The sequence below is a fragment of the Microtus oregoni genome, unplaced genomic scaffold (genome assembly GCF_018167655.1).
Source record: "Microtus oregoni isolate MIOR12 unplaced genomic scaffold, Mior012 000002F_ref0000024, whole genome shotgun sequence".
Classification (NCBI taxonomy): Eukaryota; Metazoa; Chordata; class Mammalia; order Rodentia; family Cricetidae; genus Microtus; species Microtus oregoni.
The window spans coordinates 71317575-71448923 of record NW_024543061.1 but is presented as its reverse complement, the minus strand read 5'-3'; the positions used below and the strand labels follow the sequence as shown (position 1 = coordinate 71448923).

Sequence of the window (131349 nt, the reverse complement as noted above, 5' to 3'; positions counted from 1 at the left end):
CATCAGAGCAGACGCTGGATGACCTTGAGGTGTATAGTTTCAGATCTGTTGTTAATTTTCTGTAGATTTATGAAGGAGTCTTAACTTTATACCTGAGGTTTTTTGACATCAAGTCATGTCCTATGTGTACTCAGTTACCTCTGGCTATTCATTCAGGGATGCGTCTAAACAAGTTGTGCCCTAACCCCTGCGTGCCCATAGCCTTCACTAAAGTGGAACAGGGCCTAGCCTCCTGTCATTCCTAGGTTGCAATCAGACAAAGTAAGTGAACTGTAAATAGTTCTGAGGCTGCCTTTGCATTGTTTTGGTGATAGTGAAAACAAAGGCCCGCTCTAAATACTTTTCCTTTGGGGTGCATGTCTGATTTTACATGAGGAAAACATGTCTTTTACTTTGCCTGATGCTTCAGGGTGAGTGGTATGATTAAGATGGGTGATAATGCCAGTATGGGAGGTAGAGGTAATAAGGAGTAGAGCTTAAAAAGATGATAACAAGGAGGAAAATTATTTCCATATTTTAGAACATAAGGGTATGGAAAGATATACGTGTATAGCTTGTCCAGACAGTTGCCGTTTTAGTGGGTAGAGAATTAAGAGTAATCTGCCCCCAGATTAGTGCCCTGTGAGTTGAGTGATAGATGGCAGAGTGTGGTTAATTAGGTTATCTACTCTGCTCTCTTAAGGACAGTGACAGCTAGACGTGGAAACACAGCGGTCCTCGGGTCCTTCACTTTTCCCACAGACAGCCATCCTCAGCAGGTTAGGTGGTAGCCAGAATCAAAAAGACAGCAGGATTTCTGCACAGTGCCCCACATCGACCTCCACCGTTCACCTCCCCTACAGAGTGCATTCTTTTGTCCTCACAAACAGAACAGTGACTGCTCTCCAGGTACCATCTTAGCATCTGTTCACACATCCACGTAGGTAGTTTGGTCCACATTGTGGTATGGAAGAAGATAATGTCTCCCATCGGGCTTAGACCAGGATAGCTGCTGGTTAGGACTGACAACCTGTCCCTGGAACAATGACTTCTCTGGGCTGAATACAACAGATGAAAGGTTCTCTTTGTGTAATCATGATAGTGTGAGTATCGGGGTGTGTGTGAAGCACTTTTCATAGTGAAACTAGTGTTTTGTTTTTTCAGTAAGTGTATTTTACATTCACCCCCTATTCCCTCTTATTCTGCTGATCGCCTTAGAATCTATTCTTGTGTATGTGTGTGTGCGCACACGCGTGCATGTGTGTATGTTAGGGTTGGTCTCAGACAACTTGACAGTGATAATGACACTAAGGAAATTTTCTTCCCCAACAACTGCTTACTATCCTCAGGACAAACAGGTCCAAACTTGAGCAGGTCTCCAGGCAATCACTATCAAAAAGAAAATTTTTTCCATTTATTTGCAAGCTTGTCTGAGTGCTTGCATGTGGCAGTTAAAAAGATCATTCCTCTGATCATGGGGGTTCTAGGGATTGAATTCCAGTCTTCAGACTTGGTGGCAGGTACCCTTTTCTGCTGAGCCATTTCAATGGTCCCTTGGTTTGTGTGTGTGTCTGTGTGTGTGTATTTTAGCAACTAGAAGCAAAAACAAGAAAAACCTATTTATTGTGTTTGTGCATGGAGGGAGAACACATACCACAGTACATGTGGAGGTCAGAGAACAATGTACAGTTGTTTCTGTCTACTTCCACCATGTGGTTCTAGGGATTGAGCTGTCAGACTTTGCAGCAAAAGCCCTAACTAACAAGGACCAGCTTTAACACTACCCCCATCACAAATACTGGCATATCAACTAGTCATATCATCATGTGAGTCTTGTTGAGGCAAACACTAGTAATTTTATAGATATGGGTTCTTGAATATATTTTGGGGCACTATCAACAATGAACAAAGAAGACCTCCAGCATTTACAGTCTTTCTGACTCCTCTGAAGTTTTCCCTGAGCATTAGGTGTAGTGTTTTCTTGTGATGTGTCAGCTGGGGTTGGACAGTCCACAGTCACATGTGTTTTGGCCAGTTGTGGATCTCTGTAATAGTCCATCATCTGCAAAAAGAAGATTCTTTGATGAGGGGGGGTGCCACTGACTCTCTTCAAACTGACCAAATTTAAACGAGGAAGAGCCTCTAAAGACTTCAAAATAAAAAAAAACAAAATTATAACAGATCAAAACAAAGCCCTCAATGAGAGTCTGGGCTTCAACTTCCCACTCTACGTTGTGAAAGGTTTTGTTGTGTGTGTGTTTGCTGTGTGCTTCCTCATCCCCAATAAAAGGCCTTTATCTTTAGCTGTTTGTCCCTGTTTGCTGTGTTTGAGACTCCCCTTACCTGCCATACGCAATATTTTCCTGCCTTTTAATTTAGCTGGCAGAGAAAAGAAACCTCATCAAGATGGTAACATTATAAGAGCCAGTCCTCATGGAGGAGGCTTCCTGGTTCTTTCATCTTGATTCTTCAAAGTCCTGTACCTGTGTTGTTCAAGTCTGTAGTAGCAGGAGTGTTCTACTAATGTCAGTTTGTTGTTGCTTGGTTGTCAATGCTGTTATCTTATATCCATGCTTCAGTACAAAAATCGCCTCACCTTCTAGGTTGAGCAATTTCTGCTTCAGTAATTAGTATTCTTAGTTCTGGGGAGAGACAGAAAACTGGATTTCATGTGTTGAGTGGATTATTCAAAGTTAGAGCTCCAGCTTGTGAGAAGGGCAAAATCTTAGTTCTCTTTTGCTTTAAAATTTTGCCTGTAGATTTTACTTAGGGCTAATATAAATCTATCTGAACTTTGAAAAGTTTAAAGAGTAGGTAGAAAGATAAAAATTGAAATGGACTAGGCACATTACCTCAGGGCTGTAATACCAACTGTTGGGAGGTAGAAGTGGAAGAATTAAGAGTTCAAGGCCAATTTAGCTACTTTGACTGAAGTCAGTACGCCTCAAAAAGATGAAACAGGCCAGGTCTTGAGATAACAAGTTTTTTGCTTGTGTCAGGAAAATCTGATTAAAGAGCAAGTGATGATAAATCAGAAGTGGATTCTCATCACTCCACGGCTCCTGATCCGGCTGCTGAAATTGAAAATCTAAGTGGTAATTTTTCATTTGCAAGCAGCTTTAAATGGCAAAACTCCCATTCCCACCCAAAGGCAAAGTCCCCTCATTACAAAATGTGTTCATTCACCTGCATGTACAGACCAACACTTCCAGTGACTCATCTCTAGAACCAAGACCATTGACTTTAAAAGCTATCTGTGAAAGATTTAAGCAAAAGAGACATAAAAGGGGAAACTGGCGCCAAAACTGTCTCTAAGGGGATGACTGGAAGGAAGTCAAAACACTAGCAACAAGGAACCTTATTCCATTTTTTACTGTCAGAAAATGGAAGAAGCTGTTGCCATGGAGGAAAACTTAACTCCCCCAGCATATTGGGAGAGGTTGTTTTTTTTTTGTTTTGTTTTGTTTTGTTTTGTTTTTTAACACTGGAAAATGAAATATCACCTTGAGAAACCCTTGAAGCAAACAGAGGCTGGTGAAAAATTCAAGAAAGATCATAGTCTCACAAGTATATTGATGAGGGTAATGCCATTCCTGCTACTGAAGATTTATTAGCAGAAGATGGAACTCGGCCAATGTAAGGCCCTAATATATTCTGAATCCCCCCCCCCCCCAAAAAAAGGTGAATGCATGTTTGGAACAAGAAAATAACAATAAAGAAATGACATTGTCACTGGGAATTCCTGGGACCAAAATACTGAACAGAAACAGAAAAGCCTGGATGGTTCGTGAGCAGGTGAATGTTCAAGAAGGTAGTGAATACAAAGAAAGGGATGGAGAGATGGCTCAGTGGTTAACCTCCCCCCAAAGAGTTGGAGTTACAGGCAGTTGTGAGGTTTACCATATCCATGTTCTTCACTGTAGGTGAAGGTTTGTAGAGGCAACTCATTCCATCCATGTTGCTCCTATTTAGAAAAGGTGTTTATTTAAGCCACGATACCATGATATCATGATACGTCCTCCATGGCAAACATAGTGTGACTTAGCCCTGAAGTTGGAAGTAATGGGTACTCAAAATGACACAGAATGCCTGAAGACACTTCCTTGGCAGATTGAAATTACTGGCCCTTTGTTTCCCACTTACCTCTGCTAGGTCCTTTTCTGGTTAAGTTTCATTTTTATATGAAATGATTGCTTTGCTGGTACCATGCACAACTTGGAATCATTCTTATCATCTCAAACAAGTAGTAACTACTGAATATCCAAGTATTAGAGCAGTTTTTTTTTAAAATATTAGTTGCACCATTCTCTATGGATATGACAGTTGTTGGGAGTTGGTGACTCTGAAATATAGATGTCTCTTTGGCTGCAAGATGTATAGATGAATTATTGCTTGCAGGTATGTATTCTGAGAAAATACATTTTTAACTTTTTATTGTATCATTTATTCATTTGTTTGGTTTTGTTATTGTTGATTGTTTTGAACAAGGTCTCATGTTGTCACAGCATGATCTCAAAGTTGTTATGTACCCAAGGCTAATCTTGGATTCTCTTGTTTTTTGGCGGGGTGGGGGGTGGCTGGAGGAAGGGTTTATTTTGTAACTTTCTAGGTAGATCAAGCTGGCCTTGAAGTCATAGATCTGTTTCTGCCTCCTAGTTGATGTTTTTCTGTTGGCTTAATGGCTACATATGAATCTACTGATATTTTAGTTATCATCTGCTGCCATACAACCCTGCAGTCAGTACCTTTCTGTCCTGGCAGGGTGGTCCCATGGCCTGGCTCTGCCATGACTGATATATATATATATCTCAGTGTGTGTGTGTGTGTGTGTGTGTGTGTCTGTGTCTGTGTACAAAATGCTTAAATTGAGTCTCTGTCTTCAATAAGACTCAGGAGTCAAAGAATGGGGTGAAAACTTGCTAGCTCAGAGAGGTTAGGTAGCAAGTAGGTGACCTTGCTTTTTGGCCAGAGACATTGAAAGAGACAGGTCCCAGAACCAAAATGAAGCAACAAATTCAAGTCCCTGCCCTTTGCTTCCTGTGCATCTTCTACATTAAAATTGCTGGCTTCTCTATGGCCAATTCCAATCAGTTAAATGCAGGCTCCACCCCAATTCAAGGGTTAACTTTATTAGCAAGTCTCAGGAGTGTCAGAGTGTGATAAAAATATTTTACAATATTTCTCCCTTTTTGTCTAAATAAAAAGAAAACCTTTTAACTCTAATACAGTAAAACTATATACAATAAGAACAACTATCAGGTATTGTCTAAATAAAAATGGAAAGTTTTAACTCAAACATAGTAAAACTATATACAATAAGGAAAATTATCAAGTAAGAATTACATTCACAAGCAATGTCCACTTCATAAGTATTTGGCAAATTTAGAGAAATAACTGTATTATCTATCCTATCTTAGTGAGTCCAAAGTTTTATACCTACACTACTTCCTATCCTCTAAGAAAATGAAATAGTTTTTTATATTATAATATAAAGTATATATACCAAACAATCCTACAGGTCAGTTATAGAAAGATCAAATCAAACTATAAAGAATATGTTAAACAAACAGTAAGGGATGAAAATACCACCATAAATAGATTACATAATGTAGGGGAGGGGGCCACTTGCTGTTTTCTGGCCACCTGGCTAGCTAAGACCTGAAATAATTACACAGAAACTGTATTATTTAAATCACTGTTTGGCCCATATTTTAGTGGCTAACTCTTACACATTAATTTAACCCATCTCCATTAATCTGTGTATCACCACATGGCAGTGGCTTACTGGCAAAGTTTTGGCAGTGGTTTTGACTCTGGTGGTGTCTCCATGGCGTCTCTCTGACTCTGCCCTTCTTTTTTCCCAGCATTCAGCCTAGCTTTCACTGCCTAACTAAGTTCTGCCTAACTATAGGTCCAAAGTAGTTTCTTTATTCATTAATGGTAATCAGAGCACACAGAGGGGACTCCCACATCAACATAATGCTTTATTAACCTTGAATCTTCTTAATGCTAAAGAGAAAGGAAAGACAGCACCAGAGAGACATTGGATAATAGAAATGTATTCTGAATTAAATCAGCCAGTGTATTTCAAGGATGTGTTTGGCCTTACAATGGAAACTAGGAGATGTTCTACATTTGGGAAGAGGTTTCGCTTTTGTTTCAACAGGAGAAGAAAAGTCATGAATAACATCAAAATTAATAAAGATTCAGTTTGAAAAAGAAAAATCTCTTGAGAAAGAGAAATGATGGTTCATCCGTAGAGGTAACAACCATACAGGTGGTAAGAAAACCTCATAAGGGTTGTGGTAGGTTCTTGTTCTTGTCTTTTGTTTGTCCTCAGGGTTAGGTGCATCAATTAGGCATTGTTTGTAATGTTTACGGTTGGGGGTTGGAAGAGAAATTTTGTAGTCTCAGGGAGTAGTGTGTACTTATTCAAACTAATAAGAAAAGCGAGTAGTAGAGTGTAGTAAGGAGCGGCAGGCTATGTTCCCGCCTAGATCCCACATGGCTAGCTTTACACCTGAAATAACAACACACAAATTGTATTCTTTTAAACACTGCCTTGCCCATAAAGCTCTAGCCTCTTACTGGCTAACTCTGGCATCTTGCTCAACCCATTTCTATTAATGTGTGTAGCACCACGAGGCCGTGGCTTACTGGGAAGGATTCTAGCTTGCTTCCATCTCGGAAAAGAGAGCTATGGCGACTGCCTGACTTGGCTTCTTTCTCCCAGCATTCTGTTCAGTCTACTCCGCCTACCTAATTTTCTGTCCTATTAATGGGCCAAAGCAGTTTCTTTATTAACCAATGAAAGTAACACTTAGACAAATGACCCTTCTCCATCAGTAGAGTGAATATTTGTAAGTTATTATTTATAGGCAATTACATTGGTATAGATTCTTGTATATTGATACAAACTTAAATTTTACTGAATATGTTCCTATTTTTATCTACAATATTTCTATATATAGGCAAAGTTATTTTGTCATATTTCATGCATGCATGCTTTACCTCTGCTTAAGACATTTTGTATATTCATACAATTTTAGGATATATTTAGCATATTACAATATACATTTCTACCTCAGATCAAGATACTTATACATTGTTTACATTTTGAGGTCATTGTCCTCATTTGTTGCACAGTTGTTTAAAGATTGTTTAATATTCAAATATCAAGTCTTTGTCTTTAAATTTTTATGTATTAAGAATACATATACATATAAATATTCAATAGTCATCCATGTTTGTCATACTTATAGTTAGACTAATTAGGTTCTTTAGATACATAAAGATTGTATTCTGCTTTGATAGGTAATCTTAAACCACTTCAAAGAGCAGTAGACTATGGCATTTAAATAACTTAGGGTTTTGTTGATGTGAGACATGATTGCTCCTGGCAGCACTGATCTATTCCCAAGAGAATGTTGAGCTCTGAAGACAGTCCACTTGGAGCTTGTTTTTTTTTTTTTTTTTTCTTTTTCTTGGCAAAACTTGCCTCTGGACAAGGAACTGCCCATGCATCGACCACTGACAACATGCATGATGTCTAGACAGGACAAGCAGGATACAAGAAAAAAGGCTGTCACATCCTGCCAAGATAGGGCAATACAATTTTGAAAAATTTTCCTGCCTTTGAAAATGGTCTGTCAGTTTCTCTAGGCCTTAACCAAAGTTGGTTGCTCCAACATTTCGAATGAGACTTTGGGTGATTACCCAGGTAGCCAGTTGTCTCTGTCATTTGTTGCTTGATTACACTTCCTGCTTATTAAAGTAATATTATTTCCCTTTTTAAGGTCTTCAATGGGGTTAAAAACTAGATAGTCATAGTTACTTTCCTCTCATGACTTGGCCAAGTTATTTTTAATACAAGACTTAGACTTCTTAGGATAAGATAATTATTGAAATATTTACCACATTTCTTGCTTGATATTGTTTATGCTGGTTATAATTCTAATTTTTACATTTTATATTTGTTTTTTTTTTGTATATAACTGTGTATTAGGCTTCGAACTCTCTTACTTAAGCAAAAGTGGGAAGTGCTGTAGGAAACCCTTCAACCAGTAGTCTTTAAGTTACCTGCCCACTTGGGAGTGGTCTTTTATACTATAAATGCTGATGTAAAACATGCATGCACTCTCTCTCTCTCTCTTCTGGCTGCTGGATTAGGTTACTGTTCCCTGTTCAAGCTGAGGACTTTGATCTGTGAGTCTCCTCTCGCTAAATAAATAACCCTTTATTGTACCCAATTCTGAGCTAGTGTGGGATTTCTTTTTAGCATCTGTCTTCATCTTTATGTAGTTATTTAGTGCTATAACCTTTCCTCTTAGCACTGCTTTCATTGTGTCTCATAAGTTTGGGTATGTTGCAACATCATTTTTCTTTTTCTTTTTTTGTTAATGTTTTCTTTATTATTTATTATCTATACAGTATTCTGCCTGCATGTACCCCTGCAGACCAGAAGAGGGCATCAGATCTCATTACAGATGGTTGTGAGCCACCATTTGGATGCTGGGAATTGAACTCAGGGCCTTCAGAAGAACAGTCAGTGATCTTAACCTCTGAGCCATCTCTCTAGCCTGCAACATCATTTTTCATTAAATTTTAACCAACCTTTAATTTCTTTCTTTCTCTCTTTCTTCCCTTCTTTCTTCCTTTTTTTCCTTCCTTCCTTCCTTCCTTTCTCTCTCTCTTCCTTCCTTCCTTCCTTTCTCTCTTTCTTTCTTTCTTTCTTTCTTTCTTTCTTTTCTGACCAGTGTTGATTCAGTTGAGCATTGTTCATTTTCCATGTCTTTGTGAGCTTTTCTAAAAATAGTGTTGTTGAATTTTAACTTTCAGCCCTGGTGATATGATAAGATACATGGAGTTATTTCAAATTTTTTGTATCTATTGAGGTTTGCTTTGTTACCAAGTATGTGGTCAATTTTATAGAAGGTTCCATGTAGTGCTGAGAAGAAGGTACATTCTTTTGTGTTTGGGTGGAATGTTCTATAGATGTCTGTTAAGTCCATTTGAGTCATATATTTGTTCCTTTCTTTCTCTGTTAAGTTTCTGTCTGGTAGACTTGTCAAGTGGTGAGAGTGGGGTGTTGAAGTCTCCCACTTTTAGTGCATTGTGCTTGATGTGTAATTTAAGCTTCAGTAATATTTCTTTTTCAAATGCGAGGGTGTAGATGTTCAGAATTGAGCTTTTCCTTAATGGATTTTTCATTTGATAAATATAAAATGGCCTTCTTCATTTTGCTTGATTGCTTTCAGTTTAAAGTCTACTTTTTAAAAGATATTAGGATAGCTACACTGGCTTGTTTCTTAGGTTCATTTTTTTTTTAAATCTTTTCCCAACCTTTACTCTGAGGTAATCCATTTTTGAGGTTGAGGTGTGTTTCTTGTAGGAAGCAGAATGATGGATTTTGTTTTTGTATCCAATCTGTCAGCCTGTGTCTTTTCATAGGCAACTTGAGTCCAATTATATTAAAGGGTACTTATGACCACTGATTGCCAGCTCCTGTTATTTTTGTTTTTGTTGTTGGTATTGTATGTGAAATTCCCTTCTTTGTAGTTTGTTGTTGTAGGATAATCTATTTCCTGTGTTTTTTCTGGATGTAGTTTACCTTTTTGGGTTGTAATTTTCCTTCTAGTAATTTCTATAGGGCTGGATTTGTAGATTTGTTTAAATCTGGTTTTATTATGGAATGTCTTGTTTTCCCCATCTATGGTGATTGAAAACTTTGCTAGGTATTGTAGTCTGAGCTGGCATCCATTTCCCTTAGCTTCAGCATAATGCCTGTCCAGGACCTTCTAGCTTTCATTGTATCCATTGGGAAGTTGGATGTAATTCTCATAGGTCTGCCTTTATATGTTACTTTGCCTTTTTCCTTTGCAGGAAAAGAGTAAAATAAAACCAACTCTTAAAAGTAAAAGTAAAAACCAACATAACCTGCCCTAACCCTTATGTTGGAGAGTTCCTTTTTGGCATGTTATATATTTGTTATGACATAATGTTTTTGGCAACATAAAAATATTGTATTTTAATAATAAGAACTAATTCTTTTTATACCTAATCAATAAAAGGCATTTGTTAATCTTACTAGTTAGTTTGAATTGAATGAATGACCAAATTAAGGAACTATCACTTCTCCTAATCCAGAAATCTTTCCTGTTCAAATTTAATCTTTGTCTATCTTATAGTATACAAAGCTTTTCTTCTCCTGTGGAAACAAAAGTAAAACTTCCTTCCCAATATAACACATATCCTGGTTTCCATTCTGAGGTGAGCACAGCTTTAAAAGATATAGACTGATTTAATTCAGCAGTTTCTTTCCATTACCTGATGTCTCTCTGCAGCTGTTGTTTCTGTTTCATTGGCATTTAAAAAATTTAAAGTTAATAAAGCACTGTGAAATCTATCTCTGGGGATCTTTATTACACTTTTCCATTTATTAAGTATATCTTTTAAATTGTGATTAGATCTTTCTATTACTGGTTGTCTTGTAGGATTCTGCTTTAAAATGTTTCTTCTTATAATATTAAAAAATCTGTTTCTTTTACTAGAGACAAATGCTAGAACATTGCCAGTATTAATTTGTACAGGTATCCCCATAATGACCATGACTTCTTTTCAGAACTTTAAGCCCAATGAAATCTTGAATATGTATCTATGATATGGTGCACATATATTATTTTTTCAAACTATACAAAATGAAAGCCACCCATTTGCTTCATTTAATTTTTTGAATACCTTGTGGTTACCTCCAGCAAGCTTGATTATGCAAAGAACAAGTAGAACATTTCCTTATAAATTCCTTGGCTTATTGCCAAGGGATAGAAAAATCTTTCTTCAAACGTTTGCTGTTAATGTGGTGTTTCTTATGAAATTCTAAGTTTTCTATCACATTTGCTTTCAATTGCTGATCAATTTCATCATTACCTTGTGCTTGAGGGCTTGGTAGATCTGTATGGGATCTGATATGTGTTGTATAATATAGACAGAGAAACCCTGTCTCAAAAAAACCCCAAAAATTAAAAAGAAAAAGAAAAATAGCACTTAAAGCCACATAAGGATGGAAAATACACAGAAAGTTTAGTTATTATATGTTATTGTGTTTTCTTTGAATTGTTTGCATGCTGAGGAATGAGCAAAAGCTGCTAAAAGACATTTTATTATAAACGCTGCTGGATTAAGGCAACATGTATATTTTGAAAATACATAGACTTTAAAATTTAAGTCAAAACGTATGTTACTTTTGTTTCCTCAGGAAATGAGAGGCTGTGGACTCATTCTGAGCTAAGAAAAACTGGGTTTCATCAAGGAAGACTCCCTCTGAGAAATTCTGATAGGAGCAGATGGCCCAGATGTCTGAATTCAATATCCAGAACAGCTTCAAGACTACTGGCTTAGATGATCAAGCCTCAAAGAATATTCAAGTCAGGACTTGACCATAATTAAAAAAAAATTTTTAGGTCCCTATAAGATTATCAGCGCCCCCTAATTCAGCAGGAAGTAACCTGGAAAATTATGCCCACATTCCCAAAAAATGAGTTATGGATGTTTTTCTTAGTTTAAAATGTTGGTTATAAGTTGTTATTGATAATGGTCAGGAAGAAAGCTAAACAAAGGAGATTAGATTCAGAATTCTTGTTTTGAAAAAAGGGGGGAGGGAACTGTTGTGGGACATGATCTTTTACCCTTTAAAGATTTATCAGTTGTATTGCTTTAATAAAGCACTGAATAGCCAGTAGCCAGGCAGGAAGAATAGGCATGGTGACCAGGCAAGAAATAGAGGTGGAGCGACAAGAACAGGAGAATTCTGGGAAGAGGAAGACTCGGTCTGCAGTTGTAACCCAGATGCAGAGAAAGCAAGATGAGAATGCCTCGCTGATAAATGGTACCAAGTCCCGTGACTGACACAAACAAGAATTATGGGTTAATGTAGAATATAAGAATTAATAAGAAGCCTGAGCTAATAGGCCAACCAGTTTATGATTAATGTAGCCCTCTGTGTATTTCTTAGGGACTGAATGACTGTGGGACCTGGCAACACAGAAATCTCTGTCAACACACTGAGAAGCTGATGTTGGGAAATTTCTATATCTTTAGCCTCCTTTTTTTTTTGTGACCAAACCTTCCTATCTCCACCATGTTTTCCATTGTAACTTAGGATCAATTTTCAATATTGTTATTGCTGAATCTTTCCAGTCTTGTGGAATATTTCTGTTCTGAGTTGCCAATATATTTAACATATGCTTTACAAAAGATGATTGCATATCATATGAAAGGATTGCTTCCTTAAATCTTCCCAAATTTATTATTTCTACAGGATTGCAGTTAACTTATGCATAGCCATGATGGTGCCTATCATCTGATGGTTGTTCTTTTATGATAACTGGATAACTTAAGGTTGGGCTTCTAAAAACTTTAGGCCACTTCTCTTAAGTTTCATAATATAATGGTGCAGTAGGTTTTTCTCTAAATTCCTCTATGTGTGTCTGAGTATCTTTTTTATTTTCCTTAGTAGGTTTCTCTAAGGTTTGTATATTATTAGTCACATTTTTTCTTATTTTAATAGGTAAGTCTTTCTAATGTTTGAATCTTATCAGTAGTCTTTCTAAAGCTTGTATCTCATCAATAGTAAATCTTTCTAAGACTTGTATCTTATCAGTCAAATTTTATTCATTTCATTAATTCCTTTTTCTAAGACGTGTATCTTCTCAGTCATGTCTTTCATTTGGCACAGTTATGAAAACTCCTCCTAAGGATAAAATATGAATTATCAAACTGATGGTATTTACAATTGGTATTAAAGCAATCCCAGCTTAGTGCTTTATTCTCTCATTTATTTTTTCATTTGTAAGCCATCCATAGTAGCACTATACAGAGTCCTAACTCCTTGCATTATGATATTTGCTATTCTTAACATAGAAAAGATTATTCTTTTTAATATCATTTAATTCTCTCCTTAAGGGCTTCCCAAGTGTCTTGCTAAACCTGATGACTTCTTAGTTTGTCCAACAGCAACAGTATCATCAGCACCAGTCTCTAGTTCCTCCCATGATGTCCAAGTATGAGCCTTATGCAGAGTCCCTTGAGCAGCTCACATAAAGGCCCAGGCACTTACTGGGGAGATTCAGCTAGCATGACCTCTCCACCCATGTAGTCAAGCCAGATGTTGGAGCACCAAATGATGTTTTTCTGTTGGTTTAGCAGCTGCACATGAATATACTAATATTTTAATTATTGACTGTAGCCCCATAGCTCTGTAGTCAGTAACCTGCCAGCCACACAGACCAACGCCTGGTGGGGCTTTCTGTCCCATTGCCTGGCTCTGCCTCTGCTCCTATGGGTAGGTTTAGTTTCTAATATTCTATTTATCAATAAGACTCGGGAGTCAAAGGGTGAGGTGAAACCCGCTAGTTCAGAGAGGCCGAGTAGCAAGTAGCTGACCTTGTTTTTTGGTCAGAAACTCTGCAAAAGACAGATAGGTCTCTTCCTTTTCCCAGAACCAAAAGGAAGCACCAAACTCAAGTCCCCACCCCTTTACTTTTTATGTGTCTTCTATATCCACATTGCTGGCTTCTCAACAGCCTAATCTAGTCAGATAATTGCTGGCTTTGTCCTCCTGATTCAAAGCTTAACTCTACTGGCAAGTCTCAGGAGTGTCAGAGTGTATTCCACAAAACCTAGTGCTGGAATTAAAGGCATGAACCACTGTGTCCAGCTCTCCTGGAACTCTTGATCTTCCCACATTAAATTTCCAAATTCCCAACCTGCCTAGAAATGCAAACATACATTTGATTGAATGGACTTTAGATAGTCAAAATATCACTTTTAGCTTAAAGCGAACCAACTTTTTCAATATACTCTTCCCTGTAAGTATGGCAGTAAAATTGCCAAAGTACAGCATTGTCTCCATATAAATGAAAAATAAAACAATTTAAGTATGAGAACTGAATATTTTGGCACACAATAGTAGGAAGTCTCTGTGTAGCATGAATTAATTACTACACCCTTCTCATTTCAAGGTACATTCTCTTTATTACTTTGATTTTATGAAATAAGTAATAAAGACTCACTCGCTTAACTAAAAACAAAACAAAAATGTATCTTCCACGGGGCTGGAGTTAATGACTCAGTTGTTAATACAGTTTGCTGCCCAGTCATAAAGGCCAGAATCAGAATTCCAGTACCCATGTTTATCAGCTCACAGCTTCTTGTATCTCTTGTTCCAAAGGATCTCATACGTTCTGGCCTTGAGAGGCACCTGCATACATATATGTCAATCCCTAACTAAAATAAAAAGGGAGGACCTTCCAGATTATTAGTCACTTCCTTTCATGCAATTGCCATTCCCTTCTCAAAATGCTCCTCCTTCCATTCATGACATAAACTCAGCAACTGCCCTTGTGTTATTGTCACTATCATCTATGAATATAAAGAGGTTTAATGAAAGCTTATTTTCATGTATTCCTCCCCCTTCTGTCTTCCTCACATCCTTCTCTCCTTTTCTTTTTTTCCTCCTCTTTGCCCTCCTCCTCTTCTTTCTCCTCCATGGTTGAGGACTGTATCAATCTTTGTATCTTTTTCCTAATTTCTATATACCACACTAAATAATCGAGTAGCTAGCATTGTGAAATGCATATTTTATCTTTATTGTAGCTTATCTTGTTTCCCTTGTCTGATATGGAAAATGTGCTGCTGAAATGTTCCTAGGATGGCTTTCTTCAGAGTACTTAATACCAGCTGCTGTCTTAATATTACAGTTTTTCTTGCCAGTGTGTTTGTTTGGGTGACTTACTACTCTGGAATGAAGTTTTCTTTGTGCTTTGACTCTGCCACCTTTAAAATGTGGTTTAAATGTTAGTTGTCATCCAGTCAGTACACAGGGCCACTAGCGAGCCATTTTGCTTCAGACAAGGAGTACATATCCCTGATGCTAAAGGCCTATAAGCAATTGCTACTTACAACATCATTATTGGCCTGGGAGATTTGTGTAATGCACCTACACAAAGCTAGGTTGGATAAGATGAGGTGAGCAGTCTCTATTACAATTCCAAAGCAAAAACTACAAAGAAAAGGAGCTGATTTCAAACATGCTCTTTCTGCTTTCAACATCCTTGGTTTATTATCTATGCTGCCTTGCTCTAGAATATGAGGGCCTAGAAACACAGCAGTCCGGTAGTAAGGATGCAGCCATAGTGACACAGTATCTGAGCTCATGCTTATTGCTTCATGGAGTATACAATTCTTACATCTTGAAGGATTGTTTAAAGCTGTGTTTACTTAATTGATATGTAAGAAGACAGGGTTTCACTATGTAGCCCTGGTTGTCCTGAAACTCTCTGTAGACCAGGCTGGTCTTGAACTCAGAGATCTGCCTTCCAAGTTCTGGGTGGAAAGGTGTGTGCTACCACCACCTGGTAAGAAGTAGCAATTTAGTAAGCTTAATTTTAAACGTTCCCTGGGATTATTGAATCCTCTCTTTCTCAGGAAGATTGAAAAGGATGTGTATGTGTGTGTTGATTATATATATGACACTACAAAAAAATTAAGGGAAACACTGATAAGAGAATGAGTTGAAAGGGAAAATGTATTGAAGTCAAAACTGGTATAGAGCACACTATGTTAGACATGAAACATTGTAAATAGTAAAAGGGAGCTAAGAATTTGGTGAGAAAGGAATATATGTTGTAATGATGCATCAGTGCAATGATTTTTGCCTGGGACCTTGGCGATGAGTGACTCCAAACTGCGGGTGAAGGACAGACACATATGCCATGCAGACAGAGCTTAAGTGAGTGTATTGAGAGAAGGGTAAAGGGAAGGGAAGGGAAGGGAAGGGAAAGAGGGAGGGAGGGAGGAAGGAAGGGAGGGAGGGAGAGAGAGAGAGAGAGAGAGAGAGAGAGAGAGAGAGAGAGATCTGCTTGCTTCTTCAGAAGAATAGTAGGAACAGAGCTCAGGAATGAGGAATGAGGAATGAGGAATGAGTGGAGTGTTTTTTTTTCCTTTGAGACAAGTTTTTTTTTTTTTTTTTTGATTCATAACAGTCCTTGCTGTCCTGGAACTAGCTCTTGTAGACCAGGCTGGCCTTGAACTCATTGAAATCCACCCAAGTGCTAGGATTAAAGGCATTCACCACCACTGCCTGGCCTGGAGCTTGTCTCTTAAAGGGACATTTTGCACCTGTGTACAGATTATATAGTGACATAGCAGCCATAGGACCCCGGGCTGGCCAGGGTTACTGCCTGGGTGTGTTCTGCCAGGTGACAGGGGCCAGCGTAATGCTTAAATCCTAACAGATATACTTCTAAGTTAGAAACACTGTATCAAAAAGAGTCAAACCAATTGCCTCAAAACTGTACAGCTGTACTAATGCTTACACCAGAAGGAGTTATAAGCCAGGGATTGCTGACATTATCCATTTTTCTCAAAAATACTGTGTGACTAATACTGTAGTCGGAGTCCACTCGTTCATTTCCTGAAATAATCAAATAGAAACTATATTATTTACAACACTGCTTGACCTATTAGCTTATGCATATTTCTAGTTCACTCTTATATCTTAAGTTAATCCATTTCTATTATTTTATATTTTACCACTAGGCACATGACCTACCAGCAAGATCCCAGGAGGAAGCTTGCGTCTTTCTTCTCTGGTGGCTCCATGGCTTCTTTTTGACTCCATCTTCTTCTTCCCAGCATTCAGTTTAGTGTTCCCACCTAGCTCTATTCTGTCCCATCACAGGCCAAAACAGCTTCTTTATTCATTTACCAATAAAAGCAACACATTGACAGAAGGACTTCCCACACCATTTTACATGTATTATTTTAGTGATACATTTGTGAGCAGACTAAATCCTGTACTATGGAGTTAGGGAAGAGAAAGAAGAAATAAACAAGCAATTGTTAGCATGTCTGGGAGTAGTGAGTCCTGAACTGGGGGAGCCTGCTAAAAGTGATGGATGCATAGAGATGGGGTGGGGGAGGGGTCAGGAAAGGCTCATTGCTCAGTTAAGACTTCACAAAATTGCGGGGTTCAGGATGCAGACCTCAAGTGCTCCAGGAGCACAAAGGTGCTAGACTTGCTAGACTGGAAATTTGTAGGTTCTTTAGAAAATTCATCTTTCACAATTGCAGTAAACGTAATGTACCTTGTACCCTCCATCATCTTATTCCTTTTTATTCTTCTTCCTAATTAACACTGATCCGACTTTATGTCTTTCAGGGGTACCCAGTGAGTGTCACTGGGGTTCCTTGCTAGAGAGGGATGAGAGGTGATTTACAGGAGTGTAGGCGCCTTACCAAATGGCAATACCAATGAAGGACAGGTCTGTCACTCCTCCAGAAGCTGACTATCGCTCCTCGGGGATGGTTGGGGACTTCTAATTCCTCTCCAGTCTGTGATGGAATGTTGAGAACCCTGACTTAAGCAGACAGTCACAGGTTCTGTGAGTTCTAGAGGAATACATGTTACTCAAAACTACTCACTGAATGTCTAATCCTCCTGCCTCCATCACCCAAGTGCTGGCTTTGGAGGCGTGTGTCACTCCAACTCCACCTGCACCCCCACTTCGGACGGCCCTTGCTATTTACTTGTTTGGTGTTTGGCTAGTTTCCAAGAGAACTTTAGAAACATTATTAGGTTAATTACGTGTGATAGCTCTGACTCTTTTTTCATGCAAACATCCACAGATGGAAACTTTCGTCTTAGAAATCCTGTTGTTGTATCCTAAGGTCCTGGTAAGTTACTTTTTCATTTTCATTTGATTCTAGCAATTTTAAAATTTTATCCCATTGGTCATTTAAGAATGTGTAATTCACTCTGCATGTGTTTGTAAGGTTTTGAATTTTGCTTCTTATTGACATTTCTCATGTTTGTTTAATATGATTTGATAAGGTACATGAATTATTTTGATTCCTTTTAAAACCATTTTTATTAACATTATTTAATAATTTGTTAATTACATCTATTTTCTTTCTTGCATAAGTGTTTGCATATGTGTGTGTGTGTGTGTGTGTGTGTGTGTGTGCGTGAGTGTGTGTGTGCATGCAGGAGGACGGAGGATAGCCTGTGGGTGTTGTTTCTCTCCTTCCCCAGTGCGGGAGCTGAGACTGAACTCAAGTCATCGGTCTTGGCAGCAAGAATGTTTACCCATAGAACCATTTTGTTAAGACACTTTTTTTTTTTGGCCTAGAATGATATGCCATAACAGTGACAGAAAAGTTAAACAAACATACATATGGCAGATGTGGTTGTGCTCTCTAACTTCAGCACTCAGGATGTTGAGGCAGGAGGATTACAGGCCAAAATAGGTTTCCAGTGATTTGAAAGCCACCCAGAGTGGGACTCTGTCACCACAATTAGAAAACCACTCTGTTTTTGGAGGAGTCAGCCCAAGGTTAGGGACATCTCCCACAAGCACTTTCTGAGACAGGAAGCAAATGGACACCAGTAAAAAGGTTAAGAAAACTTTCAATGAAAACTGGAATTCAGCGGAAGGATAGCACACCTTGCCAGAAGGCAAGATGGGTGAATGGAGAAAGTGCAAAGAGCAGTTGTACCCAGCCTTTGTTTTATTGAAGCTAGCATGAATACTGTCTTTTTCCTAGGATCATGTGACATTCCACCTCCTCAAAGTAATACAGGGAGAAATGAACACATTTTATTTCTGTTGATTTAATGTTGCAGGCTATTCTGTGCAACCTAAACCCCGGGATGGGCATATGAGACAGGAGACGACAGCTAACCAGATGTAGTACTGAGAACTTTACCTTGCTCACTTTCTTTGGAGCTGGACCAAGAAGGCACAGCGATTTATAATTACTGTCTCCTGTTTAAACCTATGCTCCAGGGACAGATTAGAGCCCCAAGCTGCTCATCTGGTTCCTCTTCAACTAAACAATATAAGCTTTTTGAATACTGTTTATTGAAATGTCCATCTTGAAAGCATTAAGTAGCCTCATTGAGAATCTGCCTCCCCGTCCATTTCCCTAACTCCCTGCCTACCCAAAAACTTGCTCCCAAAACAATACCAGGGCCGGATGTAGTTCAGTGGTTAAAGCACTTCCTAGAATATGTGAGGCACTGAAAAATGTGAATGAACTCCACCTGCTAACTGCCTTGCTCGCTTTGATAGTGGAAGAAAGAGCTGGGAAGGAAGCTGTCCGATTGCAGGTCCTCGGCCCTGAGAAAGCTCAGATGGAGTTGGGTGCTAACCCAGCAGTAATGCTCCACTGTGGACAGCGTGTACAGTAAACAGGAGTTTGTACCAAACCAGTGAGTGTGGGAGAAGTCTTAGATATTGGAAAGGCAAGGAAACAGATTTTTTTTCCTGAGATCTAGAAAGGAATATACACAGCTGGCTGTTTTAGTACAAAGAGATCTTTGTTGAACTTCTGGCGTGCAGAACTGTAGGATAATAGCTATGTTAGCCAATCAACTGCATTGGTGCAATTTGTTAAATCAACAATAGAAAACTGTTGTACAACCCGAGCAAACATAGGATATAATACTAACACAATACATACATGGACATTTACTCATAACTAGTATCCTCTGGGCTACACCAACCCAGTGTTAACATGAGGCCACACTAAACTGACAGCCCATATTTACTCCCCTGCCTTTAGGTGATTGTAGAATATCTTTTTCTTTTTCTTACAAAAATTTCCCTCAGTTGTCCTCAAGACTCCTCAGTATGGGAAGGGGTGTAATAGTCTCCAGGATAAGCTCTACTCCTAATCAGGGGCCCACAGTTTCCCTTACCTGCATTAAATGTTGTTGATGTCTACTGTTCCTCAGTACCTGGGGGGTCTCACTTAAGGTTCCAGGCAAAACTTCTGCAATTCCAGACCTAACCACGGCTTCTACCACTCTAACTGGAGGCTTCTCTCCTGCCTGCCAGTTCCTGGAGAACCACTCAGAGGCTTAATATTAATTACAAACAGTTAGACCTATTAGCTCAAGTTTATTATTAATTCACTCTTACAACTTAAATTTACCCATTTCTATTAGTCTATATTTTACCACGAGGCTCATGGCTTGTTACCTCACATCTTGCTTCCCCGGAGACTGCTGGTATCTTCCAGACTTCCCCTTCTTTTTCCCTTTATCTTTGCTTGGATTTCCTGCCTGGCTCTATTCTGCCTGGCTATTGACCAAATCAGTTTCTTTATTAACCAGTGGTAATAAAATGTATTCACAGCATGCAGAGATACACCCCACATTACACCAGAGCTTCTCTGGCGATCTCATGTTGCCAGGGAGGCCTTTCAGTTAAAGCTTGGGGGCATGGCGAGACATTGATGCCACTCTCTCAGGGTCTCAGTACTTTCAGATAAAGTCAGAAGAATTACTTTCTTACTTCGTGTTAAATGTCTTTGAAGCAGTTTCAAAGCAGTGTGCCTCAGGATTGACCATCTTTTAGGTTTTTTAAATGATTTTTTTGAGGAAATAATTCTACCAGTTGAATTATAATTCTCCCCTGAGACTCAGTTGTAAATCAAGAGGGCGTCCAGTGGTCCTCAACCTTCCTAATGCTGTGATCTCTTAATACAGTCCTTCATGTTGTGGTGACCCCCAACTATAAAATTATTTTGTTGCTACTTTATAATTGTAATTTTGCTATTGCTATTAATCATAATGTAATTATCTGATATGCAAGATATCTGCTATGTAACCCACCCTCAGAGGGTTTTGAGATACTGCTAGTTTAGACGAAGGAGTGTAGGTAACTCTACTTTCTTTCCCAAATGCCTTTCCCCACGTGGGAGGAGAGTCCAGCTCATGATGTGTTTCTAAAACTTCATACTAATTATATTGTGACCTACTTCTAGGACGTTGTTTTGCATCGATTCTTTTAAGATTTATCTGCGTCGTGATTGTGGTCTTTATTTCCTTTTAACACAGAGCACAGCCTTGAGGTGGGGGACCTTGCCTGGGATCTCCCTGACAAAGGCAAGTTTCCGGGGAAACTGCTGTTACAGGATCTGCCAGGAGGTGGCGCTGTTGGCCTTCATTGTAACTCCGTGCCTACCTGAACTGATTTCTCCCTTGCACGGTTCACCTTGCAATCGAAAATGAGCGCGTCGCTGGGCAACAAGTCCAACTTTTACAGTTTCGGCCGAGGTTTCCTGCTGGCTGCTGTGTGGTGAGTTCCGGAAACCTCAGGGCCCACAGACTTCCCTTTGTGGGGAGCCCGCCCAGACTTCATCCTCTGCGGGCAGCCACGCCCCACTGGGGGAAGTTGAGACTGGAAAGCCTTCCCTTAAGGCTGACACACCTTGCAGTGCCTCACCTGTCTCTTCCAGTGCCCTGACTGGCCAGCTCCACCTGAAACCGGAGTGAACTGAGAAGGGACAAGGTAGCAGCTGGGGGTCAGAGGGAGGGAGAGGCACACGGGTTGCATCTGGGGTGGGTTTGGAGAGAAGAAAGGGAAGGAGAGGGAGCTGGTGGTAGAATGGCCAGGCTGGCTGGCTGAAAACCAAGGTGCGTTGATCTGTATTTCTTTGGAGCAGGTGTCTTGTGACTTTTGACTTCTGGCTTTTTAATGACACGAAAACTTTCGTTTTGGCAAAGAGAGCAATAAGATGAAATTTTCAGAGAGGGGACAGCCTGGACCTAGAGGGTTTAGGAAAAATGAGGGTACCGGAATTATTTATAGGAGGGTCTGTAGTCCCCTCAGATCACTTCCTTGGGATCAGCACGCTCAGCCTCAGAGTTAGGCACCGCCTTTGCAGTTAGTGCACAAGACTGTGAGATAATATTTGTTGAATGAGATAATGTTTGTATTTTCTCATGTTTCAAAATTACATGCTGTCCTTTGTCGGGCCAAACCTGTTTTCTCCTTAACTATCATCTTTCTGTTTCTTTCTTCCTTTTTCCTCCTATCAGTCCCTCAATCTCATTACCATCTTGTCTCTTTTCTCTCTCTCTCATTTGTGCTACTTCCTTCTGTAACGAGTCTTTTCCCCGTGGGAGTTTCTTCTGTACATGAAACCATGTCTTTCCGCTACTACTCAGTACGAGCCACCAGTGGATGTGGGGAAAAGAAGGGGGCTGCTGATCCACTGCCATGAACCTGGTTGGACACTGTACTTTGCTAACCGCCTGGCTTACTGTTCTGCCTCCATCAGCATCTCCACTCACAGACACCTAAAGACTGATCCTTTAACTGGGATGTCATGAAGTATTTTTCCTTTGCAAATGATAACCTTTTCCCCATGCCTTTGTTATTGGCCAAAGCTGTAGAAGTACAAGTGCGTGCAAAGTCCATGTCTGTAGGAGTGTTGCTTCTGAGCTCGGCGGGAAGGATATTTTTGGGCCTCCCTCTGGGGTTGGTAGGTGACTGTCTTCATATTATAATGCCCCCTACTCCTGCATTTGTCTGCCTTTGCACCTTCATTTTATAGGCACATCAGTCATATTAGACTAAGGCCAATCCCACTTATCTTTTAATAGTTCCTATCCCTAAATAACGTCAAATTTTGGGAGAGGAAGTTCTACAGTGTCAACACATGAACGGAGTGGGTCACAACGCATCCCATGGCAACAGTTTAGTCCTTATATATGTGCTCAGATTACAAGGACATACGAGCGTACTCAAAGACAGTCAGGACATCTTAGGAAAGGCTCAGCTGTCTCCTGCTGATGCTTCTCCCCACCTTTCCCACCTCTTTCTATGGTCTAAACAACAATGTGCTCAGAAGTTACATGGTTTGTTTGTTTTAGCAATAACCAATAACTTTACACACACACGCGTGCACGTCTGCATTCATGCATGCACACACACACACACACATACACACACACACACACACACACACACAAACAAAACTGGTGGCTTAAAGCACACAGTCATGCCTTTGGGTTCTGTGGGTCTGAAGTCAATCATGTGTAGGCCTTCTCTCTTGGGGCTCTGAAGGAAATTCAGTTCCCATCTTGCTTGTTTCTGGAGTTTTGAGCACATTCCCGAGTTCATGCCCCTTTGTCCCTCTTCAAAGACCACACTGCCTGGGTTTAATTTCTTCAGTCTTCCACACTGACTCTTTGCCCTTCTTTTGGCCATTTAAGGATCTTTGTGAAACACTGGACTCACTCAGTTATTTGGAGGAAACTCTTTCAAAGTTAGTTGATTGATTCCATCTGCCATGTTAATTCTCATTTGCTCGTTAACACTAATAACAGCAACCTATAGGTTCCAGGGATTTAGGGCATGTGCGTTGTGGGAAGAAGAAAGCATTTTTATTTAGTCCTGTATTGATCTTTGAATTTATTGTCATCCCCTCCCCTCATTCACATCCTTACTTTTCTTTTTCGTTTTCTTTTTCTTTTTTTTTTCTTATTACTGGGGATTGAACTCAGGATATTGTCACTATATCCTCAGAGATTTTTTTTTAAATCAGTTTTGTTTTATAATTCTTACAGTTTGATTGAGTCTATGTGTTTGTGTATATAACTAATATACAGACACACAGAAACAAACATAATGCAGCTACATACAGGAGCATATATACCATAATGTGGGTTTGCACCCAGGAGCACAGCCAAGAGGCACTGGACCCTCCAAAGATGGAGTTACAGGCAGCTGTGAGCCACTAGAGTCAGGTGCTGGGGACTGAACATGGGTCCTCTCCAAGAGTAGTACATACTCTTAACCACTGAGCCATCTCTCCAGCCCCTTCTTAGCCCTCTCTTTATTTTCTGCTTTTCAATGGAGTTTTGCTTGTCCAACCTGGTCTTGAACTGACTCTGTAGGCCAGGCATGTCTTGAACTTTCTATTTTCCTACTTCAGTTTCCAGAGTAGCTGCCAGCACTCACTTTCTACTTAGAGATTGGCGTTCTCCTTGTTATGGATACCAAGGAAGCTTAAATCCCTTTTGTGGAGAAAAACATCAGCTTGCCTAAAGATAGAATGAAGAGACATGTGCTCTCTGGGCAACAACTGGGTACCATGTTGCTCTCTGTATAATACTGTTTTAAAAAAACTTCTTGGGATGATGAAATAGCTCAGTAGGTAAGATACTTGTCACACAGTCTGACAACTTGAGATGAACCTCAAACCTATGTAAAAGTGGAGGGAAAAAAATAAAGTCCCAAATATTGTTGTTCTCAGATCTTCACACAATGAGCTGTGGCATGTACGTGTATGCATTCACACACACACACACACACACACACACACACACACACACACACACACGAAATAAAACAAACTAAATAAAAAAACAACACAGTCCTTTTATGGTTGTCCATAAAGTTTGAGTCTATATTCTTGATCAACTTCTGTCAGTTATTTTCTTATAAAAGTTACTTGCAGACCCAGTAATACTTTTTTATTTATTTATTTTTTTTGTTGAAAAAATTTCCGCCTCCTCCTCGCCTCCCATTTCCCTCCCCCTCCCCAACTCCTCTCCCCCTCTCTCCACTCCTCTGCCCCTTCCCCCCACTCCATTCCCCAGCCTCTCAAGTCTGAAGAGCAGTCCGGATTCCTTTCCCTGTGGGAAGTCCAAGGTCCTCCCTCCCCCCCCATCCAGGTCCAGGAAGGTGAGCATCCAAACAGGCTAGGCTCCCACAAAGCCAGTTCATGCAACAGACAAAGGTCTGATCTCCAAAATATATAAAAAAAACTCAAGAAACTGGACTTTAAAATGCTAATTAACCCAGTGATACTTTTATAGACCAATTTAGTTACTTATTCAGGAATCCTTTGTTCTAGGGCATTGCAGCGAAAAGGATTACTTACCACAGTTCCTACATCTTTGTGTTCACAGCAGTTCCATCCTTTCTTCTATCTTGTCGCTTCAGTTCTGTCCTCAGCAGTCCAGGGTTAACTGGTCTGGGTTCCCACATGCTCCTTATGTTGATATTTGTCTGTGCTAAGGCAGGAGGTGGACTGTGATACCCTGGAGTAAATGGCTGTCTGAGGGAAGGAACAGGAAATAACAGGAAACTCAACATTATGTATGGGATAAGGGGTGTGGATGCTGAATGCCCTCTATTTGTTAGATCATGTCTTGGACACATTTTCCAAGGAAAGAAAATGAGAGAAGAAATCAATTCCCCTGAAGGTAAAGTCGCCAGTTATAGACAGAGTGAGATGAGTCCAGGCCCAGAAATTATTTCATTTTGTTTATTATTATTAGTGTTATTATTACTTTTGTTGTTGAGATTTGTACATGTTATTATTGGCTTTTGGTTGTTGCTTCTTTTTGAAATAAGGCGTCTCATGTTCTCATGTCTCTGACTGTTCTCACTCACTGGGTAGCTAACGATGACCTGAACTTCTGGTTCTTCTCCACCTCCATTTCTCAAGGGCTAGAATTCAAATGTGAGCCACCGTGCTTGACTGTGAGATTTATTTTAAGTGCTACCCTTCTATCAGCGGCTGAAGAACAAAGCACTTAGCTTTCTGTATGATTGTTTTGTCATCCTTTTTCTTCTGAGACATTAAAGGTGGCTATAGATGGGAAAATGGCTAGGGATATTTCCATGTTCAAAGACTGGAACCATTTATTTTCAAACTTTTAAAAATTTCTTTGAAATTTCTACCCAGAAAAATGAGATGATAGGTTAGTGCATAGTTGGGGACAGCTACCTTTAGATAATGAAGGGACATTGAGGAAATGAGGGGCTCCCGTGTGTCCATTCTCTTCTAGCCTCTTTCCTGGGTCTATATTCGCCCACCTCAAGGCAGATGGCCTCCTCTGCCTTGGATCGTTTGCTCTCTTTGCACCAATTAAGTTACATGCTATGACTAAATACTCAACAAGAAGCAAATTAAGGGATGAAGGATTTGTTAGGTTCATGATTTGAGGATGCAGTCTATAAAGGTGGGGTACAACGTGGCAGTGGGAGCAACTTGTGGCTCTGGTGGCAGAACGGGAAAGGGTTTTCACTAAAGTTCTCCTTCATGCACCAGGAACAAAAAAATAGACAATGTGCCCACTCTGTCTCATGTAGCTCAGGCTGGCTTTGAACTCACTGTGCAGCTGAGGTAGGCCTTCAGATCCTTGATGCTGGAATTACAGGCTGCACCATGACTCTTGGCTTGGCTTTTTCCTTTGTATTCAGTCTGGGATTTAATATATAAGACTGTGCTTCTCACATTTAGGGTAGGTCTTCTCTCAGATAAATTTCTCTGGAAACAGCCTCAAGAATGCTGCCAGAGGTGTGTTTCCTAGGTGAGAGTAATAAAGGAAGATGCTGGCTGACCACTACATGTGCATGCATAGGACATATCCACATAAGTGCAGGTACCACACACACACATACACATACCCACCACACACATACCACACACACATATACACACCCACCACACACATACCCACCCACACATACCACACACACACATACACACACCCACCACACACATACCACACACACACATACACACACCCACCACACAATACCATACACATACACCACATACACCACACACATCACATACACACCACACACATATACATACTACTACTTACATACCACACATACACACACACACCACACACATACCACACACATACACCACACGTACACCATAAACACCAAGCACACACACCAAACAAACACACCACATACACACTCTCACACACACACCACACATATGCACACAAGGGCTTAGAATCAGCCTCCCTAAGTCAGATTACACTGTTTTGCCTTCTGCTGACATTCACCTAAGTGCTCAGTGAATCTGTTGATCTTGGCCATGAGCTTAATGCTGCTTTTCATTGGCTAGGAGGTACAGTAGCAGGATTTGTCAGTATGAGAAGCAGAAGTGGTGTACTCTGTGATTTGAGGCTGGAAAACCTAAGGGGATGCTAAAAATCTGACTTGGATATTCTGTCTTCCTTCTGATTTATAGTCACATTCTACAAATTCAGTCAGTGTGGTTGGAATCTGGATGGGCCTACCTGGCCTCTTGACCCTTGAATTTCCCTTCAGGCCTAAATATATGCTCCCTTCAAGGTTTAAAAGGGGCTGTCATTTTGGTATGAGCCAGCATGAAATGATGGTAAAAGAGCCGAGTGCTAGAATATTCCTATAGTCTCAGCAATGAAAACACTGGCAAGTGGTAAATTCCATGCGTGTGCAGGAGCTCCAGGCAGAAGCCTGCCCATCCCAAAGCATGGTGGCAGAAGACATGCGACAGTATGTGAGTGTGGTGAATTCCACGACCCAGGAACTCCTGCCTCAGTCCTAGCTACAGAAAACTCAGCTAAATGCAAAACGACTAGGTATCATCAGGCTTCTGAGTGGTGGGAACTTGAAGTAGGAAGAGCATTTGGTGGGGATTTGAAACACCCAATGCCAGCAGCCTTCGCTTCAGTGCCAGCTAACTGCTGGGTAGAGGCTAGTGGTTTGGGTTGTTTTCAAAGAGTTTTTTTTTTTTCTTTAGTTGTAACTTGTGTACACTAGTTCATCAGAATAATGGACCACATGGCAACATTTTCACATCACCCTCCCTTACTCTTTCTTCCACTCTTCTCTTCCTCTTCTCACGTAATTCCTTCAGAAGGCTCTTGTATGTGGGTGCACCCCTCGTGGTCCTGAGTTCCTTGCTCGTGCTCCGTCTCCTTCTGCTCCTGATTTGGACCTTGAGATTTCTGTCCGGTGCTCCCGTGTGGGTCTCTGTCTCTGTCTCCTTTCATCGCCTGATGAAGGTTAATATTCCTGAGGATGCCTATGTGTTTGTCTTTGGATTCACCTTATTTAGCTTCTCTAGGAACATGAATTATAGGCTCAATGTCCTTTATTTATGGCTAGAAACCAAATATGAGTGAGTACATCCCATGTTCCTCTTTTTGGGTCTGGCTTACCTCACTCAGGATAGTGTTTTCTATTTCCATCCATTTGTATGCAAAATTCAAGAAGTCCTTGTTTTTTACTGCTGAGTAATACTCTAATATGTATATATTCCATACTTTCTTCATCCATTCTTCCGTTGAAGGGCATCTAGGTTGTTTCCAGGTTCTGGCTATTACAAACAATGCTGCCATGAACATAGTTGAGCATATACTTTTGTTGTATGATAGGGCCTCTCTTGGGTATATTCCCAAGAGTGGTATTGCTGGATCCAGGGGTAGGTTGATCCCGAATTTCCTGAGAAACCGAAACACTGCTTTCCAGAGTGGTTGCACCAGTTTGCATTCCCACCACACACTAAGACAATGGGGATGTTCTATTGGGATCTCACCAAGGCCAGCTGGCCTAGGTCTGAAAAAGCATGGGATAAATCCGGACTAGCTGAACATAGCGGACAATGAGGAATACTGAGAATTCAAGAACAATTGCAGTGGGTTTTTGATCCTACTGCACGTACTGGCTTTGTGGGAGCCTAGGCAGTTTGAATGCTCACCTTACGAGACCTGGATAGAGGTGGGCAGTCCTTGGGCTTCCCACAGGTCAGGGAACCCTGATTGCTCTTCGAGCAGATGAGGGGGGGGGACTTGATCGGGGGAGGGGGAGGGAAATGGGAAGCGGTTGTGGGGACGAGGCAGAAATCCTTAATAAATAAATAAATTTAAAAAATAAAAAATAAAAAAAAAAAAGAAGGCTCTTGTAGTTTCCCAGTTAGAACTCTGTGGCCTTTGGGATGCATGTGCTGCGTTTCATAATGTGTTCTTTTTTTTTTTTCTTAAATTTTTTTTTAAAAATTTCTGCCTCCTTCCCGCCTCCCTTTTCCCTCCCCCTCCCCTGATCCCCACGCCTCATTCCCCACCCCCTCCCTTTCCAGTCCAAAGAGCAGTCAGGGTTCCCTGCCCTGTGGGCAGTCCAAGGTCCTCCCCTCTCCATCCAGGTCTAGGAAGGTGAGCATCCAAACAGGCTAGGCTCCCACAAAGCTAGCACATGCAGTAGGATCAAAACTCTGTGCCATTGTCCTTGGCTTCTCAACAGCCCTTATTGTCTGCCATGTTCAGAGAGTCCGGTTTTATCCCATGCTTTTTCAGTCCCAGTCCAGCTGGCCTTGGTGAGCTCCCAATAGATCAGCCCCACTGTCTCCGTGGGTGGGTGCATCCCTCGCGGTCTTGACTTCCTTGCTCATGTTCTCCCTCCTTCTGTTCCTCATTTGGACCTTGGGAGCTCAGTCCATTGCTCCAATGTTCATAATGTGTTCTTAAAGGGATTAGTGAATAAATAAGCCAGTTCTAAGTGGTGCCTGCCTTGAATCCCACCACTCAGGAGGCAGATATAGGTGGAACTCTATGTTTCAAGACCAGCCTGGCCTTCATACTAAGCTTCCGGATATCAAATGCTACATAGTAAGACCCTCCGTGTCTCAAAAATAAGTGAGGAAAGAAAGAGGGAGAGAGAGGTGTGTGTATGGGGTAATGGATGACAGAAACCAGTGATGGCTTTGCAGGCAACAGCATTTTCCTTAAAAGCCTTATGATCTGAAGTCAACCCCTAGAAACCACATAAAGCTGGAAGGAAATAACCCACTGGCCTCCACAAAACCTCCACACATTTACTTTTTAAAGAAATAAATAGCAGGGTTCTGTTTCAGATATCTTGCTTCTTTAGTTGTAATGTGACTATCATGGCGTGGAACATAGAGGCACTCAGTATATTTGCAGCATGTTAGCAGAATGGCTCTCTGATGCTAGTCTTCGTCATTCCTGGATGCTCAGGCTACTCTTCCTGATACGATGTGACCTCAGTTTCACTCTTTTCTCACGCATAATCCAAACTCAGGGTGGTCTAATAATACAGTCAATATAAATAAGTGACATTTCATCATATTAGATCTCTACTTTCTTCTGACCTTTTTAAAACTTAACACTTAAACTATAGTTTCCAAGTATAATATACTATTATTAAAACAGCAGAGAGGTGTTCTGACCTGATTTTCTATGATAGGAATGAGGGAAAATTTGGAGGATGCCACAATACTGTAAGACTATTAGAGAGAAATGTAGGTAACCCAAATACTATTTGCAATGATCTGTGTCCACTCCATCTTTCATCATCACATTAATTGTTCCTGGACCAAAATGAAAACAAGCAATTTTCAGTCCTCTGGATTAGTACTGAGTAGGGAATGGATGTGGCCTAATTTGAAAGTAAAAGCAGGAGTTTAGATTATCTACAACTGATCGGGCAATGAACACTCAATGATGTCTGCATAACTGATGACAAGCTGTGGCTATGGGTATTCAGAGAGCACAACATAAATATCTTACAAAAGGGAGTTTCTTTGATCTTTGATCTCTGGCATAGAATTGCTGATTATGTATCTTGTCTATTTTCATAAACAAGTCATTGGTTTAATAGTAATATGGGCTACAGTGGCTTTCCATGAAGGTGGAGCTCAGTGTTGGAGAACTTGCCTAACACAAATGAAGCTTGAGACTTGATCCTTAGCACTGCCAAAAAGTTGACTTGAACACCTAGCAGAATGGAGGGACAGTGTAATATGAATCTTCTGAAACTTATTTTGAGTGTAAAGGGAGCAGTGGGTTCTGCTGGAGGGTGGATTAGCAGAAGTCAAAGTGGAGATGGAAGTTAGGGACATGGATTCTTAGGATGCCCTTTTGGACATGCAAGAAACTGAGATCTTCTTAGGGCTGTGAGTTTGGATCAAATACCAACAGAACTACAGATGGTACTTTTATTTCTGTCTATACAACAGTGGTCCAGTGACCAGTGGCCCCATTTCACACCACAGTTATTGTCAGAAATAGCATTCTGGCCGTTATCTAGGGGACCGTTATATCTAGGGGTCAGTTATCTAGGTCAGTTATATCTAGGGGCCGTTATCTAGGGGTCAGTTTGTTCATGCACTGATTCTCTAAAAGATAGAACGTCTGTCGTCTCAGGAAATCACATGCATTAATTTATTAATTTTTAGGTTTACATACAAAGCAATGTTTTTCATTATGGCATTTTCATACACATGTATACTTTCTTTTCATTATTTCCCCTCTGTCTTGTTTATGGTTTCTTTTTTTTTAAATTACACTTTAATTTGTTTGTTTTGTGGAATGTGTGTGTGTGCAGGCAAGAATGCTACAGCATGCATATGTAGGATGCAGGTCAGAGGACAGCTTTTTGGTGTCAATTCTCTCCTTCCTAAATGTAGGTTCTGAGGATTGAACTCAGTTTTTCATGCATGGTGGCAAGTCCCTTTTCATGCTGAGCTTCTCACCAGCCCTTAGTTAAGCTTGGTACTTCTCTGATAAACACCATGCCAAAAGCAACTTGGGAAAGAAAGGGTTTACTCCAGCTTACAATTAAACTTCAGCTTCCATAACTGAAAGGAGTCAGTGCAGGAACTCAAGGCAGGAACCTGGAGACAGGAACTGAAGCAGAAGTCATGGAGGAATGTTGCTCACTCGCTTAATCCTCCTGGCTTACATAGCCTGCCTTTCCACTAGCCCAGGGGTTGTACCGTCTACAGATAGCTGGGTCCTCTCATGTCAATCATCAATCAAGAAAATACACCACAGGCCAGTTTGGTGAGGACATTTTCATTCTCTCTCTTTCTCTCATTCTGTCTGCCCCCCCCCCCCCGGACACTTTTTTAAATTGAGGTTCTCCCTTCCATTTTTTAAAATGTTTGATTCATTTTACATACCAACCATAGTTCCCCCTCCCTCCCCTTCTCCCTCTCCCAGCAATCTCCTCCCAGCCCATACCCCATCCACTCCTCAGAAAGGGTAATGCCTCCCATGGGGAGTCAACAAAGCCTGGCTTGTTCAGTTGATGTGGGACCAAAAGTTTAGAAGGGAGAACATCTAGACCCTCTATCTAGAGTGTCTCCCTCCTAAAATGATTCTAAATCATGTCAATTCATAAAAACTATGCAGTACACCCTTCATCACTGCTCTTGTTTAATCCATGCTGCCTACTCTGTTAACTTTTGCCTTCCATCCTGCGGCAATCACCCTTTGCTTTCCTATCATATTAAGGAGCTTATCCTATCCCCCTCTCTTCCTCTCCTTTTATCATTCACAGAAGAGCTCCATAACTCCCTCTTTCAATTTTTAACATAGGTTTATCATATAAGAGACAATATGTGGTGCTTGTCTTATGATTGTGGCTTACTGCTTTAAATATATGATGTCCAGTTCCATACATTTTCATGAAAATCTCATTTTGGTGGGGTGCTCTATAAAATTGCTTGTATGTATGTATCACTTGTCTTTTTCCATTCATGTACTGATGGGCATCTAGACTGGCTCATTGCATGGCTAGAGTAAGTAGCTATAGATATGAATGAGTAACTATCTCTACATATAAGAGTCCATAGGGTGTACACAGAGAGAACTATAGCTGGGATATATGGGATTATGGCATTTCTAGCTTATTTATTTATTTATTTATTTATTTATGTTGAAGAAACCACTACTTTGGTTTCCATAGTAGTTGCACAATTTCTTCTTTCCCCACATCCTCATCAACATTTATTGTCATTTGTTTCCTTGATCCTGATTGGGGTGAGAAGGAAGCTCCCTGTTTTACATGCATTTTCTTTATAGCCATTTATTGGCCATATGTATTTCTTCTTTGTAGCGAGTCTTTGTCCCACCAACCAGCTCCCAAATAACCACAAGAAGACTTATTAATGACGAAAGCTTAGCTGATATCTTAGGTTTGTTTCTAACTATCTGTTATAACTTAAATTAACTCATTTCTATTAATTCACGTGTTACCACATAACTTGTGGCATTTACATCTTCTCCTGCATGTTTGGCATCCTCCCTGTGTTTTGCTGGTGATTCTACTTTTTTCCCCCTGTATTCTCTCTGCCCTGAAGATCCTGTCTAGCTATTGGCTGTTTAGCTTTTTATTAAATCAACCACAGTGACATATCTTCACACAGTGTAAAGGAATATTCCACAACACTTCTTTTAAGAATCGTCACTTGAGTTCATTAGCCTATTGATTGATTGGATCATTTGTTTTTATAGTTTGAACTAAAGAGAAAGATGCCTCTTAGACTGGAGAATAAAAAAAATTCAGGCTTACATATTTGCTGGGGGATTCTCAATTTTATATAAAAGCAGATCTCAGGTTTTTAACTTTGCTTTTGGAGCATAGTGAAGTAAAGAAAGCTTTGCATTTATGCCACTGTGCATGCAGCCCACCTCATAAATGCATTCTGGACAATTTGCTTTTAGTCTGTAGGTTTGTTTTTTCCACTTTCATAAGAAAAAACCCATTCTGAGCATGTTTATATTCTAGATCGGAAAATGTTTGAGAAAGTGAGAGAAGTAAAGGCAGTACTCTAGACAACTTTAATTATCTCTAAAATAAACTGCGGCACACTGCCTGTCCTGTGTGTGCAATGCAAAAGCATCATCTCATCTTTCCCTTCAGGCTATGCACAATAAAGCACCAATAAACACAAAACAAACACTGTGAACTGTTGGTTTCTATAGACGATGTCATATACTTAGTAGTTATTTCCCATGTAAAGTCCATAGTGTTTCTATAACACAGCCACCTAAAATTTTCAAGAACGTGCTGTTTGATCTTTAAATTTTTTTCTTTTATTACTTAAAAAAATACCAATCCAAATTCCCACTCCCTCTGCTCCTCCAAGTCCCCTCCCTCTCCCTAGACAGATCCTCCCCCTAACCCTCCAACCCTAAGTGAGTGCCATACACCCCGCCCTGTGGAAAGTCCAAGGCCCTCCCTACTACATCTAGGTTGAGCAAGGTTTATATCCAAAGAGAATAGGATCTTTAAAAGCTATATCTTTCCAAGGTCCTGAAAGACATGAGGAGCATGGAGCTTTCTTTTGGGTGATAAAAATATGTTGGAAGTACATAGAATTACTAGTTAGTTAAACAAAGTAAATTTAGCGCATTTATTCAATTAAAATGGAATGTCCAGGATAGTATAATCCATAGACAGAAAATGGTTTGTGATTGCCCTGGGTTAGGGGTGGGCACACTGGGCAAACGCTGCTACTAAGAGGGAGTTTTATTTTGGAGGGTTATGAAAGTATTGTATTTTTAAAAAAGATTTAATTATTTTTATGTGTATGGTACTTTTCCTGCATATGTCTGTGTACCATGTGTGCCTAGGGCTGGGAGAGACCAGAATAGGATGTCAAGGTCCCTGAAGTTTGAGTTATGAATGGTTGTGAGTCACTATGTGGGTGCTGAGAATCAAACCTATGTCCCCTGGAAGAATAATAAGTACTCTTAATCACTGAGCCATCTCTTCAGTCCAATGACATATTTTAAAGTAACACAGTGATGAATTGTGTAACACTGTGAATATATTAAAAGCAACTTTTTGAAATTTGAGAATGCTGAATTTTACGATACAAAATTAAAAGAGCAATATTAAAGATAATTCTAACTCTGCAAAATAAAGAAGGAAAACAGAGAAGAAAGACAAAGGAAGGAAGAGATTGGAGGAAGGTAAACAGGAAGGAGCAAAGAAAGAAAACCTTCTAAAGGCAATACCGTATAGGGTAAATTGTAATAACACTGACTTTGGGCCACTATTTCTCCATTTGTGAGAATTCTATGATTCACTCCAAGCAGTGTGTTTAGAGGGGCACCTAATCTGTGAGAACACTGTCCATGTTTGGCACTGTAAACACAGTTAACAGCAGTAGGCAACTGTGGGGGAAAACAGAATCAAGTAGACACAGGCTGTCCCTTAAGGAGCGGCAGGGTGAGGCAGAGAGCAAAGCTGACTGTTTAGCTTGATTATGTGAACTCTGCTCTCCTGATAGGGGAGTAGGTAGGGTATAACATGGAATGTAGCTAGCTTCCTGGTCTAGGGTTTTGTTTTATTTTATTTTCGTTTTGTTAGTTTTTGCTTTTGTTTTGAGACAGAGTCTCACTCTGTAGTCTAGGCTGGTTACAGAGCAAAGACAGACCTGAAACCTCTGCAATCCTCCTGCCTCGGCCTTCAAATGCTGGCATCACAGGTGTGAGATACTTTTCTCATCTGTACCTGGGTTATGTGAAGCTTCGAAGAAGTGGGAAGGGATGGTGAGCAACACCTCATGAGTGTGGTGCTCAATGCAAATAATCACCAGTCAGATACTTCTGAGGAGCTCTCCCCAAGAAGACAGGCAGGAAGCTTGTCACCATTGTTATCTTGTGTGTGTGTATGTACATGTGAGTGCAGGTGCCTATGGAGTCCAGTAGAAGGGGTTCCATCCCATGGAGCTAGAGTCATAGGCGGTTGTAAGCTACCTAACATAAGTGTTAGGAACAGGACTAGGGTCCTCTGCAAGAGCAGTATGCGCTATCAACTACTGAGCCATCTCTCCAGCTCTTTCTCCCCCACACCCCAAGTGAGGCCTTTGTTAGACTTCTATTTTGCAATGGTCAATGTCAAAGTCAATCCCAACTTTAAAAAATTAACATTGCTGCCACATTTTTATTTCCAGGACAGATTAGGACCTGGTGCCTGGTCTCTCTCATGACTCTCTTTACTTGTCAGTACTCTTTGCAGTTTGGATGGCTGTAGCTACATGACTTGAATTTTCTGGAGGAGTCATTCTATGTGATCACACAACAAACAGGAATATTGGAAAGACTGTCAGGTTCTTCTTCTCCTTAACAACACAGAGACAAGTGCAGGTATCCATCTTCCTTCTGATTTTACATCTATCCATGCTTTTCTGTGTGCAGACATTTCTCCCTGCCTAAGATATGGACAAATACTGACATTGTGCTGGTTGTGACTGCCCTTGCTCTAGATCACAAAGCTTCACTGGGCTGTTGAAGAGCTCTACCATTCCGGAGACCACATTGGTACATATATAAAGCAGTCCTGAAAGTTCATTTGATTGCAGATTATCCCCCAAGATAAGTCAGGCATCATCTCTCTGTATAACAGTTATAAAATAGATATAAGAAAACATGCAGCCAATAAATGATGCAGTCACATGCAGAATCAGCTTGGCTTCTAAAATAACCAGAGCCGCTGTTGAGTAGATACTCAAATCATTTACTACTACGCTTGAACTCTTGACGGCTGGGCACCTTAGAAGAGGGGGGAATACATGTGTGTGGGTGGAAAGGCATAAAAAGTATTTGATAATCCTGTCTTGGAGCTTTGAAATACTTTGGTTTTGAAATTTTAAAGCACTTTAATCTTTTACCTATTGTTTTGAGATTGGGTCTCACTCTGTAGCCCAGTCTGGCCCTCCTTCATCCTTAGCCTCCTGTGCTCTGACTGCAGATGTGCACTTCCATGTGACTTATCATATTTGTCCCCATCAGAATGTCTATGATTATGTGATTTATAATTTTAAAGATTAAGATTTAGTATTATGATTTACTACTTTATAGATTAGGAGTTAAAATGCCGAGAAGGGATGACACTTGCCCAAATTTATGTAGAACAATACTGGCAAGCAGGAACTAAGGAAGTAGATATGTGTGATACTAGAATGATGGCCGGCTGTCAATACAACACCTTCTCTAGTGCATTAGAACCTAGTGAATTTTCTCTGTATTGCTTAAGAAAGAGGGATATAAGCAGTGGAAGTAGCTAGTTAACACATGCTAAGTGTTATGCTAAATATTTTGCATGTGATGTCTCTTAATTCTTACACTCAGATAACATCACAAATCTAATAAGAAAATGAGAAAAGCCAAGTACACAGCTACTCAGCACTAAAGACAAGTATGTTTGATTTCAGAAACGGGATTTATTTACTATACTTCTGAGATTTGACTTACAAATTGCAAGTGAGCTGAGGCCAAAGTATGCATGATGGATAAGCAAGATAAATCTGCTTTTAATATGCAACTATAAATGCCTATGAGGAAAGGGGGCAGGGGCAATAATGTGCACAGTTTCAACAGCACAGACAAGAGATGGTGGGCTGGCAACTGGGCTACTGTATGGTTGTTTAGGTAAAATACAGATGTAACAGAATTATGAGCACATCCCTACACATCCACACCTGTGCACACACCACCTTGCACTTCTGCTCATTAGGTTATTGCCCAAGTGTTCTTTCCTAACATTCTAGAAGTCTTTTACCATGTTAAGAGGAGAAGGAACTGGATCTGTGTTTAAGTCTGTGCTTTGAAGGGGAGCTGATTTCCCTGAGAGCGTGGCAGTGAAGCTGATGCAGTCACTAAAGAACTTCAGGTTCTGTGACATTCAGAAACGCAATGACTCCTTTGAGGAGCAATTAGAGAAAAGAATTTCTTGACTCAGTAAATTGTCTGTAAATGAATGACATTATGACTTAGGTCATGAAGGACCTGTAGATGTTAACTGCCCCAGCTTATTTATTTATTTAAAAACTGTTTTTATTTATTTATTTATTTATTTATTTATTTATTTATTCGGAGGCAGTGACCATGCGGAGCATGAACATGAAGGTCAGGAACAACTTGAAGGTGTCTATTCTCTCCTTTTTCCATGTGTGTTCTGTAATTGAAGACAGTTCAGCTTGGTGGGAAGCATCCATATCTTTTGAGCTAACCTGCCAGCCCTAATTAATTAATTAGTTAATTAATTAATCAAATATCTATCTGAGGTTGACCCTGAACTTCCAATCTTCCTGCATCTATCTCCAATGTCTTGGGATTACAAGTAGTGCCCCTATGCTAGTTTATTTGGCACTGGGATTGAATATTGGACCTCACATATGCACTCTGCCTCCTGAGCTACCTCCCCAGACTCCTTGATAGTGCTTTAATAACATTGTTTGTTTTAAGGCTCTGCCTACAGCTTGGAGGAAGAATGCTTACCTAGAATGAATGTGACTGTGGCTTCTATTTCCAGCAGCACATACATACATACACAAATACAATAAATGATAATCCCCTTGTAAACCGGATGGTGGTGGTACGTGCCTTTAATCCCAGCACTCGGGAGGCAGAGACAGGCAGATCTCTGTGAGTTTGAGGCCAGACTGGTCTACAAGAGCTAGTTCCAGGACAGGTTCTAAAGCAACAGGGAAACCCTGTCTCGAAAAACCAAAGAATAAAAAATCCCCTAGTGGTTATTGGGAAGAACTCTGAACTCTTGCTAGAACAGCCACTTGCCACCACTTACACTGTGACTTTCGCACACTCACTGACTTTCTAGCAGATTCTCTGAGCTGAGCATGAAGGATGAGTTCAGCTTCATAGATTAGGAAATGTCCCTTTCACTGGATTGAGATAAGTCCACCCCAGGAATCTGATTCTTGTCCTGAGTTCTTTCTGCTTTTGGAAAGAGATAATACATTAACTGTGTTCTGTGAACTTCAACTTGGCTGTCTCCCAGACTGGGCTAGATAATGGCCTTAACAAGCACCAGGAAGAACTCACTAAATTTCAGGACTCCGCCGTGACTGTAGGTCAGGAGAGCAATTTTTGATGCCTCATTGAAATAAGTACATAAAAATTTATATCTGATCATATTTCAAAAAATACTTTTTGAGAAAGAGTCTCACTATGTAGACTGGACCATCCCTAAACACACGAAGATTCTCCTGCTTTGCCCTCCCAAATTCTGGGATTATAGGCATGTGCTTAAATATATTTTCAAAAACTACTAATTAAGCTGGGCATGGTAGTGCATACCTTTAATCAAGGCACTCAGGAGGCAGAAGCAGGTGAATCTCTGTGAGTTTGGGACAAGTATGGTCTACATCATGAGTTTTAGGTCAGCTATGGCTTCATAGTGAGGCCCTGTCTCAAAGATTAAAAAATAAAAATAAAACTACTAATTCATATAAAATTCATTTTTGTCTATATTTGTTAACCATTTACATATAGTTAACTTGCCTCCGTCCAGTCTTAGCTATTTATTTATCAGCATATCAGTTTTCTTATTGTCATAAAATCAGTGCTTTCTCATTGTGATTTTTTCCTATGGAAAAGTATTCCATCTTTGAAGTTTATGAAGTAATCACTAATCTTACCTAACCTATAACGTGAATTTATGCTTCTCAGAAAGATTATTACTTTTTTCCCGACTAAAATTTATTTCATTATCAATGGAGTAATGATGTAAATTATTTTTGATCAAATAAGTAATCCATTTCCTAAACTTTAGAAGTTTCAATCTCTGCTGTTTGTCAGCATCTTCTGGGACACTTTCCCACTATTGAATGATGCTATATGGAGTCATTACCTAGTACTCTTTATCATTCTCATCCCCGGGAGCAGTGGGGAATGAGCAGCAGGGATAATATTGTCACAGAGCTCCTGTGAGGTACAATGGTGCAGGCAGGTGTGAGGACCACAGTCGTGCTGGAGCCCTGAGTGGCCACAAATCAGCCTCAGAAATCTTCACTCATTCTCACCAGTCCTCTCATCCATAATCTCTCAAATGCCCTGGAGAGATACCTGGACACAGTTCGCTCACATTCTTACACACGTGTGTTCCTGGGAACACTCACTCTGGTCCAGCTGCACTATTCTAGGCTCGCTTCCCTTTGATCTGTGTCACTTGCTTTGGGCTTTTGATTCTTCCCTGCTGTCCAGTTGTCTTCCATGCTGTTGCGGACTCCCCTCTTCCTTCAAGCCTCTACAACAGCTCCTCATTCTTCTGCTTCCCTCCTTGCTCCTTCTTAAGGTCTGTGTACATTTCCTATTTGGGTACAATTTACTCCCTTGAGGTTTCCTAAATGTTTGGACACTTCCATCGTGTACAAATCCCTCTTTTCTTCCTCTTTTTTTTCAGTTTTTTTGCTATCCTTCTGTCCTACTTCTAAGACTTTTTGTATCACTGAACACCTCCTAGGGCTGGAGAGATGGCACAAAATTAAGTGAAGTGGCTGCTCTTCCAGAGAGTCCGGGTTCAAATCCTTGCACACATAATCATCTGTAACTCCAATTCCAAAGGATCTGATTCCCTCTTCTGGCCTCTATATTTTACTTGCAAAAACAAAATAAAACTCAAAAACTAAGTTCCTGAAGATTCGTCTTCAGCTCAGATGGACATGTCAAATCAAAACGTCAGATCTGACTAATAATCCTGTACTATTCCTGTACTATTTGTCTCTTGTTTGTCTTTCCTCACCCTCCTACGGCTCTTGCGTGCTGCTGGTTCAACCTCCTCAACATCTTCAGTGTTTATTTTTACTGTCAATATTGTAACCCTAGAGCCCGTTGTGAAACAATTGGTTGCTCATGTTCATTCTTCCTTCTTACCTACTATTCAATGCCTATCAAAGTAACATTATTTTTGTTCCATTTCTGTTAGAAAGAATTGCCTGGTCAGAAGGAAGAAGCAAGGACGGATAACCTGCTTCACCTGAGCTCGACCCTTTCGTCATTGATTCTTTTCCTGCTGTGGTTTCTCCACTGCTCACAGGAGAGAAAGAGGCTGAGATTTCCTAATTCCTGGAGGAGGAAGAAGAGGACCCTCAAGGTCAGATGCTGTTGTGTTCTGGGGGCTGCAGGGGTCACCTACCAAACCAGAGCTCAAACTGCAAACCTCTGTTACCAGAGTGGAGTCAGTAGTGACTTCACCTCTCAGCTTGTCATCGGTACTAGCTCAGAGACGCTAGTGACCCACTCTCAGGAGGGGGACTCCCAACTCTGGAGAAGGAGGTAGTAATGTGTCCCCGAGGACACACTTTTAATCTGGCCTGATATTTATTGTTGCTTCCTGTGACTGTGTTCTGTTTACAGAATCTTTACCGGGCCACTGAACTGAGAAAAAGGCAGCTTAGTGGACTTCCTGATTGTTGGCTAGGCCTGAGAGGCTGAGAGAGAGAGGAGGCAGGGAGGAAAGAAAGAGGTGAGGAGAGGGAGGGTGTGGTGTATGACTGAGAAGGAGGGTGTGGTGTATGCCCTCTGTGTGCACAGGCATGGTCCTCAGCTTTCTCTTCTTAACCTTTGCTTGAACCTTTCTATCAGAGACAGAGAACAGATGAGTGGCCAGAAATAAAAAGTTCTCTTTGTTTATGAAGGAAACTGTAAGGAGATGTGTGTGTGTGTGTGTGTGTGTGTGTGTGTGTGTGTGTGTGTGTGTGTGTGTTTTGAGACAAGGACTCAGTATGTAGCCCTGGCTCTTCTGGAACTCACTATATAGAACAAGCTGGCCTGGTCTCAAACTCACACAGATCCACTTGCCTCTGCCTCTGCCTCCTGAGTTCTGGGAACACAAGTGAACACCATCACCACCAGCTGTGAGGAGATTTTTAAAGATCTAGAAGCACCTGCTTGAAAGGCAAAGGCCAGGAGGACGAATCAAACAGGGAGACTAAGCTTTGACAGGACAATGTAATGAAGTACAATGTGTGAGGAAAGCCTTGAGCGGGAGGCTTTAGCAGCCACTGCAGGTCATCAGGTGTGCTGGTCTAATGGGGAAAAGAAACCACAGCGGGAGTTGGACATGGCTGTTTGGGGTGGGCAGCGGTTGTGTGCTGTTCTCTCTTCCTTCTTTGGAGAGCTCTTTTGTACATGTAGAAAGCTGAGGAAACTGTTAGCTAGTAAGGAGTGGACAAGTGAGAAAACATCTCAGGTACATTATTTCCGACCGTTTAAGGGTTCAGAGCAGTAGATGGTAGTTCATGGAACTGTGGACGAAAACAGGAGAGAATGAAAGTCTGGCAAGACTCAGTTGCTTTGAATGTATAAAATGCCTTGTAGGAGATCAGATGTGTGCATCATTGTCGCTCTTTGTGAGCTCTGGTGCTGTTGGTGATGCCTGTGAGTTGTCACTCTCTGAGCTCTGATGGCTGTTGGTGATGCCTGTGAATTGTCACTCTTTGTGTGAGCTCTGACAGTCTGTGAGCTTATCTAGATAACTGCAGATAATCTGCCTGAAAAGCTGGTTCCTGCTTTCCAAGGTCAACTATCTAGAGGCAGCAGATTTGGATCTAAGCCTCCTCTCCTCTGCCTTGCATTGCAGGTCTTCAAGCATTGGAAAAGTTACTAGCATGCTTTGTGTGAAAACATTTCTACTCAAACAGGCCTTTTCTTGGGTTCCCAAATTCATTTTAGGTCACGGTTCTCTGAGAAAGTGGAACAGGGAGAATGTTAGAATAATTCTAATCTTGATTCTAGAGAAGAGCAGGGCTAGGGGCCCCTCACCTACCTATGTCATCATGCTAGCAGATATCAGAGAGAAGGCTGGGGTCTACATTAGCCTACCTCTGTAGGTCATCTCTGCTGTCTTTTCTGCTATGGAGTCTCACAGGTTTGTTTCACAGGTTTGTCTCTGGAGAAAGGTGGAGCCTGAGTATGTGAGAAGTGTCTAAGGACCCCAAGCCTTTGTTCTTTCCCTTTGGATAATGGAAAATCACCTCTTTAGCTATCAGAAACACTAAAAGATTGCCATTCCTAAAAACTGAATCTTCACATTCAAGAAGAAGATGATAGAAGTAGAATTGAAGGTGTGTGTGTGTTTGTGTGTGTATATATATATACAGGCACATGTACATACAGTCGTTTAAAGAACATTGGGTATATAAATATGAGAGCTGGACCTAGATATGAAACCATGTTCTGCCATTTATTTACATGGTTAAATGAGACATCATCATTTATATGCTAATGCTTCAGTTTCTGCCTTTCTGATTGGGCATGGAACAGCCTAACACAATGACTGCCATGCTGAATTTGCTTGGTATGTAAGATCTGAAATCAGGAAGGATAGCTTGTTTTTCAGGATGTTGGACATAAGTTATACTGAATTCTTCCGGATCTGAGTGGTTTTCACTCTTACTGCTAACTGGATGTGTTCTCTCTAGCAAGTGAGTTTTCTTGTTGGATAGCTTGGGAGGGGAAGGAGAGAAGGGCAGTCAATCATTTAGGAACAAAAGTAGACCCTCTCAGCCTGGGTTTCCTCTTCCATAAAATATTCCCTCATCTAAAGTCTTCTGTCCCATAGCCCATAACTGTTAATAGCTTCCTTGACCCTTGTATTTACCCGGGAGGTGGGTCACTTGGATGTCTGAAGACCACCTTGCTGGTAGATCCACAACAGCTGTTATACAGATGCTGAGACTAGGACTGGAGCTTCAGACAGACAGACTCATACCTCAGTGGAGCAGGGTCAGATGTCATTCCAGAGAAGTTTCCGCGGCACACAGAGAAAGGTTTTGCTCCAGCAGGACATGATGGTTTTCAAAGCCCTGTACACTGTTGGGACTAATGAGTCCTGGCCTTCAGCTGGATGTTGGGATTAATGAGTCCTGGCATTCAGCTTCTCTTCCCTCCTAGAACCTTCTTATTAAAGTTACTAGAAGCTGTGCCTAGTTTAGAGGATCAGAGGATGGGATTTTCACCTGTTGGCCATTGACTTCAGTGTATTTAAGCCTACATGGTGCTAATAAAGAGGGGCTTTGGTATCAGTGTTTAAAGGTCTGTGTGTCGGTCTGTCTCTGTATGTGTTCTCAACCTCCAGTCCCTTGCCTGAAGCTCGCGAACTGGGGTCTAGCACATAGAGCGCAGACGGGGGCCGCGGTGCGCGGCAGTACACGACTGCGCTTTGATGGAGAAAGTTCCTTTTCGAAATTTGTCAGTAGATTGGAGATTGTGTCTGCGGGGGCGGAGGGGAGTGATATTGTGTTAACTGAACTGAAAAGTCAGGAACAAGGGTTGTTGTGTTATTGTTCAAGCAGGCCTGCCTCTGATGCATTGAAACAGGTGCAGAAACGCCCTGTGGTTTGTGATTGTGTTGTGAATCCATGTAGAAGTTTGAGAGTTAGTATTGAGATTTAAATTCTAATTGCCACTAACTTCTATAGTCTCCAGAATATTGTCTTGCAGCTAATTAGGGCCTCCACTCACCTTTCATTCTCATTTTCTTTATATTGTATCTTGTTTGTCACTGTATGATGGATTCTCAATTAAAGTGGGGGGATTAAACCTTTGTAGAAAAATCAACACACTGAAGTAAGTAGTTGAGAGGAGAAAAATCAAGGAATAACAACCCACTGGTGAGGCAATTCTTGTTCCAGGTAGAAGTCTGCCTGGAAAGATTTGGCAGGTACAGACACATGCAAACTGTAGGCAAGCTATATACAAACATAGTTTGCAACTGTCAAATGAGGAGCAGAATAAAGAACTGCACAGCTGCAAGAGTTCCTTGATTCCAATGCATGTGTTTTGTTATCTGTGGTAGCTGACTAGTATTTTACATTCTTAACTATTTTGCAGTCCATATAAGAAAAGTTGTAGCCATGCTACAAATTTTTTTAACAAGATAAGAAAATTCTCTGGCCGGGCGGTGGTGGTGCACGCCTTTAATCCCAGCACTTGGGAGGCAGAGGCAGACTGATCTCTGTGAGTTCGAGACCAGCCTGGTCTACAAGAGCTAGTTCCAGGACAGGCTCCAAAACCACGGAGAAACCCTGTCTCGAAAAACCAAAAAAAGAAAAAGAAAATTCTCTAAATATTAATATAGTGTTGTTATAAATATGTATTATATTTTATATTTTATAAGTATTATATTATTATATTTTGTAAGTATAAATGTTGGCTATAGGATTCTTCTAGAAGAGGCAGATTAAGCTTTGAGAAGAACCATCCATCCTAGAGGATCGGACATCAAAGCATGCCCTTTCTCAGTGTGATACAGACCAATAGACAAAATCATTTGCTAATCACTTACGAATTTCAGGCAGAAAGTGTTATAGCAAATTCGCTTGCCGTGACAAGCAAATGTGAGTATCTTCTGATATATAAACTTGGAGGGAGATAGGGTTTTGTGTGTCAAGGTTTTTAATTATGGCTATCTGGGTATGCCTAGTAAGTATGCCTGGTGTGCAATTTTTTAAAAATTATAGATTTTTTGTTATGTGCCACATGTCTTTTGGCAAACTGTAACCATTGGAAGTTATTGTACAATTATCTATCTTTTTTCTTTCTTTTTCAACATGTTTTTTTACTCTGTGTGTTTATGTATGTTTCTGTGTGCATGGATATGGATACACACTCAAACATTTGCCATGGTGCCTGTGTGGAAGTCAGGGGCCAAATTTTGGGAGTTCTCACGTCCACCATGTGGATCCTAGGGATTGAACTTAGATTGTCAGGCTAGCACAGCAAATACCTTTCCTCGCAAGTATTCCCCCAGCCTGTATGATATCTTAGAAACAGTTTCACAGAAGGGATCTGCCTTCTCACTTTAGGGCCAGTTTCATTGCCTTGCTCGGTATGAATAATCCTAGTTTCCTTAAATTACCAGAGATAAGGAGAAGCCAGGCTGAGAACTTGGCTTAGGAAGTCTAAGTGAAGGTCATACGGTATCTTAAAGTGGACGTTCCGTATGGCCAGGTAGCAGAAGAAGGGTAGTAGATTTGGGTCACTGAGAGAAGGTGTGTTTGGCCATAGCCAGTTCAGCATGGGGTCTGTGCACAACAACTTCAGGTTACTTCCTTGTGTGCTACTGGGCGTGTAGTTTGGCTTTTGGGCAGAGCTCACAGTCTGAGCTGAGTGACTTTTTTTTTTTTCCATTTGTACTGTGTAGAGAGATTGTGTTCCTAGCACCTACTCCCCAGAGAGCCAAACTCGCTCAACTGGCTGCTCCCTGAACAAAAATAATTACTTACATCTGATAAGGTCCTGAAAGGGAAGCAAGAGGAAAGTTAAACAAAAATGCTTATGGTCTTGAGACCTTTTCAGACAGGCTCTGAGCAACCAGCTCAGCTCAGGGTTGGTTTTTCAGGGCCTTTTCCTTTGCCCCACCCTGCTGTACTCCCTTGATCCTGGCCTATGGTCTTGGAAGGGTGGAAGCTTTCTGAACTATTTTCTTTTTGCTTGTTTGGTTCACCACCTCCATAAGGTAGTCTTTACTGTCTTAATTGTTCACTGGCTTCATAGATTCCTTGCTGTGTACAAACTCAGACAGAAATTCTCTCTCTTTCTTTCCTCCTCCCTCTTGACTCTCTTTATTCGTGTGTGTGGGCTTTTAATTTTTATATTTTGAGACTGGGTCTCTTTATGCACTCCTGACTGTCCTCAAACTCATTATGTAGACCAGGGTCGTCTCAAACTCAAGAGATCCTCCTATCCTTGGCTCCCCAGTGCTGGAATTCCTGGTCAATTTCTCTCCAGTGTATGCCACTTTTCACCACCTTCCCACCCCACTTAGCAGGCCACACACCTGTCTCCTTTCTGAGTTGTTAATTGTGATTCACAACTTGTACTCATAGAACAGTAAAAAGTGAAAAGGCATGAGGCTGGAGCTTTGAGATGTCTTTGCTTAAGTTTTTGGGGCAGAGATTCTGGCCTTCAATAAGTAATTCTTTGATCATTAGCATCAATACTAAAACTCAGTGTGTAACTATAGGAGATCTGGGATGGGTAACAGACATTTTAGCATCACACCACGTCAGCTGCACTTCTGGTTTTGTTTTTATCAAATCACTACAAAATGAGACTACCCGAGATTACTTAGCAGGAAAATCAGTGTATTCTGTTTCAGACTAGTCAGAATTAAAGCAGTAGTCTGCACCGACTCCAGAGCCACCACATCTCCGAGCATGGGTATAGGCTAGATTGCTATAGAAGGGTAGGAACTATCGCTTCTCTTCAGAAAGAAACAGGTCTGGAGATGTCACTTAAAAGATGTGCGGGTGGGCCGGGCGATGGTGGCGCACGCCTTTAATCCCAGCACTCGGGAGGCAGAGGCAGGTGGATCTCTGTGAGTTCGAGACCAGCCTGGTCTACAGAGCTAGTTCCAGGACAGGCTCCAAAGCCACAGAGAAACCCTGTCTCGAAAAACCAAAAAAAAAAAAAAAAAAGATGTGCGGGTGATATGAAGTTGTTGAAGGTGGTTAGACAAAGACCCACTCAGTCATAACTGCTGAGTCTATGAGCACTAGACTTGGTCCACACAGTCAGATGCTCCCGACGGTCAGCTATGGAAGGAGAAGGTGCTCCTTGGGCCCTACCACTCACTACTGATTTATTGTCAGTGAAAATATTTAGCAGAGTGGGAAGCATAGCATTTAATCATGTATGTACCCACTGGTGACTCAGGGTCAGACAGATAGCCCTGGTTAAACCCCATGAGGAACAACAACAACAACAACGACAACAACAAAACAATAAACTAGTGAATGGAGGACCAAGATTCATAAGGAAGATAGGGTGCTGGCAGGGGCAGTAGGAAAATAAGAAGGTTTGTGTGTGCATGCATGGGTGTGTGTGTGTGTGTGTGTGTGCGTGTGTTGTATTGTGGGAGAGAACAGAATGTTTTATATACTTATATGAAAATTTTAAAGGACAAACTATATTAATAATAAAAAGAATGTCCTACAAGAAACAAGTAACTAATTTATTTGGAAAATTGGTAACTGGAGTGGGGAATATTTTCATGCTATATCATTTTATGTTATGATTGTATCTTTGTGTGTGAGCACCCACAGGCCTCCACATTAGTGTGGAAGACATCCTCTCGTATCAGGCTTTGCTTCTAGGTTCTGCTTGTTATTTTTCCTGCAGTGTGTACCAGGTTAGCTGGCCTGCAAGCCTTAGGGACTCTCCTTTCTCTGCCTCTCATCAAGGAATGCTGGGATTTCAGATGCATGAGATCCAAACTCAGGTCCTCAGGCACTCACAGTTAGCACTTTAAATACTGAGTCAACTCCTCAGCTCATATTTGGAACATATTTATGTATAGATGCATTTTCTTTCTTAAAGGATCGAGAAAAAATAAAGGTGGCTCTTTCTATAGTGACAATTTCTGTAGTCTATGACCTACCTGATTAGAATGTGGCTTTGTTTGACTGTATCTGGTGGGTGTAGAGGAGGTCCACACAAACTTTGAGATATGAGAAATGAAATAGTTTTCATTGATAAACGCTGTCTACTTACTTGTTCTGAAGGTGCAGGTGTCTCAAAAGAGGCAAGCAAAAACATGAATCTCTTTGACATTTGTCAAATATTCATTCATTGTCTGGGTAAAGGTAGAGTGATATGATATGTGTAAAAAATGTGACATGCAGCTGAAAGGAATTTAGCATGTAATGGGGCTGTAGTGGGGGTATATATTCTACCAATGGTCAGGATGATGCTATGGCTCCCTATTTCAGCATGAAGTCACAGAACTCTAGGATGCCTTTAAAATAATTTCAGTAACAATGAAATGAAGAAATTAAGGCCAGAATTCTGTATAAGAGAGAAAGAAAAATGCTTCCAGAGAAAAAGAATGTTCCTTCAGCCCGAATTCCAAATAAAAGAGCAGAAAGAAGTAGGTGGCTCAGAGAGGGCACTGTGTGCTTATTAACTAGAGATTCATAGGTGTACTTAAAATTTATACATGTGCTCTTTTTTTTATAGATTAACACATACAGTCCTTGGGTACAACGCATCACTGTCGCTGTGCTCTGTGCACACTCTGTGGGTCTAGCATAGGAGGCTGGCCCTGTGGCGATGGGAGAGAAAGGGCGCCTAAACCGGGTGCTGTTGGAGTGCAGCCTCAGTGATAAGCTGTGTGGTAAGAGCAAAGACCACAACTGCCTGTGTGATCTGACGCTAAAATAATAGAGACTGAGTTCTGGATGGTTCTAGAGGAGGGATGCTTTCATTTCTAGCAGATATCATTTTTTGTGCTGAAGGATACATGCCAATCAGATCAGGACAGAAGAAATGACCCTCATTGGTGCAGGGTTCCCTCCACGGGCAATGAGGGAATGAGGGGATACAGGAACATTGGGACACGGTGGGTAGGGGAACTTGCATGCCTCTTACTTCTCTTTCTTTCTATGGCTTACACAGTTGTCCAGGAGCATCAGTATGAAGTAATCATCGTTCCAGCTCTCCTGGTTGGCGGCTTCCTCATCCTTCTTGCCATCATCCTGTGGCTTTTTATTAGAGGACAGAGATCCCAAAGGCAGCACCCTGGAACCCGGGGTAAGACTCAAACCATGGAGCTAGGCATAGGCTCAGGGAAGATTGATTTTAAGAAAGTCATAGGCCAAGGTTTTCATAGGTCTAATCCATAGCAAGATCTTATGAATTACAAACCCAAGCCACTCACAGATTGCATTCCCAGAGGTTTTCTCTATAACTGCTTCTAACTTTTTAATGGTCTAGTTCCCCCTTGACAACACAAAATAATTCATGAATGCCTTGTTTGGTCTCTCAATTCATATGGCTTAGCACCCTCCAAAAGCTTGTTATATTTCAGAGAATGGAAAATAACAAGATTCTTCCCATGACCTTATATGATCTAGACTCTCTGCCTCTCCCATATCTCTCCAGAGAGTCATCCCACTTGTCTTCCATCTGTACTGCCTTCCTTGCTGCCCCTTAAATACCCACATGCATTTTTCTCTTGGTGCCTTCATACATCTTGTTCCTTCTACTCTAGTTAACACTAGAGTTAACTAACATGGTTTGCTCTATTATTACTTCTAGGCCTTTATTAAGCATTACCAAATATGAAAGGCCTTTTTTGACTTCTGTAGATAAAATCATATTTCCTTTTGTTATTTTCCCTGATAACATGCTGCCTCAAACATTCTTATTGTTATATATCCTATGATTAGAAACTAATCTTAGGTGGTTATGAACTATGCCTAACCTCAATTCACAGACAGTATATGGTATATAGCCATTCTTACTGAACTGATAACAAATGATTAGAAATTTAAGAAGGAAGCTTTCTTAGTCAACTGGAAAAGTAGTTATGGATGAGAGATAGTCTCAGAAGACCTTTCAACTAAGAATCATGGAAATATAGAATAATTTCACGTTTGAGGGCAACCTGAAAAAAAAGAAAAGCTACAGCTGATGGCTGAGTATCTATCTAGAAGTCTCCTTCAATTCTGGAAGTCATGTGACTGACTTAAGGCAGTGGCTACCACCTTTTGGTACCTGTGCTGTGGATTCCTTTTCAGAACTGTCCTGCTTCTGCACTACATTCATGCGAACACTGAAGATAATCCCAGGATGATAAAAAAGAAACATGACCAGTTTCCAGGGCTTCATTGTTAGTTTTTCTACACATAATGGAATTATTGTTACTGTTGTAGAAGCTTAGTGTTGGTATTCATTCACGGAGAAGCATCAGAAGATGTTCCTGTGTTATTCATTGAGAAATCTGACTGACCAATTTGTTAAGTCTGATTTTCTGGTGTCCCCAGGGCAGGGAACAGGTTTTGAACTTTGTCTCTTTGTTCTAGGTACTGCCTCTGCACCTGCATCTAGGGACCTAAGCCAGGAGGTGGCAGGACAAGGAGAAAAAGTGCTCCTGCCTCTTAAGGAGACCTCTGTGGAGAGCTTTCTACGAGCAGCCACACTGCCCCTGGCTAAGCTGCAGATACCCAGAGAACAGCTCTCAGACATTATGGAGAAGATCCGCAGTGGCAGCTGTGGGACCCTCTATCACGCCATGATGATCACCAGGGACAACCCTATGCCAAAGAGTGTTGTCCTCAAGGTTTTAGCAGGTAAAGTATGAAGATTCCCTTCTCTTTCTATGGTGAGCCTGTACCTGTAAATATTAACAGCAACTGCAAACTTTAAGATATGTGTCAGAAGATATACTTATTGTGTATAAGGGAAACTGGTTGCAGAGTTGTTCTTCCTGGATCTTTAGATTTCTGCCTTACGCTTGCCTATGGAAGTCTGTAAAGTAGACATTTCCATAGTAGTTGCTACTTGGCCTAGGGTTATGGGATTTTTTTAAAAACTTTTCTTTACTGTTTGATACCTTTTCTTTTAAAATTAATTAATTTATTATTAGCATGTCTCTCTGTGTGTGCGCATGTGTGCATGGCATGTATGTGTGAGTACAGGTGTGTGCCACACAAGTGTGAGGTCAGAGGTTAACTTTCAGTTGTTGCTTCTCCCCTTCCATTGTGGATTCCAGTGACTGAAAAATCATCAGGCTTCCATGTCATCAGTCACCGACTTTCACCATCTTTTTGGTCCTTATACCCTTCCTTGATATTGTGTATCATTCTCTCCTCTCCCCTCTCTCTTTCTCTCTGGATACATAGAACAGAAAACAAGGAAGGGCTAAAAATAAGCAAAAACATCCATCAAAAAGCCCAGACAGTGACATAATAGACATAATAGAACACTTGTCTATTCAGAAAGTCAAAAACCTATCAAGGTCTGAGACCCTTGACTCTCTATTATTTCTGTTAAAGGATAATTGACTGAGTATTACTCTCTTCTACATGGTCCCTCTTCTGCCCCCTTTCTGACTGCACTTCTACATTTGGTCCCTCTTCCATAGGGGCCTTGAACAATATCACCTGCACACATGTCCTTTGCTTCTTGCACCCTATGTGTCAGCTGCACTTGACTATTCACTGACCCAGTTCTTCTGTTTTTCATAGAACCCGTTGGACTCCAGGAGGCCCAGGATTTCATAGGGAGAATCCAATTCTATCAGTACCTGGGAAAACACAAGAACCTGGTACAACTGGAAGGATGCTGCACAGAAAGGCTGCCACTTTACATGGTGCTGGAAGATGTGGTCCCAGGGGACCTGCTCAGCTTTCTCTGGACCTGCCGTAAGGTGAGCAGTAGGGAAGCTGCACTAGTAGATCAAAGCTTTGATTAATTAGTTTTTTCATGCATCAATTAACACCACGAATGACAAAATATGCAGACAATATAAGAGTGAAGCAATTACCATGCTTGAATGGAACTATGATTGTGTAAGTGTAAAACAATTTTAGCTAAGGGCTATGGATATGGCCCAGTTGGCACAATGTTTGTCTAGCGAAAAGCCCAGGATTTGAAGACCGATGCTAAAACAGAAATATCACACTAGTTCAGAATTGAGTATAAAAAAAGGTTATTTGTTTAGGGATAGACTAACAGATCACAGTCCTCTGCTCGAATGGGGAACAGCAACCAAATCCCACAGCCGGAAAAAAGGCTAGATGCGTGCTTTACAGTGGCATATATAGTTTAAGAGGCCATGCCCAAGTGGGTGGGTAACTTAAAGGTTACTGGCTGTAGGAATTCCTACAGCAAGGGTTTGATCACCAACACAATGTACAACTGTATATGGTAGCATATACCCATATTCCAGCTCTGGGAAAGGTCTTGAGTTCAAGATCATTCACGACTATACATCCATTTGAAGCCACTCCCAGCCACATGAGACCAAGACTAAAAAAATAAAAATCTCATATCTGTTATGTGCACAGTTAACCACAAATGATATTAAACACTTGACATGTAGCAGGGGAAGCAGAAAATGAACTTTTTATTTTGGACAATTTTATGCACTGTGAGTTGAAATAGACATTTGTGGCTGATTACTATCTTGTTGGGCAAAATATGTTTAAAGACTTGTCTCCACTGCCTAACTTTGACTTTGGCAAAGTGTTTTGTTTTTGTTTTTTTGTTTGTTTTTTTTTTGCCATTATTTGAGACAGAGTTTCTCTGTGTAGCCTTGGCTGTCCAGGAACTTGCTATATTGACTAGACTGGTATTGAATTCACAGAAATCTGCCTGTCTCTGTCTTTCAAGTGTTGGGACTAAAAACATGTGCCATCATGTCTATACTGGAATGTTAATTATGATCTGAGTTTTATAAATAATCATAAAATGTTAAAGACATAATAGCAATTGGTACTAAAGAAGCAATCAAACTGGTAGCTGCTAAAAATGATAATGACAGAATGATGTACCACTCTCAGTAATAATAGTTACTCTGTTGTTCCTGCTAAGTGTACTTTTCATTCCATGAAAGCACCCTAGTATACTAGAGAAGACAAGGGAGAAGCTCAGCAATAAGTGTTTGTGTGTCAAATCTTTAAAGAGAAATAGCTCAGAAGTTTCTAGATTCCAGTGGAAGAACATAACAATTGATTATTCAATACCAAATGATCAGCCCTGAAAACATACACATTCAAGTTACATACAGACTGAACAGGCTGTATTTATATATATATATATGAATATACATACATACGTACATATATTCACAATTGTAACAATTAAAGAAAAAGAGGCTATGAATTTAAATGAGTGAGGTAAACATGGGAAGGTTTAGAGGGAGGTAAGGGAATGGACAAATAATGGAATTATATTATAATCTCAAAAAGTAAAAAGTTATTAAAAATTAAAATAGTAATAATAATATCCTTCGTTCTCTAAATGTTCCTCCCTGAAGAGTTGAAGAAACCCTGGTTTCTCACTTGCTTATGAGCCAGTTCCAGACTAATTTAGCCCTCAGAGGCTGATCATCACACAACTGGAAATGTGTGGTAAAGGCACCTGTTGAATGAAGTCTTTCACCCTATGGTGTGAATACAAGAACATAGACCCTGTCAATTTAAACCCTTCACGATATTATCCTTCTGCCACTTCTTTGCTCTCACCACCAAGCAACTTCCCACTCTTCAGAGCGGCCATCTTCTCTACTTCAGATCGTTTGCATCTGCTTTTCTTACTACACGGAGCACCTCTTCAGGCAGTTTATATCCACAAATCCTTCATCTTCCCATCTACCTCTAACCTTGAGGTGGCTCTCGTCTTCCTCCTACCAACCCATGGCCTAGGAGATGCTGCACATTTCCCTTGTGGCACTTACCACATGCAGCCATTTATTTATTTAGAGTTCCCTGATTTTAGTTCTCAGGTCTGGCATTCAGAAAATCTTGAAGGCAGCAGCTATCAGGCTCAGATGGGAAACTGCACATGGTGAATTTTCTCAACTTTTTGTTTGCATTTTGAGCTTTTTCTTTTTGAAAAACTATGTTTTCTTCACTTTTGAACACCAAGTTTTAACAGGGGAACCAGCACATGTAGGCCTTCTGCATAGCTGTGTTAATCATTCAGTGAAGAGTTTAATCCCTGTTTTTTGCCTGTTGTTCATCTGCTTTTCTTTTTTTTTTTTCATTTCTGCTGTTTAGGGGACCCTGTTATTCTACATATGTGAACATACCTAATGTTTGTCTCTCGATTATATATATATATATATATATATATATATATATATATATATATGTGTGTGTGTGTGTGTGTGTGTGTGTGTGTGTGTGTGTATTTTAGAGAGATGGCTCAGCAACTAAGAGTACCTCCTGCTCTTGCAGAGGATCAGCGTTCATTCAGTTCCCAACATTTATATGGAGGGTCACACTTATGTTTAACTCTAGTTCTTGGGAGTCAGATGCTATTTTCTTGTCTCCAAGGACACCAGAAATGCATGTGGTGCATATACATACATGCAAGCAAACATTCACACATATAGAAAAAACATAAATACACCTTAGTTTTTTTTTTGTTTGTTTTTTTTACATTTCTTTCTTCTCCCTGTGGGGGTGGGATCACATAGAAGTAGAAGGATAATTTGTGGGAGTCAATTCTGTGCCTCCACCACGTGTAGCCTGGGATAGAACTCAGGACATCAGGCTTGGTGACATGCACATTTACCCTCAGGCCATCTCTCCAGCCCTCTCTGATTCTTAATCCCTGTCCATAGCTTTCATATCTGCATTTCAGAGTTTCTTTACTATAATTTAAAAAAGAAAATATACTTAAGTCACTTTTATATAATGTTTTCCTTTCCTCTATCTCTTTAGGATGTGATGACCATGGATGGCCTGCTCTATGACCTCACAGAAAAACAAATATATCACATCGGAAAGCAGGTTCTTCTGGCCCTGGTAAGACCAGCTTAAATGGTCACTAATGGTTTCTTATCAGTTTCTTAGCAGCCTAGTATTTATGCTGTATTTCCTACATAATTATAAATGGGGTATATATATTTAAGATAGTTAAATAATGATGAGGCGTAAACGAACGACAAACAGAATTAACCAGGCTAGCTTAATATAATATATTCAGTTTTAATAAGGGGAGAGCTTACAAAACCAGGGTTCCAGCAAAGAGCAGGAAACAAAAGGGAAGGCGGGGATCACACCTGCCAGATTTATAGGTAAACATTTGCCTAAGGGGTACCCGCCCTACAAACAAGGTGATTGGCTGGGGCTTCCCTTACAAAATAAAGCTAGGTGAAGTCTATTCACTGATAGTTTGTTTTTCAGTCTTTTATTGATGACATTATTTAGGAAATACAGCTCAGTATAAGACATTCAAGGCAGAAGACAGCCAATTTAGGATTGATACAGTGAACTAGAAGAATGTGAAAGTTTACTTAGCTTAAGTTTTAAAAGCTTAATCAAGATCAAGATTAATTTGATATCTGAACCCATATACATGTCAAAGAGGAAACAAGGGAAGCAAGATGGAAGAGATCTAGGGGAGAAAGCAGGTAGGTGAAAGGGTGAAGAAAGATACAGATTTATACCCCCAAAATAAGGCAGACTAGCTCAGATTGTGTTTGGTTGGAGACTTGCTTTGATAATATATGTGATATGAAATATATACATCTACATATGTATATATGTATATAATAAACTTGAGAAAATAAGGAACAAGGGGAAGAGAAAGGAAAGAACAGAAAAGGCCAACTGTTCTTTTATTTTTAAATCAACTTAAAGAGGTTTAAAGAATTTAGGGCTTCAGAAAAAAATTACCGTTATCAAAATTATTCAGGAAGTTTATATAACTATATGTGTGAAATTATTTGGATGTATTTTAAACGGATATTTTATATATAAAAATCAAGGCTCTGTGAAACTATGATTTTATGTTTTGTTGAATTTTGCTACCACAATGTGTGAAATGGATCAGTACTCTTTGTAGCGGTGATAGCATGGGGAATTGAACTCATGGCATCTTGCACAGCAAGAGCTGCATGCCTGGCCCATCAGATATTTAAATGAAATTAGGAAAAATGGAGTAAAAAGGAAGTGAAGGGAGGAAAGAGAAGTAGTTCTGGTTGGAACTCCCGCAGGCTGAGGAGAGAGGCCACCACACAGCAGTTATCTCTAGTCACAGTGCTGCTAAGTTGTGAGCTTTATCCTGCATTGCCTCCCGAATCGTAAATTCAGAGGTATCAATCCTAGGGGGGTGCGCCAATCAAACTGATGCATCCATTAAGCATCTGTGTTACCTGTCAGGAGGCAAGGCTATATGTTTTGCTGTTATCTTGTAATGACCTTAAATTTTATACATTCTTCAATTTTTCTTATTATAGGATAATTTTCTTATACATTCCTTAATTTTGCTCCTCCTATTTAATTTCTTGGTTCTAAAAATTTCCAAGAGACATAAAACTGCTAGTCGTGGTCTTCTTCATCAGTGACTGAACCCTAACACTTTCACCCTCTAAATTTCCTTTTTCTGTGTTTGGTAGTCGGAACCCCAGGTTTCTGGCCTTTCAGTCACACACAGCTTGAGTGGCTTCAGGCAAAAGGAGCAGATCCAGCACACATCACCAGCCACACTGATTTTCACCTGCTTTTCTAACCACACCAGAATCCTTTGTTCCCTTGTACTACAAGTCACTCCCTTTCTCTTTCTAGATGGTGACTTAGTAAGTCTGTGTTAAAAGTCTTAAAGTTTGTTTTTACAAGTTCTCAGAGAATTTTCATCTGGAGCCTGACTTAAGAACTATTAGTGGATTGGTATGAGTTAAGAGACTAGTTTTCTGTCAACAATCACCGGATGAGTCTGTGACTTTCTGTGTTCCTTTGGGTTTTCCAACATCATCTAGTTGGAAAGACAGAATGAGATAATTTGAACCTTGTATATACGTTCCAGAATTGAACTGAGTACCATCTGAAGGGAAAGAACAATCAAGAGGGGCTAGGGTTGACACAGAGCATGCGATTATGCTTTCAGAGTCCAGTGTTAGGAGTAGGTATGTAGCACAGTTGCAGAGTGCTCACATAGAACACGTGATGCAACAGGATCCATCCTGAGCACTGAAGTTAAATTCCTGTGTTAGTGCCGTTCGGATCATTCACTGAGTTTGGTAATCCATAATCATAAGGTGAAAAAATCTAATCCCTTATCCTGCTTTAGAAATGATCTCATTGATTAATGTGAGTGTTTGGAGCAGAGAAGTTTCTTATCTTTTGAAGGCCACCCAAGACTGTCTTATTTGTGAACTATGACCTTCAGAATGCTGATTGCCTTTGATCATATGCTGATAGGAATTCCTGCAGGATAAGAATCTGTTTCATGGGGATGTTGCTGCCAGGAACATCCTGATCCAAAGTGACCTGACTGTCAAACTCTGCCATTTGGGCCTGGCTTATGAAGTCCACACCCAAGGGGCCATTTCCTCTGCGCGCACCAGCACCATCCCTCTCAAGTGGCTCGCTCCAGAACGTCTTCTCCTGAAACCTGCAAGCATCAGAGGAGATGTGTATGTTCCTGCTTTCTTTTTTCTCTTTGAGGTCTTGTGCTTCCCCCAGAATGTGATTGCACATGCAGTCACTTATGTCTGCAAATCAGATCTCTACTTGAAATCAAACACTGTCAAGCAAAAATGTTTGCCATCTGCTTTCAATCTATTTAAAAATGCTTTTCCTGGTAGTTCTTGTGAATTACATTAGCAGATTTTAATAGGAAAGAAAAAAGTGAAAATATTACTCAAATCAATGTTGGAGGACTTACCTTAGCAGCCTTGCTTTAACCTTTAGGGTATGGTTACACTTATGAGTCAGGAAATGAAGAATTTGAAGTAAAATATTTATACACATTTCAAGTCACTTCTTTTAAAAATATTAAGTTATTTATGTGCATGTGCCTGCATGAGTTTATGTGCACCATGTATGTATTAGAGTTCTTGGTAGCCAGAAGAAAGTGTCAGATCCACATAACTGGAGTTATAGAAGGCTGTGAGCCAACACATGTATACTAGGAACTGACCCCAGGTCCTCTGCAGAAGCAATAAGTGCTCTTAGTCACTGAGCTATGTCTTCACTCCCAAATCACTTATTAAGTGAAAAACATACATGCATATTTATTTATCAGAACTTTTAAGGAGAAAAATATACATTTTGTGATGGGTCTTGAACATGCAAAAGCAGCACTTAAGCCACAATTCTTTGTATTTACTTCTGAAATGCAGGGTCACACATGCATGCCACAATGCACAGATATAAGCTTTATTTCTTGTCTGAATAGTTGCAATCATGACTCATGGCTGGATGCCACTTTGAGATGGTTCTTAGTACATATAATAAGAGACCTGAAAATATTTGTAAAACAACCTGAGACTTTTATTTCCTCTTCTCATTTAATTAATTAATTAATTGAGACAGTGCTTTTTTTAATATTTATTAATTTATTATGTATACAATATTCTGTCTGTGTGTATGTCTGCATGCCAGAAGAGGGCACCAGACCTCGTTACAGATGGTTGTGAGCCACCATGTGGTTGCCGGGAATTGAACTCAGGACCTTTGGAAGAGCAGGCAATGCTCTTAACCACTGAGCTATCTCTCCAGCCCCAGTGCTTTTTTTTTTTTGTGTAGGCTTGGTTGTCTTAAATATAACTCTGTAGACTGGGCTGGTCTTGAACTTACAGAGCTTAACCTGCTTCTGCCTCCCAAGTTCTGGAATTAAAGGCATGCACCACTACTGACCAGGTTCCCCATCTCATTTTTTACTTGACTCATCAGTACAATTTTGTAATATGTTATTCACTTAATTTTTTTTATTTGGGGTGGGGCTGGAGTTGAGACAGGGCCTTTCTATATATCTCTGGATATCCTGAAACTTTTTATGTAAAAACTACCGAGTTTGAGCCCACAGAAATCTGACTGCCTCTGAATCCCATGTGCTGCAGTTAACGGCATCATCACCATTCCTGCCTCATTTTTGTTTTGTTTTGTATTAAACAAGTCTCCCGGTGTAGCCAGACTGTCCTTAAACTAGTGACCCTCCTTCATTAGTCTCTCAAGTGTTGGGATTACAAATGTGAAGTACTATTGCAGCTCATTTTCTTTTTAGCAGCATACTCGTATGGACTCGTTTTAAAACATTCAACTTATTTTTAAAGATATATCTTATGCAAATATTTCAGTAGCATCTATAGCACTTAGATACTTAGATGATTGCTTAACTATAATTACATACACAACTGGTATAATCAGGACTGTAAAGAATTGAAATTGATCTTTGGAAATAATGTACCTCAGCTCGGCACAAAAGTTCGATGCAGAATGCCTTCCTTAGTGTCCATATCACAAGAGGCAGTGGGAATTGAAACATCGGCTTGATGAGTCCATTAGGATGCTTCCTCTGATGTATCCCTTATACCTGCTTTTCAACAGACTGTGGGCAATTGTACCTTTAAAATGTTACTCATTTAAAGATGGTAGTAATAGTGAAGTATGTGCCTCTAAAGTCATACCGATTAGCCAAATTCCCTTTCCAAATGTCTAAAGTTTACTAGTACTTTCTCTATGTTTGAATAAATAGATCTACTGAGAAAGCAGTGGTTAAATGAAGAGTCCCTGTGTGCTTTGTATTTAATTAAGGCTAGAATTTGAGCACAGAGGGAAGGAAAGATGAAAAAGATAAAAAGGGACATTCTGTTTCAGTGAGTGGATCTGTGATTGCACACTCGTATGCTAATAACAACAGCAAACACGTATTATGAAGAAGGGATATAGACTCAGCCCTTAAAGATAGAGATTCTGAGAGACATGGGCAGGAATGTTCATTAATAAACTCTGTGACTTATCCTCTTTCTAAAACACTTCATCTCTCTTTGACTCCTTCATTTCCTTGCTGATGTTAAATTAAGCTTTCTTTAGTAAAGATAAAGGTAGAAATTAAATGGATGACTTTGCTTCTTTTACAGCTGGTCTTTTGGGATCCTGCTTTATGAGATGGTGACTCTAGGTAAGGACGACCTCCTGGGGAACAGGCAAGCTTGCTCATTTGGAGGGTGAATGTTAGAACCTTTAAGGAAGTGTTTTCAGGCCAGGCCAGATAGCACTGGACTGATATGGACTCTGCGCCTCTTTCCAATAAATTCTATGTAAATATCAACTCATTTTGTTCTCTCTCTCTCTCTCTCTCTCCCTTCATTTTCTTTAGCTTTCCCTTTTACCTTTTTTCCCCCAAACCATACCAGCTCCATAGAATGTGTTCAAAACTAAAGTTTAATTCCCACAGCAACCTTCTATAAATGTGAGAACGTTTTCTTCAAGTTTATTTGTCCATTCAATTTAGAAACTGTAGCTCCTTCTGTGTTATAAAGAGTGGAAGGCAGGTCTTATTTCCTGTTTTGCCATGTTTTATTACTTTCCTTAATTAAAACTAAAGAACTTCTAATATTACCTTTCTTCTCCAGAACATCGTTTCTGAAATTTACTGTATCCTTATATAATCTGCAGGAAGCAACTATACTGTACACAGTATTTTCCCATGGTTATGGCTTAAATGCCGCTGTCTCAGATCAATGGATACTGGAGTTATTTTCACTTCATATTTAGAAGGTTTCTTGCTGGTCTCATGTTTTTTGTATTGACAGGGGCACCACCATACCCTGAAGTCCCTCCCAGCAACATTCTACAGTATCTCCAGAGAGGGAAAATCATGAAGAGACCCAGCAGCTGCACACATGCCATGTAAGTGGCTCTTCTAGGCTTGAGCTTCTGTCATTTGAAATAATGGTTTGGTCCTTAATCACTACACCTTTTTCTGTGTGCCTTGGATGATCATTGTCCTTCTATGCTAATGCACAGTCTTAAATAAAGCAGTTCTGCTCAACAACTTATCAGCCACTTTTCTAATTGTGTCAAAGTACCCAAGAGAAGCTGCTTCAGGAGGAAAGCTTGACCTTGTCTCAATTTCATTACAGTGGGGAAGGTAGGGCAGAGATGCTCAGTCTGTGGTTGTGGCAGCACATAGACAGCTTGTTCACATGCTTGTGGACCAGCAGACAGTGAACAAAGGCTGGAATCAGGAGGCTGTAACTTCCAAATACTTCCCCTAGTGGGGAATCACACTTAAAACATGGGCCTGAAGGGGGCAGTTCAGGCTCAAGCTATAAATATGTTATATATGTATATTTATCACATATGCATTTGTGACATACACATATGTATACATTATATATACATTACACACATTCTTACAATTTTGAGGCAATCGCTGAGGACGCTAATTTTTGCTTTCACAAAAGGCCTTCAGACAAAGTGCCTGGCCTTAAAAGAACCTACCACGCTGATGAGAAGGTAAACGAAATGATTAAAAGCTCCACCCATCACACCATAGAGGGGAACTGACAATTTACTCATAGCTCTGTTATCCTTGCACTGCATGGTGGAGAAGGCAGAGCTCTTCTGTCACTTTATAGTCTGAAACGTCTCCAGCATTCTAGTATATAAAAAGGAAAACCATGCTGAGAGACTTGATCTAAAGAGAATGGTAGAGTACCAGTCTCTGGAAATAGAATGGGGGACAGGGCAGAAAGAACAGTTTTTATTTGGTTGTTGAAGAGGAACTATGTTCCTTTCACAGTTGTCTCTGTTGTTCCCATCTCAGGTACAGCATCATGAAATGCTGTTGGCACTGGAGTGAGGACAGCCGCCCGTTACCTGCAGAGCTGTGCTTACGCCTAGAAGCTGCCTCTAGATCTGCAAATGACAAGGCTGTGTTGCAAGTGCCGGAGTTAGTGGTGCCTGAACTGTATGCAGATGTGGCTGGCATCCGTGCAGAGAACCTTTCCTACAGCTACAGTGTCCTTTGAAGACGCCCCCAGACAAGAAACTATATGTACTTGGAATAAGTTCCTTCAAGAAGAGAGAGAAGGTACTTCCTATGGGCCCCAAAGGGAGAAAAAGGACATGGACTCCACATTTTTCCCTATATATTTTCCTAGAAATATGAAATGCTGCTGGACAAGGCTCTACCTCTACACACCATGTACTCTTGAGCTAAGACTATCTGTCTGCTTCCCAGTCCCTAGTGCCTGGGTACAAGTGGTAGACAGTGTCATTCCAAAGAAAGTTTTTAAAATCTGCAATGACTGTTGGGGAATAGGGCAAAAGGGCTGGCTCCACCCACCCCAGGCTAGTTTACTACTAAAAAGTTCTTTTTTAAATCTAAACTATTACAGAGTATGAATAAATCAGATGGCATGAATGAACAGGAACCCAACATAGGAATTCATGAGAAAGAAAATTCAAGTTTTTTTTTTTTCCTGTGAAGTGTAAGGTAAATCACAATCTCCTTTGAGAAGAGATCTTGTCTCTTCTACATAGAGGGGACATAAAAGTTATTCAGTCTTATTCCCTTCATGAAGCATTGGAGAACTGTAACAAATAATACTGAGTTTTTTCTTGACTATAGATTGAACTTTTATTGAATTCTGAGACAGGTTGATCCTGTTTGATATTACATTTAATTAGAAGCAGGAGTCATTTCATGATTAAGAACATTGTATTTGCTTGCTACTCCTGTTAGACTACGGAGAATAATTCTAAAGAACCAAAGTTAGAACTAGTGATGAAATGTGTGGGTGAGTGGGGCATGTGCTCGTGTGCATGTGTGTTTGTGTGTGCTCGTGTGCATGTGTGTTTGTGTTTGTGTGATTAGTAGGAAACAAGGAAACCAAGCAAAAAGACTCAGCAACCCAGGTGGATTAGGAGATCCAAAGAAGAAGCAACCTGATAGGGATGGGTGGTAGTTTTGATTCAATCATTCATTGAAACACTGTGAAACAACTCATTAAATTACTATTTCTTGACTAGAAGTAGACTTTTCTAGTGTATAGCTGCAAAATCTTTACAATAGGAAGTAGAAAATAGGTGGAATCAATTTTAATAGAAAAATAAAAACCTATATTATCCAAAAAGAGATTCTTTATGCGTAAAATGAGAAGACTATCTACCTCACAGGATGGTGTGAGGGTCCAGGAGACTATGTATTTGTATAATATGTGGCATATAATATGTGTTCAATAAATATTAGTCCCCTCCCACAACTTAGAACATTTTTTCCATTATGTTTAACAATATAACATCCACTGCGGCCTTGAAGAGAGCCCTGGCCTGTGATAACACAGGGCAGCAAATGTCTAAAAGATGGTGGTGTTGTACGAGCAGGACAGCCATTAACATTAACTGTCATCATGTATTGTTTGTTTTCTAACATTGAGAACTGAACCTAGGAACTTACAGACACAGGGAAGTGACCTACACTGGTCTTGAGCCATCATGTTTGTGTGAGGTTTTGGCCGATGACAGTAGTCTCCTATGATTGCGAAACACTGTAAGAATTACAGTGAGGACAAATTCTGTTTACACACTGACCTGTGACTTTGCAAGAATACCCTGCTACCTTTAGAAGGATGAGGAGAGCTATCATAGAAAAGATGGCTGGCAGCTGAAAACTGGCATCACTCAATCAACTGAGATCTTGACGTAGTCATAGTGACTCAGCTAAATACAACAGTAAGTAGTCAGGATTTAAGTGTGCTGGAGAGAGAAAATGGATGAAATCCAATTTTTGCCTCCCAGATGTTAATTTGAGCCATTTTATAAAGTATTTCCTTATTTAAATATTTAAAAATGTTGAGTGTTAAGGCTTTCTGTGCCAGACAGTGGGAAGTGAGTTGGATAAAGAAACTGGAAGCTCTGAATAAAATCAGACCGGATGTATTTATGTGTGGCCACCTGCTAATTAAAAACTTATGTTAAATGTTATAAGTGAAACCCATGGGATAGTAGAAGGCAGTGATGAGTGAAGACTTCTCTGAATACATGGTATTTAAATGGATACCTTAGGGACGGGTCAGGTCATAGAAAGAGTGAGAAGTATCTAGGAGTGGGATTTGAATGACAACTTTGAGGTAAGAAAAACCAATGTGGTGCTGTGGAGATGGTTCAGTGGATAAAGTGCTTGCCGTGAAAATTTGAAGAATGTAATTTGGATCCCCAGAATCCATGTAAAAAGTTGATGTGGGAGCACACATCTGTAATCCTATCATGCCACCGACAAGATGGTAATGAAGACAGGACTCCCCACAAGCTTGCAGGCCAGCTATGTGGTATACTCTTTTGTCAACCACAAAAGAGCCAGAGGTCAACCTAAGCAAGATGGAAGGCAGAGATGAACACCTAAAGATGTCCTGTGACCTCCAAATGTTTTGTGGCACACACTTGACAAATTTGCCATACAATGACTACATATATAAACATGTACCTATGAAAAACAAAACCATAATCATAACCAGATAAAGCAATACACAGGTGAGAAACTGAAAAGATGTTTACAGGGTTGTAGCATATGTGTTTAAGGGGGAGGAGACACATAACGAAATGGAGCATGGCTTACTGTTTCTTTTCTTGAGTTTGTGCCTATGGATATAGGTGGCCAGGAAGGCCAGAAGGCTGTGTTGGATTCCCTGAGCTGGAGTTGCTGGTGGTTGTGAGTTGTCTGTCATATGTGCTGGGAACCAAACTCAGGTCCTTTGTATGTAACCTTTGCCACTGACCTATCTCTCTCCAGTTCCACTTCACCATATTAAATGAAGAAAAAAATAAGAATAGTAAAATTATTAGTGTAAATTAATAAAATTTTCTCATTTTTACTATAACAATTTATGGAATGCTTTCTCATCTTATACTCAGTGAAATAAGTCAGACACATAGACACAAAAACAGAAGGTCAGAGGGTAGTCTATTATCTTTAGTAGAATATTCTTGTTTGAAAGTAAATTAAAAGTTATGGTGTATGCTTAAATTATATAATATTGTTATGTTTGCTGTACTGCATCTTTCTCTGTCCTGCCAGCTCCCAAATAATGGCACAAAGACTTATTCATTATAAAGCTTGGCCCAAGCTCAGGCTTGTTTTTAACTAGCTTATAAGAGCTTTAAAAACCTATTTTTATTAATCCATGTTCTGTCACGTACCAATCATTCTGTATCTTCTATGTCTCCTTGCATCTCCTTTGCATGCCTAAATTCATTCCCACTTCATCCCTTTGCCTGTAAATTTCACCTATTCTCCCTGCCTGGCTATCAGCTCTTTATCTTTATATTAAAACAATCACAAGGACATATCTTCCTATGGTATAAACATTCAGCAAGAATTTGCCTCCCAGCTGTTCCAAACCTAATAATTCAATTCAGTCTATCATGTGATGGTGATCAATTATCCTACCTGATAACCAATGGTATAAGAGTGGTTGGATTTTCAGCATGATGGGGATTTATTTGAGAAGCACTGCTATCAAGTGGCAAAAGTCATGGCTAAACTCCACAGGGAAACCCAAGATGGAATAAAAGACAAAGGTAAACAGGTGGATATGGACAGAAATACATCACCACACTTTGGCTTTTCCTTCTTAAAATGTACCAAATTTAGTGTGTGGCATTAGACTTCATACGAATCTTGCTGTACAGATTCATTGTACTGAAGGAGACAGCTCTGACATTCGATTCTACAAATAATGAAAATTACTGATCCGAAATGAAAATATAAGCTTTGATGCAGTTTGAGAGTGTTTCCGAAAATTGTAAGAGGGAATGATTTGGTCACTTTCAATAGAAAAGATATAGAAGGGCAGAGGAGACATTAAAAAAAGGACTCAAAAGAAGAGACTTCTATACACAGAAAAAAAAATCCCAGCAGAGAATTTAAGATATTAACAGTTCTAAGAAAGAATCAGACCTAAAAATGGCAGGTGTGTGGTGCACACGCGAAATACCAACACTTGGTTAGGAGGTTATGGCCAGAATAGGTGACATAGGTGAGATTAAGGCCTCAATAAAAATCAAAAGAGAACCAGAAATGAAAGAACCACATGGCTGGAAAAACACTTGAGTGGAAAATAGTTATGAACAGATATACATTAAGCCACCAAGCCTCACTTTCCATTGCAGTTGGGAATGTTCGCTTCCTACTTCAATATGATTTCACAAGGCGTTGTGAAGCTGACCACAGTGTTGGGAAAGGCAGAAACAGTCCTTTCGTTTCACCTAAGTGATGAAAACATTCATTTTCACAAGGCAACTGTGACAATGTAATTACACCCCAAATAGAACCTACAGTAACTGAGAAAGAAAAATGTTCACAGTGCATTTTCACCACTTCCCGTCTGATTAGGGATATCTAAAACTCTTTATTGTTTATTTATTTTTGTTTTCTGAGACAGGATTTCCCAGACTGTCATGGAACTAGCTCTGTAGAACAGGTTGGCTTCAAATTCACAGAGATCCACCTGCCTCTGCCTCCCTAGTGCTAGGATTAAAGGCGTGCGCCACCACAGCCTGGCCTGAAATTCTTACATTACTATAACATGAGAAACACTAGCCATGTGAGATATTTAAATGTCAATGTAAGTTAATTAAAATTAAGAGTTCGATTTCCCCAGTCTCACTAGCTACACTTAAGAGCTCGGTAAACTCAACACTTTCCCACATCCCTGGTGTTTTCCATGTGGGAGTACAAAACACTCCTCTGCTACTTTTTAATACTGAACACAGTGTAAAGCGTCTTACTGTGGTATTTTCTTGATTTACAATGTGAAGAGTTTGGTAAATACAGTTTTTTATTTTATCTTAAAAACACGTAGGGATCTATAAAACCTAAGGTCACTGAAGAAGGCCTTCTATAGAATTCCGTGAAAACGATTATAACTGACATCTTCACAGATACTATAAAACACTGTACTTAAGTTTCTGTAAATTATTTTTGTAATAATTTGGGCCCTTCTAGGTTTTAAAACTTAAAGTTTCACATCCTAGAAAACTCCTCAAACCTGGGCAAACTGGCCTGGTGAGCAATCCTAGTGGTAAGGTGTGGTGATGCATATTTCTAATGTGTTCCTAAATAGCAGCCTACCACCCTACTGCGAGAGGGAGTAAATTCTGTGACAACTACATAACTAAGATGGCCACAGAGGCTGGGCGGTGGTGGCGCACGCCTTTAGTCCCCTCACTTAGGAGGCAGAGGCAGCTGGATCTTGTGAGTTCGAGGCCAGTCTGGTCTGTCTACAAAATGAGTTCCCGGACAGCCAGGACTACACAAAGAAACCTTGCCTCTCAGAAAAAAACAAAACAAACAAACAAACAAACAAAAGGAATAACCAAAGAGAACTCTTACCAACTTGCCTTGAAAATCACTCCACGTTCTCAAACCCTACCTTCTAGTTACTTATTGATTTCAAGTGTAGAAATTGTGTTTTTTGGCTTTCTCCAAATACACACGTTCACACTGCCTTGCCTTACTTTGGGTCATTCATTGCCTGAAATGCTGGTCTGTACTGTAGGACATTCATGGAATTTGCTTATCAAAATGCCAATTCAAATAACACACCCTTTATAAGTCCTTTTTAATACTTCTCCTTTTTATAAATTTCTAACTCCACCTACAGTAAAAGCACTTGTGGCTTTTTTTTTTTTTGTACATGGATGCTTTTCTGTGTATATACTATATGTAATACTAATTGCTTCCCTGTACTGGTGTTTGGTTTACATGTTTGCATTCTCTTTTTTTCTGAAGATACAGGCTGCTCTATTGTTTTATGACTAATGCCCATCTCTTCTGGCACAAAGAAAATACTTGTTAAAACTCAGGCAGTACAGGCTTCCAAGCACATCATATACATGTCATTTAACTTTCTCAGGTCTGTGTTTGGCAAAGTTGATTACTGTGTTTCTAGTTAGTTAATGATCACACAGGTGGAGATATAATTAAGTGGTGACGGTCTGGAGATTGTACCTTCTTAGGATTACCACAGAAGGCTATCAGTCATCTGACAGGATTACTCAGTGTTGGTAATAGAGAGGTGACTAGGATTTGAAAAGTGGACTATGTGTAAGTTCACTGTCCTTTTGTGCTCTTCAATACCATCCCACACCAGAGTGCTCCTTCTGATTTAAACTGTTGGGAATTGTGGCTTAGCACCCCAGGCACCCAGGCTACTATTAATCCTTATGGAATGAAGCGACTCACAAGTTCTGCTACGAAAAACTGTTCTGCAATTGCTGTTTGGGATTTTTCAGTTTCAAGTGCTATTTGAACATCAAACTTCTCATCAGAGCGATCCATTCTATCTTGCTTTCTTTTTTAAAAATTTTATTATTTCTTTGTTTGCTTTCTTAGTCTTAGTCTAGGCTGTTGGCTACTAGATAACTGTTAAGCCTTGTCCAAAGGCTTCTGTTAGGACTCAGGAGGATTATATTCTGGTTGCCACTGGAATGTATTTTCACTCACCTCACCAGGTACAGGAAGTAGAGCCACACCCCACTTTACAATGTGCTTCAAGATCAGAGATACCCACAGAAAGTACAGCTTGTAAACCTCAGTTCAAGACCCAGGAAAAAGCCACACCTACACCACAGGGCAACCAGAAAGTAAAAGTGGTTTATAAATGTTCCTTCCAAACCCGACACACACACACACACAGAGAGAGAGAGAGAGAGAGAGAGAGAGAGAGAGAGAGAGAGAGAGAGATTGAGAGAGAGAACGCTATTGTTCATTACCAAGATAAAATTAATTTTCAGGAAAAGGGGTGAATCTAAAAATTATTATAGTAAGTGAGGGATAACCATGAAGTAGCTTATTAAACCAGAAAGGAGACTGGGGGTTGGTTAAAGAAATGGAGGACTGAGGAAAACGGAAAACGTTTAACAGGAAAGCGGACAGAATACTGTCGGCAGAGGGACTGGAGCCAGTAGATGGGGGAGAGGTAGAGTAAGAGGCTAAATCAAAACAATAAGAATTCCATAATGACATCCGGGGCTTTATCCGCCACCGTGCTCACGCAGGCAAACCTTATTAAACTCGGCGAGTCCGTCCCCCAACCCAGATGCACGTAAGGAGGACGTGATGGGAAGAGCGGTTCAGCACAAGGGATGAGAGAGGCTAAGGAGGTGGAAAATCCACCTTATACGTGTAAGAAATCGTCAAAGAATTGAAGGTAAAAAGCAAAGCATATAAAAATCCTCGACAAAAACGAAACAAACATTGTGCTTGGGATCTTAGGAAGCCGCTCCGGCGCGAACCTCTAGTCCTCAAAGTCTCCTGCCGACCTGCAGCTTCCCGGTAGACCTCCTCCACCGCGAAAGCGCCCCCGCCTGACGCTTTTCGTCCGCGCCGCTGACGTCACTGCCCCGCGCCGGCGGCTCTTTCCCGGCCGCGCAGCGGGCTTTACCGAGGGCGAAAATGTCTATGGGTAGTGATTTCTACCTGCGCTACTACGTTGGGCACAAGGGCAAGTTTGGGCACGAGTTTCTGGAGTTCGAGTTTCGGCCGGACGGTGAGCGGGGGCGGGGCCGCGAGGGAGGGCCAGCCGCCCAGGGGATGGATTTCTAATTTATTTTCCTTTTTCTTTTCTTGTTTATTTCAATTTGCTTGTTTAGTTTTGAGTCGGGGTCTTGTTGTTTAGTCCAGGCTGACCTCGAACTCACGATCCTCTTGCTTCAGCTTCCTGGATGCTGGGGTGACAGGAGTGTCACCACGCCCCAGCCTCCCAGGAGGGCTTGAAGGGATTCCTTCCAATTTAGGAAGAGCTTGCGTGCTTTTGTGAGAGAAAAATTGCTGTAAAGTTACCCAAAAGGGTGTATCCTGCTACCATCAGAAAAGTTGGACGTAGAGAAATCGGAGAAACCTGGAATGGAGAGTCTGTGCCTTGGCAGTGTTTACAGAATTACCAAGTGATATTTGAGCAGGTGCTTGAAATCTTTGGTGACCCTTTGACCGACTCACTCTATACTCTATGTGTTAAGGCTGCTTTGTAGGGGAGGAACCCCCCCGTCTAAACAGGACTGTGATGGGTGTTAGGTATTAAAATATAATTCTTCACCGTCCATGTCAATATACATGGATGGATGATGGTCAGAGGTCAGGCAGTCAGCGAAAGCTGGAATCCCTTTTCATATTACCTCCTAGGTGGTCAGCCCTGTTAAGAAGCTGAATATCTCCTTACCAGCCACTGGCTGTCAGAACACATTGAAGTGGGTAATGAACACAAGCGCTGGACTTTCTAAGAGAAGCAAAGACCACAGAAGGAGCTGCTGGTGCTCTGGGTGAAGAGTGGAGGGATTGTATGATCCCAATCATTGATGGGGACGACAAATAAGGTTTTTGTTAAGTTGGGAGCATAGGCCCCAGCTCCACATCTATCCCAGCCCCCAGGCCTGAGAGTTACTTAGGTCTGGACTCCAAATCCCAGCAGGCCACTCCCACAGAGTATTTAAATGAACTCCCAAAAGAGGAACACGTGGTCTCTTCCTTCCTCCTGGGGGGGGGGGTGGTCGCTTTGCGGGCCCCTCGGGGCCACCCAAGAGTGCAGAACTCACATTAAACCTGGATATTGCTTAATTTGGCTTGTTTTGATTTGGCTTGATTGGGATTTTGCGTGGGCAGAGAGCTCGTTTTAGGAAAATATTCCTAATAGTTTTCCCATGCAACAAGGCTTCTTCTTTTTTCTTTTCTTTTTTTTTTTAGGTGGGTGGTCCTTGGACTTCCCACAGGGCAGGGAACCCTGATTGCAACAAGGCTTCTTGACCCATTTCAGAGTACGCCTGCTGTTGAATAAGGAGTGTACTTGCTATAGACCAAGGAGAACTGGAGAGAGGAAGCATACGTCTGTTCTAGATACATTGTGGATGCCAATCTGAGTGTCTGCAAATTGGTTATTGTTTTTTAAAAACAAGAATAGTCCTGGACTAACAGCCTGCAGAATCCTAAAGCTTTTCAAACTCTCTAAAGAAGATTTCTACTAGTATGTTGTCAGAAAGCTCTTAAACAGAGAAGTCCCAGACCAAAATACCTACGATTCCCAACTTTGACTTATTACTCTGGAGAAACAACACTAAGAAAAATAAGAGGCTGCAGAATATGCTAAACTTTTGTCCTAGACAATGAAGGAAGCCAAAACAAAACAAAATGAAACAAAGACCACCAGGAATAGATTTTCCAAGAGATGTAGACTGCCCTTGCTGAGGGCTTCTACTCTTAAGTCTGAGTCCAGGAAAGAGTAAGTCTTTAAGAGTAATAAATAAATGATCAGACCTTAAACAAAGAAAAAAAAAAACTTCCCCTAAGCCAGGTGTGATGGCGCCTTACGCTTTTAATCCCAGTATTTGAGAGGCAGAAGCAGGTAGAGCTCTATGAGTTCCAGGCCATCCTGATCTACATACATAGTGAGTTCCAGTACAGCCAGGGCTACACAGAGAAACACTGCCTTTAAAAACTAAACAGTACACACCCAAAAAACAAAAAGTAAACCAAGCCAAAACAAAACAAAACCACCAAAACCAAAAAAGTCTTTCTCTAGGTGATGAGACACTTGAGATAAGAAAGAAAAACTTTCTTATCTTCTGGGGGAGAGAAAAACTCCCTCCTGTGTAGTGTAAGGCAATTCTGTCTTTGGACAGCTCTGTTTTCCTGCCCCAAGGATTTTTATTTTTGAATGCACATTATGGACTGGGCAATACTTAAGTGCCAAAGCTAAAGGTGGAACTTGAGACACAGACATTTAACTAAGCATATGACTGTATAGACTTTAAGTAAGTGTTGTATGCATGTTTTGGACATTAAATTTCTAGGCACCTTTATTCTTGTTTTCCAAATGTTGTTTGGAGCAAACTTACTGTTTCATGTGGTTGTTGCAGTGGTTTTTTGGTTTTGTATTTTTTACTTAATTTGATTTTTTATTTATTTTGTTTGTAATTCTGTTCTCAGTTTCCTTGCCCATGAATGTCGTACAGCTTATCCTTATCACCTTGAGTTACATAAATTAAGAACAACACTATCAGGGAAAACTATTATGTTTAGATTAATTCTCATGCACCTTTGCCACCGAATCATTCTACTTACAGGAGAAATGATGACTCACAGAATTTACAGTTTCTGGTGGGTACTCCCAGTCTAGTAACCTATCATTTTAGCGGATGAGGACACCATAGCTGTATCTGAGCACGTGGCTGACGAGCCATGCAGGGAAGCACACATTGGGGCTTCAGAGGTCATGACAGATGGATTGAAATAGTCCTCCAACAAACTGAGAGTTTACACACTTTGTACACTTCCTAATTAGATTTTTTTTAAGAATTTCATTATCTTAAGTATGTATACCAATTTGAAGGAAAACCATTAAGAGAACATTTTGGAATAATAGAGAAAAGGTTGATGCAAAGGATACCGCTTGAGACCTGTGTGGCCCTGAGCGAGTTGCTTCTCTTGATTTTTATCTCCTGTGAGTAGGTGAGAAAGTGAAACCTGCTGCTAGAATTCCTTAAAGAGATCAGAGGAAATGCTGTGAGTACTGCATTTAGTACCAGCACATGACACTTGAACTTCACATTTAGTTCAGGGGCTAGATTAAGAACATAAACCTGTTTGTTGTGTGCAATGTTAATCCCAGCACTTAGGACACAGGCAGGTTGCTAGATCACTTTGTGTGCAAGGCCACCAACCTGGCTACACAGTGAGATCTTGTGTCAGAGAGAGAGAGCAATAGAGAGAGAGCGAGAGAGAGAGAGAGAGAGAGAGAGAGAGAGGGAGAGAGAGAGAGGGGGAGAGAGAGAGAGAGAGAGAGGAGGGAGAGAAATAGGCCTTAACAAACCTGACCCATTGTATGTTGAAGGTATGGAACATTTTGAACTTTGCTAGCTCACTTTCATATTTATTGAGTGTTTAACATTGATCTTACATGAGGACGATGCTAATAAAAGTGTGAATATGAAATTGTCTTTACCCTTAAAATTGTTCATGGTGTTCTTTCTTTCTTTGTACACAGGAAAGCTTAGATATGCCAACAACAGCAACTATAAAAACGATGTGATGATCAGAAAAGAGGTGAGTTCTTCTATCTCTTTTTCGTCCTTTTTTCTTTTCTTTTTTTGGGGGGGCGGGGTCAGGGTCTCACTTTGTAGCCCTGGCTGTCCTTAGCCTCTCGCTAAGTTCTTTTCAAATGTCTAATGTTTTACATTTTGTTCATTTATCTTGTCTTTATTGACAAAGTTATTCAAAGGCTCTGTTTCAATGAAGAAACCAATTTATAGATTGAAAGGTTTCTCGTAATTACATATGATGATACCATTTTTAAAAAAGGATTTTAACATGTATATATTTGTATGTGTACATGTATGCTCACACATTAGGTATACATGTAACATAGCATGCATGTGTGGAAATCAAAGAACAATTGGTAGGACTTGGCTTTCTCCTACCATATGCGTTCTAGGGATTGAAACTCAGGTCTTTAGTCTTGGCTGCCTTTATCCACTGAGCCATGGTGGTTCTTATTTTAGTATTTCTTTAAACAAAAGAGTCAATCTGGATATTTATAGCCCCATATCATTTAACTCATTTTGTGAAGTGTTATTTTTTAAACAAAAGGTTTAGAAGCGTGGACTGGGCTTAGTGTGCCAGCTCCTGTGTGCTTGTGTTGTGTCCTCACTCTGTAGCTCTTCCGTTGCTCCATTGACTGTAAGCAACCGGGGTGTCCCTGATACTCAGGCGGACTACAGGTAAGAAGCTAGGGTAAGAAGCAGGGAAGGATGTCTGTTAGAGGGCAACAGACTAGAAAAAATATTGTGAGGATAAATTTTAATTCTGCAGCTTTGGAATCAAATTCAGTTTTTTGCTCCTATTCTGTTTGAATATTTAGGATTTGTAGCTTGCTTTTATTATGTCTTGCTGGACTGGGAAGACAGATGGGCGTTATAAGATTTGTTTGTAATTGGTTTTCAGGCCTATGTTCACAAGAGTGTAATGGAAGAACTGAAGAGAATTATTGACGACAGTGAAATTACAAAAGAGGACGATGCTTTGTGGCCGCCCCCTGACAGGGTTGGCCGGCAGGTTTGTGCCAAGCAATTCTTTTAGTGGATAGTCAGAGATTATATGATAATATAATGACGATCTTATGTCATACATTCAGGGTGGTTTCTTATCGAAACTTTGATTATATAACATCATTTTCTTTTTAATTAATTTTTTGTGGTACTAGGAATTGAACTCAATATTCATACTTGCTAAGCAAGCAATTAATCATTCAAGTTACACCTTCCAGCTCTTACTTAGCTTCATTTCCTTTGCTACCTCCAACTCATAGAGGAGTTAGGACATAGCTCTAAACTGGACAGTTTTCTACTTCTTCTCTTTTGTCTGTCCAGCCAAAGTTAGGGTATTTGGCACTGTTTTAAATTATTTATTGTAGATTAGCTGTTATCATTAATTATTTCTAATTTTGTAATTTCAACATTGTAAATAAGTACAACTTTGATAGCTAAATTTGAGAGTTAGTTCTTATCACTGAGTGTAGCAGTTCACTCTTTCCAATTTTTTACCTTTCAGAATTTATATATTTGAATGTCCAGAAAAAGTCTTGGTTGATTTGTTGTTGTTGTTGCTGTTCAAATGGATTTGCCTAAAATATTCCCTTCAGAATACTTGGTGTTTCTCAAAGTGGTCCCAAAGAACTCTGCAGGTCCAATTTCACTCTGTATAAAGATAGTTTGGCTTCTGAATTGGGTATTTTCAACTCTTGGAGAAGGGAAATACCAGACCCGGGAGAAAGAAACATGTAATTTCATTTTTGTGTGTTCCTGAGGACTAAACTTTATATCACACTTTCTTTGACGAGAGGAAAATGTAGAGCGGTATAACACATGCTGAAAGTAGCAGTCACTTAACTGCCTGTGACAAGAGCCTGGTGTAGAGTATGCTGCAGGGAAACGGTGGTCTGTGTCCTGTGGGAACTGGAGGCATAGTAATACCACTGTTAGCATGGTAGTCACTGGGTATCTGTGTCCACAAAACAGTAAGATATTTTAAAATTAAGCCTGCTTCTATAGTGAGGATATGACATGTAGATTGACTGTTTCTAAGCTGATATAATTCTTTTAGAGGGTGGTTTAGTAATATACATCTGTAAATACCAATATTTTCTATTTATTTTTGACTTGTTTGACATTTCTGAACTATCAGTTCTAGAAAAATGACTGCAGATATGGAGACAGTCTTATTAGATATAAAAACATTTTTCACCTGAGCCTGTGCTCTTATCTGTGCACTGGTGATGCGTTCTCATGAGGGGGTAGTGGGGCTGCTCCAAAAACTGCTATTGGATAACCAAAAATTTTGTAATTATTAGAGAATCTTCTTAGCTAATTCTCATGAAGTGCATAGTTAGGCCTTTTGATTAAGTAGCTAGGACTGTCTCTATTAGGATCTGGTTCATAATTCAGTGTAAGAACACTTTAAACATGCAGCTCCTTCATTAGCTTTAGGTTCTGGGTAAGTAGTCCAGAGAAAACTTGTATGATGAGAATGGCACTGAAGCAACCACATCACATTGTATTGTTTTATAAGTTCTAGTTTTCAGTGAATTTCAGAGAGTATTAGTCTCTGTGGGAACATTACTGTTACGGTACATTAGCCCTGGTTATTGATATCATTGTCTGTTCTGTGCTTTATGAGTTTAGGATTGTACATTTGTAAAAAGGGCTAATGAAGTCTTTTCCCTTGCAAAGATGTCTTAGAGACTGCATAGAGAGTCGGCATAGAGAGTCTGTAAAGTTCCAGCAGTTGGGCCTGATATATGGTAGTGGCCAAAAGGGTAGCTGTTGTGAATGTCATATATTTGTAGAAACTTACCGAAAGGGAAAATGCATTTTGTGATACTTTAAATGGGTTTGTATTTATATAATCATTTCTGTAACACATGCTTTAAAGGTACAGCTCTCATGTTTACCGACATCATAAGAAACACGTCTGTGTCAGTTTGTCTGAGGCTTTTCTTTTTAATGGCTCTGGGAAGCAGTTCTGGCTTGACACTGAAATTGAGGCCAGTATTCAATGTGCGATTGATGAGGTTATATTAAGAGAATTCAGTCTAGCAGATTAAATTTCTTTTGGCTTTTTGTGTTGATCAGACTGGCCTTCGATTTGAGACAGTCCTCCTACCTGGCCTTCTGGGTGCTGGGATTATGAACTTGTGCCACAATGCTTGGTAGAGATTAAATTTCTTTCCCCTCCATTAAGTTCTAGAAAGTTTGCACTTCTTTGTAGCATGAGTACTATATATGGGGTAGACTTTTTTACTTTTTTTTTTTTTTTTAACTGATGCTATTTCTCTGCTGTGTTTTGTTTCCAGGAACTTGAAATTGTAATTGGGGATGAACACATTTCTTTTACCACATCAAAAATAGGTTCTCTTATTGATGTAAATCAATCAAAGTAAGTATATTAAAGTGTTTGGTTGAGCTGATGAAACTCACTAGTGAGGCTCATGTTAGTATTATGGTCTACAAGCTAAGACAATTTAATATTCAGATGCCACTGGGACATCTAAGTAATTAAACACTTGTTATCTGGCTGCCAGAGGTGTTAACAGCATTATTTCACTAAGTACCTAGTTCAGCAGTGTGCATAATAATGCCCGATATTTGTAGGTCATTTTGTATTAAAATTCCTGGTTGTAATGTCATGAAATGTAAAGGAAGAAAATTTTGGATTGCTCATCTTCATTGAGCCCATATTATATCTTACTTTCCCTTGAGTTTAGCCCTTGAATGAACAGTTGGTGTGTGTGTGTGTGAGCCAGCTCTGTGTCTGTAGGTTCTTTCCAGCGTACGTTTAAGCTTTGCTGGCCTGAATCATGTCACTTCTTCATGGTTTTCTCCCTGAAAATTTCCCTGTATTGCTTTCATTGCTTATGTTGCCCTAGATCATAACTTTAGTGAACTGCATGAGAACCTTGTTTTGTCTTCAGAGTTAGAAGCGTGCCCAGCACATAATAGGTGCTTCAAATAAGTATTGAAGAAGGGGAAAGATGAGCGCACTATAGTAACTGGATACCGTTCATGAAGAACAACTGTCTGTTTAAACCTGTAAATAGATTCCTACAGTTGGGGAGGAGGTTGGTGTGTAAGTGGATGTGCTTCTCTCTGGAGAGCAGTGAGTGCTCCTGAACTGCACTCCTCCCTACGGGAAGAGAGAAGCGCTAGTCGTTCTGTTCGTTCACTTCGGCTGTCAGCAAGTGTTCCTTCCTCCTGAACTTCATAAGCTTAATTGTTACAAGTGGTTTGTTTTGTTTCAGGAATTTATAAGATTATGTTTTATAGAAAACAAAAGGTAACTTTATTTATTTTTTAATTTTAGGGATCCCGAAGGACTCCGTGTATTTTACTATTTGGTGCAGGACTTGAAATGTTTAGTGTTCAGTCTCATTGGACTGCATTTCAAGATTAAACCAATTTAATTTAATACTTTGGAGGTTATTTATATATTTAATTAAAGGAAGGTTTTTTTATTGATAATTTTGGGATTTTTATGAATGTGAAACTTTTGTATATAAACTCAATATGTGAAAAAAAAGACAGGTTTAATGGTTTTCCTCTCTTGGGTCCATGTGGGCTAGACAGTCCCTATATGCATTTGATTCTGTAAATAAAAGCCCCTTTTTGTTGAAATTTTGCTCTAATAAAATGTACTAAAGCCTGGATGTGGAGTTTTGTTTTGTTTTGACTGAATCAGTGTCTTGCTTTAAGGATGGTAAGTTGTTCTGGTGGTATGGTTGGAAGAGCCTAGAGCAGAGGTTGCTCATCTGAAGTCCACAGCCAAGTTCCAGTTATTGAAGGCGCTATAGAATCACTTTTCTGCCTCTGTACTTCATAGGACTTACCTTTGTGACACTTACAGAGTTTGTTTTCAGAGGTTTGAGATTTTGTTTTTTTACATTATCTCAAGGCTTCTTGGGATCCTTTCCTGAAGTTGTTGAAAGAGCATATTCAATCCTCCATGTTTGAAAGAGCATAGTCAGTACTCCACATTTGGCTTATCTTATTTTGCTCTTATTCCTGTGTATGTGCACACATACGTGGGAGCTGAGTTGAAGCTTTACAAAGTTACATGAAATTTTGTTTTAACCATTTATGGTATGCATGCCTATTGTTAGACTCTTACTGGAAACAGGTCATTCACGTTTCCCAGGTCCTTTGAACTACTATTCATCTCTCATTATCTTTGCTAGCACGGCTGCTGGTGTCCTCCTCCTCTTCTTCCTTCTGGATGGTCTCAAACTCCCAGAGAACTGCCTGCCTCTGCCTCCTGAGTTTGAGGACTAAAGGTGTGTTCCACTATGGTGTCTAGAGCATAATCCCAGTGCTAGAAAAAAGATGCCGAAGGGTCAGGAGTTCAGTGCCTGTCTTGGCAATATAGTCGGTTTTAGACTAGCTTAGGCTACATGAAACTGTATCTCTAAAGAAAATGCTTTAGGGGAGATGAGCTGAACTCCCAACCTTCCCGATGATGAGCAGTGGAGTTGCGGGCCTGATCGGTCTTCAGTGTGTACATGGCCTCAGTTCTCTGAATTAATGTGGAGAACATGGACTGAAGAAGTAAGATGTTGTGGATTGGTACTTATCTGGTTTCTCTTTTAAATTTCTTGTTTGCTTGCATGAATGGTTGCCTGCATGTGTGCTTGTGTACCCTAACACATGCTGGTACCTGCAGAGGCCAGAAGAGGGTTTTGGGTCCCCTTTAGGGCTGTAATTCTCTTATGTGGGTGCTTGGATCCAAACTCAGATCCTCTGCAAGAACAGCCAGTGCGCTTAGCCACTGAGCCATTTCTTCAGCCCCTGTTTTTCTTATGACCTTTAAGTGGGTTTTATCCCTGAGTGACACAGAGCCCAAATACCCACCCGAAACCCTTCTTGGGGCCCCTTTTTTCACTCTTGCCAAGTTCCGGAGGCATCTTCCTCATTTCTCCACTCTCAGTGCTTGTGGCCCAGCAAGGACTATACGAGCAGGCACAATAATGCGGAGTTGTAGAACAGATGTGACTGTAAATGCTAGGGCATATGGGTGGTTTAGGGCACAGGAAATCTTAAAATAGAGCTCTTCTTGGTTTTAAGAACTGTGAAGTTTACCATATTTCAGTGTTGTGAAGTTCCAACTTAAGTACCAAGAGGTGTGAAACTGGCCAGATCCAGCCAGTCCTCCTGGCAAAGACTGTGAGTCACCCCATCCTTTCCTGTGGTCTGGTGGCCACTGCAGGTGTCCCTCAACTCAGCCTGGGGCAGGAAGACCAGCTTGTAGCTGTGAAATGATGATGCTACTGAGGTCTGAGGGTTCCACTAGAGGGTTTGGTTGTGTGACTAGGATTGTATCTGTCTCAGCATTCTAGGACAGGGAGTTGTGGCTTCACAAAGGCCTTTACAGCAAAGAAACAGAAAAATGAAGAATATATATTTGTGTGTGCGAGCATGTGTGTGCATGTTTGTCTGTGTAGTTTTTTGGGTTTATTTTTACAAAAATGAATTTGGAAGACATAATTCAAGAAAACAAAACATTTCCTTAAGTTTTCCAGCTTTCTGTTTTATAAGCTGGTCATTTGAAGTTCAGTATTTTGTGCTGCACTTCGGTCAAACAGCCACAATGGGAGTGTCAGTCCATTCCTTCTGAAGTGACTGTCTTCCAATGCTAATTGTGCTCATTACCAGTTTAGAGTTTTCTAGCCCTTCAGAGCTTAGTTACAGAGCTCAGAAGAATCTGCTGCTAATTTGACTTTACAGTTATTGGCATTCTGTCTCGGTATTCAACCAAAAAATTTCCATCCTGTGTCCAGTTTTTTGTTAGCTACTGTTCCTTATCAAGCACATTGGTAAGCAGACCACATCCTGTTCATGCTTTGGTAACAGTAACAAGTAAAACAAATGGGGATTGCTTGCTCACAGACTTTGCATAACGTTAGAGTCACAAACAGTATGGAGAAAGCTCAGAGAAGCTGGCGCTGCATTTGCTCAGCCTCCTTGGTGAGGATGACTCCTTCTCAGCAGTCACAAGGGTGTAAACAGCACCATAAATATATCCGTGGGCAAGTGTGACATAAGTCCTTGGCTATGGAGCAACAGTGTGAGTTTCTTGAGCAGCAGCGAATCACTGCTATAGATAGATCTCTCAGTTTTCGGCTTTGGCTCATCTGCTATCCTCATGCTGTTCTTCCAAACACCTGCACTTTTTGATAGGGTCGGAGAGAAAACCTAACTCATTCTGTGGGTTAGAGAAGTATCTGCAGGCTAGGAAGTGTTAAGAAAAGTTATTTTGAAATCTAAGAGCTTTTTTAAAATGTTATTTTTATTTTATTATGTGCATTGGTGTTTTGCCTGCTGTATGTTTGTGTGAGAGTGTCAGATTTTGGAGTTACAGACAGTTGTTAGCTGCTGTGAGGGTGCTGGGAATTGGACCTGGGTTCTCTGGAAGAGCAGTTAATGCTCTTAGCTGCCGAGCCATCTCTCCAGCTCCTACATCTAAGAGCTTTTGTCTCTATTTCCTGGTTGCAGTTCTGCAGTTATTTTTACCCTAGGAAGTAGGTGACACATTCTCTCCACTTTAGGAAAAAAAAAAGAATCTTTAAGATGCAGTGTTTTGCTCAAACTTATATGATAATGAAAGATTAGAGTCTTGGACTTGAAATATAATGTTTAATGTTGAATGCAAGTTCCATTTTCCAGGTTATGATTAAAAACTTTATTTGTGAAGCTGGACCTGGTGGCTCACACCCTTAACATTTGGGAGACAGGCAGGAGAGTCCCAGGCAAACCAGGTGTACATAGTGAATTCCAGGTCAGCCAGGACTACATAGTGAGACCCTGCCTCAAACAAAACAAAACAAGACAAAACAAAAAGCTATTTGTATATCTTGTTAAATCTTGACAAAAAGCCTGAAGAGAAGTTGCGTTTCTCTTTTGCTGTAGTCAAAAACTCTGTGAATGATGGGACATACCTGAAGTCAGGAGCTTGTAGGTGTTTCCACTAATGTCTCTCCAGGTGCATGCTTTGTGGAAAGCTAAAACACTGGCCCTTCTGAGTACACATGTATTCATATTCTCTGTATTCTGGAAGTCTTTATTTATAGGTCCAGAGTTACAAGGTATCCTTGAGTAAATCAGATGACTTTTTTTTTCATATTGCAATATTATTTTTATCTTATTTTATTTTATTTTATTTTTTATTGCTTTATAAACAATACCATTCAAAATTTCTGCTTCCTCCCCTCCTCCCATTTCCCTCCCCTCCCCCATACATTCTCTCCCCTCCCCCTCCAGTCATAAGAGAGGACAGGGTACCCTGCCCTGTGGGAAGTCCAATGTTCTTCCCTCTCCATCAAGGCTTAGGAAGGTATACATCCAAAGAGACTAGGATCCCAAAAAGCCAGTACATGCAGTAGAGACAATTCACAGTGCCATTATCATTGGCTTCTCAGTCTGCCCCAATTGTCAGCCACATTCTGAGAGTCCGGTTTGATCCCATGCTAGTTCAGTCCCAGTCCAGCTGGCTTTGATGAGCTCGCATTAGATCAGGCACGCTGTCTCAGTGAGTGGACCAACCCCTCGTGGTCCTGACTTCTTTGCTCATATTCTCCCTCCTTCTGCTATTCATCTGGACCTTGGGTGCTCAGTCCAGTGCTCTGATGTGGGTCTCTGTCTCTATCTCTATTTATCGTCGACAAAGGTTCTATGGTGATATTCAAGATAGTAAATCTGACTACGGGACAAGGCCAGTTCAGGCACCCTCTCCTCCACTGCCCAGGGTCCTAGTTTGGGTCATCCCCTTGGATACCTGGGGACCTCTCTGGAGCCAATCCTCTTGCCTGGGAGCAGGAAAGAAGATATCAGATGACTTCTTCACAGTGTTTTCTTTTGGGAAGCCTGACAACATTGGGACACAGTGTCTGCCACATTCTCCAGTATGGCTGCTCCTGCACCCCCACTTACCATTTTCTCCAAGCATAGCTTTCTTAAATCTCTTTTCTTTCATTTCTTGGTTTTGGTGGTGTGTGTGTGTGTTGTTAGTGCTTTACTCTTTGCTCTTTTTGGCGTCCACCACCAAGTTCCCAAATAAATCACATGGGGGCTTATTCTTTCTTATGAATCCACAGCTTTAGCTTGGCTTGTTTCTTGACAGCTTTTCTTAAATTCTCCTGTCTACCTTCTTTTGCCTCTGGGCTTTTATCTCTCTCTATTCCATATATATATATCTTTACTTCTTACTCCATGGCTTGCTCTGTAGCTGACCTCTGGAGGCCTCCTTTCTATTTTTCTTGCTCCTCCTACTTATTTTCTCTGCCTGCCAGCCCCACCTATCTTTTCTCCTGCCTCACTTTACGCCATTCAGTTCTTTATTAGACCAATCAGATGTTTTAGAAAGGCAACGTAACACAGCTTCACAGAGCTAAACAAATGTAACATAATAGAATATGACACATCTTTGGATCATTTCACAAATATTCCACAACAGAAACAATCGTAACATATCTTTAAATAATATTCTTCAAGGTGTGTGTGTGTGTGTGTGTGTGTGTGTGTGTGTGTGAAGACTAGAGACAGAGATTCCCTCTGGATTAGGGGACAGAGACAAGAGTAACTAGTGGGAGGTATTCTGGAAACATTCACTCTGCAACCAAGGAAGTTCACTTATTCTGTTGAGTTAATGTCTGGACCTCTGGGGTAGGACAATGGCAGATTTGTGTAGCGACTTAGAGATACTATGGTTTAAGAACATCAAGGGGACCTGTGAGATGTCTGAGTGGGTAAAAGTAGGGGGCACATAAAGACTAGTGACCTACAAAATTAATGTTTTTTTTTAAGTCTATAAAAAAACAATCTTAGACAGAAACTGGCCATGAGAGACAGAGGCAGCACAGCCCAGTGTTGAGACCAGGAGTAGATATGAGCATACATTGGAGGTGGAAGTGAATGAAGACTAAAAGAGTGGTGATTAATGATTGGCCAGACATTAATAAAGGAAGACAGAAGCAGGAAGTTTACCTCTGGCCTGTTCAAGTAGGGGGTCACACTTATCATTGCAAGTCAGTTCCTCTTCTGTTTTCCAGACACTGCCCATCCCCCATCCCCCAGTGCTCCAATAACCCCTGTCACTTGATTGAAGGACAATTTAAATTGGTTTAATCAAAAACAAGCTAGTGACTTAGAAAAATTAAAGTCAAAGAAAGTAAAGTTTAGTGAGAGATTTGATCATATTCTGGCAAGAGTTAGCTTATGATGACAGACCATAGAATTTAAATAATCTTCCTTCCCTTTCTTCCTCTAATATTATTATTAATTATTATTTTATTGTGGTACTTTGGGTTATCTCTGAACGATACTTCCAGTCCCAATGAAGTTTCTAAAATCTTCAGCATTCAGTGTTAGAATGTGAGGCCTCATTGGCGATATACACAGCAAGAGTTTTGAATGAAGATCTATTGATTTAAAAAACAGCTTTTGCCTTAAAGCAGTGGTTCTCAACCTGTGGGTCTTGATCCCTTTGGGGGTCAAAAGATCCTTTCCCCAGGGCCAAATATTAGATATCATTCATATCAGAAATTTATCTTAGGATTCATAACAGTAGCAAAATTACAGTCAGGAAGTCACAACAAAATAATTTTATGGTTGGGAGTAACCACAGCATGAGGAGTTATATTAAAGGGTTTGAAGCATTAGAAAGGTTGAAAACTTTTACCTTAAAGGGAATATTGGTTTATTCTGGAGCCATTTTGAGTGACCATGGCTTCGTATTCCAACGTGGAAGCAGTTTCATGAAGTTTTGTAGTTTTACAGAACCGAGAAAGGCAGATTTAGCATATATATTGTTGGGCACATTAGAGAGATGATTACAGCAAGATGAGGGACGCTTTTCCATAGTTCACCAGATGACATTCTTAGTGCATGCTGGACATTAGTGGTCTGCTAAGTTAATAGATTTCAGGAATGGCTATTTAGAGGGCTAAAGCTATTCTGTGTAATGTAGTCAGACCCTGAACTTACAACATTCCAATTTCTCCACATCAATGTAGTTTTTTGCTTGTTTTGATTTTGACTTTTTCAAGACAATTTCTCTGTGTAACAGTTCTGGCTGTCTTAGAAATCGATGTGTAGACCAGGCTGGCCTTGGACTCACAGAGATCAGCCTGCTTCTGCCTCCTGAGTGCTGGGATTAAAGGCATGTGCCACTACTGCCTAGCTCACATCATTGTAGTTTTTTTAATTAATTAATTTTTTATTGAAAAAAAATTTCCACCTCCTCCCAGCCTCCCATTTCCCTCCCCCTCCTCCCACTCCTCTCCCCTTCTCCCCACTCCTCTCCCCCTCCATCTGCAGTCCGAAGAGCAGTCAGGGTTCCCTGCCCTGTGGAAAGTCCAAGGTCCTCCCCCCTCCATCCAGGTCTAGGAAGGTGAGCATCCAAACTGGCTAGGCTCCCATAAAGCCAGAACATGAAGTAGGATCAAAACCCAGTGCCATTGTCCTTGGCTTCTCATCAGCCCTCATTGTCCGCCATGTTCAGAGTGTCCGGTTTTATCCCATGCTTTTTCAGTCCCAGTCCAGTTGGCCTTGGTGACAACCTAGATGTCCTTCAATGGAAGAATGGATGAAGAAAGTGTGGAATATATACACATTAGAGTTTACTCAGCGGTAAAAAACAATGACATCTTGAATTTTGCATGCAAATGGATGGAAATAGAAAACACTATCCTGAGTGAGGTAACCCAGACCCAAAATGATGAACATGGGATGTACTCACTCATAATTGGGTTCTATCCATAAATAAAGGACATTGAGTCTATAATTTGTGATCTAAAGAAGCTAAATAAGGTGAACCTAAAGAAAAACATATAGTTATCCTCTTGGATATGGGAAGTAGACAAGATTGCTGGGCAAAACATTGAGATCTTGGGGGTGGGGTGGGATGGGGTTAAGGGGAGATGGGGAGAGAAAAGTGAGAAGGGGAGGATGGGGGGAACTTGGGAAAATGGCATGGTTGGGATAAAGGAAGGGTGGATATGGGAGCAGGGAAGCATATATCTTAATTAAGGGAGCCATCGTAGGGTTGGCAAGAGACTTGAACCTAGAGAGGCTTCCAGGTGCCCAGGGCAATGTCCCCAGTTAGTTCCTGGGGCAGCTGAGGATACGGAACCTGAAATGGCCCTATCCTATAGCCATACTGATGAATATCGTGCATATCACCATAGAACCTTCATCTGGCGATGGATGGAGATAGAGACAGAGACCCACACTGGAGCACTGTACTGAGTTCCCAAGGTCCCATTGAGGAGCAGAAGGAGGGAGAACATGAGCAAGGAAATCAGGACCATGAGGGGTGCACCCACCCACTGAGACAGTGGGGCTGATCTATTGGGAGTTCACAAGGCCAGCTGGACTGGGACATCATTGTAGTTTTAACAATAAATCATTCTTTGCAGACGTGGTTTCTTTCCAGGAATTCTTCTTCACAAATTTATGGTTAAAAATCACATAGAAGAAAAATTTACCTTATCTCATTTCTAAAAAAATCTATTGTGAAATATTTTCACATCCAGCTGGTAGACCATAAATGAACTAGAGAGTGTGTGATAATTTATATCAGAGTTTCTCAAATATGTATCTCCTTTAATCCCATGACTGCATACGTAAAATGACTTTTTAAGTATGCTCTAAAGTATACCCCATGTAGTTTTTATTTTAAGAACAAAATAGTGTAAACAACTTAAATGCCAACATAGAAGAGTTACATAATTAGCCTAATGAATTTATGCTTTACAGAAGAGATTAATATATATGGCTTTAAAATTGTAAAGTTCAATATTTATAAAATTAAAAATTCTTATTATTTATTAGAAAAGAATGAGAAACATGGTGTAAATTGGTATGGTGGTACAACAACTATAATTCTAGCACTGAAGAGATTGAGGCAAGAGGACAGTGAGTTTGAGGTTAGCCTGGATTACATACTAAGTATGATACACTTATCTCAAAACAAAAGAAAACAAAATAATAAAAAAAGAAGCAAAGATCAAAAACCAAACTTCAAAACAAGACGAAAGAAAAAAACAAAGCCTGTGTCTGTAGCTCAGTGGTAGGTATTTGCTGAGTATGCTCAGTGTTAGATTTGATATCCCAGCACCATGAAAATGTCAACAGCAAGACCTCTATGTGAAATGACATCAGCATTATAAGTAAATTTATCCATGAACAAAAATCAAAAAGAGTTAGTACCAGAAGTTTCACAGTGCAAATGTGAGTGCTTCAAAAGTACCACAAAACACACTTAGTTGTAATAAGCATACTTCAAAAACAAGAAATATTTGTTTTCAAAATAGTAGTTTAAAAGAAAATTTCCACCTGTTGATTACAAAACTAGGATTAGAGAAAAGTCTTTTCATTAGAGGTTTTGCTAAGAACCTCTGGTTTTACATTCTCTTCAAATGTCCCATCTTTTCAGTCTTCAAATACTGATTATGGACATGATTTGCAGCATCTGGCATGTGGGTTTTTTTTTTTTCTGTTAGAATCCGCTTTCATCATACAATTTCCTCTTTTCACTTTGCTCAAAAGGAGGGGAAGTCATGAACTTGAGTATCACTGAAGAGGCGACTCAGTTCCTTTTCTCCTGGGGAGCTCTGAGAGGATACACACCAGGAAAGACCAACTTATCCCTCACTTGGGGATCAATTCCCTCCATCAGAATCCATTCCTGGTAGAGACACAGGTAACAACTGCTTTTATTTCTTTCAGTTTATTTATATGATGGATTACATTGATAGATTTTCGTATGTTGAACCAGCCCTGCATCTCTGAGATGAAGTCTATTGATCATAATGGATGATTTTTTTGATGTGTTCTTGGATTCTGTTTGCCAGTATTTTATTGAGAATTTTTTCATTGATGTTCATGAGTGAGATTGGTCTGTAATTCTCTTTCTTGGTTGAGTCTTTGTGTGGTTTTCGCATCAGGGTAACTGTAGCTTCATAAAAAGAGTTTGGCGGGGCTGGAGAGATGGCTCAGAGGTTAAGAGCACTGACTGCTCTTCCAGAGGTCCTGAGTTCAATTCCCAGCAACCACATGGTGGCTCACAGCCATCTGTAATGAGATCTGGTGCCCACTTCTGGCATGCAAGCATACATGGAAGGAATGTTGTATACATAATAAATAAATAAATAAATAATAAAATAAAAAAAAAAGAGTTTGGCAATGACCCTTCTGTTTCTATTAAGTGGAACACATTAAGGAGTATAGTCATTAGCTCTTTTTGGAAGTTCTGGTAGAATTCTGCACTAAAACCATCTGGCCCTGGGCTTGCTTTTTTTTTTTTTTTTGTTTTTGTTTTTGTTGAGAGGATTTTGATGACAGCTACTATTTCCTCGTGACTTATAGGTCTATTTAAATTGCTCACCTGGTCTTGATTTAATTTTGGTATATGGTATCTGTCTAAAAAAATGTCCATTTCTTTTACATTTTCTAATTTTGTGGAGTACAGATTTTTGTAGTAAGACCTAATGATTCTCTGAATTTCCTCAGTGTCTGTTATTATGTCCCCCTTTTCATTTCTGATCTTGTTAATTTGGGTGTTCTTTTTCTGACTTTTGATTAGTTTAGATAGGGGTTTGTCAATCTTGTTGATCTTCTCAAAGAACCAGCTGTTTGTTTCATTGATTCCTTGAATTGTTTTCTGTGTTTCTATTTTGTTGATTTCAGCCCTCAGTTTATTTCCAGTCTTCTATTCCTCCTGGGTGAGTCTGCTTCTTCTTCTTTTTTTTTTTTCTAGAGCTTTCAGGCATGCTGTTAAGTCTCTACTGTGAGCTTTCATTGTTTTCTTTATGTGGGCACTTAGAGCTATGAAATTTCCTCTTAGCACTGCTTTCATAGAGTCCCATAGGTTTGGGTATGTTGAATTCAAGGAAGACTTGAATTTCTTTCTTTATTTCTTCCTTGACTGAGGGGTGGTTCAGTAGTTGACTGTTCAGTTTCCATGAGTTTGTAGACTTTCTAAGGGTAGTATTGTTTTTAAATTCTAACTTTACTACATGGTGATCCGATAAGATACAGGTTACTCCATTTTTTTTTTTTTTTGTATCTGTGGATGTTTGCTTTGTTACTGAGTATGTGGTCAGTTTTTGAGAAGGTTCCATGAGGTGCTGAGAAGAGGGTATATTCTTTCCTGTTTGGGTGGAATGTTCTATAGATGTCTGTTAAGTCCATTTGATTCATTATATCTGTTATCTTTTTTCTATGTTAAGTTTCTGTCTAGTTGATCTGTCCATTGGCGAGAGAGTAGTGTTGAAATCTCCTACTATTAATGTATGGGGTTTGATGTGTGATTTGAATTCTAGTAGTGTTTCTTTTACATGTGTGGGTGCTTTTACATTAGGGTCATAAATATTCAGGATTGAAATTTCATCTTGATTAATTGTTCCTATTATGAGTATAAAATGTCCTTCTCCATCTCTTCTGATTGATTTTAGTTTGAAATCCATTTTGTTAAATATTAGGATAGCCATCCCCGCTTGTTTCTTAGAATCATTTGATTGGAAAACCCTTGCCCAATCCTTTATTCTGAGGTAGTGTCTGTCTTTGAGGTTATTATTTTTCTATCACATGATTGTATATACTCTAGAGAATTTCCGATGGTGTGACTTAAGAGTGGGATTGTTGGGGAAATTCTGTTGGTTGTGTTAGAGTTGGTTGATTCTGGCAGCATGTGAAAACGAGAGTTTGACATTGTTTATTTTCTTTCTGAGTGTGCTGTGACTTTTGCTGTGTGCTGAGAAAGTAAGTGGTAGAGGGTTCTAAGGAGTTCATTACTTTTTAACTATGTGAAAGTTTATATACAATTCTTGCAGAAGTCATACATAATAGGAGCCAAGGAAGATGGCTGAGTGTGTAAAGATACTTGCTGCACAAGTCTGATTGACTACCTAAGCTTTATCCCTGAAAGCCACATAAGACTGGAATGAGAGAACTTACTGGATACAGTTGTCTTCTGGACACATGTGCACCATGGCACAGACACGACCCCAAGATCAGTAATAATGAATAACAATTTAAAAAATGAATTCTCTAATGGAAAGTTTCCTTTTTCTTAAGAAATTAGGGAAAATGTGAATAAATTCAGTAATTTTCATGAAACTAAAAACTAGAGAAGAACCAATCCATATACTGTTTGTTTTCCATATTATCTGTTGGATACTATCTCAGTTATCAATGTAAGGGGCACGGTGAGTTATAAATATTTACTATTGAATAATATATATATATATATATATATATATATATATATATATATATATATAAAACCAGAATGGATCCTTTACGGGAATTAACCAATGATTCTTCTGGCAATATCTTACACTAGAAAATAATATTGAAACGATCATGTATGTTGAATAACTTGAAATTAAGTTTTAGGTAGCATCTTCTTATATTCATCATATTTGCTTCCATACTCCACCCCATGCAATAACCCTTTCTACTTTCCTGGCTGCTGCAGTTAGATTATGTAGCTTGTTGGAAGACTTAAAGACAAGGGTCTCTGATGGAGGAAACATGTGGCTTTTAGCTTTCTGTGTTTGGGTTACCCCACACTGTAGGACGTTTTCACGTTGCATCCATTTACCAAGCCTGACCATGGAGAAGAATGTGTAGGTTGTGGCTGAATCAAGAGGTTGGACATCTCAGGTGTTTGGGCTCAACCCAAGAAATATTTATATTTCTTGAAGCCCAAAATTTTAATCATCTCCTATATTAACATTCAAATATTCTTTTTGAAGTGGTGTATGGGAAACTGGGAAACCTGGATAGACATATATAATTGAAAAGACTGCAAAAACATTTTTATATTTATGTGCTTATCAAAATGTGTAAATAATTTTAAAGAAAAGATTTTATTTATTCAGAAATCTTTGAATTTTTGTTATTTGAATTGATAATTTAAAAGTGTTTCAATGATTTATGGTGATAGCAATATTGCCTAACAATTTTATATATGTCGAGTACTTTGAATATTATGGGGTGTTTCAATATTACAATGACTTAATAATATATTTTAAATTCTTTATTTTCTGATAATAATTGCTGTGACAATTAGAGGTTCAAATGACAGAAATAATCAACGATTTCTCACCTCTATTGGAAATCAGGATTAGTCCATGTGATTTAGAATGTTTGGGTCATTAGTGGAATTAATCAGACCCACTCATTCCCACCCTATTGCAGTATCAGATCCACGTACCTTCCTAAAGGAGGACATTTTAGTGTTTTTTTTTTTCCCGAAATCACTCAAGGTCAGGTATTAGCAAAAACTGTACTTCACTTATTCCCAAGATGAGTGATGAAGAGATCACTTATGCAACTGTGAGATTCCATAAGTCTTCTTCAGGGTTGAAGAATGAAGGAAGGCCTGATGAGGCTCAAGGGCCCAAAGAAGATGGCCACAAAGGTAAACGTTTTAAGTGTATAAATTCACCTGTTTTTCATGCATTGTAACTTTGGACATTTGAAAACAATATTCTACTGGTTTCTATTGAAAACAATAACCCTATTTCTAGTTGTTAATTGGTAGTAAAAGAAAGTCAGCTAGACAAGGTAGAACAATGGGAGCCTGTAGGAAAAAAATTCTTGAGAATGGAGAATCAAGAAGTAAATACATTCTTTCAAATTTAAGAAACCATTAGGTTTTTTTTAGTCTAGTAAAGTATTCTGAAACCTTTAAAAGTGACACAGTCAAGCCTGAAGAAACACTCAACATTGTAGAGAAATAAAATCTTAAACAAATAAAAATTTGCATTAGAAACAGTACTTTCATTCTAGCAGAAGGTGTTTTAATTGTCTTTGTTATTCTCAACATCTAGTTCAAGGAAACAGCAAAAGTAGTTCATTTGAAGAGGAAGTCTCTTCCTGGGAAAAAGGTTTCAGAGGAACAGAAGGGAGATAAGAGAGGGTAGTGAGTATGGGAATGAGTAAACCACACTGTGAATTTGCAAAAGTGTCAAAGAAGAATTAAGTTTATTAAAAAGAGCAGATGTCTCAATTGTGTGTGTGTGTGTGTGTGTGTGTGTGTGCTCAATCTGCACATACTGTCAGAGCTGACCTCTAAACTGAGAACCTTTACTTCTTTGATTAGGTGATAATCAGATGCAGGGCTCTCATGTTTCCAACACTTCAGATACACAAAGATGTTTATTATTGTCTATAGAAAATTAGAATTTACCAAAAGAAAGATAGAGTTGACTTTAGGTTCCTTCAAGAATGGGCCTGTTTACAGGTCAGCTCTGGAACAGCTATGGTTCCCCACAGTTCTCGAGAACATCCACCCCTTTTTTCTTCCTCTTCATCTCAGTTATTGCCCTTGGTGGACTGCACACTGCAGTTTGGAATCTTCTACTTGGACTGTGTCTGTGCCTTCAGTGTTTTCAGAAGGATGCACTTTTGATCTTGTAGAACTGGGTGAAGGGCAAGTGCCTGTCACCCAACGGCTCCTAGGTTAAGTTGGGACAATTGAGAAAGTAAGGCCAAAGGAGAAAAAGCTAGAAATCCTGTGAAACTTCAAACATGTAGGATTTCTACAATGGGTGCATTTTAGGTAGAAATCTATAATTTAAAAAGCACATTTTCATGCAGTTTGTATGATGGACTTATATAAAAATTTTAAAGACCAATGTACCTTATTTTCATGCTATGTGAAATTATAATTACTACTGTAATATGCTCTTTTCATGGGGATGATTTTTTTTTGTTGCTTTGTTTTGTTAATTAAGAGAGCTCAGTCCCCTGGAACCTCATTGCGATACCTCTCGGAATCTTTTGTTCCATTCTGCTGGTGGTCATAACAGTGTTGGTGACATTCAGTGAGTAACTGATATACATCTTCTTTGCCTTTCTGCCTAAGTAATAACTTTAGACACAAAAACAAGTATTACAGTCTGTCCATTGTCCTTTCTATAATCAGGAGATTTGACAGGTGGCTCTGAACTTTTAATGTTTTCTTTCTGACACTACAGGCTCCTTTTCTCTTATATACCTAATTTGTTAATGTAGGACTTTTGGGAGCTGCTTTATTCTCTCATCATTGCCATGATCCCTTCTGGGGACTTGGTGGTAGTCTTCCTGCTGAGTCCAGGCAATTAAAATCTTAGGTAAACATTCTGTGAAGAATGACTGTGCAAAAAAAAAAAAAAGATTTTTTTTTTTTTTTTTTTTAGTTTTCTCTTCAGTGTATATTGAGGACATGGTTGTGTAAAAATACTGAATGAATACAGAGACGTTAAAGGTACAGCCTTATTGGATTCCATTACATCTCTGGAAGAAATCACTCCCAGGCTGTGCTAATTTCTGGATATTACGTTTCACATCTGGTCCTTTGAGAATTGTGCCTTTTTATGTTTATTAATTTAGATTTTCAGGGCACGTTTGCTGAATATTTTACTCTAGTATTTATTTGTAAGTTTTTGTCTGTGAATAAAATTTAGTAATTCGAAGATATGCTACTTCCACCATAATTTTTTCAGTTGTATCATATACTTCACACTGAAGTTGTAGATAGAGAGCAATTCCTGTTTCCATTCCTTTTTTTTAACTTTCTTTTTGTTTTATTGAGAAAAAAACAATTTCCGCCTCCTCCCAGCCTCCCACTCCTCCCCCCCACTCCTCTCCCCGTCCCCCCACTCCTCTCCCTCTCCCCCCACTCCTCTCCCCCTCCCTCTCAAGTCTGAAGAGCAGTCAGGGTTCCTTGCCCTGTGGAAAGTCCAAAGTCCTCCCCGCCCCCCATCCTGGTCTAGGAAGGTGAACATCCAAACTGGCTAGGCTCCCACACAGCCAGAACATGAAGTAGGATCAAAACCCAGTGCCATTGTCCTTGGCTTCTCAGCAGCCCTCATTGTTCGCCATATTCAGAGAGTCCGGTTTTATCCCCTGCTTTTTCAGTCACAGTCCAGCTGGCCTTGGTGAGCTCCCAATAGATCAGCCCCACTGTCTCTGTGGGTGGGTGCACCCCTCACGGTCCTGACTTCCTTGCTCATGTCCTCCCTCCTTCTGCTCCTCAATGGGACCTTGGGAACTCAGTCCGGCGCTCCAGTGTGGGTCTCTGTCTCTATCTCCTTCCATCGCCAGATGAAGGTTCTATGGTGATATGCAAGATATTCATCAGTATGGCTATAGGATAGGGCCATTTCAGGTTCCCTATCCTCAGCTGCCCAAGGAACTAACTGGGGACCTCGCCTTGGGCACCTGGAAGCCCCTCTAGGTCCAAGTCTCTTCCCAACCCTAAGATGGCTCCCTTAATTAAGATATGTGCTTCCCTGCTTCCCTATCCAACCTTCCTTTATCCCAATCATCCTTTTTCCCCAGGTTCCCCCCATCCTACCCTTCTCACTTTTCTCTCCCCATCTCCCCTTACCCCCCTCCACCCCACCCTTAAGATCCCGATTTTTGCCTGGCAATCTTGTCTACTTCCCCTACCTAAGAGGATAGCTATATGTTTTTCTTTGGGTTCACCTTCTTATTCAGCTTCCTTAGGATATCCAATTATAGACTCACTGACCTTTATTTAAGGCTAGAAACCAATTATGAGTGAGTACATCCCATGTTCATCTTTTTGGGTCTGGGTTACCTCACTTAGGATAGTATTTTCTATTTCCATCCATTTGCATGCAAAATTTGAGAAGTCATTGTTTTTTACTGCTGAGTAGTACTCTAATGTGTATATATTCTACACTTTCTTCATCCATTTTTCCATTGAAGGACATCTAGGTTGTTTCCAGGTTCTGGCTATTACAAATAATGCTGCTATGAACATAGTTGAACAAATGCCCTTGTCAGATGATCGGGTATCTCTTGGGTATATTCCCAAGAGTGGTATTGCTGGGTCCAGGGACTGGGAGAAGATCTTCACCAACCCCGCAACAGACAAAGGTCTGATCTCCAAAATATATAAAGAACTCAAGAAACTAGACTTTAAAATGCTAATTAACCCAATTAAAAAATGGGGCACTGATCTGAACAGAGAATTCTCAACAGAAGAAGTTCAAATGGCCAAAAGACACTTAAGGCCATGCTCAACCTCCTTAGCGATCAGGGAAATGCAAATCAAAACAACTTTAAGATACCATCTTACACCTGTCAGATTGGCTAAAATCAAAAACACCAATGATAGCCTCTGCTGGAGAGGTTGTGGAGGAAGGGGTTCCCTCATCCATTGCTGGTGGGAATGCAAACTTGTGCAACCACTTTGGAAAGCAGTGTTTCATTTTCTCAGGAAATTCGGGATCATCCTGTTTCCATTTCTATAGTGAGTTAATTGAACTGTTTCTTAATGTCAAAATAGCAATTAGAGTAGTTATATGTATTCGATGTCAACATAGACTTTTTCTTTTATCTTAAATTTCAGTATTTACACCTTACAAAATTTTTGGTGTTATATGTCTGCTGTTAATTTTAGTTTTTCAGTACAGGCTAGAGAAACAAGAACAGGAGAAAATTCTAAACAACCTCAACCAAACCTATGACACCTTGAAAAATGACAGCTCCTTAAAGGAAAAAATGTTGAGAAATATGTCTCTAGAGTATGATGCCCTCAAAGGTCGTCTGGACTCCATCAACAAAGAATGCTATGCAAAAACCAAGATTTCTTTAGATTGCTCAGTATTCTCAGGTATGGAGGGGATCTTGAAGAAAGAATTGCAGGATTCTTTTATTATTTCTTCTTCAGAAAATTGAAGTCCAATTAGCCGATTACAGTGGGGTTTCCTTATTTTATATAGAATCCTTGAACCCCAGAAACCTCTGGTTGAATTAGGAGAGTTTTATAGTTCCTAGAGGCTAAGCACTCCATATTTACACACAATCATAAAAGTGTGTGTGTGTGTGTGTGTGTGTGTGTGTGTATGCGTGTGTGTGCACACATCTATCTGTATGTTTTCCTTATGCCTTGGTTCCAAATAGATGGCCTGTTTGTGATGAACAGTGCATATAGTGCTTACACTCATGAATATCAATTAGTAACACTGTTAATGATGCCAAAAAGATGAAATAGCATGTGTTACAAGGAATCTTTCTTACTTTGCACCATGACTAGTTATCTTTAATTGACAGAGTTTGTAGGAGAACATGGAGAAAATAGTCCCACACTAGCTCAGAACTGAATATAATGACGGATTCTCTATTTAGTGGGAACTCACAGATCACAGTCCTCTTCATGACTTGGCAATAGGAACTGAATCTGGCAGTCAGGCAAGAGAGGAGAGAAAGGGTGAGTGCATGAGCGTGCACATTTTTGGTGCCCAAGACCATGCCCAACCTGGTCCAGCATCTCAAAGGCCATTGGTTGAAGGAGGTTCCCCATTACCTCCCCATTTTGTACAAATAAGAGAGTTCCAAATCCAACACAAAACTATATACAGTAAGAATAGATATCAAGTACAAAAATGTGAATTACAACCAGCATAAACAATATTAAGCAAGAAATCTGCTAAATGTTTAAATAATTGTTTTATCCTAAGGAGTCTAAGTCTTGTATTAGAAATGGCTTGACTAAGTCATGAGAGGAAAGTAACTATGACTATCTAGTCTTCAATCCCATCAAAGACCTGAGAAGAAAGATAATATTACTCTTATTGCACAGCTCATCATCATTGGTCAGGTTCTCTCTTTTGGGTGTTTGGATGTGAGACATGGTTTCATTCTGTAGCCTAGGCTGACTTGAAACTCAATGTATAGCCCAGGCTATCCTGGAATTCACTGCTCAGTCTAGGATGGCCTCAAACTCCTGGTGATCTTCCTGACTCACTCTGTGGAATGCTGGGCTTATAGCTATAGAATATGTCTGGCAGTATTTAATTTCCTTTAAAGGCTAAATGGTATTCCATTGAGTATATGTTCTACATTTTCTCTACTTTCTCATCAAGAAAGAACACTAAAGTTGTTTTCATTTCTCTACTGTGGTAAGCACTGCTGCATAGAACATGGGTGTGCAAAGGTCTCCCAGCATTCTAGAATCTAAATTTCTGAGAGCTGTGAGATTTTAGTTACTTATATAGGCTTATTAAACATATTCTGATTACAAAACACCAAAAAGTAATAATTTTAATCATTCCTTTCTCTGTTGTAGACAAATATGTTGACGGACACTGGTTCTGCCGTGGCATAAAATGTTATTTTCTCACGGACAATAAACACTGGCATAAATGCAAACAGACCTGCGAAGAATGCAGATTTTCCATTTTGAATATAGAGAATAATGATGAACTGGTTGGTACAATAGACTCTAACATGCATCTTTATTCATGGACTACTCTATCCCTTTGATAGTGAAGCATGAGCCTATGAGTTTCAAATAAAAGAGTGCTTCAGGGGCTGTATGTGGTTTTCCTGTAATGAGGGCAGAAATCATGCAGTTAAATTTCCCAGCTCATTCCTTTTAGTTTCAGGATGCAGGGTCTGCCATGAGGAGACTCATTACTAGGCAGGCAGTCATGCCTTTGCAATCTCCATTATTTCTCAGGAGTCTGCAGAAGAGTCCCCAAAATAAGCATGTCTTTTCCTGGTGAAGTTTAACCATTCGGTACAGCACATTCTGTGAGTGGCTGTTATTTATTTCCATAGAGTGCCAAGTAAATCTCCAGAGGCAGTTGTTGAGGGCTTGCTCTTTGGAACCCAGAAAAGAGACTGCTTGAGATGGAAAATAATTGATCTTTGGACCAATCTGCAAAATGGAAATGACAAGAGAACTGTACAATAAACAGAAATATCAGTAAACTTATGTGATTTTCAATAAATCTGTCCACAAAATTTACTTCATAGTATTCTTTGTATCAGAAAAGATGTCCATATCCAGAATCAAGTATTTAAGATAAAAACAAAGTGGCCAATGTACTACCATTGTCTGATTACATTTATTACTAAAGAAACGTCTCCAAATATGTGGATTATATTTTTTTAGAGAAATGCTTGGAGGATCAGTTTGACATCTCTGTTATTTAGAACATGGAAACATTTACCTACCAATTTAATACATGTTTAAAAATTACAGCATCAAATAAATTTTAATGTTAACTAATAATATAATTTTCCATTAGATACAGTAAACATAGGTAAATTTAAGCTTGAATTCTAAAACATATTCTGAAATTTCATGAGATACCATGACACTTGAATGTGTCATGTAGGACACAAGAATTACTCCCTAATATCTCCACTTTTCTTCCCCAAGATGTCACTTCAGTGTCTGAATTACAGCCTGGGCTCCTCTCTGGACTGTGGAACTTAGATGCACAGCTTTTCCCAAAGGGTTTTTATCTTAATGAATTTGCTTTGAAGACAGGGGCCACTTATAATGCACACTTCCCACAGGCCTCTGTAATCTTTCAGAGAGATTATCTGAATAATTTTATAAGATGTCAGAGACTCTTTAATGAGCCAATGTGTAGTGTATAGTTTGGGTCTTGATGCAGGAAGATTGTGATTTTAAAGCCAGCCTTGGCTATACACTGAGACTTTGTCTAAGAAACACCATCACAAATCATTTAAGGAATTGAGTATCACTGGACACATGAAGTTTTCATACGAAATAACTTATGAAACTGATATCAGTTTTGATATAAATGAGCTGCTTGTGGGAAATGGAAGGAGTGAGGGGCCAGCAGAGAACTGACATGGGAATAGCTGGGAATATTATTGGTTATTTTTTTTCCTCACTAGACAGAAATATTATGGTAAGATGTGTTGTTTCCTTTGCAGGAATTCCTTAAAGCCCAACTTCATTTAAACAAATCCTGGATTGGATTAAAATATCATGGAAGGAAATGGCAATGGGTTAGTGATAGCCCATGTAACCCGTGAGTTTCCTGAACCCTTACACGCTAACACTGGTACAGTTGTTGGGACGATTGTGTGACAAGGCTTTTCTCTCATTTCAGAAGGTTTCCCTTATTTTCTATGCAGCTCACAGTTAAGGACAAGATGCATAAGGCAGTGCCTGAGCAAGTGATCGATAGGGAAGAGGAATGGTCTAGAAGTTGACTGCTAGTGATGTAATACTGAACACAGCTCAGGACTGTGTGTTCTAAGATGCACAGGGCACAAGCAATCAGCAGCTTAAGATGATGTGAAGTGACTGGACCATCCTGACAGATACAATGAGTAGGAGTATCTCAGACATTAACTTTACTTCTTTTTGTAGTTACTTATATAACTGTTTGAATTTATAAATATAAGACATGATATATATGTATATATATGTATATACATATACACACACATATATATACATATGTATGTATATATACATATGTCATGTATATATACATATATCATGTATACATGTATACATGATATATATGTATATGCATATATATATATACACACACACACATACTTTCCGTTTCAAGGTATTGTAATGTACAAAATCTAATGTGGTAGAAAACTGTTCACTGTTTTTATTTATGATTAGTATTTATTTTTCTAGAAAACTCTTTGAAAGGTGTGTGCCTTGTAGTGGCACATACCTTTAATCCCAGCACATGTGAGGCAAAGGCAGGCCCATCTTTGAGTTCAGAGAAAGTCTGAGATGCTGAGTGAGTTTCAGGACAAGCAGGGCTGTACAGAGAAACACTGTCTTAAAAAACACTGCCACCACCTCCACTAATAAAGAAAGAAAGATCTCATATATATATATGTGTGTGTGTGTGTGTGTGTGTGTGTGTGTGTGTGTGTATGTATGTATATAAATATATGGAAACATGATCATATCCATTGCATACTTTCCCCCTCAAGCTTCCCCTGTATGTGCTCTAACATGTTTTCCTCTACCCCAAGTTTCTTAATGGATGTTGTTCATAGGAACATGGTTGTGCAAGGAAACCTAGCCATGGCCACAACCTCAAGGAAGAATAAATTTCCCATTTCCAATAGTTGTCACCTAACAATAGTAATTCACTAAGGGGTAGAGGGCCCCTTCCCATCTATGTTGGAATTTTGGTTGGCTTGATTTTGTGCAGGTCTCATCTAGGTAACCAGTTTGGTAGAGGGATAGCCTTGTCATGTCCAGAAAGCAGCATTCCACAGAACTTTTCCCCATTGGCTGGCTCTTACATTCTTTCTAATTTCCTCTCCCTTTTGTTCCCTTAGTCTCAGTGGTGGCATTTGGGGAAATGGGTTTGTGAAGATGTTCCCTTTATGGCTGACCATATATTCTCTTCTCATTGGCACATTGACCACTTCTGCTTCTCTGTACTATCCACTGCAAAAAGAAGCTTCTCTGACCAAAGCTGAGAGCAGTCCAAGTCTAGGCCATAAACATAAATATTAAGAGTACAATTTGACTACATACTCACTTGGCAAAATGATTGTAGCAGGTTCCACCCCAGGGACCATGACATCCACAAACATGGTCTTTTATTTAGGTTACAATACCAAATATAGCATGTATCCAATTTTTTTGTCCGTATTGCCTGCCTCTAAATAACCTATTCTCGGCCATAACTCTGGCTTATTACTAACTAGCTCTTACATTTTAAGTTAACCCATATTCCTTATTTATCCTCTGCTGTGTGGCAGTACCATTTTTAACATAGACATTTATCCTATTCCCTTTGCATCTACTGGTGTTATTTCTGACTCCACCTTTCCTCATCCATCATTCTTAGTTTGGTATTCCCTCCTAATTTTTCCTGTTTAGCTGTTTAGCTTGTTTATTATACCCGTTACAATGACATATAGTCACACAACATACAGAAGAACTATTCCACAGCATTTTACCTTTCTGTCTAATTAAAATGGAAGGTTTTAACTTTAACATAATAAAATTATATGCACCAGAATTACATACAACAGAAACAGTTATCCAGTAAGAATTATGGTTACAATGTCCATTCTACTTGTATTTGGTGAAAGTATAGAAAATATTCTATTGTCTATTTTATCTTGGTTAGTCTAACATTTTATCATTAATTTGCCTTCCATCATAACTAAGGAAAACTATAAGTTTAACCTCTTAGTCTTTAACTCAATTAAAGACCCCAGAAGGATGAAATGTTAACGAATGAGAAGGACAACAGGTTACCTGAACAGTCACCCGAAGTTCAACTATAATGTTAGGACATCCAGCTCTGGCCTATAGGCCTAGCATATCTGACAGACTTTTCTGTGAACCAGGGAATTTTGAAGGACTGTTCTACCTTGTCTTGGAAAGGTTTGGTAGTTACCTTTCTTGCATCTTCCTGGTATAGTTTGGACAATATATTGTAAGCAATTGAAGCAAGGGCACTTTCTTTCCTTGCACGGCTAACTTTTGCCATAAAGAAAACAAAGTCTGTATGGAGGTTCTTCAATGCCCATCATCTACTTTGAAGCAGATTGGTGCTACCAGGCAGATATGTCTCATTGTCAGGAAAAGTCTTCAGTTATTATGCACATTAAATGCTTGAAGACCAGATCTTTATGTTGCTGGAGCTCCTCCCGCTCTTTCAGCCAATAGTTTCTGAGATACCAGCCCATTGGGGCGTGGTCTCTCTCCCTTTAAAAAAAGCGGCCACTTCTCTCTCCTCTCTCTCTTACTTCCTGCTCCACTTCTGGTGACTAGACTCCGTTCCTGATTGTGCAGAGGGCTGTTGTCTGGGACGGTGATCTGTAAGTTTTTTATTTTATTTTATTAATCATAATTCCAAACTGGTGTGGGATTGTTGTGACTTACACCTTCACTTTCATCTTTATCTAAATATACCTGTTTAACCTAACATGACTATAAGTTTGACTATTATAAATGACTATTAACTTTTTATATTATACATTAAGTTTTTAAATGAACTATATAAGCACAATAACCTAAACAAAGGTAGAAATATACATACAGTAAAACAAATTAACTTTAAATTATTATCAATATACCAAATTTATACCAATGTGAAATGTTTTGGGGGTTAAACTAGATTCAGTAATCAATAATCTACCATTTTATCATTTCTATGCTCCCTTTTCTTGCAGAAAGAGATCTTTGAATCTAACTCCATTGGTTAGTTGTTTTATGTTTGTTTGTTTGTTTGTTGTTGTTGTTGTTTACCATGACAAATAATAACTTGCAACCAACCACACTAAACAAAGTTAACATCCATAATCCTTTTAGGAATGTGAACACTGTTTTCTCTAGACTGCTACTGTTGTCTATGGGCTCTGCCATCTTTAGGAAACTCTGAGAAAATTCTAGATTATGATAAAGTCCTTGAATGGGGTATTCAATGAGACTGGATCATCTCATTTAGAAGCAGTGAAGTTGTACTGGATTCAAGATTTGAGGAGAATGTAACAGAGGCATTTTGAGACCACCTGTCCATTTATTTGTATTGGTATATGGTCTTTTTGCTCTGAAAATATGTAAACTTATAAAGATAACATATGTATCTGGATTAATACAAGTATATACTGTGTTTCTACACAAAGCAGCCAAAGATGATTTTTTTTATGTTTAAGCAGGTAAAATATACATCACATGTCTTATAATTTATTTCTTTATGTTTATAGCTAGGAATTTTCAGAGGGTCTCCCTCCATCAAACCTGATTTTCCTTAACTATGAATGAATCCACAGCCTTCTATTTTCTATGGAAATATAAACAGAATCACTGTATCAAAGTAATATATCTTTTGAATTCCATTTTGAAGTAAGAACATTTCAAAATATATAGGCTGGTTTAATCCAGAAGCTTTTATTATCAAAAGCCTCTTAGGAGATATTGCTCCTTCCTCAGCAGTCAAAAAATTCAAGGAGAGAACTATAATACAGATATCCAGACTCTGTATTTTTCATTTTTATGTGACTTTTTTCTTTTATATTACTTTACTCCGCTTTTAAGGATTTTATTATTTTTAAACTATATTTTTAATCCATGACTATACATACTATTTTTTTCTCTCTCCCAAGCTTACAGTCTTTTTAAACAGACTGTAAACCATTTAGAGATTTTTTTTTTGATTTTGTATTTTTTTTTGTCTGAATACGTCTTTACTACATATTTCCTTCTTTTTCTGACTACATGAGTCTTTAATAAGTGTCATGGCTAGGACCAAAGTGGAAGATTTGGTCACTGGCTTCACCTCACTCATTAATTCCCTGAAAGCCTAGATTTTTGATGAAGGTACCGGCTGGAGCTACATTTATTGCCCCATCTCTGGGTAGCTTTTGGGTCCCTGTTGCCACTGCCCACTGCTCATGAACCTGATCCAATGTTTGTTAGCAGGGATTTTAAAAAGAGTGATGATGTCTGTTTTTGCCAATATTGCTGAAGGAAGCTACCTGTTAGAGGAGCCTTGCCTCTGACTGATGCTAGCAAACAGAGCCTATAGAGAAAAGGCAGTTACCAAGATGCCATACTTGACTCCATTTTTGTGTGTTTAGAATGCTTTTTAAAGCTTTTCCAGGATTTATGTAGTTGTATGTGGTGCCACAGTTGGCACAATTTTTAGAGGAATTTTTCCTGTTCCTACTGCCTGCTCCCAAATAACCAATACAGAGACTTAAGATTACTCATAAATATGTGACCAATATCTCAGGCTTATTACTATCTCTTACATTTTAAATTAACCCACATTCTTTATTTACCCTCTGCCATGTGGCAATACCATTATTACCATTGCACATTCATTCTGCTCCCTGTGCATCTAATGATGTCTCTTCTGACTCTGCCCTTCCTCATCCCATCTTTCTCACATTAGCTTTCCTGCATAGCTTGATCCTGTCCAGTTATTGGCCAGTCAGCTTGTTTATTAAACCAATCATCGTGACATGTACACACAAAGTATACAGAAGATATTATTCCATAGCAATGGCATTTCTTATGTGGTAAAGTCCTCAACTCCAATAAGAAAGCAGTCATCCTATAACTGTTGTGGGATATTTTCATTGCACTCTGATAAATCTGAGACTGACAATAAAGTTTATTTTGAATCAGAGCTGACCAAAATTAGCCATAGAGGTTTTGGAGAACTGAGAACATATAGGGAGATATAGAGAGATACAGGAAGCAGTGGGACAGGGTTCATTTTTAGAAGGAGAAAGAGAGGAAGTTACTGGTCACTTTCCCTCTACTTCTCTGATCATCCATGTTCTTACAATTGGATCTGACTCTTGAGTTTTTATTGATAAAGAATAATCAGCTAAATGCTTCATACAACAATGATACCACCGGGCACTTGTTGCTTAGCAGATCAGTATTGTGGCATGAAGGGTCCAGTGCTGTGTAAGACCTTTCATATCTTTTCTCCCCAAACATCATGCAAAGCCCCTTCTGACCCTTTGAAAGCTAACTGAAAGGAAGATATTTCCTGATTGGCTTGATATTGATTTCTCTATATACTGACATCAAGTGTGTGGTGTCTTCAGGAATAGGGTCTTACCATGTAGTTATGGGAGGTAGCAACATGGTAAGTAAGGGCAGTGGCAGTAGCCTGTGTTGATTTGGAGACCCCCTATGGTCTCTCTGACCCGTAATTCCTATGAGGATATCCCTTGCCTTGCACTTTGATTTTCACTTAATAACTCATGCTTTCTGTGGTTCTAACTTTTTTTTAAATTAAGATTTGTCTTTTTAGTGGCATTTATTTTTCATAGACTATATTTTGATCAGGTTTCCTACTGCTAAATCCTCCCATGTCTTCCCCACCTCTCTACCCACCTAACTCCATGTTCTTTGAACTCTCTGTCCACAAAATAAATCAAAACAAAAAGTGAAAAATCAAACAAAATACCTAATAAGAGAAAAATACTAAAAACAAAAAAATAAGAAACCAACCCCGAAACTGCTAAAGAAACACGAAGTCTGTTTTGTGTTGGTAAACTATGAACTTACTGTTGAGTGGGTTTTCCTAACTCATTTTCCTGAGTCTCCCCTTTGGTCAATCCACATTTTATCCTGTGTTTCCTTACCCTGCAGTACTTATCCACACCTGATATTTTAATCCTCAAAATTTCCCATCTATTTTCATATTATATATTTATCATTCATCCTTCTTATTGATGAAATACTAGATATTGAAATTTCTCCCTACAAATTCTATGTTGGCTTTTAAGTAAATTTGCTATCTAATATTTTTAAGTTGACTTTTATAGCATTTAAAACTCACTTTAATTTTTATTGTTTTTTTCTTTTCTTTTGTTTTGACATAGGGATTTATCTCAGCCTGGCTTGTCTTGAATTCCTGACCCTCATGTCTTTATTTTGAAAGTGCTGAGATTGAAGGCAGATATGACTGTTCCTGTCTTTTTACTATTGAAAGATATCTATCTTTCTTATTTAAAATGTTACATAGCAAATGTTGTGTCTGATGTTATATGGGTTTAATGTACCTTTTCTGCTTCTTTTGCTTATCACATCATTTCCTTTGTAGTATTCACTAGATTTCTTTTTCTTCAGCTGTAGAACTCTATGAGGCATCAACAGTGGTAACTTTCTCAGGAACCTTTCATTCAGTGACTGAGAACATGGAAGGTCTGGCTCACTTCTGCTCTAAATGTGACTTCACCAATGTGGACAACTAGATTCCAAATCTGCAGGAAAATAGCTTCCTCTCTCTCCTCTGAGGACATTATCAAATAGGTTGTCACAGAGGTAGCCAGAAAACAGAAGGCCTTATAAGATGTATTAATACGTTCATATGATAAGATTAACATTAGTGTTACTAATTTTGGTTTTCTAAAAGAAGGATTATTTTACATAGGCTAGCTCTGCTCTTCTTGCATCAACCCAAGCACTAGAATTGATGCTAATTTCCACCATGCCTGGCTACAGACTTAATGAATTTGAATGTAGCCTATAGCATTATACAGAGTTAGCGATGGGCAGGTGGTAACATTTGGAGTGAAGTTCCAGAGGCAGAGAGGATACCTACATCCAGGTTAAGCGATCTCTGTTGACGTTGACTATTTTGTAGAACTGACCCTTGATGATGGTATAATTACTAGGGCCAAATATGAGCTCTGAGTAAGGAAGCCTGGTGGTCAGATAGCTGTGATTTCCACAAGCATTATCTCTAGTGTGAAGATACAAATGCTTGTACACCTGCTTACAATGTCAAGTTCTAATAATCTAGTAAACAACTGTGAGCTTAACTTTTATTTCTCATTTAGAAATCTAGATAGGCATCACCATAGAGCTCATGATGCAGAATATGAGCTTTCTGTGTATTTTGTCAATAGTTACTCTCTTCTGGGTCTTTTGCTCTTTGTTTATGTAAAACACACATGCTTTATTGATTGTGCCTGTAATTATATCTCAAGCCTGGGTAAAGTGTGTTCTCATTCCTATTGTATCTTACCTGTTCTCTATATGCCCATGAGCCATGTATTTCATGTATCTTCCCTTTCTGTTCCTATGATAAATCTATATACTCTTTTTCTACTTGGCTGAGATACAGGACTGAAGAAGGGCGATCTTTTATTGAAAATTTCTCTCTTTGATATCTCTTAAACATGGAATTCTATGGATTTCATTTTCTGTGTTTTTTTTTTTTTTGACAGATTTTCATTAATCTAGTCTGGTTCAAATTCACTGTGTTGCCCAAGCCAGCCTTGAACTCCTGATCCTCCTGCTGTTAGTACTCAGGCATCTGTACTGGCCTGACCTTGGGGTATAAGTCCTCAGCTGTAGCCACTAAGAGCTCCTCCTGTTCACATTCACTATGTTCACTTCTAAAAAAGGCCCTGCCCACCTCCCATCTCTCTCTCTTTCCCTCTTTGTCTCTGTCTGTCTGTCCATCTGTCTCTGTCTCTATTCTCATCTCTTCTGCTACTCCTGTCTCCAGAGGCTGATTTTCCCTCTCCCCCTTCCCCATTTCCGTACGCTTTACTCCAATAAAAAATCCCTCTATCTGAGCTCTGTCACATGACACCTTTCTCTCTTGTATTGCTTTTTTTTTTTAATAAAAATTACAACTCTTGTCTCTGCCTTCCAAATGCTGAGAATACATTTGTTTACCACTGTACCTGTCAACATTCATTATGTAGCATTTGTATGGTCACTTTCCGTAGATTCACTATTCATCTTGCCTTGCCTATTAAGATTAAACTTGCTGCCATGCTCTGCTGACCCTTTGGGAGTTGCATTTCTTCTAAAGCCTCAATCAGCATCGGAATCTGCTTCCTGGCTGTTCATAAATATATTGAATACAGTTTTAATGATTAGTTTGTATTTGTTCAGGGGCTTGATCCACAGCACATTATTCCCTGATTTGTAATCCTCCTAATTCAGCTATCTAATTGGTGGTTATAAATAGGCATCACCTTTTTAAAATGATTTATTTTTATTCAGCATTTTAAGTTACTTCTCACAGTAAGGTAGTTGTGGCATTAATGTACCATTCCACAGAGACTGATATTGTGTTGAATACAGGGAAGTCAGCCAATCACTGTTTCAGTTCAAGACTTATTATGTCTGAAGAGGGGGAGGAAAGAGGAAAACATCCCAAACAGCAGTCATAAACTCTTATCCACAACTATATTCCTAACCTCACCTTTCTTCTTAAAACACAGGTATAGGAGATCTTGGTATTGCCAACTGTAGGGCCCATTTCCAAACAGCAGAGAACTAAAAAGGACTCCACATTATCAGTGCACACTAAATGTTTTTTATCTGGGGAGTTAGGGAAAAAGACACACATTCTCTTAATGGTTTCCTTTAGACTTTTCTTTATTCTTTTTTTTGAATTCTCTATTCTTTATTTTCTTGATGATTTCCTTCTCTTATTCTTGATATTTTCCTTCTAAATCCATCTTATTTCTTGATGTTTCCCTTTTAGTTACTTCTAACTCTATCCTTGATATTTTTCTTCTAACTCTCTTATTCCTGATGTTTTCCTTCTAACTCATTTTTAAATTTTATTTTATTTTTATTAAAAATTTCCGCCCCCCCCGCCTTCCTTTTCCCTCCCCCTCCTTCCTCACCACGCCCCTTCCCCTCCCCCTCCCTCTCCAGTCCAAAGAGCAGTCAGGGTTCCCTGTCCTGTGGGCAGTCCAAGGTCCTCCCCCCTCCATCCAGGTCTAGGAAGGTGAGCATCCAAACAGGCCTTCTAACCCATTTTAACTCTCTTATTCTTTTTTTTTAACTCTCTTATTCTTAATGTTTCCTTTCTAACTCTCATTCTTGATGTCTTCCTTGAGCCCATTTTACCTCTCTCTTGATGTTTTTCCTTCTAGCTCATTTTAACTCTCATTAACTCTATCTCTATCTTTCCCTTATAGCTTATTGTCCCAGAAAAATCTTTTAGGCAATACAAAACTTACAGTGTGGCTACATTCTGCTTCTTATGTAAATGATTACAATGAATACAAAACAAATAGTAAAGAACAGCATGTTTTTCACATCCCTTACCTGAGTAGACATTTTACACATAATAAGTGAAAAGCAAATTATTCCAAGAACCTGCATAGATTTAGTTGAATCTAAAGCAACTTGTTTTAGATTAACCAGGTGGACAAGCAAGGTATTCACAGTTAGGAGTTTCACTGGCAGGCTGCAGTTTTGTAGTTACAAAGGAAGGGCTAATTACTTTACTACTTATCTTGAAAGGTAATCTTATAAGGAATCTTAAAGGAATTACAAGCATAAACTTTTATATATGAGAAATTGTCAGTCCATTCTACTTCAAATCTTTAGGGTATATACCTACTCATTAATAGTTTCTTATATCAGGAGATTGAGTGTCAAAATGGATATAAGGAATTAATTATAACCTTTGGTCATCAACCAATCCTAGCAAGAAAAGTGCATCAGTTAGTAATAATAGGGTTGCTTTGTTCTTGTTTCCTGACCTTAATGTTTCACACATTCTAAAACTTTAGATTATCTTCTTGGGTTTTTCACTTTAAAGCTATCTGATGAAAACATTATTTTCTTTATTTTCAAAGCTTTGTTTCAACTGTAATGCACTCTGAAACCTGTGAGCACATCTCCCAACATTAAGGGTAAAAGAATTCAAGCTAGCTAAGCTAACAGGGATTCAGTTGTTTTCATTAATCACTAAGTTAAGCCACAGGCTGTAGAGCTCCTCAATAGAAACTCTTGTGTCCTAGCTGTGTGACACTTACTTGTATTTATTTTTATTCATCAAAACTCTGTATAAACTAACATTATTGTTATCAATTTGACAGTACAATTTAGGGAGGAATCATTCTCATGACAATCCAGAGATACTCTAGAAGAGTGGGAAATTTCCATGAGATAAACACACTATATTTCAGGCAGTGGGGGTCTCCCCACATTTTTTCACACCATGCCAGATACCAAAGAAAGATAACATCAGCAAATATGTAAAGGCACAGCAAAAGCAAAAGACATTCTGGGGTCTGTGGTCCTGGGGCCTTGCCTAGCTAAGAATGACCTATCAGAGAGTTCCCTTCTGGTGGGACACTTTGACTTTCAACTGCCACCTGCTGTTCCCCTGATATGGCCACTGGTACATTGCACTCTGTGCCACACATTTACTTCTTTTTTTCTATGTTTGTTGCAAAAAGTATCACAGGGAAACATAGTTTAAAAATATCTCCTACACTATAGTTTATCCCTGATGCATGAGCTGAATTTTTGGAGTCCATTCTTTATGGTGGGATTCCTTGCTCAGGCTTGATGCAGGGGTGGGAGGACCTTGGTCTTAACCTTAAGCTTTAATCACTTCCCAAGGGAGGCCTTATGCTTTCTGACAGAGTGAATGGAGGTGGGGAAAGCAGGAAGCAGGGGAGGGGGAACTGTGGTTGCTATGTGAAATGAAAAAGAAATAAAAAATAAAATAAATTTATCTCCTAGTAATAATGAATTGTATTTTACTTGCAGATAAAAAATTAGCAATATGAAATAGATGAGGAGTTGTGTTGTGATCAAGAGACCATGTCAAAGTTTTATTTGTTTCTGTTCATTTATTTTTTGTTAATGTGTGCACATGTGTGTGCAAATATCCCACAGGACAAATGGAGTAAGAATATAGTTGAAGGAGTTACTTCTTTCTTTCTCCTGTGTGGCATCTGAGGTTTGCACTCAGGTTATCAGGTTTGGTGATAGTGACCTTATTGCACTGAGTCATGTCATTGGCTCAAAACCATTTTTTATGACTTTGGAGAAAGTGAAAAACCCTTAGTGATACTCTTATTTTTCATTTCATATTCTGTGTATTTTAGTTAATAAACTTTTTTTAATAACCATGGTCTTCATTACTGTAAGCTTCATTTGTAAATAACTGCCCATCATCTTTTTTGTTTTATAGTGATTTGACAGTAATAAAATTAGGACGTGCCACAGGAGGCTGTGCATTTCTCAGCTTAACAGGCATACAAGATTATGATTGTGATAAACGCCTTGGCTGTATATGTGAAAAAAGAGCAGAAATGTGTAAGCAAAGAAAAGGTAAAAATGGAATGTTGCCATCTGTGTTTGTTTCCTCTGATGATTTCAGACTAGTTAACACCTGAATGTTTCATTCACAGGTCTCACTTGACTGCATAAACCAAGTGAGGAGCTGGAAAGGGAAGATGACTTTCCAAACTCTGACTTAACAAAGCAGAAGCCATCTTCCTTCCTGATAAAAAGAGCAGCTTATTTCAACAGTACTGATGCTCTCTGATCCTAGGCCCTGAGGAATCACTCTTTGTTTGCTGAATGACACATGGAACCAAATATAGAACATTGATAAATGGCACACATATCTTATTATCTCTAGGTTAAATCATCTCTGTATCCGTGACTTTGACATAACAATGAAGAAGTAAAATGCAGTTGTGTGTTTCTGTTTGCTTGCTAGTTAGCTGATTACTGTTTGATACTTTTTTGCAGGTGGAAGAATTTATCTTTAAAAAGCATTTATTTTCTGTAAATTATAATTTCAGACTTACTAGATGAATAGTTTCAAACTAGTTTAATGAACCCGTACCATAGTCCAAATGTTCTTTCTCTGATCTGTTTGATGATAAGTAGAAACCCTATAGACATGGTAATATTCATTGAGGCCAGCTTGATATGATGTCTCAGATGTATAATCTTACAGGTACAACAGTTTGAAGAGAGTAAACTACATAGTGAAGTTTTTGAATATTGTGGGCTATAGAGTGAGATTCTGTCTCATGAAGCCTAATAATTACGGTGATGATAATAATAATACTAAACTGTCCTTAAATATGTTCTAATGATAAATAAATTATTTTAAAACATCATTCTGAAGCAATAAATATTAGTATTGATAAAGTTATATGTTCTAATCTATAATCCATCTTCATATTTGTCAGTCTTCTGGGTGATGCCACTGTTGATATTTTCTCATGGTCTGGACCATGCAGTGCGTTTATTTCTAATGTCATTCACTTCTGAAGTGATTATTGACTCATGAGATTTTTTCTTTGGTATTAAAAACATAAAATACTGGTGTTGGAGTGTGTGTGTGTAATATAATGTCCCCACTGTAAGTCATGAGAAATATGAGTTTTATCAAATATGTACATGTCTTCTACCACCATTGTGAAGAATAGTCTCATATCATCTTAACACAAACTTGAGTTATCTGAGAATTGGGAACCTCAATTGAGAAAGTGCTTGCATAAGTTCTGCTTATACGTAAGCTACAGGGCATTAGTGATTACTGTGTGAGAGCCCAGCCCATTGTGGGTATGACTAACTATTGGTATATGGTCCTGGGTTCTATAAGAAAGCAGTCTGAGCAAGCCATGAGGAACTCCCAGAAAGATGCACTGCTCAATGACCTGTATCAGCTCTGACTTGTAGGATCCTGCCAGGTTTTAGTGCCTGTTCTGACTTCCTTCACTGATGGACTGTGATGTAGAAATGTAAACAAAATAATCCCCTTTCTCCTCAAGTTGTCTTGGTCATATTGTTTTATCACAGCAATAGAAACTCTAAGAGAACCATCAAACCATAACAGGTCTAGTTTGTACCTCCCAATGTTCTTTTCTGCATCTTGCCACCCGCAAGTTGGCAACAGACAAGCAGAAATATGCTCTTTTGTACTGTCAGTTAGTGTGGCATAGTCCTGAGTGTCATTTATTATGTAAAGATTTGTATTTGGCTCAATTTTCTTTGATTGTTACCATTATTATTATATATTATATATCATCATCATCATTTTAGCTAACTCCTGTCTTTTTCACAGATCAGTGGTTCAAATGTTTTTGTTAAAAAGCACTTTTATTTTATAGAAATTACCTTATTTCTCCAGTCACATGTGAACAGATGGTGTCCTTTTACCATCTGTTTTAACAATTATGAATAAAGTTGTCATGTAAATTTGTGTGTAAGTCATTGTATGAAGATATATTTTATTTTTTAGTAAAAAGTCTAGAACTCTGATATGAAACTTCTCATGTTAAGTGCAATTTCATTTCACAAGAAACTTCCAGCATTTTCCAAATAGCTTGTATCAACTTTCTTTCTCTACACCGTTGGAGAGTTCCCTTTACCCTCATCTTTGCGTACTTATGTGGGAAGTCCTTTTTTTTTTAATGTGCTGCTTTTCTTGGTTAATGAATAAAGATGGCTTGGCCTGTGATAGAGTAGAGTAGAACTAGGTGAGGAAAATAAACTGAATGCTGGGAGAAAGAAGGCAGAGTCAGTACGATGCCATGTAGACGCCAGAGGAGAAAGATGTGAACTGCCAGTTGGAACCTTGCTGGTACGCCACAAGCCTCGTGGTAAAATATAAACTAATAGAAGTGAATTAATTTAAGATATAAGAGTCAGTTAGAAATACACTTAAGCTATTGGCTAAATAGTATTGCAAATAATACAGTTTCTGTGTGTTTATTTTGGAACCTGGCAGGACAGAAACCTCCACCAACAGCATACTCTTGATATCATCAATGCAATGGATGTTTACAATTGTGATGAATTGAAGAATATTTTTGTACACTATGAATGTGTATTACATTACTCTCATTGGCTAATAGAGCTGACTGGTCTATATCTGGGCAGAAGGAGGTTAGGTGCTAAAATAAGACTCAGAGGATACTGGGACAAAGAAGGATGGAGTCATGGGAGTTAGATGAGTTGCCAGCCAGAAGGAAAGGAAGTAAGGACATGCTGGAGCAGTAAAAGCCACATGCCTCATGGCAGGACATAGATTAATAGAAATGGGCTTATTTAAGTTTTAAGAGATAACAATACCTGAAATATCGACCAGGCATTTCTAATTAATAATAAGACTCTTTTTGTTATTTGGGAACTGACTGCTAGGACAGGAAAAATTAGCCTATAAATGACACTCAAATGTCTGGCATCTACATCCTCACAGGAATAAAGAAAGCTTAAGTAAATAAAATAAATAAAAAGATTATAAGCACAAAAAGTGGATCCAATCTTGACTTCCTAGTCTCATGTCTCGCCAGCTGCAGTAAGGAGATCAGATACATCTCCCAGCAGCTGCTTGTGGGAGGAACCAGCCACCATACACTATCACCATTCACGAAACTAAGCTACACTGACAGTGGCTGACATAGCAGTTTGAGATTCAGCTAATGAAATAAAAAAAAATAGTACAGATGCTCAGTAAAGACAGATGCAGATAAATAATAAACCACTAAATGGGATACAGTGTGTTTAAAAAATATACATAGGCTTGGGAGAGGAAAAATAAAGAGTAGAGGCAGTCATAGAAGAAAAGCTAATTTAAAAATAATAAAGTTCTTTTAAAAAGGAATTGAGTAATAAAAATATAACAAGCCAGGTAAAAATGGAAAATCAAGAGTCTGGATTCTGTATGGTATTGTGTGTTGTCTTTATATTTTGTGATTGGTAATGAAGTTACAGCAGCTGCTAAAACACAATGGATTATAAAAACTGCTGGATTAAACCAACCTATATATTCATTTTGAAGTCCAGACATTTTAAAAAATATATGGCAAGTTTATACAGAGATAAAATAGATTAATGGCTGACAAAATGCTGTTTGGAAGGGAAACAGGGAACTGTTAAATGGGATCAGATTTTGGGAGGGAGTAGGGGAGTGAGATAGGTAAATGTTTTAGGATTAGATAGTTTTAGGATAAAATACTTCTAAAAGTATTTTAAGAACCATTTGATTGTCAAATCTATACAAGAAAAATATACAGTATATGAACTAAACATCAATAAATCTATAATGGATAATTACAAGGGTAGTTAATTAAAAAAACAGCCATTATTCTCAAAACATTTTACATTGTTATGGATTTTGGTTTAGTGGTTCAATTTATTTTATTATATTTTAAAATTTATTTTATATACCAACCACAGTTTGTCCCTCTTCCTCTCCTCCTATTCTCTCCCCTCATCTCCTTTCTACCCCCCCCCCCCATGCATTCCTCAGAAAGGGTAAGGCCTCCCATGGAAGTCAACAAAACATGGTATATGAAGTTTAAGCAGGACCAAGCTCTTACCCCCCACATCAAGGTTGAGCAATGCATCTTACTATAAAGAATAGATTTCAAAAATCCAGCACATGCATCAGGGCAGATCCTTGTTCCACTCCTTGCGAACCTAAACAGACCAAGCTACACAAGTGTCATTCACAAGCTGAGGCTCTAGGTCAGTTTCATACAGAATCCCTAGTTATTGGTCTAGAATCTATGAGCACCTACAAACTCAAGACAGCAGTCTCTGTGGGTTTCCCAGTCATGATATTGATACAAATTTAAAGTTAATTTTCTTATGCTGTATGTGTGTTCTACTTTTTTTGTGCATATTGTATTCATGCAGTTCATTTAAAATATAATGTATAATTAAAAACACAGATTAATAGTCATCTGTAACAGTCAAACTTGTAGTCGTGTTAGGTATGTTTTCAAGGTCATACACAGATATATTTAGATAGATGATATTTAAACACTGGAAAGACCTACAGAATAATCCATTTAATATGTTTAATAACCAAGGCTTTTCATGACAGAGAGACACATCTGCTTCTGATAGCACCAATCTACTTCAAAAAAGGATGATGAGCATAAAGAACCACCATTGTATGGAGTTTTCTTTCTTTTTTTTTTGGGTTTTTTTTTTTATTGAGAAAAGGAGAAAAAAGAAAAAAAAACAAGTTTCCACCTCCTCCCAGCCTCCCATTTCCCTCCCCGTCCTCCCACCCTATGCCCCCTCCTCCCACCTTTCTCCCCCTCCCCCCACTCCATTGCCCCTCCCTCTCCAGTCCAAAGAGCAGTCAGGGTTTTCTGCCCTGTGGTAAGACCTAGGACCTCCCACTTCCGTCCATATCTAGGAAGGTGAACATCGAAACTGGCTAGGCTCCCACAAAGCTATCACATTACTTAGGATCAAACCCCCGTGCCATTGTCCTTTGCGTCTCATCAGCCCTCATTGTTCGCCATGTTCAGAGAGTCCAGTTTTATCCCATGCTTTTTCAGTCACAGTCCAGCTGGTCTTGGTGAGCTCTCAATAGATCAGCTCCACTGTCTCAGTGGGTGGGTGCATCCCTCGTGGTCCCAACTTCTTTGCTCATGTTCTCCCTCCTTCTGCTCCTCATTGGGACCTTGGGAGCTCAATCCAGTGCTCCAGTGTGGGTCTCTGTCTCTATCTCCATCCATCACCAGATGAAGGTTCTATGATGATATGCAAGGTATTCATCAGTATTGCTCTAGGATAGGGTCATTTCAGGTTCCCTATCCTCAACTGCCCAAGGAACTAACTGGGGACCTCAGCTTGGGCACCTGGGAGCCCCTCTAGGGTCAGGTCTCTTGCCAACCCTAAAGTGGCTCCCTTAACTAAGAATTGTGGTTCCGTGCTCCCCTGTCCAACCTTCCTTTATCCCAATCCTCCTGTTTTCCCAAGGCCCGACCTCCTTCCCTTCTAACTTTTCTCTCCCCATCTCCCCTTACCCCCATCCCACCCCACCCCCAAGATCCCAATTTTCTCCCTGGCAATTTTGTCTACTTCCCTTAGCCAAAAGCCCAGGACCAGATGGTTTCAATGCGGAATTCTACCAGAACTTCCAAGAAGAGCTAATACCTATACTCCTTAATGTATTCCACAATATAGAAACAGAAGGGTCATTACCTAATTCCTTTTATGAAGCTACAGTTACTCTGATAGCAAAACCACACAAAGACTCAACCAGGAAAGAGAATTACAGGCCAATCTCACTCATGAACATCGACGCAAAAATCCTCAACAACAGACGCACAGAGGCGGAGCGGCGGCGGCGCAGCCAGATGGCGGCACCCAGACGCGGCGGAGCAACACCGCATACAGGAAGAGGCGTTCGGGGACCAGGGACCGGCGCAGCGGCAGACCCAAGCAGCGGGGACAGGCATGCAATAAGGAGAGCAGATCGCCCTACTACAATTGAATCAAAGAGGTAGGCCTTTGGTTGGCCAGGTCACTGGCACAAGGGGAGCCTGGTCCTGTCCTGAAGATCCTTCGGAGGGGTGAGAGGGTTCTTGGCCTGCAGCAGGAACCACGAAAGAGAGTGAGGGCATTTTGTAAGCGGAGTCCTTGGCCAGCAGGGAAACCTGATCCGGTTTTTAAAGGACCCATTGGATAGGATCAATAGGAGGAGATGGGCAGGCGCCAAGGCAAGAATTCACCCAATAATCCGAAAAACAACATGAAAACACCAGAACCCAATGATCTTACAACAGAAGTATTTGAACAACCTAACACAGAAGAAGTGGAAAAAATCGACTTTATGAAGATAATAGAGTCCCTTAAACAACATGTAAAAAAATGCCCTTATAGAAATGGATGAGAAGTATAACAAAAAGTTTGAAGAAATGAGTAAATATGTACATGATACCCTGGGAAACCAAGAAAAAACCATCAAACAGGTAATGGAAACAGTTCAAGAATTTAAAACTGAAATGAAGGCAAAGAAGAAAATACAAACTGAGGACAAGCTGGTTATGGAAAATCTAGGCCAACGAGCAGAGTCTACAGAAACAAGCATAATCAATAGAATACAAGAGCTAGAAGAAAGACTCTCAGATGCTGAGGACACCATAGAGAAAATAAACGAACAGATCAAAGAAAACAGCAAAGCCAACAAATTCTCAACACAAAACATTCAGGAACTATGGGACACAATAAAAAAACCAAACCTAAGAATAATAGGAATAGAAGAAGGAGAAGAGTCACAGCTCAAAGGCCCAGAAAATATTTTCAACAAAATTATGGAAGAAAACTTTCCCAACTTAAAGAAAGATATTCATTTAAATATTCAAGAAGCATACAGAACACCAAACAGACTGGATCAAAGAAAACATCTCCTCACCATATAATAATCAAAACACAAAATATACAGGTTAAAGAAAGAATATTAAGAGCTGCAAAAGAAAAAGGGCAAGTAACTTATAAAGGTAAACCGATCAGACTTACACCTGACTTCTCGATGGAAACTATGAAAGCCAGAAGGTCCTGGATAGAGGTTGTGCAGAAGCTAAGAGACCATGGATGCAAACCCAAACTACTATACCCAGCCAAGCTATCATTCATTATCAATGGAGAAAACAAGACATTCCAGGATAAGAACAAATTTAAACAATACGTAGTCACAAATCCACCCCTACAGAAAGTAATAGAAGGAAAATCGCAACCCAAGGAATCCAACACTGCCAACACTGCCTACAATAACCCAGGCATCTAATGACCCTTCACGAGCACATCTCAAAGAAGGGAGACACACAATCTCTACTACCAAAAGCAATAAGAATAACCGGAGTAAACAACCACTGGTCATTAATATCACTTAATATTAATGGGCTCAATTCACCTATAAAAAGGCACAGGCTAAAAGAATGGATACGAAAACAGGATCCAACATTCTGCTGTTTGCAAGAAACACATCTCAACCACAAAGACAGGCACCTACTCAGAGTAAAGGGTTGGGAAAAGGTGTTTCAAGCAAATGGTCCTAAGAAAAAAGCAGGTGTGGCCATACTAATTTCTAACAAAACTGACTTCAAACTAAAATCAATCAGAAGAGACCGAGACGGTCACTTTATACTCATAACAGGAACAATTCATCAGGAGGACGTCTCAATCCTGAATATATACGCCCCCAATATAAAAGCACCTACTTATGTAAAAGAAATATTACTAGAACTCAAGGCAGACATCAAACCACACACACTAGTAGTATGAGACTTCAACACACCTCTCTCTCCAATGGACAGGTCAATCAGACAGAAACCTAATAGAGAATTAAGAGAATTATTGGAGGTAATGAAGCAAATGGACTTAACAGACATCTATAGAACATTCCACCCAAATAGGAAAGAATATACCTTCTTCTCTGCAGCTCATGGAACCTTCTCAAAAATTGACCACATACTCGGAAACAAAGGAAACCTCCACAGATACAAAAAAATCTCAGTGTCCACCTGTGTCTTATCCGATCATCACGGATTAAAGTTAGAAGGCAACAACCACGCTGCCCCCAAAAAACCGACAAACTCATGGAAACTGAACAGTCAACTACTGAACCACACCTGGGTCAAGGAAGAAATCAAGAAAGAAATTAAAGTCTTCCTTGAATTTAATGAAAATAAAGGGACAACATACTCAAACCTATGGGACACAATGAAAGCAGTGCTAAGAGGAAAGTTCATAGCACTAAGTGCCCACTTAAAGAAAACGGAGAATGCATACATTGGGGACTTAACAACACACCTGAAAGCTCTAGAAAAAAAAGAAGCAGACGCGCCCAGGAGAAGTAGAAGACTGGAAATAATAAAACTGAGGGCTGAAATCAACAAAATAGAAACACAGAAAACAGTCCAAAGAATCAATGAAACAAAAAGCTGGTTCTTGGAGAAAATCAACAAGATCGACAAACCCCTATCCAAACTAATTAAACGACAGAGAGAGAACACGCAAATAAATAAGATCAGAAATGAAAAGGGGGACATAACCACAGACACAGAGGAAATTCAGAGAATCATTAGATCTTACTACAAAAGCCTGTATGCCACAAAACTGGAAAATACAAAAGAAATGGACATTTTTTTAAATAAGTACCATATACCAAAGCTAAACCAAGACCAGGTGAATGATCTAAATAGACCGGTTTCTCGCGAAGAATTAGAAATGGTTATCAAAAATCTCCCTTCGAAAAAAAGCCCAGGACCAGATGGTTTCAATGCAGAATTCTACCAGAACTTCCAAGAAGAACTAATACCTATACTCCTTAATGTATTTCACAATATAGAAACAGAAGAATCATTGCCAAATTCCTTTTATGAAGCTACTGTTACCCTGATACCAAAACCACAAAAAGACCCAATCAAGAAAGAGAATTACAGACCGATCTCAATCATGAACATCGACGCAAAAATTTTCAATAAAATACTGGCAAACCGAATCCAAGAACACATAAGAAAAATTATCCATTATGATCAAGTAGGCTTCATCCCAGAGATGCAGGGCTGGTTCAACATACCCAAATCTATCAATGTAATCCACCATATAAATAAACTGAAAGAAAAAAACCATATGATCATTTCACTAGATGCTGAAAAAGCATTCGACAAAATTCAACACCCCTTTATGATAAAGGTCTTGGAGAGAATAGGGATACAAGGTTCATACCTAAATATAATAAAAGCTATTTACAGCAAGCCAACAGCTAACATTAAATTAGACGGAGAAAAACTCAAAGCCATCCCACTAAAATCAGGAACACGACAAGGATGTCCACTCTCTCCATACCTCTTCAATATAGTGCTTGAAATTCTAGCAATAGCAATAAGACAACATAAGGAGATCAAGGGGATTCGTATTGGAAAGGAAGAAGTTAAGCTTTCGTTATTTTCAGATGATATGATAGTGTACATAAGCGACCCCAAAAATTCGACCAAAGAACTCCTACAGCTGATAAACAGCTTTAGTAATGTGGCAGGATACAAGATCAACTCCAAAAAATCAGTTGCCTTCCTATACACTAAGGATAAGGAAGCAGAGAGGGAAATCAGAGAAGCATCACCTTTCACGATAGCCACAAATAGCATAAAATATCTTGGGGTAACCCTGACCATGGAAGTGAAAGATCTACTTGACAAGAACTATAAGTCTTTGAAGAAAGAAATTGAAGAAGACACCAGAAAATGGAAAGATCTCCCTTGCTCTTGGATTGGGAGGATCAACATAGTAAAAATGGCAATTCTACCAAAAGCAATCTATAGATTCAATGCAATCCCCATCAAAATCCCATCAAAATTCTTCACAGATCTGGAGAAGACAATAAGCAACTTTATATGGAAAAACAAAAAACTCAGGATAGCCAAAACAATCTTATACAATAAAGGATTGTCTGGAGGCATTACCATCCCTGACTTCAAACTCTATTACAGAGCTACAGTATTGAAAACAGCTTGGTATTGGCATAAAAACAGAGAAGTCGACCAATGGAATCGAATAGGAGACCCTGACATTAACCCACAAGCCTATGAACACCTGATCTTCGATAAAGGAGCTAAAAGTATACAATGGAAAAAAGAGAGCATCTTCAACAAATGGTGCTGGCAAAACTGGATGTCAATCTGTAGAAGAATGAAAATAGATCCATATCTATCACCATGCACAAAACTCAAATCCAAATGGATTAAAGACCTCAATATCAGTTCGAACACACTGAACCTGATAGAAGAGAAAGTGGGAAGTACTCTACAGCACATGGGCACAGGAGACCACTTCCTACGTATAACCCCAGCAGCACAGACACTAAGGGCATCATTGAATAAATGGTACTTCCTGAGGCTGAGAAGCTTCTGTAAAGCAAAGGACACTGTCACTAAGACAAACAGACATCCCACTGACAGGGAGAAGATCTTCACCAACCCTGCAACTGACAAAGGTTTGATCTCCAAAATATATAAAGAACTCAAGAAACTAGACCGTAAAAGGCTAATCAACCCAATTATAAAATGGGGCACTGATCTGAACAGAGAATTCTCAACAGAAGAACTTCAAATTGCCAAAAGACACTTAAGGTCATGCTCAACTTCCTTAGCGATCAGGGAAATGCAAATCAAGACAACTTTAAGATACCACCTTACACCTGTCAGAATGGCTAAAATAAAAAACACCAATGATAGCCTTTGCTGGAGAGGTTGTGGAGAAAGGGGCACACTCACCCATTGCTGGTGGGAATACAAACTTGTGCAACCACTCTGGAAAGCAGTGTTTCGGTTTCTCAGGAAATTCGGGATCAACCTACCCCTGGATCCAGCAATACCACTCTTGGGAATATACCCAAGAGAGGCCCTATCATACAACAAAAGTATATGCTCAACTATGTTCATGGCAGCATTGTTTGTAATAGCCAGAACCTGGAAACATCCTAGATGCCCTTCAACGGAAGAATGGATGAAGAAAGTATGGAATATATACATATTAGAGTATTACTCAGCAGTAAAAAACAAGGACTTCTTGAATTTTGCATACAAATGGATGGAAATAGAAAACACTATCCTGAGTGAGGTAAGCCAGACCCAAAAAGAGGAACATGGGATGTACTCACTCATACTTGGTTTCTAGCCATAAATAAAGGACATTGAGCTTATAATTCATGTTCCTAGAGAAGCTAAATAAGAAGGTGAATCCAAAGACAAACACATAGGCATCCTCATGAATATTAACCTTCATCAGGCGATGAAAGGAGACAGAGAGACCCACATGGGAGCACCGGACAGAAATCTCAAGGTCCAAATCAGGAGCAGAAGGAGACGGAGCACGAGCAAGGAACTCAGGACCACGAGGGGTGCACCCACACACTAAGACAATGGGGATGTTCTATTGGGATCTCACCAAGGCCAGCTGGCCTAGGTCTGAAAAAGCATGGGATAAATCCGGACTAGCTGAACATAGCAGACAATGAGGAATACTGAGAATTCAAGAACAATTGCAGTGGGTTTTTGATCCTACTGCACGTACTGGCTTTGTGGGAGCCTAGGCAGTTTGAATGCTCACCTTACGAGACCTGGATAGAGGTGGGCAGTCCTTGGGCTTCCCACAGGTCAGGGAACCCTGATTGCTCTTCGAGCAGATGAGGGAGGGGGACTTGATCGGGGGAGGGGGAGGGAAATGGGAAGCGGTTGTGGGGACGAGGCAGAAATCCTTAATAAATAAATAAATTAAAAAAAAATCCTCAACAAAATACTGGCAAACCGAATCCAAGAACACATCCGAAATATTATCCATTATGATCAAGTAGGCTTCATTCCTGAGATGCAGGGCTGGTTCAACATACGAAAATCTATCAATGTAATCCAGCATATAAATAAACTGAAAGAAAATAACCATATGATCATCTCATTAGATGCTGAAAAAGCATTCGACAAAATTCAACATCCATTTATGTTAAAAGTCTTGGAGAGATTAGGGATACAAGGGTCATACCTAAATATAATAAAAGCTATATACAGCAAGCCGACAGCTAACATCAAATTAAACGGAGAGAAACTCAAAGCCATCCCGCTTAACTCAGGAACACGACAAGGATGTCCACTCTCGCCATACCTCTTCAATATAGTACTTGAAGTTCTAGCAATAGCAATAAGACAACATAATGGGATCAAGGGGATTCGAACTGGAAAGGAAGAAGTTAAACTTTCGTTATTCGCAGATGATATGATAGTGTACTTAAGCGACCCCCAAAACTCCACCAAAGAACTTTTACAGCTGATAAACAGCTTTAGTAATGTGGCTGGAGTTTTCTTTCTTATGGCAAATCTTCAAGTACCAAGGCTGAGTAGGGTACCCCATTGGAGGGAATAGGCTCCAAAAAGCCAGTGCATGCACCCAGAATAAGTCCTTATCCCACTGCCGTGGGCCCTCCCAGCAGATCAATCCACATAATTGTCACCCACATTCAGAGGGCTTAATTCGGTCCCACGCAGGATTCCAAGCTGTTATATCAGGGTCCATGAGCTTCCACTAGCTTGGGTCAGCTGTCTCTGTGGTTTTTCCAAACATGATCTTGACCCCCTCTTGCTCATATGATTACTCCTCCTTAAAATGAAGTCTTTAAAGAAAGAGTAAAACAATATAAAAATAATTACCCACATGAGGATGATAAATTCTATACACAGGGAGTTTGGACCTTATATGGTATTTTGTTAATATTGAATTTATTGAATACTAATTAACAGAAAATGGCAACTGCTGAAGGGCATTGGAGCGTGGAAGGGACTACTAAATCAAATCAGCCTATGTACTTTAAGGATGTCTTACTATTTGGGAGCTGGTTGGTGGTATAGAAAAAATGCTTTTTACACAAGAACTTTTCCTGTGTGTGACCTTTATTTATCAGAGGTCAGTTACATTTCCCGTTGTCATCCAGTTATTCATCTCAGGCATTCTCATCTGTGGGTTCCAAGAAGCAAGCTCTAGACAGTTGCCTCTCTGGGTATAGTTGACACTCTATGGAGACATATAACTGTCAGTCACAACATGTGCTGGACTAAAGGGTTAAACTTCATCAGGGAAAACATGGTTCTCTGAGAAACTCTCTTGCAGACTCCTGAAAAAGAGAAGGGATTGCAAAGACAACTGTCTCTTTATTAATGTGTCTCCTCATAACAGACTCTGTGTCCTGACAACTAATCCAGGAGCAGTAGGGATATCCCGAGGGACTCTTAATGCAGTGTTTGCTCTTAATACAGTCAAAACATATCAAATCTTTGAAGGTCTCTCTTTCAATAAACCTGCCTTGTCTCAATATCTCACTATCAAAGAGTTAGAAACAGAGGATATTGTAAGTGTCTATGGAACCAGTTCATCATCATCATCTATCTTCAAAAGGGATAAGCTGCAATCCGGGCAGGTCTGTTTGCAGCCATTCCACTGTTTATTGTCCATAATGAGATAATATCATTTTATGGCACAGCAGAACCAATGTCCTTCAACATGCTTGCCTACAACAGAGAGGGAAAGGTGAAAATTGATATTTTCTGGTATTCTGTTTTTAGAACACGTTTTTATTACACATCTATAACTACGTAAAATCTCACAGCTCTCAGAAATGGAGATTGTAGAATGCTGAGAGACCCCTGAATACCCACTCTCTATGCAACAGTTTATAATAGAGATACAAATAAAATGTAAGTGTTCATTATAGATGAATCCACAGAGAAAACATAGCACATATATACAAAAGAATGCTACCTAGTTTTTAAATGAGAGTCAATATGGACAGGCATGATGTCTTATGCCAATAAACTCAGTACTCTATAGGCAGAGGCAGGAGGTTAACCACCAATTTGAGGTCAGCCTTGGTCAATCAGTGACTTACAGGCCACCTTTGGCTAATGAATGAGTTCTAAGAAAGCCTGGGCTACAGAATGAAACCATTTCTTACATCTAAAAGAGAGATTGTGACATAAGTGATCAACTGTGCAGTAAAAGTTTCCCAAGCTACTCCTGACTGTTCCTCACTTAGCGTCAGAATACACCATCTTTTATGAGCAAATTCATTGGTAAAAAGACAGCAGGGTCTTTGCAATACCCTCTCTTTCTCAGAAGTCTACAGGAAAGTCTGTCAGAGACTCATGGCTGGATTTGAAAATGCAGAATAAAACATGCCTGGTACAGGACCATCTTTTATTGTTCCACACTGATGAAGTTTTTACAAGAAGAGACTTGTTTTTTTTTAATTTATTTATTTATTAAGGATTTCTGCCTCCTCCCCGCCACCGCCTCCTATTTCCCTCCCCCTCCCCTGATCAAGTCCCCCTCCCTCATCAGCCCAAAGAGCAATCAGGGTTCCCTGACCTGTGGGAAGCCCAAGGACCGCCCCCCTCCATCCTGGTCTAGTAAGGTGAGCATCCAAACTGCCTTGCTGTCCAGGAAAAGTAGAAGAGACCTACAAGTGCTGACAGTCTTATATGTCACCATGAGTCTTATATTGCTTTTTATATTCCTAGGATGTAGCATGAAAGGTGTCAGATAATTTAACGAATGTACTTTTATGCCAATTGTTAAAAAAAAAAAAAGAAGAGCCTTGTAAGATACCAGGGCCTGGGGGAGGGGAATGAGGCCTTGCTGCTCAGAGGCAGTTACATGGAGGACAGGCAATGCTAGATCTCACAGAGCCCACAGGAGTTCCCAAGCAACTGTGCACTCGCAATTGTACTGAGGTCTATTTTAAACGCTTTTACACTAAGAGAAATAAGAGACACACGAGGAAGCTTTTGAAGGTTCTTTCTTGTAATTGTGGTTATGTCTTCAAGGGTAAACCTACATGCCCAAGTGTGTCAAATTAAATACATAAAATGTTTGCAATTTGTGTAACAATGTCATTTCAATATGATTATTTGATGAAGTGTTGTGGCTGGCCTTGATCTATTAACTAACTTTGTTCTTTGTTCTGTGAAGTATTATCACTGTGTAGCTCAGAGTGTCTTGGAATTTGCTGAGATGCCTAGATTGTCTCTAAATTTCCAATTCTCCTGCCTGGGCCTTCTAATCAAAATCATTAAAAAATAAGGCTTCAATTAGAAATGTAGCTATTTCATTCTGAAATCGTGTAATTTTGATGAGTCTGGAATGCCTTAAAGAATATTTTTGTTGGTTTTTTTGTTCACATTTTTTAATGTACCAGTTTTAAAGATATAATTATTCATTGCATAATAAAGATGGTTAAACCCTACTATGAGTTGAGATCATATGCAAAAACACTTCATAAATTCTAACTCCTAAACAAATGTTAATAATAATTGATAAACTGTTATTTAAAGATAACCAGTCATGCAAGGTATGGAAGTTGTCTCAAAACTCATATTTTCATCTTTTTTTTTTTTTGCTATTACTGATGGTTACTAACAGACGTGCCCAAATGTGAGCACCATGGTAAAGCTCCCATGATGTGCATACAGCTAGGACATCTTGGTCACAAACAGGCAACCTATTAGAGACCAAATAATGAAGAAACACACACACTTTCATTTATGACGCCCATCATGTAAAAATTCTTGTCCTATTGTATCTTCTAGAACAAAGTTGGAGACTTGGATTTGTTCATAAATCAAACAACCTTAATTCTCAGGGCACTGACTTGTGATTCTATCCCATGGGAGTAGTAGGTGTGGGAGAATCACCATGTCATGATCCAAACAGGGATTCTAGGTTTCTGGGCCCCTACATGAGATAAAAAAATCCTAACTATTAACCCAAAGATCACCAGCATTGTAAGCTGCTAATTGGACTTCAAAGAGTCTAGAGAAGAAACAATACACAATAATGCAATCCCTTATCCAATCTCCTTACCTGTGTGCTGTTTGGAGTCTAAAACAGCCTTAGTTTCCCCCACAGTATTTGATTGGTTCTATGTTGAAGAAGTTCAGTTTCTTCTGGTGTTTGAACACTTCACACTCTATAAATATATTTCTCAGCATTTCTTCTATAAAGGGGTGTTACTTTGCAGGGTGTGATATATTTGATTGAGGTTGTTTAGAATTTCTTTTGCAGTTCATGCTTTCCTTGGTTATACCGAAAAACTAAGAATTAGTAGCAGAAAACAAAATATTGCAAATATGGAGTAAATATCAAATTTAAGATTAGACAAAAAGCGTTATGTTGACAACCAACATATATCACTCTAATTGCTATTTCGACACTTAAAAAGTAACAGCTCAATTAGCTCACTATAAAAATGAAGAATAAATTTCTCGCTATTGGCAACTTCAGTGTAAAGTAGATGAAATAGCTAAATAATATTATACTGGAAGTACCCTGCGTTCTGATTATTATTTTTTCACAGCACAAAATTTAAAAACTAAATACCTAAGTAAAATATTCAGAGAAGCCGAACACAACATGAAAATTTGAACTTAGAAACATGAAGTAATAGCACAGTTATCATTTGAGTACATGGACTATCTTCAGGGGGAAAGGCAATATTATGCAGATATACAGCTGTGTTGGAGCCCAGACCATCAGTGGTTTTCTCTAAATATGTGATGACATCACATGAAAATAAAGCTGAAGTTCCACAGCTTCTGACTTTTGAGTACAAATTCAGTCTTTTTGCTTAATCAGGCCCTCCATATTGAGCTTGGGGGGAAATCCATAAACTCATATACTTTATTTTGTACAGCTATTGTTTACAGCATGTATATGTCAGACTCACAATCACCCGAGTTCCAAAATCATAATATCACCAACACATCTATTATCATAAGGAGCATGATCATGTGTAAGACAGAATAAGGCAGCCCAAGGTAATACCAGAGTCATTGTAATGTCTAAGGGTCCAGGCATCCAAGGGAAAACAAAAAATTACAAATTCCAGGCCAGCTGGAATGTCACCTGGCAACAGACATAATAATAGACATAAGTATGATCTCTATGGCATAATTTGTGTCTACTTGTACTACCTAGACAAATGATGTATGCGAATTATTCACTGTATGTCAGTCACACTGCCATTGTCATCATCAGAAGTAAGCAAAGTATCCAGAGAGCCACTGCAACGAGATGTAAGGAGATTGTAAGAGATGTAACTCTAAATACATCAAAACTCGTAAGAGAATCATCACTAAGATGATAAGCTCCAATGTTTTAAGTAAAATTCAAGAACAAAACTAACTCCTACACCCAAGGTTCAGGAAACAGCTCAGAGGAGAGGACTAAAGATTGTAAAATGCAGAGACTCAGGACATTGTCTGCAAGACAAGAAAACTTTACCAGGCAATCTCAAGAATAGCATAGCCTAAGCCAGACACACCCATCCTAAACACCAGAGGATATGCCAATATGGACAGGAGAAATCTCCATACTACCCCATTCCTAGATGAAGAACTACAGGCAATTGATGACAGCTGAGAGAGAAAATAAATCTCTCATAGGCATGAGATCATAAATGGATATCTAATACTCAATGGTCAGCTCTAAAATATAAGCATGGGAACAATGATAAATTGAATCATAGACTGCAAACATGTAGTTAATAAAAAGGGAAAGGAAGCAATACACATAATACAGCAAAGTAGGGGGGTTAGGAGGTACTGGACGGGTGACAGGGAAGGGGGAAAAAGATATGATAATAATGGATTAAAGATGGTCAGCAAATTATATGCATATACAAAAGTCATAAAGAAACCCATTATTTATATAATTAATACATCATAATAAGCTGTAAAAAAGCATTTAAGTTTAGATTTCTGAAAGATATACACCCATTCTGTTTATACCCTATGTAGAGAAGCAGTTCTTTAGGACTTTAGGTAATTTTTGCCCATTAAGCTTTGAATGCACAGACTTCCTGACTCAGACTCACAGGCAGTTAGAATGACAGGCTTGAGCTGCCTCATCTAGGTGTACACAGTTTCGAAGGTTCGTCTTAAAAATCACTGAAAGCATAAACAGGATTCAGTAAGGAAATTCCAAATGCAACTCAGCATGAAGAGGAAGGAGACATCAACCAATGGGCTTGAGAAGCTGGTAGCCAGTAGGAAAGCTCTGAACTCTTAAAGAGTTCTTAGAAGTCAGCTCATTTCTTGTCCATTAATGCTGCTTCATCAGGAAAATAAGATATCTATTTTTGTGATTTGAGGTCTTGGTTCTAGGATTCCGTATCTCATTATAACCACACTAATGTAACAGAAGTGTTAAGTTTAGAATTTAAATGGGACAGTATTTGAAGGGCAAGAGAAACAAAGTGTGTAGAATTTAGACCTCCCTTTTGACCTGACTGTTGATGCTGATGATTGGCATTGAAGTTTGATGAAACACTTGGAATATCTTGCTTAGTAAGAGTTTTGCTTTTAACACACACTTTTCATTTAAGATTGTATTGCTTTAGAAAATTCACCTATAAAAAGGCACAGGTTAAGAGGATATGAAAACAGGATCCAATATTCTGCTGTTTACAAAAAACACACCTCAACCACAATGACAGACATTATCTCAGAGGAGGGTTAGGAGGTACTGGAAGCGTGACAGGGAAGGGGGAAGAAGATGTGATAGTAATGGATTAAAGATGGCCAGCAAATTATATGCATATACAAAAGTCATAAACCCATTATTTTATATAATTAATACATCCTTCTTAGTAAAAAGTACAGCCTTTTTCAGGAGAATGGATGCCCTTTGCTCCAGGGCCATGAGGAATCATTCTATTCACTAAAAAACACACAGAAAAAAATACAGAACCTGATATATAGTGAATATACCTTATCACCAGTAAGATAAATGATTTCAATATCACATTGCTCCAACATCACAATTAAGAACTAGGATGAAGTTGTGGGTTTCTTTTTTTTTAGTTGGTTTTTTAGTATTTGTTATATTTTGCAGGCAGAAGAATTTATCATCTTTTAAAAAGCATTTATTTGCTCAAAATATAATTTGATACATGATGAATATTTTCCAGTCTAGTTCAAGAAACTCATATAATTATTTATATTCCATAAGTGTTCTCACTCTCTCTTTTCTTCTTCCCCTCACAGGTCCATTTGATGATAAGTTGGAACCCCACAATTTCAGTAATATTCATTTAGACCAGCTGTATATGATGACTCAGAGTTATTTTAGGCACATGAGTTTGAGAGAAGACCATGTTACATAGAAAATATTTGGCCATTGTTGTCAACAGAGTGAGATACTGTCTCATGAAGCCTATCATAATGATGTTAACAATAAGAATACTAAATTATTTTATATAAATATTTTCTAGGATCAAGCAATTTCTTATCTCTCTCTCTGTCTCTCTCTGTCTCTCTCTCTCTGTCTCTCTCTCTCTGTGTATCTCTCTCTCTCTCATTTATCTATCTGTAGTTGGAGGCTTCTCATTATTTCCCAGCTGCTCAAATTTGAAATAATTACAGAAAGCTGTATTAATTAAAAACACTGCTTGGCCAATCACTTAAGTGTATCACTAGCTAGTACTTCTATCTTAAGTTATCCCAGTTTTATTATTTTATATATTACCATGAGTTTTGTGGTAAAATATTTGTGGCAATGTTGCCATGCACTTTTGTCTCCTCTGGTGGCTACATGGCGTCTCCCTGACTCTGCCTACTTTCTCTCTGCACCTCTTGGATTTCCTACCTGGTTTACTTTGTTAAGCCATTGGCCAAAAGCAGCTTTAGTCAGTATCCAATAAAAGCAACATGTATACAGATGCACTCCCCACACCATTTTCCCTTTTCAGTTTAAATAAAAAGGAAGGTTTCAACTTTAATATTGAAAAATTACTTTTAATAAAACAGTTATAAAGCAAGAATTACAGTTACAATATTTGTATATACTTTAATTTTTATTATAACTAAAAAAAACTATCACTATTTTTAAACTGCATCTAAGACTCCAGAAGGATATAATATTACTTAAGTAAAACAGGAAGTTTTAAGCAACTTCTAGAACTCTAGAATTGACAGAGACATCTTGCTGCCTGGACTGTTACCACAAATTCTTCTGTAACACTGGAGCATCCACCTTCAGCCTACAGGTCCATAGTATCCAGCAGACTTTTCTATGAAACAGGAAATTTCAAAGACAGTTCCACCTGTATTGGCAGTTTGTCAGTCTCTTTCTTAAGTGTTCTGTAGAATATCTGGTAGACTCTCTCATGAAACAGGAACACCAAAGGACCCTCTAACCTTTAGGAAAGTTCAGTAGTCATTTTTTGTGGGTTCCATATGTCCAGTTTATACAGCATAACATCACGCAGTCCAGGCAAGAGCAGTTTCTTACCCAAATGACTAGCAAACTCCATAAGGAGTCTCTTCAATGCCCATCTTCCTCTTGAAGTAATTAGTGCTGCCAGGAGCAGATGTGTCTCATTGTCATGAAAAGTTCTAAGTTACTAAAATATTTAAATGCCACATTCTGTTAGTCTTTGGAAGGATTGAGGAATAACTATCCATCTGAAATATATTTCTGTACATCTAGAAAACCTAACTAACATGGTTACAAGCTTGGCTATTATAGATGACTATCTATTAACCTGTATTTTTAATTATACATTAAAATTTTAAATGAACTCTACAAACACAATACCTTAATCCAGAGCAGAAATATTCATATAACAAAACTGACCTTAAATTTTTATCAATAAACCAAGATCCACATCTATGCATATCTCTAAAGTATATCTCCCTTTAAACATAAACTTTTATAAACAATGTTTGGGAATTTGGGAATAGCTCTCTCCAAATTACTTTCTGCTTTTTGTTGGGAAAAGTAATTTTGGGGGTGTTCACAGTGACCTTTCAGGAGGTCTTGGACCATCAAACCATATTAATCTGGAAGGAATCCATAGGTTTTTATCCTCTGTGGAAACAAAAGCAGAACCTCGTTTGCAAAGCAACATATCCTTAGAGCCATAGTTTGAAGCCAAAATGCCTTTAAAATATATATGTTGGTTTAGCTGAGCAGCCTGTACAATGAAATCTTCTCTGTACTTTTGTCATTTACAGTTCAAAAATTAAAGAAAACACAATAATATACATAATCTAGACTCTCTTTGTATACACATATACAAAAGGACTTCTGACACTATCTATCTATCTATCTATCTATCTATCTATCTATCTACTATTTATATCATCAAATTATACACACACATATATCATCATACTAAAGTGATAAAATATTTAGTATTGATACAGGAATATATTCTACCCCATAATCTACATTCAGATTTGTAAGTTTTTGTATCATATTATTGATAATATTTGCTTATATTCTTTTTATTTTATTCATTTCTAATTTTTTTGATTGTTTTTTCTTGACAATAAAGAAAAAAATCAAGTTTTGAAGTTGGAGTATATATATTTAGTATATATGTACTAAAATGTATTAAAGAAAGTCTTGAGAATTATGAATTTAGCAAATATGTACACCTCTTCAAGCACCATTATGTATGTTAGTTTTATATTAACATTATACAAGCTAGAGTCATCTGAGAGGAGAGAACCTTGAATTAGAAAGTGTTCCAATGGCCTTGTGTCTGGATTTCAGGATGCTACTGGAAGAGGAGACTTCTGCCAGAAGTGTGCACCAGGATGTGGTAAGAAGGAAAGCAAAGGTGGTTGGGATCATGTTGGGCAGGCATGGGTGGATGTAGTGGCACTTTTATGGGGTTCAGGATACCAGACTGGCCTCTGGTAGAGTGAGAGACTTCCACCAGAGGTTTGGGCTAGAAGGAAAAGAGGAGTACTTGGAATTTTGCACAGGCTGGAGGCTGGGTAGGATTGGTAGGATGTAGCTTACCTGATTTTTAGGAAGCAGACCTGACCTTTGATGGAGTGGAAGGCTTCCATCAGAGGTGTGGGCAGGGATATGGTGATGATGAGAGAAGGAGCAGCTGGAGTTATGCTGGGCAAGCAAGGGTAGTGTTGGGGTTCAATCTTAACTGGGAGTTCAGGATGTTGGCCTGACCTCTGATGGAAGAAGCTACTTCCCGAGGTATGAACTGGGTTGTGGTGACAAGGAGAGGAGGGATAGTTGGGGTTATGTTGGGTAGGTATGGGTGAGGTGTGGGGACAGTCTTAGCTGGAGTTCAGCATTCTGCCTGGCCTCTGGTAGAGTGGAAGGCTTCTGCATGCTATTGAAGGAGAAAAATAAAACACCAATTAAAAACCTATCATTCTAGAAAATTTACCTCCCTGCAAGATGGTTCAATAGTGGCAAAATACTTACAGGAGTGACCAAAAATTTGATTTATGGAACCCATACTCAACACAGTTTGGGTGGCCAAGTCCCTGAGACTAGACAGGCCATGGACACAGGGAAAAACCAAATAGTACCATTCTAGTAAAGGAACACAACAATAAAAAAAGACTGTTAAAAACATTCTACTATACTTGTAGATCTGTATCTCACTCAGTCATAACCAGAGAAGCTTCTTTTTGAGACATATGGGAACAAATACAGAGACCCACATACAAATATTATCCTGAAAGTGACAGGCTGAAATTCTCAGTTATAAATAGATGTCTAAATCAATT

At 39.4% G+C, this 131349-nt stretch overlaps 3 protein-coding genes across 11 annotated transcripts; all 3 read left to right on the top strand.

Moving 5' to 3' along the window:
- Positions 1–21136: 21136 nt before the first annotated feature.
- Styk1 (serine/threonine/tyrosine kinase 1) lies at positions 21137–72467 on the top strand. 4 transcript variants are annotated; one of them, XR_005973377.1, is made up of 12 exons: positions 21137–21335; positions 40110–40277; positions 48146–48302; positions 48584–48718; positions 49993–50259; positions 51157–51338; positions 54361–54444; positions 56842–57056; positions 59505–59545; positions 60180–60276; positions 61196–61462; positions 72408–72467. XR_005973377.1 is itself a non-coding variant. In XM_041641465.1 (11 exons), the coding sequence occupies exons 3-11, from the start codon at positions 48239–48241 to the stop codon at positions 61398–61400; spliced, it is 1290 nt and encodes a 429-aa protein (XP_041497399.1). In that variant the 5' UTR covers positions 21137–21335; positions 40110–40277; positions 48146–48238; the 3' UTR covers positions 61401–63781. The 4 variants fall into 4 exon arrangements, 3 of the variants coding, with proteins under 3 accessions (XP_041497399.1, XP_041497417.1, XP_041497408.1); XM_041641465.1 differs by lacking the exon at positions 72408–72467 and having other exon boundaries at positions 61196–63781; XM_041641483.1 differs by lacking the exon at positions 72408–72467 and having other exon boundaries at positions 21291–21335; positions 40114–40277; positions 61196–63781.
- Magohb (mago homolog B, exon junction complex subunit) lies at positions 68563–77118 on the top strand. 6 transcript variants are annotated; one of them, XM_041641503.1, is made up of 6 exons: positions 68611–68921; positions 69554–69622; positions 72408–72466; positions 73364–73474; positions 75771–75853; positions 76778–77118. In XM_041641503.1, exons 3-6 carry the CDS (start codon positions 72452–72454, stop codon positions 76875–76877), a joined length of 309 nt encoding a protein of 102 aa, XP_041497437.1. In that variant the 5' UTR covers positions 68611–68921; positions 69554–69622; positions 72408–72451; the 3' UTR covers positions 76878–77118. The 6 variants fall into 6 exon arrangements, with proteins under 6 accessions (XP_041497452.1, XP_041497437.1, XP_041497427.1 ...); XM_041641493.1 differs by having other exon boundaries at positions 68612–68921; positions 69554–69618; XM_041641518.1 differs by lacking the exons at positions 68611–68921; positions 69554–69622 and adding an exon at positions 68563–68582.
- A 12657-nt stretch (positions 77119–89775) lies between these two features.
- On the top strand, positions 89776–110051 carry LOC121436463 (killer cell lectin-like receptor 2). The gene is made up of 6 exons (XM_041636400.1): positions 89776–89890; positions 93887–94099; positions 95555–95694; positions 97183–97280; positions 108684–108823; positions 108904–110051. Exons 1-6 carry the CDS (start codon positions 89776–89778, stop codon positions 108912–108914), a joined length of 717 nt encoding a protein of 238 aa, XP_041492334.1. The 3' UTR covers positions 108915–110051.
- Positions 110052–131349: the final 21298 nt, after the last annotated feature.

Bases quoted from the DNA above. Each gene is read 5' to 3' on its own strand.
- LOC121436463 (XM_041636400.1), top strand. From the start codon at position 89,776: ATGAGTGATGAAGAGATCACTTATGCAACTGTGAGATTCCATAAGTCT. The intron at 95,695-97,182 runs GTTGGTACAATA...TTTCCTTTGCAG, and splicing joins TAGAGAATAATGATGAACTG to GAATTCCTTAAAGCCCAACT. The intron at 97,281-108,683 runs GTGAGTTTCCTG...TTTGTTTTATAG, and splicing joins AGTGATAGCCCATGTAACCC to TGATTTGACAGTAATAAAAT.
- Styk1 (XM_041641465.1), top strand. From the start codon at position 48,239: ATGGGAGAGAAAGGGCGCCTAAACCGGGTGCTGTTGGAGTGCAGCCTC. The intron at 48,303-48,583 runs GTAAGAGCAAAG...TGGCTTACACAG, and splicing joins CCTCAGTGATAAGCTGTGTG to TTGTCCAGGAGCATCAGTAT. The intron at 50,260-51,156 runs GTAAAGTATGAA...TGTTTTTCATAG, and splicing joins TGTCCTCAAGGTTTTAGCAG to AACCCGTTGGACTCCAGGAG.
- Magohb (XM_041641488.1), top strand. From the start codon at position 68,828: ATGTCTATGGGTAGTGATTTCTACCTGCGCTACTACGTTGGGCACAAG. The intron at 73,475-75,770 runs GTTTGTGCCAAG...TTTTGTTTCCAG, and splicing joins CTGACAGGGTTGGCCGGCAG to GAACTTGAAATTGTAATTGG. The intron at 75,854-76,777 runs GTAAGTATATTA...TTTTAATTTTAG, and splicing joins ATTGATGTAAATCAATCAAA to GGATCCCGAAGGACTCCGTG.